The sequence below is a fragment of the Pristis pectinata genome, chromosome 24 (genome assembly GCF_009764475.1).
Source record: "Pristis pectinata isolate sPriPec2 chromosome 24, sPriPec2.1.pri, whole genome shotgun sequence".
NCBI classification, from domain to species: Eukaryota; Metazoa; Chordata; class Chondrichthyes; order Rhinopristiformes; family Pristidae; genus Pristis; species Pristis pectinata.
In genome coordinates, this window is record NC_067428.1 from 14,598,282 (window position 1) to 14,742,460 (window position 144,179).

A 144,179-nucleotide genomic window follows, 5' to 3' on the forward strand; every position below is an offset into this window, starting at 1 on the left:
GTGTCTGACTATCTTTGTTTGGTTTATCCTGCTAGGTTGGGAGTAAGAGAGAAAGCAGAGCCGGAGATGAGAGGCCACACTGATCACGCTTGAAGACTTGGAGACAGAATATCGTGCAGCACCTTCTGTTTCTTCAGTAAGTGGAATAACATAAATGGAGCTGCAGATTATGTTTTAAATTACTCAAATGAGAATTATAGCATCTGGGACCATTCCAGGACAAACTTTTGGTGCAGTGGGTTAACAGACAAGTCCCCTGCTAAAACCTGATGAGATTAGGCAGAGAAGTGCACTCAGCACATTGAGAAGTGCCCAGTTTGACAGGTGGTTAATAGTTAGAAAAATGAGAAGAACAAACATTTCTGGCTGAAGCAGCAGCCCTCATCCTCCTGACTACAGGACTCAGGCCAGAGGTAACACCAAGCCATCAGGTGAGATTCTCAGTTGCAAAACAAACAGAGGGCACATCAACCCAGAAGGTACAATGGTGAAAGGGACAAGCTGCATCTGTCACACGTCTTGCAGCAGGCAGTACATGGTATTAATGTGCTGGAGATTTATGATATATATGCAATTGAAAGCAGCTGTGTGACCTATCAGAGTGCACCACCTCTACTTGGACACTGGTTTCCTTGACCAAAAGCAAGTAATACATTAAAATATCAATAGTAAGTCCAAGCGTTGAATATGTATGCTCACTCTTAAAATCTTATGACCCCCTGGAGTTTATCATTTAATTTCTTTCTTTGGTGCTATACTGACATAGCTACTAACACAGCCCACGTTGTAAAGTAGTTCTTGACATTAATGGCAGGTAGCATTACACCCCATATCCTTAGAGGGGTTAATACTTCCTCTACAATATAGTTGCAGTGATAGCCAGAGTCTCTGCATTTAATTCAAGCACAATTTACATCAGCGGACGAGGGGAAAAAACCTAAATGCCACTCTGGTTGAAAACAGTGGTCACTGCTGTTGAACAGCTCAATGTTAGCCAGATTCAGTACATTTTAGAGAAGCAACACCACCCTCTACTGTTCATTGACAGAATGACAAACAAATTCACACGAAAAAAAACCCAAAAGTAACAAATCCTCAATGGTCCTTCAAAGAAATTAAAATAGAGCTGTTCTGTTATTCCATTGGGAGAGAAAGGCTGATAGAAATCGCAGGACATTTATGATACAAAGGGAGGCCATTGAGTCCTTGCCAGTCAAAAAAAGAACTATTCAACCTAATCTCACCTTCCAACATTTCATCTGCAGGTCACGGTTCTCCAAGTACACATCCAGATACTTATTACACGTGATCAGGATTTCTGCCTCCACCACCCTTTCTGGTGGTAAGTTTCAGAACCTTGCTGCCCTCTGTACTGAAAAGTGTTTTTCTCTAATTCCACATTTCCCTCTAATCCTTCCACCAATTATTTGAAGTCTATGCCCCCTGGTTTATGGCCCTTCCTACTCTTTTGAGGCCCTTCGTAATTTCATATGCCTCGATTAAGACCTCCTAAACCTCCTCTACTCCAAAGAAATAACCCCCAGCCTATCTAAACTTTCCTAAAAACTAAATTTTTCCAGTCCTGGAAACATCATCATACGTCTCCTCTGCACCCTCTCCAGTGTAATCGTTCCTGTAATATGATGACCAGAACTGTACACTTTACTCAAGCTGTGGCCTAACAAGCATAAACTCTAAGCTTTTATTTAGAATCCTGATTACGGATGATTATTCTGTGCCTCAGTTAATAAAGGACAGCATCCCATATACCTTTTTAACCATCTACTTGCCCTACTACCTTTAAGGATATGTGAATGCACATTCCAGCAACCTCTTCCCTCCACACCATGTAATATCCTTCCATGTATCGTGTATTCCCTGCCTTGTTGCTCCTCCTTCCAAATCATTGCCACTGTTCTGCCCAATTGACTGAAGCTATAACCCCCCCTGAAGTCAAATGCTTTCCTCCTCATTCATGTTATTTGGATGAAAGTCTCTATGGAAGGGCTGAACTAGAACAGAGGCAAAAGCTGGCAGGAAGGTGGAAATGAGCAGTTTCCGTGATGGGGAAGATTGGGATTTAAAGTCCATTGCTGATTAATCAGGACGTTAAGAGATCACACAATCTGAATCAAGGGCTGTGGCCAATGGCAATGGAACAATGTATGCAGCAGAAGCCAACAACACTGGCTTCGATCTGTCTGGTGTTCAAGTGAAGGAGTCGTGATCAATTTGTGACTTCAGTGAGTCATGCATTTTGATAGCACGGAGATAATTACATGGTGCAAGAAATAGTGATCAGAGTCATCAGGTGCATAAATAAACATTGAATCCTTCTCACTGAATCCTACATCAGCTCACGCACATAATAATCAAGTTAGTCCTGCTATCCTATTCATTCTCTCATTGCTGCAAGCTTCCTGCTTCAAGAGTTTATTCATTCTCCTCCTGAAGGATACAACAGAATCTGTATCCACCGCCCTCCCAGCTGGTTCTTTACCAATGATTCTAAACGCATATCCTCTGCTAACTGGCCCTGCAGCCACTGCAAACAGTTTCTCTTTATTCATGTCCAAACTCTTAAAGGTTTTGGACATGCTATTATTTATCCTTCTAGCCACCTTTGCTCTTAGCTTCTCCAGTCTACTCACATAACTACAATCCATATTTTTTCTGGACCTTTCTAATAAATCTCTCTGTGCCCTCTCCAAAGCATTCTCATTCTTCCTAAAGTGTGCTACCCAAATTGGACACCATACTCCATCTCAAGGCCCAACTCAAGTTTTTCTCTTTAAATGATTAGCATGTTTTCCCGGTTTTTGTTCTCCTAATTAAAGCCCAGCCCACTTCATTCACTACTTTGTGAACCAGTCTAGCCACATTCAAAGATTTGTGCTCAAGCACAAGCAACCCAGGTCTCTATCCTCCTGCACACAGAGACAGATACAACATGGAAACAGGCCCTTCAGCCTGCCAAGTCTACACCAACCATCAACCACTCATTTACACCAATCCTAGACTAATTCTATTTTTATTCTCCCCACGGTTCTCATCAACTCCTCCCACCCTTCTTAAAATTGTACCATTTAGTATTTATTCTTGGTACCAAAATAGCCACATTTTATGGATAATCTTGCCCAGGAGCAGGTTTGAAAACAGAAAATTAAGGGATCAGGGAATAATCCTTGGGGGAACTCCAAGGAGTATCCACGGCGACATGAAGAAAGGCAATTCCAGGAGATATGCCAGTCGTGTTTGGATATATGAGAAGTGGGCCATACACAAGTAACTGCAGAGAGTTGGAGATAGGGGAGAAGGTGTTTAAGTATATCTGACACTGCTGAGATGCAATGGAGAGCAAGGCAGCAGCACAGTAGGGTATTTGAGGCCAAGAAGTCAGAGTGGGCAGTGGACATCAGCTCCATAGCCCAGAATCCAGTAACAGTGACAAATTTGCTAAAGTTTTGGAGAACTTTTGTACAATTTAAAGGTTGCAGTGAGATAAAGCGTGGTAGAAGTCTAAAAGATTTAACGATCTCAGTTAATGGTACAGCACCAGGTGATCCAAGGACGGTTCTCCTGCACTACAAACAACACTGCAATTTGATAGTGAGGAGGTCATGTTTCACCAGCTAAGACGCGGTCAAAAAGACCTACAGTCAGCAACAATCCGTGAAATGCGGTGAATTTGGAAGGAAAACCGGGTGGAAAACTCTCAAGCAAAAGAAAGCAATGAGTTCAGGAGGGTTGAAAGACAACAGACTTGAATTTAAAAAAGCAAACTTGGACAGACGCATTGGAAGATGGTGGAACAAGAAGCCAAGACAAGGCAAAAGATCTGGGATCCACCCAGGTTGAAACAGAAGAGTTCAACATTGAGCTACCGTCATATAATGACAGCTTCCAAACTGCAATTCATTTAGTAAATGAATGGAGATCCAAACCAAAAGTCATTTTTGGGTAATTTCCCCTTCCCCTTTCAAATAAAAGTCATAAACTAGATAATCTGGGGCTGGGGTTGCCAATTAATCAATATTTGCTCCATTTAGGCCCCATTGTTTACAGCTTTTTTGTCAAGATATTTAGCCAGATTCTGCTCCCTGATTATGTAAATACTGGCTCTTTCAGTGCTTAAACTAAATTTTCCCAGAGTACTATTGATAGCCGGGTAAACTTGCCGTGTTTCCCACACAATGGGAGTCGATTGCAAGGAGTTGGTGTACTCATTCTGAGGGGTGTCAGCAAGGCCAGTCCCACTCCTGCCAACAGTATAACTCAACTTGTATTTCAGGATTTAATACAAAAGGGAATAACTTAGTTTAACCAGCCCACTTTGTTTTCTGTTTTGTTTAAGAAGTTATTTAAGAATAAAATAATTAAAAAACATGAAAATCAATCAATCAGTTAAGAGAGCACAATGTCAGTGATGTATTCCAATCGCTAACTCTCAGAGCAGGGTAAAGAGACTCAGAGAACATTTGCTGCTGAAATGTGCATATTAGGCTTAGTTTGCTGTCTAATACACTGTAAAATGAAATTATTCCAGCATCAAAGTCTACAAAGACTCCCACTTTCGAGAATATTGGAACAGTTAGATCTGTGACATTGTCATTGTGCAGGGCTAAAACTGAACGTGATCCCGACAAGTAACTCCAAAAACTACTGTTGTTTCCTGAGCACACACTCCAGGATTTATTGTTCTCTCCCAACACGCACTCTTTATCCCTCCCCTTTCGCTTCATGCTGCCATAACAGACCCCAATAGCCCACCTGCCATGAATTCCTGCAATCTCTACCTCCCAGTAAGAGCGACCGCCGTTGATTCCCTCAGAGCAGAGTACCTGCCCCCAGCAGTCAAATCTCTTCCGATTGGAGGGATAGGGCTGTCTGCACTGGGATCCAGATGCCACCCGTCTATCATCTGACAGAATGACACTACGATGAGCGGTATCCATATCCAGAGTCGGCGTCTGTCCATCTGCAAACAAAGCAACATCTGAGTAAATTATTAATCTGTGAAAACCATTTCTTATCACACCTACTTGGTTTACTTTTAATGGTACAGTACAGCTGAGCTAAATCTTGGCTTATATAATCTTCAAATCAATGCTGCTGTTTCCTTCAAAGGCAGTGGCATTTAACTATGCTTGAGGATAATTCTGACCTAAAAGTTCTATCACATACCACAATGCTTATGGTGCATCTTCGACGAATGCCATCAAATTGCTTCCAGGTCCTCTGTACCTATGGCATGCTGAGATGCAGAGGTGCTGAACATACCCAAGTTGCATTCAACAAGGGGTGAGTACATTCGGGAGTGAAATGTACTTGCGTATGCATGGCCTTTGTATGATGCGAGCCCTACATATTCCCCCAGCCACAGGGGATAATCTTGACCATGCCTTGTCCACAGTGACCAGACCCTGAGCCCAGCTTCCTTTCATAACCCCTGGAACAGCAAAGCAGAAAGGCCTGAGTGTGCTAAACGTGCAGGGCTTGATCACCTGCACAGAACATCTTAGGCCTCGTGCAATACAATTTTGCAGCAGCAAGTCCTTGCATAAAATATGCACTACTCTACCATGCCTTGCCCATTTATTACAGCTTTCCCAGGGCAGTCCAGTTTAAATAATGGACTGGATGCACTTTTAACTGTGTGATCTTTTTGCTCAGAATTAACTTGGTGGATTGTGTCTAAGTCATAGAGGGATACAGCACGAAAACAGGCTCTTTGGCCCACAGAGTCCGCACTGACCATCAACCACACAGATATATTAACCCTACAAAGAAAACCTATTTTATCCTCCCCAAACTCTCATCAACTCCTCCCAGACTCTGTCACTCACTTACATACTAGGGGCAACTTACAATGGTTAATTAATCTACCAACCCATGCATCTTTGGGATGTGGGAGGAAAGTGGAGCACCGGTGGAAACACATGCAGTCAGAGGAAGGATGTGCAAACTCCACACAGACAGCACCCAAGGTCAGGGTTGAACCCAGGTCTCTAGTGCTGTGAGGCAGCGGCCCTACTAGCTGCACCGCCGCCCTATCCGCCAAGGCAGTTAGCAGAGTCAGGGAGAACAATTCATTTCATCCACCTGTACCACAGCTACATCAGAATATGCCAGCTCTAGGGGGAAAGAACACCAGAACTGTTAGAAGTGGACAGCACTGAAGTGCCACTCATTGAACTCCCATGATTTTTTTTTTGACACAGTAGACTAAAGAAACCGAATGCACCATCTTTCCTGGGGCACAGTTTTAACTGGAGACAGTTTTATTGGAAAACCTTGCAGTTGTAACGTAACACAGAACAGGCAACATTGTACTTACACACAGTTGCCATTACGTCTCGATCCCTCTCAAGCCGGGATACCATTTCATACTGCTTCTGTATCCAGTTTACCTTATCTGCTGTTATTTTACTGACGTCAGGAGGTGGAGGTTGTGGTCCTAGTGGATCAGATGCCTCTTTTATTCTATAAAAATATGCAGAGGATATAGTATAAAATACATCGGGTGTACTGCTGAGGTAAGTAAAGCATATTTATTGGAGAGTAAATAATGAAGATCTCTTCATGAAGATGAACCAAAAAAACCAGTGGATTAGAACTGGGAGTTGTTCTGGGACTGATTTTTTTGGACTGGAGGGAGGTAAATAGTAACATTCTACAGGGATCAGTGTTGGGGCTGTAATGTGAAAGGTCATGGCTGTCATGTGACACCACTGGGTACTGGTCGAAAGTGACACCACTGTCAATCAGGGTCTAGCCCCACCCAGCCATTTAGCAGCACACTCTGACCATTGGTCCCTGTGCACACCTCTCATAACTGGCCACGACCCATCGGACTTCTTGAATTACCTGAGCTAGCTCCACCCAGCTCTCCAGCACAATAAAGGATGTCACATGTGTGGCCCTCTCTCTCTGATTGCTGCTGGGGTTGAAACCATGTTGAGGGACCACTGGTAAGATTGTGTGTGTCCACAGGGGTTTAGGGGTGTTTTTAAGTAGATTCCCAGTAGTGTAGAGCTATTGCTCCTCCTAGAGGCAGGGAGGGGCTCAGGCACTGTATTGTGTTTTTCCCTGACCATATGTAACTAGCTTACTGTGCGTGTGTGTTTGTGTATGTACACCTCACCCCTGTTGCGACTGCCCTCATGTTTCACGATTACCTGAGTACATGCGTGTGAGTGTACATCCGTTCCTGTCATTCTGTTCCCATGTTTGTCTTTGTAAATAAATTATTTTTAATATCCAAAGACTATGTCCTGATACCTCTACTTTTGGTACCTGAAAGAACCTTTTCCCACAGCAGGGGCCATTGCTTTTTTTGATCTACATTAATGACCTGGATTTGGGGGCACCAGCCACAATAAATCCCTCTACCTCTGTGCCCCTTCTCATTTTAAAATACTTGGCAGTATCAAGAACTGTAAAGAGAACAGTGATGGACTGCCATAGGCTGGTGGAAATAGGCAGACACACGACAGATGAAGTTTAATGTGGAGAAATGAGAGGTGATGGATTTTGGTAGGAAGAATGAGGAGAGGCAGTGGAAATGTTACTGTTCCTAAAGGGTGCAGAAGTAGAGGGACTTGGGGGGGGGGGAGGTTGAGGATGTGTGCACAAATCAGTAGCAGGGCAGGATGAAATTATCCACAATTCTGGGCTTAAGCAATAGAGTCGCAGAATATAAAAGCAAGGAAGTTCTGCTAAACCTATATAAAATGCGAATGGCCTCAACTGGAGTACTGTATTCAATTCTGTTACATTATATTAATTCTATTACATTCAATAGGAAGGATGTAAGGCTGAGGGGAGATATGATAGAAATTTCTAAAAAGCTGAGGGGTCTGGACACAGTGAGTAGCGGGAAGCTGTTCCCATGTGTGGAAGAGTCGAGGATTAGAGGTCACAGGCATAAAATAAAGGAAATGAGAATTATCAGCAACATGAGGAAAAACTTTGTTTCCTTGAGCAGCTTGTGCTTGGAATCTGGAATACACCACCTGCAATAAACATAGAAAATGCTACAAGAACACTCAGCAGGTCAGGCAGCATCTGTGGAATGGGAAACAGTTAATGTTTCAGATCCGGGACCTCTGTCAGAACTGAGAAGGAAAACAAGTTTGTTTCAGTAGCAAAGAAGCTACAGGGGAGGGATGGGCAGAAAAAAGGGACTATCTCTAATAAGTCAAGACCAAATGCATTAATGAGGGCAGGTCAAGCAGATTATGCTTTATCTGTGCAATGTGGTGTTAATAGTAAATCTGTAGGACATGCCCAGGAGGCTAGACTATAAGAATAGAATAAAAAAACTGACCCAAATTGAGGACAGGCAGAAATGGCATTCACCCAGTTTCTCATGTTGGGAACCATTTGTACATCAAGTAGCCAATAATCAGGTTTGGATTTATCTCGAACAGAATCAAATTTCTTCCTTATGAATTTCTCTTATGGATCTGTCTACCACATGGCAAACATAATGAACCTTTGAAAATTTTTTCCAAACCTCTGTTACTTATTATTTGAAATCATTCCTTAATCTGATGAAATGGGGGCAAGAGGGTTGAGAGAATATTGGCCAGGATGAGTTAAGAACTCACAGCGCTTTAAATAGTGCCATAGCAAACTGGTAATAGCGGCAAGATTTAACATCTGAAAAGGCAGTTCCTACAACAATCCAGCATCTTCTCAAAACCAACCTAAGCGTCAGCCAAGATTCCTGGAGTGACCTTTCAACCCAAAACTTCCTGATTCAACAATTACATCTTGCATTTATTTAACAAATTCTTCATACAGAAATGTCAGATTCAGAAGAGAGAATATGATTACTTAACTGAGGCAACACTTTATTTCAAAAACTGGTTCATGTGATGTAGCACAAATTGCAGCATATAATGTATAGTAATACCTATAAATAATAGATGGCAAGAGGCTACACTGATGTGTACACAATACCTTTTAGACATCTAATCAATTTAATTGAATGAAGAGTTAATTTCACTTACCTTACTCTCATTGAATTAAAACCCTGAAACAATAAGATAAAATAATTAATTTTAATGTTCATTTACCTTCCTCAAATTGTACATTAGTTATATTATTGAGAATAAACTGGGATTAATTTATGACTGGGGTCTCATCTGGATCTTATCAGCAAATAAGTCACTGAAATCTTTTTATACCCAAGATTGCATTGGTATAGTCACATCTGGAAGTAATAAAGCCCTGTATGATGATTTCAACAGGAGCTGATTTGAGGGTGGAGTCAGCCAGATAGAAATAGACACTCTTATTGGTGATATCAATATGTGGCCAGATGCTTATTTCAGCTCAAATTTATGAATGTTTCAGTTTTAGATGTTTACCAGGGAAGAGAGGAACAAAGCTTGTGAGAGGATCCAAGGACAATGGCTTTGATTTCCCCAGTATGTCATTCCAGAAGATGGTTGTACTAGATAATGGACAAGAACTCTAAGAACTTTACAAGGGTGAAGGGGTTGAGAGAAGCATTGTTGAGTTAGAGATCCATGTCATCTGTGGAACCCATGAGGAATCTGATGTTAATTCTGGGTATTGTTGCAGCGTTAAGGTGAGAACTAAGAGGCACCTGAGTATGGCTCCTTAAGGAACACCTAAGGTGTCACCACAGGAAGAGAATTGACTATCTGGATGTGACTACAAAAATAAGAATGAGTCATAGCTAAATACAACAAACCACATTTTAAAAAGTGCAACAAACCTCTGACCTCTAAAAAGGCAAACACTCTGCCAGCATGACAGTTATGGCTCATAAACTGAGGAGCCATGCTTGAAAATCAAAAACCCATGAGTTCCCCAAGATACAATTCAGTTTAAGAATATAGCAGGCACAGCAGATCATCCAATCCATTGAAATGGCATCACCATTAAATGGTTTATATCATTCATCCAAAATTCCCACCCTCAACACTCATCTCCAAATCAGCATTAAATTCCCTATCAAATATCTCAGTTGATCCAGGTCTGTAATCCCCTGCAGCAGTTCACTGGATTTTTTTTGTAAAACTTTGAAGAATTGTTTCCTGGAATCGAGTTTAATGAACAGTTTGATTTTTGAAATTATACTTGTAAGTGCCTTTGGATTCTCTTTCCACATTCATTACTTTAATACCCTGTCAATTCCTTCCAATTTTAGAAGCGTCTCAATTAAATTATTTCTTCCTTTTCCCATCTGTAACGAATATAGATTCTGAGGCTGTTTCTTTTCAGCTATTCTGTGACTCTTAAACTCACTTAGCAACAAAAAACAAACAAGTAAATGGTAACAGTCAAATAATTTTTACAGATAAAGTTATACCTCCTGTGTTAGCTGAAAAATCTACAAGATTTTAAGTAACATTTCACAAGGCAGTCGTTCTCAGCCTCTGCTGACCAACCTTCATCACATATCAGACTTACAAATTTGAGCAGGATAGATGATAAATAATTTCAGATAGACTGCAAAGCAGCTAATTTAGGCAAATGACCTCCTTTAAAAAAAAATCAAATTTCAAAAACCACTGACAATATCTATACTTGAGTTGAAAGTCAAAACCTCACCAATAAACACCTACCCATGGTCAAACCAAACTACTGTTCTAAAAACTTATGTTAAGCTGGGGTGGGATTGAGAATTCTCTAAGGGAATTCTGATATGCATCTGAGCAGTGAGCAATCTAGTTTCTGTTAACACATAGAGATGGTGGCACATCCAGGAAATCCCTGTACGTGTTGGCAGTACACCATACTCCACATCATCAGTAACTAGAAAATTTAGACTCTGACTTGATTTTAAAATCAATATCTTTTAAATATAAGGCAAAAATGTACTCAAAGCAAGGAAAAACATGGTTTTGGAAAATTTATGGTTTAAACAATTTATTTGCCTTCATTCCTCACTCCTAAAACCGATATCTGATGTCAGATACAATACAGTATATACTTGTGTTATAAATTAATGGAAAGTCACCCTTACAGAATTCACATCACCACAAAAAAACAGATTTGGAATAAAAATTCACTCTTATGGAATTTGTGGGGGAAAAAGTAACTAAATATAAAAATGTGAAAAAAACAAATTTTGTCAATTTTTGTTAGCGGTTTGCATTACAGAAAAGTTGCGATTATGGACAGGTTTGTCAGAACACAACCATTCCTTAATGCTGAGGTGCACTGTACACAATTCCCTGTGTTGGGGGAACCTGTAACCCACTTTACAGAAAGCTTCCCATGCAAAACTAATTGCTCTAATGCCTTGCCTGGTCCCTTGACTCTGGGAGGGAAAAAAAGCTAAGGCATAAAATTGCATTGCTTCTGGTCCACAAAGGAGAATGAAGTATAAATGCCATTACCTGTATGAAAACTAGTTTTTCCATCTTCATTAAAAGATTACTGAAATCAGCCATATTTTTCTCAAAGAGTTCCATTTTGTTTTCCAGTGCCAGAATCTGTGCATCAATTTCTCCTGTCACCTGGTTCTGGACCGTGTCGAGATACTTCAATGCTTCTTTTTCCTCATTCTCAAAATACTTCCGCAGAGCATGACACCTCTCCTGAACTTTGGTTTTGCTTTCTCTGATCAGGCTCTGTTGAGTGGAAATGCTTTTGTTATTACACTGTCCGTCACTTGATCTTAAGCTGTTTTCCCAATAGAATTTGCACCCAAAAAAGCTCTAGATTTGTGCTTTGAATGTTTTCATCTACTCTTGCAATGATGTGTGGGGGAATGGGATTAATGGGGAAGCTCTGAGGTCTGACAAAGACTTGATAGGACAAATGTCATTATGAAAAATGAAACTTGGATCAGACAGGCTACACAAAGAAAAAGGTGGAGACCAAATCTTCCAGCAGGGATGTCTGTTCTTGTTGGACTATAATCCCCATCCTGGCCAAACATTAGCTTTGCCGCCCACCCCGCCCCCAAAGATTTGTAAAACAAAAGGAGAATAAACAAACAAAGCTAATGTAGAAAATGAAAAATCATTCAACTGTCTTTTGACTTTCTCCTGAAGCTTTCATTTACTCTAAAACAGTAAATAAATCTTAACAAACAAGATTGAGAAAAAAATTAGTGTTCTTGTAAAAGTATAATAAGAACAGTACATTCTTAGTTCTTTGAAAATCAAGTATTTTTCATTGGAAATCTGCAGATGTCAATAGCCAGTCTCTGAATGACCTAGACTGCCCCATTAATAGCGCACAAAAAGGATTGCAGCATAGCATGGCAGTGACCACTTCAGTCACAAGTACACTGCTCTGATACTCAGTGTTATGTGAGCCCCAAGGCACAACTGCTTCTGGTTGCCAGTCGACACTTTCCGTTTCAGACCCTAGAATGCATAAAGGTAACTGTCAAGACTAGACCAAGGTTAGATAGAGATGGCTGGGTAGGAAGTGGATGGAGGATGAGAGGGCTCCAAGTTAGGGGTCCATTTGGAGTCACGAGGTCAAGGGGAACTGACCACATACTCAGCAGATAGATAGCAGGAGATTGGAGCCTAGATATTTATTAGTCACATGTACATCGAAACACACAGTGAAATGCATCTTTTTGCGTTAATGAGAATGTGCTGGGGGCAGCCCACAAGTGTCGCCACTCTTCCACTGCCAACATAGCATGCCCACAACTCCTAACCTGTACGTCTTCGGAACGTGGGAGAAAACCGGAGCACCCGGAGGAAACCCACGCAGACACACGGGGTTTCCTCTATTATTGCACACCTTCAAACTATTTAGCCTACTTGTTATATTTCATCCTTTCTGCCCGCATGCATCTGTTCACAGGTTTCTGTATTGCTGACCAATGTGACAAACTATGTCCTCTTGCAGTCTCTTACTATTCTAATCACCATTTAGCTGATCTGCAAGTCTTGAAATTTGACCCAAAAATCCACATCTTTAATACTTACTAAAATAAGACAATGGTCCTAACAATGAGCCCCTCTGTCTCCAATCCTCCAGTCTGGAAAACAACAGCTTATTATGATTCTCCAAATGTTGTCCTTGAGCCAATTCTTTGTCCACATTGCCAATGACTCCTATATTCCAGGAGCTCCAATTTTGCTCACTAGGCCTTTGTCAATGCCTCCTATCTGTTGCATTCCTTTCGTCAACCTTCTCCGTGACCTCAAAAATAACTGGATCAGGTTAAGAAAACACGATTTGTCTGTAACTACTCTACATACTTTAGTAACTCAAGCATTTCCAGATGTATGATGGGAGAGAACTTTAGCCCTTGGACTAGTTTATTTTTTCCAGTGTGGTCTCAGGCAGCCTTTCAAAAATACCCCATAAGACATCGGTAAATAAAAATATTTAAAAAATAAGTGTGGGAACATTTAAAATTCATATTCAATTAAATGCATTTAAACTGAATTAAATCAACAAAAAAGATGCTGCCAGCAGCTATTGCTCTCTGTTGACTTCAATGAAGCTTCTGTACTTGCACCAGGTTCACTCTACAGGCCATTTTCCAGCCTGTGTTTGAAAGTCTGCAGAGGTTCATGCTGCCCCATGAGACATTATCAGGACAGTGGAGAAGCAGGCAGCAGCACAGGTGATGTAACAGAAGATGCCGCTGCAGCTTGTGCAAGTGCCAAGCTTCAGAAGTTCCACAAACGTTTGCAGGTGAGACTGACAAGACGACAGGTGCCTGGGTGAAAAACTTCATCTATTTTTTCCCCCCTATTATTTCATCACCGAGGTTAATCTGACCAGCCTGCTGAGGTGACATTTGGGAGACTTTTTGTAACCACACAAATGGCTTATCAACTGACTGACAAATATCCAAGGATCATTATCAAGTATGTTGTGCTAGTCTGTTTGCATTTTACCATTAACTGAAATTTTCTGTAGGAGTTACATTTTTCAATAATGTGCCTTTCTGTGTTTCCATTTCTTAAATATTCAAGCATTTTGCATTTTCCATGAAAAGATAAATTCAAAATTGTTGACATATTTAATTCTGTTTGCAATCCGCATTCTATTTGATCTCAACCAATGTGATGTCTGATCTAAGAATATCTGATGGGACTTTGCAAAGAAGTTTTACCTTGCTTTTCAATTGTGTAATATTTTACTTTCTTTTGGACTGTGAAATGAGGCAACGTAGAGAAGCTTTACTATGATTTAACCTTTACAAAACCTGACATAAAAGTGCTCGATTTCACACAGGGTCTCATGAAAATCAACAAATTGCAGGTACTGGAAATCTGAAATAAAAACAGAAAATGCTAGAGAGACTCAACAGGTCAGGCTGGAACTGTAGAAAGAAACAGGGAGCAGTTTGGCAAAGGATTTCTGATCTGAAGAGTTAACTCTGTTTCTATTTCTACAGATGCTGCCTGACCTGCTGAGTGTTTCCAGCATTTTCTCTTTTTATTACAGACAAACCTCACCTGATAAGCATCAAAAGACTCCACTAAACAGACCAATTTAAAAGAAACATACTCAATGGTTACAGTGGAAGTCATCAGTTCTTTTACAATGCACACTCACCTGTGCATTATCTTTCTGTGTCTGGAGATGGAGAATGCCAGCTTGGATGGCAGTTGTATTTGTTCTGACCTTTTCTATCTGCTGCTGCAAGTGATCCTTAAAATAAATAAAAATAAATAAAAATCTGGCAACTGAGGCAGAGGCAGAGGTGGAGAAGGAAGGAGTGAGAATCTGAGCAGAAACTAAGGAAATTCAGAGTGGCACACAAAGAAAGCAAGGATAGAGAGATAAATGGTGTAAGAAAGATGAAGTGAGAAAAATGAAGGGAGGCTCGTGGCCCAATATAGCTGTACGTAGGCCATAGGTAGAATATTGAGCGATAGAGAGAATAACACGGAAGGATGATATATTGAAGCAGCAGTAGGTTTAGAATGCTTCCAAGAATTCTCGATCATTAAAATGACAACTATCATAACCAAAATGGCAGCCGTAACTGTGACATTGGTCATATTCATCCTAATCTAAAAATATAACAGTAACCCTTCTACTAGCTCTTGGGAACAACACTATAAGTAACTTATGTTTGACAGGTTCTTTAAATCAACATCCAAGCAATAACTGCTATTGACACATTTAAAAAAGGACCCATTTAAATATCTGGTTAGGATTACCAATACAGCAATGTATGGAAGGAATACTATAGTATGGCAGCGGCTGAATTTTTTGAAGTGTCACGCTAGGACAGAAAGACCATTGTGGCGATCTCCTGAAGGAGGTACTCTTTTAAAAAAAACAGAACTTCTGTTTATGTTTTGCTTTGAATAACAGGAAACTGGAATAAATTTGGTCAAGAAATTTTGGGTTCATAATACTAAAGATTGGACCTGGCCAATGAAAGAAACAATGACAGAAATCAGGCTTAAAACTTACACACAATTAGATTTGATGACCCTTAAGGGAAGTCCACCATTAAAAGGTAACTGAAAACTGGCGAACGGGCAAGAACCTCATTAGCATCTCAAGAGCCCTGCTGGAAAACATGAACCTGCCATGGCAGAACTTCCTGTCACTACGAATACCTGGGAACTAAGGGATTTGAGGCACAAACATAGGTAGGAAAAAGCAGCGTAGTGTGAAATAACAATGGTGAGACCTAATGCGTTACTTGAAGAAATTTATTTACCCAAAGGGCAGTGAATCTTTGTAATTCATTAACCGTGATGGCTGTGGAGGCTCAGTTGCTGAGCATATTCAAGTCAGAGATCAATAGATTTTTGCATGTTAAGGGAATCAAGAGATATGGGTGAGTGAAGGAATGTGACACTGAGGTAAAAGATCACATATGATCTCATTGAAAGGGTCTATTCCTGCTTTTATTTCTTATGCTCTGATGATACCATGGTCTAAATAACAATGCTTTTATATTTGAATTATACATAGGAGACAAGCTGTAGAGGAGTTTTATTCAACACCAGATATTCAGCTCCTTATTTAAATGCAATTTATTTGTAGACTTTGAGATAGCAGTAAATGCTAAACTCTTACACATCAACCAGCTAATCTGTTCTGGGTTACTGGCATTGCCCACCCCGAACACATCTTGAAAGCAGAAGGTATGTCCAGCTCTGTATTGTGCTGGGACATGTCCTGTTTACAGTTACCCCTCCTGAATAAAGTTCTAGGTTTCAGATTCAGTAATGTATTAGGTGAGATTTCATTCATTCGATTCTTCCTTTACCATTACAATGACAGCTCTGCCTTTGGCTGCCAAGATTCCTTCTCTCCTCCCAGAAATCAGAAATGCTACTAATTATTGGTCTTAATTAAGAATTTGACATTTGATGGAAACTGCAAATTCCTGAATGAAATTCCAGATGAATGATTGTTCTGGCGGGGTTGTAAACCTAATCAAAGTAGCTTTTGGCCTAATTTATTACATTTTCGTTAAGTGTCATTTGCATTTCTTTTTGACTGTGGTGCAACCGGTAATCCCGCTGACCCCTCACGAATTCAGTTTGTCCCCTGGCTTTGTGCACACCAGCAAATCGCCGCACAGTCAGCCAGGAGGCCCTCCCGGACAGAACAAAACATACCCGCAACTCCTGCTCTCCTTCACTGATGCTGACACAATTGTGGTTCTTGTGCTTCCCCACCACAGGGCAGAGACAGCAGATGCAAACTTTGTCATCCTTGCAATAGATCTCCAGCAGTTTCTTGTGCTCGATGCACTTCCATGTTGACATGTCTGCAGTGGGGTCTATCAGAGGGTGGTTTTTGAACACAGCATTCTCCCTGTGATGTTTGAGATGCTTGGCACACATCGAGGCTTCACATTTTAGGCACGTTTTGACAGCTGAAAGCTTTTTCTTGGTGCAGTAATTGCAGGGTAGAGCTACTGGAGTTCCGTTCACCGCCTGGTATTTCTGAGCTATGTTTGCCAGCTTGAAATTTCTCTTCAAGGAAGGCCTCTCCCTATAATTCGCCCTGCATTCCGGGCAGGAGTAGACACCGGATTCCGGCTCCTTCCAGGATTCCTCAATACAAGCTTGGCAAAAGCTGTGCTTGCAGTTGAGTATCACCGGGTCGGTGTAAATCTGGAGGCAGATAGGGCAAGTTAACTCTTCTTCTAACCACACTGGCGGTAAAGAATCCGCCATCGCTTAAGCAGGAAGGATAGAAACTGAAAGTGAAACCGTGGCAGTTTTAGCGCGGAGCATAACGGCCAAGGGAGACCATTGCAAGTGCGAGGGGCCGCCCCAGTATGCAAAGCCTCTATTATTGTAATTGCAATCCCATTCAATGTTTCAAACAGCAGCACTCTTTACAGGAATATCTGAATAAAATGGTAGTTTCTTTCTTAAACTCGACGGGTGACCGTCGAAGGCGGCAGGGTTTTGCACCAACATCTTTCTTTGTTCTGCATCCCCTGTGTAAATAGCTCGTCACAAGCACGCTCGGTTCAGCCGGCGCCTGTCAATCTAATGGACCGTCCACACATTCAAAAGTTTGGAGGGGTGTACTCCGGGGTATTTCACTGGTACAATGCTCACAAAGATATAAGCGTGCAATGCAATCACGTTGAGCAACTGACAACTATTACAGAATGTTTGCACCTGTTTAATTTAACACAGACATTTCTAAGTTGGCAGTGATTCCCTGCTGCTTTACAGATTGTTGTCTTGAAGCCTTTTTATTTCAAACAAGTTAGTGAATTGGCAAAAAAAAGTCTTGCTCAGAAACGTTATACTTCGTTAGATGATGTACAAAGTTTTTAAAAAGAGACAGTACTTAAAAATGTTTAACACTTGAATTTTATTTTAAGTGTAATTCAACCGGATTTAAATTTATACATTTTGAACTATTTAAGTAAGGTTTACCTGTATTTATTTCTCAGATCTACTTTCATCGTTTGCATTCCAATCCATGTATTATATTTGGTAAATGTTTGAAAAAGAGGGTAAAATTGTGGGTTTTAGGTCATATTTCTAAATCATACATACAATATCAGCTCGCATTTGGGATTTTACTGCTTATTAACTAAAAATCATCCTCTTTCCTGTTATTTTATAGACAGGAATAGGCGAGAGCCATTTACGGATGTAATTCAGGTTAAAATGGGTGCCTCGTTTTAAAAAAAATCTACAAATATTCACATCTTCGGGCTTGCAAATTAGGCCTTTGGCAGAAAATAATTCCAAGGGGCTGCATAACAAAGGCCAGCAGCTGGTTTAACGAACTGCTCAAAGGCTCAACTGGTTGGAGAGGTCACAGGTCAAACATCCCAGGCATCTTGAACATTCAGGGAACAATGGAAGATTGAACAATCTGTCTAAACGAAAGTTCCATGAAGGGTTTTGAGAAATAGATGATGACTAGATCAGGAACTAACAGAAACATAGCAATCATGAGCAGGAGTAGGCAATTCAGCCCTTTGTGCCTACTCCAGTATTCAACTTGACCATGGCTGATCATCCGCCTCAGTACCCTGTTCCTGTCTTTTCCTTATTTCCATTGATCCTTAGTTCCATTAAGAAATAGATCTATCTCCTTCTTCAATACATTTTATGATAGATCTCCACTACCTTTAGTGGTAGAGAATTCTCAGAGGATATTGAACCCAAGAGAAAGAAATTTCTCCCAATCTGGATTTTAAATGGTGTAACCTGCATACTGAGGCTTTAACCTCTGGCTCTGGCCTCTCCGGCTGTCAGGCACGTTCTCCCTGTAGAGGTTTCTATGAGATTCCTCCCTGTTTCCAGTTTCCATCTGTTCTCTTCCCTTTTCCTTTCTTCCTCGCCTTTTCGACATCATCCACCATCTACCAGCAGCAGCAATTCCTCTGGCTACCTTGACTGCACTTTCCCACAACCCACCTTGCAAGAACTCTCCTCCATCTTTCCATTTTCCTAATAAACTGATCTGATTACATTACCTTCCATAGCAGTGCTTCCTTAACCAAGAATTCCGCTCATTATGGTGAATGGCATCCCAATTATCTACTCTCATCCCTTCCCCATTCTACCCAGTGGTGTTCTCCTTGCTGAATTGCATCTCATTGGAGCACATAGCCAATAGAACATCTTCAGCTCCAAGATGATATCACTGCCAGCTCTTCCACTCCTCTCCCATTCAGCATTCCACGGGGGTTGTTCCCTCCAACATGCCTTGATCTCCTCCTCAAATCTATTCTTGCACCTACCTTAGTACACTCCCTTGCATGTGCAACACACACTGTTTCATCTGGAGCAACTGTTTCATCTTCTCATTTCTAGGTCACTAAGCTTTCCTTCCAGGAAAAAAAGGAACTCTACTTCTTTTAATTCATTATATTTATTGTTCAATAATTTGCACTTCTCTTCAATGGGGAGACCAAATACAGATTAGATAACAGCTTTGTGGATCACCCCTTTCAATCAACATGTAGTCTTGAGCTTTCATTCATTTAAATTTTCTATTCACTTCTCATTCTGACCATTGCCTTTGGGTCTTCAAAACTGTTCTAATGAAATTCAAAGTAAGCTCAAGAAAGAATACATTAACTTTTGATTGGGCACTTCACAATCTTCTTGATTTAACTTTAAATCATAACTGCTTGCACTTGTTTTTGACAACTATTAGTAATGTTTCTGGTAATGTCATTTAGAACTCCCTTAAATGCAGTTTCTCTTTAAAAGTGCCTCTTGGCTTATCCCTTTTCTTATTAAATCTCTTCCACCTTTGAACCGTTCACCCACTTCAATTAGATTGTTTTTCCTTACCAACAGCCACTCCTCCCACTACCCCCTGCTTTTCTACCCTTATGTAGTTTAAAACCCTTACATGTTGAACTTTCTCCAGTTTTAATGAAAGGTCTTTGACCTTAATTGTTAAATTTGTTCCTCTTTACAGATGCTGCCCAACCTCCTCAGTATTTTCCAATGTTTCCTGTATTTCATATTTCCACTATCTACAGTATTTTTAATTTGTGCTTGGGTGCTTTCCTTGTAAGCTGGAAGTGTTGGGAAAAAAAACTTCCTTGTGAAGTTCAGTCCAGAAACCCATTCAGTACATGTCAAAGAAGAGTGTTTGTTTCTTTTGCTGGAAGTCTACTAAGATTGTCTGAGGGGGAAAAAATCCATGCAAATTTAACAGAAATGTTAAAACATGTTTGTCCATCTCTTCTGTTCATTCTTTCCTAATCCATTCAATCATGCGCATCATACAAAATAATTTAATTTCTTAATTGTACTTTGACTGTTTCACTAAAAACATTCATCAGCTCTACCTCTTCAAAGATTGTAATGGTATGTGATGCTTTGCACCACTGTTCATTTTACATAATAGATTTTATAACTACATTCCCAATAACATATCTGGATTTGAGGTGTAAACATGGAGGCCAATAGGGCCATAAAACCAGTCACATATTTCAATAACTCATCAGGTCCAGGACAGAACAAGGGACACTTCTAGACAGCTCCACTATTATCTCTCAAGTGTATTCTACCTTTGCAGGAGCACAAACAAAGACACATCCATTCATAACCAAGTGCCAAGAAAAATATAAATACACAAATCTAGATGTGCACTGGATTACTTAGTTGTCAGTAAGTGCCATTTGGAAAGCTTTCACTGGCCAAACCTTCATTCAAGTATCCAATGCATTAACAATCCTCCATTTCAATAGTACAGTCACCGAATTTACCCTCACCAACTTTGTCTTTGCGTTAACTGGCCCAAAATGGATCATCTTATCTTATATCAATCTACATATTATCTGAGAATGTCTACTGGGTTTGGCAATTTCAGGGTATATTCATATAAAATTCAAATATAACTGTGTATGCTCGGTTATACCCCCGATAATTTAGTGACAAAACTGTCATATGCTTTCTGAACCCCGTTCCCACTGCTGCTTGTTAATGTTCTCCCAGCAAAAAAGTGAAGTTGCTTGCAGATGAGATACCTAGGCCTTTTGAGACTGAGGTGTTCCTTTCATCTTTACACAAGCTAGTTAAGTTCTATAAGGAGGAATGTACGATGAATTCGAAGAAAAAACAACAGACCTGTGACTTGCAAGTAACTACCTTGATACTGCAACATAAATGGACATGTGTCAGGTTGGTTGTAAAAGCTAAGTGCTTTTGTCATTTTTCCAAAATACCCTACAATTCCAGTTAGCCTTACCTTTGCAGACTTTGTCAATGCAAACCTTTTCATCATGTGCTTCAAGCTCATGAGCATGGGGGGGGTTACATTTATCAAGACAACCATATCCCATCATTGAAATTTTTCAGAAAATAGCTTGTGAAGTCAAAGGTAGCAAACAGATTTTGCTGAACATTTTCACATCTGATCCAACCATTCCAAATTTATTAAAATATTATTTTACCTGTATTTCTGGAAGCCTTTGTCATTCTGGCTCTACCCACTTTGATCATTTCATAATTTATTACTGCAGAATTCAGCTCATCCAACTATAGTCCAATTATGGTACTGGTTCTGGCATTTTTCAATCTTATCAATACCTACTATACTAGAACAGCATTTTCTGTTAACAAAATGCATCCTTATTTTGCCAATTGGATAATGTTGGGAAAAAAATCTGTGCTGTGAAATCTAATTTCCAATCAAGGGAAAGTATTCATTAAGAATGAAGGGGTTGGTTATGAAAAGTGAGCTCCGAATTTTTAACAATTTAAATTGGTCTTTGACCAATGGTCTTTACATTTTTGATTATTTTGTTTCCTTTTTGAAAAAATAGTAATTAAGATACTACAAATATAATGAGGGAGAAAAAAAATACTTATAGAATGGCTAGAATGTGAAACTTTCCACAGAAGCCATAGTTGAAGCAGATTCAGTAAATTTATTCAAAAGGAAGTAGGATGAATATTAAAGGATACAGGAGAGTTAGATGAGTCAAATTTACTTGCCAAAGGATAAGAAAAACACAATACATATTTCTGAAAAAGCTGGTGCAAAGTGTAAACCAGAATTTCTTCAATCCACTGCAGCAGAATGGCTGCGTAGTGGGAAAATGGCCGGAGGAAGAAACTGAAAGGATGAACAGGAACTTAAATTAAGCCAATTCAATTCTTATTGAAAACCTTTATAATATCTATACCCTATCATGATTATTACCTCTATCCTTGCTTGAGATAAACCGTTACCCAACCTCTGCTTGAATAAAGAATGGTAAGTTTTATATAGGGAATCACTAATATTTCACTCACTCTGCCATTACATTGCCGAGATTTGGAACAGTGCTTTTACATAAACGCAGCCTTTATTTCATAAGTGCCCTCATTCTTCAATCAATAACACTTTACAGACCATGGGTGAGATAGGTTGTGAATTTGAGAGAACCATTGATGCCATTCACAGTTTGAAAGATATCAGACTACATCAAAAATGTAAAAAATTCTCTCTTTACAAGTTTTGTAAGCTGATTCCATTTTAGATATGTATAAATTTAGCATAAGGTAATTAAAGCTTTTCCCAATGGTAACATATACTCCAGGAACCCTTTGCTAAACCTCACCTTCAGAGAATATGAAGATTGTCAAAATGTTCAAGAGGATTTAATATAAAAGGCCTGAATTCATTATTATTTGTGGATTGTTAGATGGGCACTCTGGGGAATAAAAAGCTGGTCAAGAAAAATAAAGAGCACTATACCCCCACATAACCTATATAACATAAACAAGTGTTTTGTTAAATGTTTAATGTAATCCAGAAATACATTTTGATATAGTAATCTTACACAAACTTTTCAACCACATCAGTAATGATTTCCTCTAGGAGCTAAGGCTTTTTAGCAAAAAGAAACCACTTTCCAGCTCAGTCCTGTTGGGAGGGGTCGGGAGAGGATAGGATGGATTTTATTCCATTCTTGTTTCAGAACTCTCAACTATTCAGTGTAAAGAAAGCTACTATCAGTCCAAAAAGGACAAGTTACAGAGACAGAAAACACAAACTGACCTACACAGATCCAACCCCAAATTATATGGAGCGGTTCTGAAGAAATAAACAAAAAAATAATTTGGAGGTTTTTTGTCTTTTTCTTTTTTGAACAAGGAAACATTACATACTAATCATTTCTGTGCTAAAATTTAACTATTACATTTCCGCTTCCAAGGCTTGCTGCAAAAGCAAGTAGACAGTAAAGGGAAAAGCACACTTTAATTTACAGCTCAGTAACCTCCCAGCATCTCCCTGTTTACCCCCCCAAAATTTACCGAAGTTCTTGGTTACATCAAGAACAAAAATATTACTGTGTACAAAAAAGCCCAAATTGCAGGATTCTGTGAACACACAAGCGTAACTCTTCAAAGAAATAAAAAAAACAGCACAACACAAGTCCCAGTAATAACATTGGAAAAAAAAATGAGAAATCAGGACTCTGCCTAAAGTCCATTGTAAGTCACAGTCTGTTAATATTACTGTTGCTTTGAGATGCAATCCTTGAAAATTCTCCTCTTCTAAGTTGCAAAATCTGACCTCTGTGCACTCATCTGCCAGAACATAAAATGTATATATGGATAGGTGTGTGAAAGAGACAGACACTGATAACAACAACCCATAACTTTGTGCACACTGGCTCTACTGAATAAAGTCCCAATGGAAAAGTGAAGTGCCTTGCTGAGCCATTCAAGAGACAGAGAGCAAGTTTCACTCATCAATATGATGAGCCTCTGCATCCCAAACAGAAAATCAGTTGTTTCTCAGTCTACCATGTGAAAGCCATTAATATGGACAAAACACAAGGATAGGAAGGCACAGGCTGCCAGTGAGATGTGCTGGGCCCAGTCTGGAGTTCATCTTCAACAATGCCTGAAAAAAAAACACTGGTCTGGGGTGTCCACAGAGTTGCCTGCAAGTCCCTGGAGCAGAAACCTTGCAAGCGGAATAGTTCCAATGTCGCTATGTGCTTCCTGTAGTCTGTTTGTCATCTGTGTCACAAGGACCTAAAATCAATAAGGAAACAAGAATCAGTTAATCTGTACTCTGACATTTTTTAATTAGTACTTTCATGTTGCATGATATCAGGTGTGTGCAAAAAAATTCCAAAAAAAACATAACACAGCAAAATAAAACAGGCCCCAGAGTAATATACTTTTCAAGTACATTTCCTCAAATATTTTAAAATTAAACTGATTGTCATAGTTGAAAAATGAAATCAAGTCAGTTTTATCAGGCTGGAATGTAACCATCAATTCATTCTCTAATGTGGCGAGAGAACTAAGGCCATGACTCTTAACAGAGCGTAGAACAGAGATCCATGAATACAATTATGACAAGTGAAAGAAATCTTTGTTCTGACACATTGGACATAATCTTAACAACTTTAGTAGACTGGGAAATGTTTAAGATAATTGTAAGATTTTTTAAACTTCCAGAATATTTATCTACAGTTATTTCAAATAATCAAATGTTAATGAGGAAACAACAATAGAAAATACTTGCAATAATATGACAGCTTTCAAAACTTTTGAAAACCATTGCAATGCAGTAAACAGAGAATGTAATTTGTGCAAAATAAGCTCCATAAACAGCAATGCGATAATGACCATAGTGTGCATATAAGTGATATTGGCTGAGAAATGCACTGAGCTAGAACCATGGTTTTTATGTTACATGATGGGCAAACAAGGCCTTAGCTTATCACTTTAGTTCTTTTCTCTTCAGGAAAAGCAGCTGAGAAGTGATCTAATAGACATCTTTAAAATCATGAATGGTTGTGAAAGAGTAGATACAGACAGAATCTTTCCCTTTGTGAAGAAGAGCATATCTATTAGCTGGTCACCAAGAAATCTGATAGGGAACTCAAAAGAACTTCATTACCCATGAGTGGTGAGAATTTGGAACTTGTATCACAGGGAGTAGCTGAAGTGGATAGAACAGATGCACTTCAGGGAAAGCTGGACACACATATGAGGGAGAAGGGAACAGAGAGCTACACTGGAGACACAAGAGACAGCAAACGCTGGAGTCTGGAGCAACACAAAAAGCACTGGAGGAACTCAGCGGGTCAGGCAGCACCTGTGGAGGGAAATGGACAGTCAACGTTTCAGGTCGAGACCCTTCATCTGGACTGGCAATGGATCTAGATAGGCCATCTAGGCCCAAAACATTGACTGTCCATTTCCCTCCACAGGTGCTGCCTGAGCCGCTCAGTTTCTCCAGTGCTTTTTGAGAGAGCTACACTGATAGATTCAGCTGAAGAGATAGGAGGAGATTTAAATGGAGCTTAAATGCCAGCTTGTGGAGGTTGGACTGAATGGCCTGCTTATGTGCCATTTATTCTATACCAGCTGTTATACCCAGCGTTGCTTGGGTTATTATGCCGGCAATCCTGACGTTTGCATTTATTTTCATGCAATCAAGTTTTATAACACTACTCATAAATGAAATGAAATCTCACTTAAATATATAATTATTGGTGGGTTAAAATTATGTTTAGCTAATGTTACCAGCAAAATATACACACTGAAAATAAATATGTATACAAAAATTATATTTGATATAGTTCTCTTTAAGTATTTATGTACCTATGCACAATGTGTAAATTTACTTGCTTTCAATGTTGAAGCACTCCAGAATATACTATATTTCTTTCTTTTGTACCTGGTGTAAGACTGTAGGGATTATTTTTATCTCCAATTCTGGAGCAACCAACATATAGCTGAGCATGGGAAAAGCACTGAGTTTCAAGATTAAGGAGAATTTTTAGTGATTGTCTTCGTGCCTTGTAAATGCTCATAGCAAAACTAAATTGAATAGGGAACTGAGGTCACTTGAATTGAAAAGATAGATCAGTTAGGATAACTGGTATCCAAGGGATGAAGTCATTTTCCCCACAACATTACCAGTCATTATTGTAGCCTTAATTACATCCAATAAATTTTGAAATGATAATCTTGTCCCATTCCGTTCTATTGGTGGGTCTGAATTCCTGAGTAGCATGATCGGAGCTCCTTCTTTTGGTTCAAGATTATGTGATGGCACACTAGGTGGTGACAGAGAGTTTAAAAATTAAACAGAAAAATGTAGAGTCTCATCAATGTCTGTCACACTGTCAATAGATTTATATTGTACAAATTGTCTGAGAAGCTTTGAAAGAACCTGTACCGCATCACTTTTTGGTGCTAAAATGGCTTTTTCTCACAGCCATTGGTAATGCAGATAGCATTTAGTGACATTTGGGAAAACAGCTTGCATCAGATGATGTAGTGATGTAACAATTTGGCCCAAGTTTTGCAATGAAATCATTCCTGAGACTTCATGCTTAATTTTCCCATTTCCTAATTTGAGTAACTTCAAAGGAAACTCTCTCACAGATGGATCACCTGTCAAATGAGCTTGCATATTGATTCTCATGTGTAATCCATTAATGATTTCCCAAACAGACGATGCTTTAATACAGGCTTTCAATTCATTTGCTTTCGTACCTCGTGAAATAATTGTAGCGTTTGATGAAAATCTTCAGCTGGCACTACAGTAACACCTGCCATTAATTTATTATTGTGTCTAAGATCTTGCCTCATTCAATCTAATGCTTCAATGGCTGCTTTGTGAGCTATTGTACATTCATCCTGGACAATAAGTTTACAATCTTTTATATTTTTTTCCTTTGCAGTTCTTCGACCAATATTGCATGTTGGAATCTTCACATCTGTCAAATTTAAAGGGAGTTTAAAATCCAAATGTGCAGACTTCCCCTATCAAAAGTACTGAAGCAGTGCCTGATAATGCCATGGCCAGGGCAATCACATTTTGTCTTCGAACTTTAGCCAAAAGTAGATTAATAAGGAAAGTTTTTTTCGTTCCACCAGAAACATCCAACAAAAAAATGATTCCATGGTCATTGTAAACAACCCTTAAAATAGTATCCAAGGCATTTATTTGGTATCTCATCAAACTTGGTTCTTTCTCTTAGATGTATTCATCTGTTTTAAATTGTAGCTGGTCTTTCGTAGAAACTCTGTGCACAAATTTTAAGTTCCTCTTTGTGGTTCAGTCTCACCTTAAATGTCTAATATGAGAGCATGCATTTAAGGAGAGAGGGGATAAGTTCAAAGGAGATGTGCAGGACAAGTTTTTTTTTACAGAGAGTGGTGGGTGCCTGGAATGCGCTGCCTGGGGTGGTAGTGGAGGCAAATACGACAGCGGTGTTTAAAGGGCTCTCAAACAGGCACATGAATGGGCAGAGAATTGAGGGATATACACATTGTGTCAGCAGAAGGGATTAGTTTAGTTAGGTGTTTAATAACTAGTTTAATTAGTTCAACATAACATTGTGGGCGAAAGGGCTTGTTCCTGTGCTGTACTGTTCTATGTTCTAGGTAGACCAAAAGTACTTAGGTCAGGTCCACCCAAACATGTAGTACTGCAAAAATAGATCTGAAAACATCAATTTTCAATCAGGAGAATTAAAATTAGGCCCCCTTTGGGCTTTGGAGTGCCTCTTATAGGGGTTTTAGGGAAAAAACAAGCATGTAGTGCACATCCTTGTGGTAAACCTAACTTACATGCAAAATTTCAGATTCCTAGGTTGCTTCATTACTGAGCTATGTACAGAACACATGGACATTCTATTTTATTCATATATCTTTAGATAATCCTATGTTAAAGCTCATCCAATAAAAGGCATCTCCAATAGCAGAGAAACAAAGGACTGCAGATGCTGGAAACTAGATGAAAAACACTGATGCTGGAGGAACTCAGCAGGCCAGGCAGCATCCGTGGAGAAAAGCAGGCAGTCAACGTTTTGGGTCAGGACCCTTCTTCAGGACTGAAGATAGGAAAAGGGGAAGCCCAATATATAGGAGGGAAAAGCAGAACTGTGATAGGTGGACAAAAGAGGGGAGGCGGGTTGGGCACAAGGTGGTAATAGGTAGATGCAGGTAAGAGTTAGTGATAGGCAGGTGCAGGGGAGGAGGGGAGAGGAGATCCACTGGGGGTGGGTCAGAGGTAAAAAGGGGAAAAAAAAGGGGATAGAAAAAAGAGATAGACTAGGAAAGGAAAGAAGAGAAGAAGCATGATGGTGGTGGGGGGGGAAGCAGTTGTGGGTAAGTGAGGTAAGGATTACTTAAAGTGAGAGAATTCAATGTTCATGCTGTTAGGCTGCAAGGTTGCAAGACAGAAACTGAGGTGCTGTTCCTCCAGTTTGCGCTTGTAATTCTCCTGGCAATGGAGGAGGCCGAGGACTGACATGTCAGTGATAGTGTGATAGGGGGAGTTGAAGTGACTGGCAATGGGGAGATGCAGATCGTAGTTACGGACAGAGTGCAGGTGTTCTGCGAAACGATCACCTAGCCTGTGTTTGGTCTCACCAATGTAGAGGAGGACAGTTGGAGAACTAAATGCAGTAGATGATATTAAAGGAGGTGCAGGTGAATCTGTCTCATCTGAAAGGACTGTTTGGGTCCCTGGATGGAAGGGATGGAGGTGGTGTAGGGGCAGGTGTTGCACCTATGGCGGGGGCAGTGGAAAGTTCCCGGGGTGGGAGCAGAAATGGGGGGGGGGGGGGGGGAGAGGAGTGAACTAGGGAGTCACAGAGAGAGCAGTCCCTGCAAAAGGCAGAAAGGGGTGGGGAGGGGAAGACATGCTTGGTGATGGGGTCCCGTTGGAGATGGTGGAAGTGGTGGAGAATGATGTGTTGGATTTGCAGGCTGGTGGGATGAAATGTGAGGACAAGGGGGACCCTATCCCTGTTGAGTCTGGGAGGGATGGGGGTGAGAGTGGAGGTGGCAGAGATAGGGTGCGAGTTCTCTCTACCACAGTCAGTGGGAAACCCCGGTTAAAAAAAAAACTTGGACATCTCGGATGTCCTGGAGTGGAAAGCGTCATCATGGGAGCAGATGCGGCGGAGGTGGAGAAATTGAGAAAAAGGGATAGCATCCTTGCAAGAGATGGTAGGAGCTGTAATCGAGGTAGTTGTGGGTGTCAGTGGGTTTGTAGATGTCGGTGGATAAGGAATCTCCTGAGATGGAGATGGAAAGATCGAGGAAGGAGAGAGGGGTGTCAGAGATAGTCCAAGTGAATTGGAGAGCAGGGTGAAAATTTGTGGTGAAATTTTTGAAACTTGAGTTACGCACAGGTACAAGAGGTGGCATCAATGCAGTCATCAATATAGCGGAGAAAGAGTTGAGGAAGGGGGCCGGAGTAGGCTTGGAACACAGACTGTTCAACGTAGCCAACAAAGAGACAGACATAACTAGGGCCCATGCGAGTGCCCATAGCTACACCCTTGGTCTGTAGAAAGTGAGAGGAATCGAAAGTGAAGTTGCTTAGGGTGAGGACAAGTTCAGCCAGGCGGAGAAGAGTGTTAGTGGAAGGGGACTGGTTCGGTCTCTGGTCAAGAAAGAAACAGAGGGCAGTGAGGCCGTCATGATTGGGAATGGAGGTATATAGGGACTGGACGTCCATGGTGAAGATGAGATTGTAGGTGCCGGAGAACTTAAAGCTGTAGAAGAGTTGGAGAGCATGTGATGTGTCAAGGACATAGGTGGGAAGGGATTGGACCGGGGGGACAGGTACCAGGTACAAGGATATGAGCTCTGTGGGGCAAGAGCATGTGGAGACAATAGGTCTGCCGGTACAGTCCTTCTTGTCGATTTTGGGGAGGAGATAGAAGTGGGCAGTCCTAGGTTGCACGACTATCATGTTGGTAGTTGTGGGGGGGGAGATCTCCCGAGGTGATGAGGTCAGTGATGGTGTGGGAGATAATGTCCTGGCGGGGTCATGGTTCAGGGGTAGGTAGGAGGAAGTGTCCGAGAGTTGGCATCTGGTCTCTACAACGTAGAGGTCCATACGCCAGACTACCACGGCACCACCTTTGTCAGCTGGTTTGATGACAATGTCAGGATTGGTGCGGAGGGAGTGGAGAGCAGAGCGTTCAGAAGGGGTAAGGTTGGAGTAGGTGAGGGGGGGGCAGAAAAGTCAAGATGGCACTGACAGTTGGCTATGAATAGGTCCAGGGAAGGTAACAGGCCCAGTGGGAGAGTCCAGATGGAAGAAGAGGGCTGGAGGCGGGAGAACGGGTCATTAGAAGAGGGAGACAACTCCTTACCGAAGAAGGCGGCACAGAGACGGCGGTAAAAGAGCTCAGCATTGTGTTGGACTCGGAATTCGTTGAGGTGGGGCGTAGAGATATGAAGGTGAGGTCTTTGCTGAGAACAGATTGCTCAGCCTCAGAGGGAGGGAGGTCAGGGGGATGGTAAAGACTTGGCAGGAGTTATTAGGGCTAGAAGAGTAAGGGTGGGAGGAAGGGGGTAGGGGGTCTGGGGTGATGAGAGGACAGGGATGAGAGGGGTTGCGAGTGGTAAAGGGGTACCTCTAACAGTACTTCTTCAGAAGTGTGATTTTGTGCACAACAGCCATGCTTGAAGCCACAAGCTTCAAAATCACAGGCAAGAAAGTCAGCATTGATCCATAGCTGCGATCACGAGAAGTAGATTATCTAAAAGTGGTATAGTACTAATTCCGTCTTTGGTTTAATCAGCAATAAATTCAGTTAGCAGCTATTTTGGATCTAATCTTTAGCAGCAGATCTTGCTTCTGGATCTGGTCTTCTGCACCGGATTTCAGGTGTGCATTTGACACAGGGTCACAGAATGTTTCAACAAAGGAACAGACCATTTGGCCTTTTGGTGTTTACCTTGTACTCCTCCCCACATGTACCTACTTTAATCCCACTCTCCTACTCTTTCTCCTAAGAGTTTAAAAAAAATTTAAAGGTAAAATCCAAATCTATTTCAAATAAATTAAATGGCTTTTAAAGATAGTTTTAAATATAATTAGGGTGCCATAAACCAATTAGTCATAGCTTCATTTGTATTTTTTATGATTATCTTAAGTATGCCTTGCAAATGAACAGACAAAGCTATCATCATTATTAAGCTGTCATAATTTTCAATCCGGGCTACATCAGCACTTAACCTAATGATAAAAGACCATAATTTCTCCATCACTCATCATTCATTTAAAAAGTCATTCATCCCTGCAGCTGTACCACGGGCAGCATCCAAACTTCTTCAGCTATTCAGCAATGACCATTCCTACCACGGGAAGCAGGGATGTTCATCCACATCCAAATTCACTACAAACCCGACAAGAACATAGCAGCCAATTATCATCCCACAACAGAACCTGAAAAACACTCAGTATCAGGCTGAGGCACAGAAGTTAGCAGTTTCATCACATAAGCTGCAAGCAATGACCACTTCCCCATTGTACCCTCACTAACATAAGTTCCTCATTAACCTCTTAGGGGGAGGGAGGGGAATGAGCTTCATCAGTGATGCTCAACTAAACCAACTATATCACAACATGATTACAAAAGAGGGCAGGGGCTGATTACTCAGGATAACGTGCATGTTTTAAATCATGGCTAATGCAGTATGCAGTAGAATGAGTGCCGCAGACAATATTTGATGTCCCAACACCAATGAACTTCAGGCAACTTGTTACAGTGTTCCAATGATTACAGGTAATAACCACCTTCATTACTTGGTAGCTATGATTGGGGCCACGTACAGTACTACAGTGTGCTAACTCATGAAGGTTACCCAGTTAGCAACTCCGCTCCCAACTCCTGGTACCAAGAAGAAAATGAGCAATATTTTAAGAATATAACTTTCACGTTCCTGTTTAAGTTTCACACTACTCTGCCATTCCCTCCTGTAAAGGTGGTGTCCTGGAATTCCATACATAACTGTAATGTGTTAGGCCCAACTCCATTTTTTTGGGGCAACTAGGAATGGACAACAGCTCCAAATTCCAAACACAAACTTTAAAAAGATTGTCGCATATAACCTTTTGCAATGTCATAATCCCATACAAACTTTTGCCTAAAATCTCACAAGACCTTAACAAATAACGATGCACTATTTAGCAAATCTCTTTCGAACAGAGCTTCAGAAGGGATCTGATAGAGCCACTGAAAATCATGAAGGGTCTAGTCACAGAGGAACTCTTCCCACTGGCAGAATGGTCAAGACCCAGAGGACAGAAAGAAGGTGGAAGAACCAAAAGTGACAATAGAAAAACACAGTAAATGCATTAGATAGTGGTGGAGGCAGATTAATTCTGGAGTTCAAAAGGGAGCCAAATAAGCACTTGAAAAAAAAATTTGCAGGGCTTTGGCAAGGCGGCTGGATGGTGGGATCAGCTGAGTTGTTTTTGCATAAAGTCGTTACATGCTCAGTGGGGCTGCTTCTGTGCTGTGACCCTTCTGAAATTATATGAAATGTGGAAATTGAAATCTAACATTGCTTACCATTGTATCTTTAAACACATTCTAAATGGCCACATGAGCCACAACGTTATTAGAATTCAAATACCAAATGGAAGAAATTTTAGAAAATCTAAACAATGGAATAGAGCATAATCTGAATAAAATTCTCAGATATAAACATCTAAACATTTTAGACACCTTCTTGTAAAATGACATACAACCATGTGGTAGATGCTAATGTTTAATTTTTCCTCCAATGATTTGTTTCTTGGCTTTCTCTAATAAAAGTACATATCCTGAATATTTACTCATAGACAAAGAGCTGCTTTTCTATTTTAGAGAGATTTATTTATGTATGAATAGGTGGAATACAAAGGAATTAGCATTCACTTGGAGTCAGTAAAGAAACCACTTAGTTTTTAAGAAATCTGTCTAAAGCACTTACCACACCAGCTCAAGCAGGTCTTACAAAGGTCATCCAAATTTCCAATGGCAAGGTGTATTATTCTCAAACTCCAAATCCAATGGATGTTATTCAACAGCATAACCTCCATTAGATTTTTAATAATGCCACGGATCTGTTACTTATTCTAAAAAGTGCAAGCAGACATATCTGCAAGCTATGCACCAGTAAGTTTTAACAAATGTAATAGTAATCTTGAGATCTAGCAGCCAAATACTTGGAAGATCAATGGTAGTGTGGATTTGGTCATGTTCAAGATCAAGGAATATCATTTACTCTTCTGATTACAAAATTCCAAATTCAACTGTGTGTATTCAATAATTTCAGATAAGTAGCCATTCCAGTCTTTTTGTATTTTTCTTTTTATGATGTACGAGGTCATTCGGCTCATCAAGTCTACACCGGCTCTCAGAACATTCTCATCAGTCCCAATCCCCCAGTAACGTATTCTCTCTCACATAGCCATCAACCTCCCTCTAATTCTTCTGCAAACCACCTACACCAGGAACACAGTCACCAATTAACCTACCTACATGTCTTTGGGATGTGGGAATAAAGTGGAAGAAACCAACAGGGTGAAAGTAAAAACTCCACATCGTCACTATCCGAGGTCAGGACTGAATCTCAGTTGTTGGAGCTACATGACAGCAGCACTACCTACTGTGTTACTCCTCAAATCTCACATTCCAAGCATTCAGTTTCTTTCTCTCTCCTCTTCTATTATTTGCAGATTTCATTCGTCCTCTCTTATGTCCACGCTTGTCTGACCTACCTTTTGTTATTCACTAGTCTTTACCACTATCTTACAGCTGGCATCACCACCACTTCTAACATTTGATCTCTCCCTCTGCACCCTATCACAGGCTTCCTTTTTGTTCTCTTTGCTCCAGCACCCTGCCGCACATGCCGTCTCTCTGCACCTTTAGTTTTATCCCTATCATTTCACAGCTCTGATTGAAGGTCATTAACCTGAAATGTTAACTCCTGCCACATCTGCTGCCTTACTGAGTATTTTCAGCATTTTCTGCTTTGATTCCAATTTCCTACATGTTGCTTTTGGATTTGTGTTTAACCAGTTGCTTTTACACTGAAATCATTAAGGGACAATAAAATAACAATTGATAAACAGTGGAATTTTAAGATAAAAAACCAAGACTTTTCAGTAATTGAATAGAGCACAATAATCGTCAGTATAACTTTACTTTCTATATTATAAACGAGAAAATAAGCCCTGAAGATGCTGAAAATCTGAAATAAAAACAGAAAAAAGTTGTAAAGGTTCAGAGAACGAGCTTCTTTTGTTTGCTTCCACTTTAATTTTAGGAATGCCCCCACCAATCAAAGGACAATTTTCTACCTAACATAAGATTGGGCACTCATGACCTCAAGGTTTCTTCATCAGAAAGAATCAAAATAAAATATTCTTCCAGAATGGATGTTTCCTTTTGGCTTTTAGCCCTTCTTTATGTTTCAGTAAACTGTCAAAGTCAACAAGATTGAACTTGGTCCCTGAGAGGTAACCGCAACATTTTATTTGGTCTCTGTACTTTGTAATCAAAGGGTATAAATGCAGAAAAGCCCATGATGATGTCATATGTACAAGTCCTCTGACCCCTTTTTATCTTGATGACAAAAAAGGATAGCACCCTTAGATCATTGTTTCCTTAGGATGACATGTTAATATTTATATATATCTTAGCGAATTTGGAATACTGGAGTTAAGCATGTGTCACTATTATTTTAAATCCAGAATAGATGGAAGTTACTTTATCAGAGTTGCCTACATTAATTGCTTAGCAGACAGTAATGTGTTCTCCATCAAATTACAGGTTTAAGCAGTTCATTACTTATCTCCCAATACCAAGCTTACCACTTGTTGTTGTAGCAGGAACGATAACTCCATCGTCATCATCACTATCTTCCTCATTTGACTGTGTCACTCCTGACTCTGAAGTTATACAGGGAGGTTCTGGTTCCTGCTCAGAACGACTTCTCAATGCCAAAATACGGTGATGTAGTGCTGCATACAGTTGTCCAGCATCTTTTGAACTGGCCTATAATTTAGTCCAAAAAATTGATACTGTACTTTTCTTGATTTAAACAACAAAATCCATAACACAATTATGACAGTTCCCAAAGAAGACTGTAGTCAAATAATCTGTTTACTTTCATGTGAGTTTAACATGTATATTATCATAATTTCTGATCCATTCTCAAGAATATGCTATGAAATAAAACCGACCATCTCTACTAATGGGAGGAGGAGAAATTTAATCATTAAACCTTCATGTATACTTGCATCTTATGGTGTAATTTTAGTGTTTTTGTGATCAATAAGCTGAGAGATGGAATTGTTTCCAAACAGGAAGACATGAAGCACTCCCAGACCAGGCCAAGTGTTTGCAATAAGTTCTCTCTTTTGTCCTTTTCTTCTGTGTGTTTCTGCCTATTTCTACTCCTACCCACCTCCCCTAGTCCTCTTTTCCTCTATCTCCTATTTTAGTGTGTTTGTCTCTCTGCCCTATTCCCCTTCTGCCTGTGAACCTGAAGCAAGGCAATAATCCTGAAGTTTAAGCTCTTAAAATAAATGAAGCACTACTGAGGCAAACGTACCGAAATTAGAAAGACTTTGACACCTTGGTCCTCAGCATCCATGGCTGTGATCCGAATACTCTTCTCACTGGCTTTATCAATTTGCATTTGAGCCCATAGTTTGGTATTCAGAATCAATCGAAGGCTGCCCTGAGTCCGCATCACTGCAATAAAGCAAGGAGAGCAACGGAAGTATAGTCAATGTTGCATTCATTTTAGTATCTTCAGAATAAGATCTATACCACAATATTTTAAATTGGTATCTGGGTACCCATGGCAAATCTATTTGAAGTTTCCAATCAATAAGTAGTCAGTTGAAATTGGTCTTACATTTTGGTGACTTGGTTCAAAGAATGTCTTTCTTTACCATTACTCATTTTTGTCACGAACAATGCAGGACATATGGTGAGTTACACTTTAGTAGCTAGTGCCAATTCTCTCTTCCAATGGTTTCTCAAAACAAAAAGTTAAACAAAAGTGAACTAGATGGCTTAGAAGACAGGATTTGCCTACAAACTCTGAAAGACCACAAGGACCATTTCTGACTCTTTCCTTCCCGTTGCCTTATTTCTTCATCTCAGGAGATGGACGTGTGTGGCTAGCCTATTACAAGCCCATAGATGGCCATAGCTATCTTTATTATATTCCTCCCACCCTGCCTCCTGCAAGGACTCCATTCCATTCTCCCAGTTCTGCTGTTTCCGCTACATTTGCTTTGATATTGAGATTTTCCATACAGGTGTGTCTGAAATGCCTTCCTGCTATGTAAACCTTGGCTTCCTTCTACCACAGATCACGTACCAGCAAAATCTGGTATGTGCAACTCAGCATTTTTGTATTAGGCCATGTCATTATTAACCATGAATTTTTAATTACTGAAAGAACTTCCACTATAATTTTTAACAAGGTATTTAAAGTTAAGAAAACCAAATTGTCCATTTTTATAGATTATAAACTTTCACTAAGTGCAATAAATTGTGACTGATAGTGTTATCAAACAGTACAGAAAATGAACACATACCTAGCCTTGACTGCAAGGCTCCATCATCACCAGATGCCATGTCATTGAGCCTCAAGAGACCTCTTCCCCTCTCTACCCAGGATTGTGATGTCTTGTCAAACACAAATAGCTTGCATTGTATCTGAAAGTAATCAAAAAGATTCTGAAGCCAATAAATATTAACTTTCCAATCAGCAGGTTAAACATCCAAACCCCACGCAGATTGATATTCAACTATGAAAGAAGAATGAAAGGTGATTATCGTGAAATATGATGGCACGATTTCAAACTGTAAATGCCACTAAAATCTGTTTTTAATATTTTATTCTCATTTGAAAAATTGCCTTAGTTGGTGCATTTTTCTGTTTCCTCTCCTAATAGCTCTATGTAGTGCTTTAACACTGAGGACTCTCTCTTTGGAGCTTAATGTTCCCTTCTTACCCAATATCAGAATCATACCTGAGGACATTCTGAATGGAGACCACTATCTTGCACCAAAAACAATGCCACATTGAATTAGCAAACTACACAGCAAGCTCTTTTTTAAGCTATGCCACTAGACTAAAGTACAGCGGGACCAGGTGCTAGGGGGAAAGAAAAAGAACTAATGCTTATATGCTCTCTCGTTTTTGAATGCAGTTCCATCTTTAACTAGAAATTATCAGGAGGTGTGGGCATAAAATTTCAACATCCCTTTAAGAAGTAGATATTACACAGCATTCAGGTCCATTAGATGACCATTTGAAAGAGATAATAGTAGACAAATGGAATTGACAGTATAGGAAACACACAAGAAAAAAAACTTTAAGAAACAAGTAAGAATCTTTGCATACGGAACTCAAAGCATATTCAAAGAAAGACATACTAAAATGCTGGTAACTTGAACACTACTTTTTACTCTCCTGCTCTCTTACAGCTTATTACAAATTCTTACATGGGCGTCTTGTTTAGTAAATACAATGCATACATCTCCAATATTATAATTAAAACACTGGGAAGGTAGACCTATCACTTGCTGTGACATCAACAAATAATTCTCTCTCAAGACTTCTGATATTTATTTTGATAGCTTACTTGTCATTTAACCACTCAGTATCATAATACTCTGGCACAAAGCTACAGAACCATTTATTGTAAAGCTGTTTATTTTTAATATGTAAAGCTTAATTGCTATGTTCCACATTTAATACTTAACACCACTTTCAAATCCTTGCTGATCCTTGCAACATTTCTGACAAAAGAAAGTTACTGTTGCAGTGAACTCTGGTGTATAACCTATGTTTACTTTTTTTTAAAAGTTATCTTCTGCTCACTACAACAGACTGTAATGGTCCATGAGTGATTTTATTATCCTGCTGGAACCTTTCAAGGGGATGCAATTTGTCAAATTAAAGATATTTTTGAATGCAGGAAAATCCCTCACATAGCTGGGTTTGTTGAAGAACATCAATATCAAACAGCTTCAGCTACACTACTCTTTTCAGCTACAATAAATATTTTTGTACAGGCCAATCAATGCTTCAATTTAATACATCTAATAATATGTTTTACATTTATTCAAAAGATGGAAAAGCATAATAGAACATGCTTTAATTTCCAGCAGCCTTCATTTCAGGAGGATTCTACAGTTTCAAAGTTTACTGGATTCAGCAAAGGTTCATGATTTCTTATAATTTGGTACTGCCAGATATTGAATAATTCAGAAACCTATTCAGTCCAAAAAATTTACGAAATTGAAACCATATTCGTTTTGTGTGTTTAGTTATTGGATTAATAATTTGTTTATACAATTTATTAAGTGCAAAGGGGAGTGAGGCCCCTAAGATAGAAGCCAGTGAAAACCCTTGCACTGACTCACACTTGAGATAAACCCATCGTGAACATTGAGTTACATCTAAATCTTGTGTCCAAAAAATTAAATTTCGAATATTAATTGCCCAATAGTAAAATCTAAAATTAGGCAAAGCCTTACCGCCATCCTTAACATTCTTAACAAGCTATTGAATTTATAGGTGCAACTGCAGAAATGAGCACAAAGCAACATCTAAATGCTACTACACACACCTCAGTAAGTCAGTAACCTTACCTCACGAAGAACCCACTGATTTCTTTGCATTTGCTGTAGAATTTGGCATTCTATGTGACACAGCAATTTTTGATGACTATGCTGACATCAGTACAAAACCCTACTTTGGGTTTCACTATGGTGGGTTAATAGATCTATTTTCCTTGAGCTTATTTGCCAATAAAATCAATTGACAATATTCAAAGTGTGCATATGTACTGTAACAGATGTGGCCGGATCATTGCTCTAAAATAATGTAAACTTTTTAACTCGGCAAGACAAAGCTGTCTATCACTCCTTAGTGATCTACTGAGTACCTAGCACAAAAATTTTGGTGTATTTTAAAATCCTGGTATGATGAATTGTTTCAAAATCATCAAAAATCTTGCACCACACACAATACAGATGGGCAGTGCTCTCATTCATCAGGTGATGTAAAATTAAATCAAAGTCCTGCATTCTAGGAAGAAAGTATAACGTTTAAGGATGATAGTCTGGGAAAAGAAACAATATAACAGAAAACAAGGACTGACAAGAGTCCTTGTTTGACTGACAAGAGGTTTGGTTTTATATTAAGGTGCCTGGATCAATCAATGTCTGTGAGGAAAAATGTTCACCAGAGCAATAATAATCACATATTTCAACCAGGTAGATTAATTCAACAATATAACTACATCTAAAACTCAAAATGTACATCAAAATGTCCAAAACTCAGTGAAAATGTAAAATTCTTTGATAGAATTTTAAAAAATCTTGAGGATGATCATAGGTAATTCTTGATCAAAACATTAAGCAGGAACACCAACAACAAAATAGCAATGGTGGTTGAGAAAAGAATTCAAGTACATTACCAGATGATGACTCGAATCCTTAGATAAGATTAACATTAATTTTAAAACGATTCAAAATCTGAAATGGTCAATGAACCATAAGCTTGGTTTAAGTGTTTAAAGAAGAGCCAAATCCAAGATTTTAAGGGAAATGGAAATGGTGGAGGAAATCGAGATAAGGATATTAAGTGGAGGAAATGGTGGAGGAAATTGAGATAAGGAGGCTGTAATAGCTAAGAAAATAGCAGAGTAGATTCAACAGAGCAGCTCAACTAAACAATAGTTCTTTCTATGAGGGACTGGTTGTCCAGTCTCTACTGGCGGCTTTTACACAGTTCTTAATGGTGGCCTTGAAAGTGAGTTTCTGCCTGGAACTGCTACAAAGGGGAAAATTCTAAAGATTTTAAAATGTACCAATTCAATTTAATGATATGTGTAGTATTTTCCAACTCGTCAACTCAAATGAAAAGAACAGATATTTTTGGAGTTTCAATCACGTACCTGTAAGACATTACTCTCTGCTTCCTCTCCTGTGATAACCTCAACTTTTTTCAACAAACATTTCTTGGCTGTTGCTTTGGTGTAAGCAGCTGCTGACTCCTCCAGTGATTCTGTCACATTGTTTACTGGAAGTTAATTAATACTTACATTAATTTGGTACTTTTAGAGGCCTCAATGAGCATGACATGATTTTTTTCCCCTCAAACACAGGGGATATTCACAATCATTTCACAACAGTAAATCAAAATGACAAATTAATCATTTTATCCCTGCACAGTGTATTTAACATTAACTAAAGAAGGTCTGCTGGACTTAAAATCTTGTCTGTGTAAGGGATTTACAACAATTGAGCGCTGAACTATTGAATCAGGGCCCTGTTATAGCACTTGAACACATTTGATTCTGGCCAAAGCTATTCAATTATCATTTTAAAACTTAATGTCAAGTTGGTACATTTTTCTAAATCTCTGAAAAATAGAATTACTGAAAACTCAAAAATTAGCCAAAGTCAAGAGTTTTCACACCTGAATACTGCTTCTTGCCAGCTTCCTGTGTAAAACCCCAAAGGTAGTAGAAACGTACCACACATGGTTTATATAAGACAGATAAACACAGGCAGTGATTGACAGGAGGCAAAAAAGCATTTGACCAAGATCCCTCATGGTAGGCTGGTCCAAAAGATTACATCACTTGGGATCCACGGTGAGTTGGCAAGTTGGATGCAAAATTTTCTTGGTCATAGAGAACAGGGGACAGTGATGGAGGGGTGCTTTACTGACTGGAGGTATGATTTGGATGAAAATGTTGGTGGTCTGACTAGTAAGTTTCCAGACCTCACGAAAATTGAAGTTGTCGATAGTGAGAAAGCTTGTCAAAGGATACAGCAGGATATAGATCAATTGGAAACTTGGGCAGAGAAATGGCAGATGGAGTTTAATCCGGACAAGTGTGAGGCGATAGATTTTGGGAGGTCAAATGCAAAAGTGCTTGCCTTCATCGGTTGGGACATCAAAAGTTGGTAAGTCATGCTGCAGCTGTATAAAACTTTGGTTAGGCCACGTTTGAAGTATTGTCTGCAGCTCTGATCGCCACACTATAGGAATGAAGTGGAGACTTTGGACAGAATACACAAAGGTTCACCAGGATGTTGACTGACCTGGAGTGTATTAGCTACAAGGAGAGGTTGAACAAACTTGGATTGTTTTTTTTCTGGAGTGTTAGAGGCTGAGGGGCAACCTGTTAGGTATATAAAATTATGAGAGGCATAGATAGGGAAGACAGTCTGAGTCTCTTTCCCAGGGTGGAAATGTCAAATACCAAAGGGCATAGGTATAAGGTGAGATGGGAAAAGTTTAAAGGAAATGTGCAAGGCAAGCTTTTTTTATTACACGAGAGCAGTAGGTGCCTAGAATGTGCTGCCAAGAGAGGTGGTAGAAGCAGATATGATAACAACAGAGGCATTTAGATAGATACGTGAACAGGCAGGGAATATAGAGATATGGACCATGTGTGGGTAAATGGGGTTAGTTAAGATTGGCGTCACTGTCACGGCAGACTTAGTGGGCTGAAGGGCCCATTCCTGTGCTGTAGTGTGCTGTTCTATGACAGAACAACACATTTTCAGTAAAACAATCATTTATAAGTAGAGGCTAAATCTATCACAAATAAGAGACCATAAGCAAAATCAATATGCAGAAAACCAGTTAAATATTTGCAAAACCAGTTATTACCTTTCTCTGGTGTAGTTTCCTGTAATGGTTCAGATGCAGATCCTGATGGAGTAGCTGCATTTTCTCCAAAGAGCTGGTCACTGCTGCTTTCACTGCACACATCACCTGGCCGTGGCAAACTCTGCAAATGTAATTCCCTTGTACTTAGCAATCAATGTACAAGACTAGTCAATTCCCTGTATTCCTACTTCATTTCAAGTTATATTTAAATATAGAAATCCTTACAAATGGTCACCTACCAAAGTAATATCACATCAAGCTAGAAAAAAAAATTCCAAATATTCAACTGCATTATTCAGAATAAATATTTATGTCTCTTAGTACCGCTCTTGCACTTACCAAATGCATAATAATTGCAATCACTGTACAATAAAAGTGAAGGAATATATGTTAGATCTTGAACATAATAATTGATTTTGTACACTTACCAGTACCCTTTCACTCATGTTCTCTCCAAACACAAACTTGGCACTTTTTGCATTACTCTCTGCATTTTCTCCAGAGTCCAGAAGACTATAGTAGGGTGAGAAAAATAAACAAAAAAACACTTATGCTATTAGGCAGAAAAATGGCAATGTAACATAATAGGAAAAGACACAAATATTGCACATTGAAAGAACAGACACATTGAACAAATGGTGATGAATTGTTTATTAAAGAACCTGAAAGTGAATTAAGGGATAAGATATCTTTATTAGTCACACGTTCATCGAAACACATAGTGAAATGCATCTTTTTTGCGTAGAGTGTTCTGGGGGCAACCCAGAAGTGATAGTGGATCCTAGCACTTAACAAGTTCAGCAATCAACAAAGCAAAGAGAAAGCTGAGCTTTAACATCAAGTCAATTCTCAGACTGTAATACATAATGCTCTGCTAAAACCACATCAAGTTCTGGCATGTCATAAAGGACATTTCTCAACGTTATAGAGAAAGGCCCAAGGGGCTGATCCCTGAATAATATGAAGAAAGGTTGCCATACAGAGATTTCTAAAGGAAGGATAAGGTGAATGGCTTTTCTCATCTGTACATATTTTTTGGATGTTTGTGGATTGATTTAATTTACTTTTGCAGAGACCGAATATGAACAATGGATGCATTTAAGTTCTTAACCCATATTAAATGCTGACCCATATTAAATTGACCGGAGGTCAAATGCAAGAAGAAAACAGAGCAAAAGTAATTGTTAGGATGCTGTTTAACATCTGTGATTATTCATTTGTGCACAGTTAACAAGCTTGTTGTTTAACTTATAAATAGGAAAAGAAGTAGATTTAGATGCAAGTTCCTGCACTAGTTCAGCCACAGTTCCTGATGCAGCAGCAGTATTTTCTCTAAAGAGCTGGTCAGTGTTGTTTTCATTGCACACAATACCTGGCCATGGAAATATCTTTAGATGTGGTTTTATCTTTTTATTTTGAGTGTTGTTTAACCCAACAATAAGGCTACAGTTGGCACCTGGATTTAGCTGACAGTAGGTCAGGAGGATAAGATAATTTGGGACAAAAGACAAAACCAATCCCAAAGGAGAGCTTTATCAATGGAGGTAACACAAATTCTATTTAAGGTAGTGAGAACAAGGATATTAATAGATTTAAGAGGATCAAGAGATTAGAAGTGGTAGTGATTGTTAGACTTCAGTGAAACAATGCAGAATCTGCATCTTCGATTTACAAAAAGAAAACAGTTTTCTCTATTCAAAGAAAAGGTAAGGAGATCAAGATGCATTGTTAAAAGAGTGGAAGCATGAACAAAATTGGACTGGGTTTGAGAGCTGCTTATAATTAAAGGTAGATAATGAAATGACACCGAAGTTGCAGTCTACAGCAGGAACACTGCAGAACATGGATGCAGTTACTAGGATGAAATTTCTAAATTTAGAATTTTGAAATTGCACAGTGGTGATGTGGCACGGTCAGACTGTAAAATGTTACTTGCAGCACTGTTATACTGTACAAATGTATTTACTAATCACTGCCAACGTCAGTGACAAGTAAACCATATAAAATATCCTGACAATATCCAATTCACAGCTCTAAACAAGAGTGGCTGTGTTTTAGCAATAATTCCCAACAGCACTTCAGTTAGTCGAAATGTCAAGTACTTTATTCATTCCAACTTCTCTTCAGTATACCTGAAAAATTGTGGGCTACAATGGATTCTGTATACATCCATAAAAAGATCAAGACATAACTTTGTTGCTTTTTTTTGCATTATGCAGCTTCAATCACTATACACAGCCTTTAACAATGTTACAAAAGCCTTTGATTCTTTCAACCAGGCAAATGTGGAGAGACCTTCTCAAGTTTGTACACCTTCAGAAATTTGTTCCCATTCTATGTCTGTTACATGCAATATGTGATTCTGAACAAAAAACAAACTGCTGGAGGAACTCAGTGGGCCAAGCAGCATCTGTGGAAGCAAAGGAATGGTCGACATTTTGGGTCAGGACCCTGCATCAAGACTCAGTATTCTAAACAATAGATTGACAACAGACCTGACCTCAATGCAATCAGGGGTTAAGCATGGCTGTGCCTTTGCTCCAACTCTTTTCTCAAATCTTTCTCACTGCAATGTTTCTTTTCATCTCCAACAAGGTCCCACAGCCGCGATGCTCAATTAGAGGACAAATGGAAACTGCTTAACCTACATTACGACCACTTCAAAACAAAGGACACTCCAATCTCCATCACTGAGATACAGCACATGGGTGATGACGGCACATGCACATGATCAGAAACTAAGCTCCAAGTCATAACCAATTTGTTCACACAAGTACAATAAATATTCACAAAACACAGGACCTCTACCAGCCTGCTCCCATAGCACAACTCCTCCTTATGACAATAAGCTGTGTGGCTAAGCTAACACCATCTATAAATTCACCGATGACATTACTGTTGTTGGTAGAATCTCAGATGGCGACGAGGAGGCATACAGGAGTGAGACAGATCAGCTGGTTGAGTGGTGTCACAACAACAACCTCACACTCAACGTCAGCAAGACCAAGGAACTAATCATAGACTTCAGTCGGGAGAACACACACCAGTCCTCATTGAGGAGTCAGTGGTGGAAAGGGTGAGCAACTTCAAGTCCCTGGGTGTCAACATCTCGGAGGATCTATCTTGAGCTCAACACATTGATGCAATCACAAAGGCAGCACACCAGCAGCTCTACTTCATTAGGAGTTTAAGAAGATTTGATACGTCACCAAAGACTCTTGCAAATTTCTATACATGTGGAGAGCATTCTGACTGGTTGCATCACCGCCTGGTATGGAGGCTCCAATGCACAGGATCGCAAGAGACTGCAGAGGGCTGTAGACCCAGCCAGCACCATCACAGGCACAACTCTCTCCACCATTTCCTCAAGAAGGCAGTATCCATCACTAAGGACCCTCACCATCTGGGACATGGCCTCATCTCGAGGAGGTACAGCAGCCTGAAGACCCACACTGAATGATTTAAGAACAGCTTCTTCCCCTCCACCATCAGATTTCGGAATGATCCATGAACCCATGAACACTACTTCGTTATTCCTTTTTTATTACACTATTTATTTTGTAATTTATAGTAATTTTACATCTTTGCACTGGACTGCTGTCGCAAAACAACAAATATCACGACATACAAGTCCTGATCCTCATTCTAAACAATGAGAACCTGCAAAATGTGGACTTTGCATATCTCAGCAGCTACCTGATATTGATAATGAAAATTCAATACCACCACCAGTATACCAGCATAGCAACTGACTGTCTGAGAAACAGAGTATTCAAAGTTCAAAATCTTAACAAAGGGCGGCACGGTAGTGTAGCGGTTAGCGCAACGCTATTACAGCGCCAGCAATCGGGGTTCGATTCCCGTCACTGTCTGTAAGGAGTTTGTGCGTTCTCCCGTGTCTGCGTGGGTTTCCTCAGAGTGCTCCGGTTTCCCCCCACATTCTAAAGACATACGGGTAGGTTAATTTGGGGGTTTAAAACGGGCGGCACAGACTTGTTGGGCCGGAAGGGCCTGTTACCACGCTGTAAATAAAATTTTTTTAAAAAGCCCAAGGTCCACTGGGCAAGAGAGATTCTCACCTTCCTGTATGCCTCAAGATATTGTGTCCCAACAGCAAGCACCCCAAAGCACTAGAAAAGTACCACCAATGCTTCCCCACAAAATCCTTTAAATTCACCAGCACAGCAAGTGAACCAACATCAGCATCCTCTCCCAGAGCAATACCTCCAGTACTGAGGCTCCAATTATGCTCAGCCAGCTCCAACGGGCAGCCCACATTGTTCACACACCAGGCACCTTATTTCAAGCATTGCCACGACAAGGGATTAGAAGAAAGGAAGAGAAAATGCTTCAATGAAGTCCTTGAGGTGCCTTTGGAAAAGAGTGCAGCATCATTGACTCACCGGAATTCCTGGCCCATGATCATTCAGAATGGAGGAGCAGGTGAGATAGGACTGAGAATCTCGTCTCTTTGTCAGAAGCACAAGGAATTCCAGTGAAAACAGTATGCTCCTTCCACCGTCTCCCACACCATCCATTCACTCACCTTGTCAAATCCTATCTGCCCCTCCTGCAGTAGAATCAACAAATTCACACTGGCCTCATCAAACACCACAGAACTAAAGTGAAAGAATGGATTAAAGCACTTACTTTGTAGTATTTTGCTTTATGTACTGGAGAAAGTAGTTGGTTGCTGGCAATGCTTCTCCATCCATAGAACTTTCCTTCATATCACCTGAAATGTCACTGCCTTCCACAATCTGCAAAAGATCACAAATATAAAAATGCATGCACAAGCTACAGCACAGTACCTCATAGATGTAAGTTTACAATACAATTCCCCAACAATTACATTTACCCAGCCTTTGCTGTGACATATTGTGGATGCAAAATTACAAAAATATATTCTATATGATACTCATTTTCCTTTTTACGATATGGAGTCTTTGGAAGAAGTTGACGGCATAGTGTGCAAAATTTATGGCTATGAATCATTTTTAGCAAGAGCAAATATTTTAGGAGCAGAAAGTCCAAACAAACCCTTCCTTCTTAAATCACCCAACACTTCCCCACATAATTTTCATTACTGCTCTTTTCAATGAAATTGGTATTGGTTTATTATTGTCACTTGTACCGAGGTACAGTGAAAAGCTTGTCTTACAAACCGATCGTACAGGTCAATTCATTACACAGTGCAGTTACACTGAGTCAGTACAGAGTGCATTGAGGTAGTACAGGTAAAAACAACAATAGTACAGAGTAAAGTGTCACAGCTACAGAGAAAGTGCAGTGCAATAAGGTGCGAGGTCACAACAACGTAGATCGTGAAGTCATAGTCCATCTCACTGTATAAGGGAACTCTTCAATAGTCTTATCACAGTGGGTAGAAGCTGTCCTTAAGTCTGGTGGTACGTGCCTTCAGGCTCCTGTATCTTCTACCCAATGGAAGAGGAGAGAAGAGAAAATTTCCCGGGTGGGTGGGGTCTTTGATTATGCTGGCTGCTACACCAAAACAACGAGAGGTAAAGACAGAGTCCAAGGAGGGGAGGCTAGTGTCTGTAATGCACTGGGCTGCGTCCACAACTCTCTGCAGTTTCATGCGGTCCTGGGCAGAGCAGTTGCCGTACCAAGCCGTGATACATCAAGATAGGATACTTTCTATGGTGCATTGGTAAAAGCTGATGAGAGTCAAAGGGGACAAACCAAATTTCTTTAGCCTTCTGAGGAAGTAAAGGCGCTGGTGAGCTTTCTTGGCCGTGGCTTCTACGTGATTTGACCAGGACAGGCTGTTGGTGATGTTCACTCCCAGGAACTTGAAGCTGTCAACCCTCTCGACCTCAGCACCATTGATGTAGACAGGTGCATGTACACTGCCCCCTTTCCTGAAGTCAATGACCAGCTCTTTGGTTTTGTTGACATTGAGGGCAAGGTTGTTGTCATGACACCATTCCACTAAGCTCTCTATCTCCTTCCTGTACTCCGACTCATAGCTGTTTGAAATATGGCCTACAACAGTGGTATCATCTGCAAACTTGTAGATGGAGTTAGAGCAGAATCTGGCCACACAGTCACGAGTGTATAGGGAGTAGAGGGCTGAGGACGCAGCCTTGTGGAGCACCAGTGTTGAGAATAATTGTGCCGGAGGTATTGCTGCCTATCCTCACTGATTGCGTTCTGTTTGGTAGAAAGTCAAGGATCCAGTTACAGAGGGAGGTGTTGAGTCCTAGGTCTCAGGAGTTTGGTGACAAGCTTACTTGGGATTATTGTATTGAAGGCAGAGCTGTAGTCAATAAAGAATAGTCTAATGTAGGTGGCTTTACTGTCCAGATGCTCCAGAGTTGAGTGTAGGGCCAGGGAGATGGCATCCGCTGTAGACCTGTTTCGGTGATAGGCAAATTGTGATGGGTCCAGGTTGTCTGGTAGGCTAGAGTTGATGCGTGCCATGACCAACCTCTCAAAGCACTTCATGGTGGTGGATGTCAGAGCCACTGGTCGGTAGTCATTGAGGCATGTTACCTTGCTTTTCTTCGGTACCAGGATGATGGTGGTCTTCTTAAAACAGGTAGGAACCTGAGCTTGAAGCAGGGAGAGGTTGAATATGTCCGCAAATACTTCTGCCAGCTGATCAGCACAAGATCTGAGCACATGGCAGGGGTACCATCTGGGCCAGGTGCTTCCCTCGTGTTCACTCTCCGGAAGACTGATCTTACGTCCTCCACTGTGATCACAGGTTCAGCTTCATTGGTGGCTGTCAGGGTGGATGGTGACAATCCACTTCCGTTCTGTTCAAAACGCGCATAGAATACGTTAAGTTCATCCGGAAGGGATGTGCTGTTGTTAGCTATGCAGCCCGACTTCGTCTTGTAGCCTGTTATGGCGTGTAAGCCCTGCCATAACTGACAGCTGGTCAGGGATTCTATTTTGAGTCGGTATTGCCTCTTAGCATCCCTGGTACCTTGATTTCTTGTACAGATCAGGTCCACCAGATTTGTGTGCAGCAGTCCTCTCCTTCAGTAGGGAGTGGATCTCTTGGTTCATCCATGGTTTCCTGTTTGGGAACACCCGTATTGTCTTTTCCCTCATAATAAAAAAGATGGATGTGCATGTGGAGTAGAAATATTTATGTAGGCTTGAGGTAAATAGCTGTACGTTTTATGTAATTTTAACACACTTTGAACAAGTAGATATCCCTTCATACCATCTAGTATAAAAATGTCTTATTAGAGTAAACAAATTGTCAGGGACAAGACTGTTAGCCCACCTCACTAAAAAATCTTTAATGAATCATTTCAAAGTTTCTTCAAAGAACATATGAACACATGAATTAGGAACAGCCCCTTGGCCTGATCTGTCATTCAAGAACATATGAACACATGAATTAGGAACAGCCCCTTAGCCTGATCTGTCATTCAATAAGATCCTACCTGATCCAAATGCAGCCTCAATTCCTGTCTAGCCTAGTAACCTTTCCTATCATTACTCATCTATAATCTATTTACCTCTATCATACAAAAAAAAAATCCAAGACTACATTTCCACAGCCCTTTTAGGAAGACTGTTCCAAAGACTCACATCTTTTTGAAATTAAAAAAACCTCATCTGTCTTAAATAGGCAACCCCTAGATTTTCCCACAAGAGGAAACATCCTTTCTGTATCTAGGCTGTCAAGACTTCTCAGAAGTATATCAAGTAAGTTTACAAACAGGAATAAATTCCTACATACTTTATGGTGTTTTGCTTTGTGTACTAGAGAAAATAATTGCTCTCAAGTCATAAGGGGATTTGAGAGTCATTGAAAGATACAGGAAAGATACACAGACAAAAAGTAAAATGTGATAAGTATAAAGAAGAATCGGAAAGTATTTAAACAATCACAGAAATACAAAAGGAGTTATCAGTGCAGTCCTTGATTTCTGATAAAGAGTTAACATATAAAGCATCAGCTTACTTCACAGTGACCTAGAGATACTCATAGACCTTCGGTGCATCCCAAGATGAATAGGGACAGCTTGAATGAACTACATTCATGTTCCTTGTTTTTTTTCATCTTACTGATATTTTTCATACATCATCTGTCACCTCATTACTCACCTTTATATATCAAGAGTCATGATCATTGTTTTTGTTGAAAGCAAGCTTCTTAAATCATCAGGTCAGTGTCATTCCATAAATTAATCATCCATTGCTTTCCTTTTGTCTATACACTGATCAAACAAATCAACTACATTAATCAAGCCCTAAGTCTCTCCAGTCCTTCTCGGAGTTCTTGGTTTGAACACATCATGGATTCCGGAGGCAAATGAAGATTAGATTATTTGATGTAAAACTTCCTTTTAACCCTTTCCTGTTCCTGAATTAGAATATACTTTAAACAGCAAAATCCTGGTCCAATGTTCCCACAATCTCACTTTCACATATACCAAGTAATTTAGAATCCACCTGGAGCAAATTAATTATGTTATTTCAATAAAAGCTATTTGATTCTAATGGCTGTTTTTTGCATAAGAAGCTGATCGTTTTTAGAACTTTTAGTTCCTAAATGCTGGATGAATAAATTTATGAGGCAGGGATACCCTTAGAAATGGTGTTATTTTTGATGCACTTTATTAGTACATAATTTGAAGGTTACTTATTCATAACCATAGCTTGTTTTTAGATGCATTCTATAGGTTCCACTAAGATCTACACCAAAATGACATTCCTGACTAAAGAATCAAATGACGCTACTATCCAATTATTTACTTGACCACGTCCACTAATTCTACCAATGACCATAAGTAATTCAGAAATGAAAAACGTACAATCCTTTTGTTCAATGTCCAAAATCACTTTACAACCTCTGCAATTTCATCCTGTGATATTAATTACAATATTTTAATGCTGAGTCCAAATATCCCACCAGGTCTCTGTTTGGTGGTGCTTGACTAAAGTACTAAACACCATCAACCCTATCTGTATAGAACATTACTCTTCAAACACTGGCTATCACAGATGTATAGAGTCTGTTGTCCAGTGTAATGTAGTTGAGCCATCATTCTGCAAGACAAGACTGAGAAAGGATCTCACCAAGAAGTTTACCATTGCTGCATTCACAGGGAATCACTTGCTGCAAATGTAATGACATGATAGTGGTCAGATGTGTTCTCTGCTGCAGTAAAAATGTCGTCAGCCTAGTGTTATGTAAATAGATAGGAAGTTTGTAGAATCTAATTTAGTTTTACGTAGTAGGTTTCAGTTCTGGCAAGAGTCTGCAAACTAAAGAAAGAATGTTTCAGACTTTTGATTGACTGGTACTCATCACTTCACTTGCTCAGCCAATGATTTTGTGTTTTGATTGATTACAAGACATATTCAACGAGCTCAATCAACTTAACCTTCCTTTGCAAAGGAAGAACTGTATTACCATTGAAAAGAAACAGTACCTGGCTTTATCTAAAAGCTCTCCATTTTGGGTAATTACATTACGCAAGATGCGATAATTATATTCCTGACATGAGTGACAATAATTGACTAATTTAGAATGTCACCCCTGGAAGTTACAGATATAATGAAGGAAATGTCACAACTGCACATGCGATTGGAAGAATACTTTCCTGAAAGACAGATGAATGTGTTTTTCCTAAATTTGAAGTCCATTTTCAGATAACTATTCAGGAAAAGTCAACATTTCAATGAGCTCAACAGAGAATTTGATTGGTATTTCTGATGATGCAGCTTTGTAAGATAATTTTCAAGTTATGTCTCTTAATTAGTTCTGGCTGTCAATTCAAGAGTCCAATTTGCTTCAAGCAGTGACTAAAAAGCTTGTGCTCAATATGTCAATCTTCAGCCAATTTGATTCACTCCATGTGATATCAAGAAACAGATAAGAGCACTGGATACAAGAAAGGCTGTGGGGCTGGACTGGCATCAGCTGTGGGGCCGGATCAGCAGTAGTGAATATTTGCACTCCTGAAGACCTGTACTCTAAAACTATCTGCACCTTTAGACAAACTTCCAATACGATTACAACACTGGCATCTATTCAACTATGTGGAAAATCCTGTTCACAAAACATAGGACAAATTCAATCAGATTAACTTTAGACGAATCAGTCTACTCCCAATCATAAGTAAAACAGAAGGTGTCATCAGTTATCAAGCTGCACTTAATTGGAAATCCGCTCACTGACGTCCAGTTTCGATTTTGTAATAAACATTCAGTTCTGGACCTCATCCAGACCTAGGTCTAAACATGAATGAACAAGCAAAGTTCCAGAGCTGAAATGAGACTGACCGCCCTTGACATCAAAACAACATTTAACCAAGAGTAGCATCAGGAAATACCAGTAAAAGCTGAAGTCAATGGGCATCACGGAGAAAACAATCCAATAGTTGGAGTCATACTTTGTACAATGGAAAATGGTGGTGGCTTTTGGAGGTCAATCACCCTAGTCCCAGGACATCACCCTAAGGAATTCCTCAAGTGGTGTCCCAGGCCCAACCATCTTCAGCTGCTTCATAAGTGATCTTCCTTCCATTAACGTTTGTTGATGATTGCACAATATTAAATTCCATTCGCACTTCCTCTGCAAATGAAACAATCCATGCATGCAGCAAGACCTAGACAACATTCAGGCATGAGCTGATAAGCAGCAAGTAACATACAAATGACAAAATGCCAGGTAATGACCAGGTCCAACAACGGAGAGTCTAGTCACCTACCCTTGACATTCATTGGCATTAATGTTGCTGAGTCCCCCACAGTCGACATCTATGGTGCTCATCAATGACCAGAAACTCAACTGGGTCAGTCATATAAATTCCACAGCTACAACAACAGGTTAGAGCCCGGGTATCCTGTGGCAAATGACTCGATTTCGGATACCCCAAAGCCTTTCCCCAATCTATGCAGCACAAATCAGAGTTTGATAGAGTGCTCTCCATTCACCTGAATGAATGCAGCGGCAACAGCCCTCAAGAAGCTCAGCACCACGCAGGACAAAGATCGCCCATGTGATTGACATTCTATTAACCAATCTTAATGTTCATTCTCTACACCACAGGTAGAGAGTGGCTGAAGTATGCGCCACTATAAGATGCACTGATTATACTTGTCTAGGATACTCCAACAGCGTTCCTCCAAACCTGCAACCTCTACCACTCAGCAGGTCAAGGGCAGCAGGTGCACAGAAACACACTACCAACAGGTTCCCCTTCAAGTCATACATCATCCTGAGTTAGAAATACATTGCTGTATCTTCATCGTTTTTGGGTCCACATCCTGGAACTTCCTACCCAATAGCACTGTGGAAGTGCTTTCTTCAAAAAGATAGAGCAGTTCAAGATTGTAGCATACCACCACGTTCTCAAGGACAATTGAGGATACACAATAAACGTTTGCTTTACCAGTGACTCCCAGCTTGCCACAAAAATGTATACACATAGATTGAAAAGGATAGACTTTTCTTTGCCAAGTTACATGAAGCAGAAATTGCCCAAACATGGAAACAGATCAAAAGGTGAAACAAGCTCAAACTTCTCGCTGAGTAAAAGTTGTTCTATATATTGCGCTTTTCTGTTTTATTTTGTTTTTATTCAGTGTTTATAATTAAAGCAGAGAATAGGGTTAGGACCAAGAAAAGTAAATCTCTTTAAAATAAGAAATGACAACAAAAAAAATAAACCTGTTTTCCAACACCACACAAACTCATTCACTTCCAGTGTTACAGCTAACATATTAATTCTAGAAGAAAGTTCAGAACTCTATTCAATGCAGTAAGAATCTTTCACAAACTCCACTACTGAATCATTTTTCTTTCCTTAACTTATTGTTGTTTATTTCTCAGGTTATCCTGAATTTTCATTTTTTCCCCACATGATTTATGGCTACCATCCATTTTCAAGATTATCTTCACACTGTAAAGTTTTCTCTTGTTATTCACTGTAACCTAATTTCTCTCCATTTCTCCCCCCCATTTAGTTCATTCTTCAGACATAACAGATGCTTTATTTCCATATAGTAAGCTTCCACTAGATTCTCAGTATAGCATTAGATATATACTGTTCATACATACCAACTCTTATATCACTATTTTTCCTCATCTATCAAGCAATAGTAAAGGTTTCAAGCAGATAATGTACTGCTTTAGTTATAATTAACCCAAAGAATAACTGTTCGTGTAAGACCACACTAAAGGTCATTGAACAGCACATGGAGAATTTTCAATATTGTAATAACATGAACCTTCACTCTGTTTCGAAGATTTTCCCCAAATACGAAGTTCGTCTGCTCCTCAAGCTGCTCAGGCTGCTCCTTGCTATCCTCCTCCTCTTTCTTCTCATCTACTTCACAGCTGCTCTTGGTCTCTGATGGGACTGCTAATTTTGTATTCTCCTGGAAATGTGGAGAGATCATTTTTAAGTAAACTCTGTATACCATCTCAACCCAAATATTCAGGCAATAAGGATTTATATACAAAGTAAACTTTTCAAAGAACATTTCAGGGTACCATGCCAAACAGAAAGGATGATCACCTCGAAAGTCTACCATTAGTATGACTGAAAACATTTAATATGCACATAAATAGGAACTTTTACAGACAGAGGAATGTTACAATCTTCCTTATTTGGTCAACCTCAACATACAAACAGTTGCATACCAAAGTTTAAGATATCGCTCCACCGATGGCTCAGTTGGCAAACTAGTGCCCAGTGTGGAACTGAGCCATAAAGCAAAGATGATCCAGGTTCGATCCCTGGTCTATCCTGAGTTAGCTGCATCAGGTTCTCCAATTGGCCTTAGTGCCCCTAGGCTAGGGAGGAGAGAAAAAAATAAATCAGCCACGGTTCCCACTCCTGATCATTATCCAGTGACTTGCTAGAAAGTGCATTTGTGGTCATCGGACAAGGACAGGATTGGCTTGGCTGTGGTTCCTCCCACTATTAATGCTACGATTTCTAGTTATGGATCCTTCTGCTCTATATTCCAGCTCTCAATCGGCTTCTCAGTCACGTTCCAGCTCAAGATAAACCCTGCCCTGATGGTGACCTGTTCAAATATCTGCAACTGGATGACTTACAACTTCTCCAACCAATCCTCAAGCAACGCCGTCAATCTCTCAGTCAGAAAAAAGAAATAAAAGGAAAAGGGTATTGAACAGGGCAAAAAGCTGCAGGGTAAAAGAGTCTGGGAACTAAATGCCTCAACTGTTGTTTTTTGGGGAAATATACAAAATCTTCCAAGCACCATTTGATCAAGATGGAAGACAACTGTAACAAAGAAGCTTGATTGTGCTTGAGCTCCTAATCATATTTTCAATATAACAGTGCCCTGTTTACATGTTTTTGTTCTTCAATTCCCCATCTCTCATTCTTCCTCTTGTTCTCTACTATATTCTAAAATTGCCCTGCAACTTTATTTTTATCTCATTGTCCTTTCTAAATTTATTTCAAAAGATCCATGTATTCTATCTTTAATATCATCCTCATTTGTGACGACAATCATTTTTCTTCAGTGCTTGCTGAACAATGTTATTAATTACTTCTTTTGTTCAGGCACTATACTTGCCCTCTTAAGATTGTTTTCATCAACTGCTGCTCAAAAATCCACTAAGGTGTTCTCTTCAAATTAATTTTTAAATCACCTTTCCTTAGAGTTTCTTAGTCTTTTAAATTGTTATCATTTCCTAGCTCTGATCCATCCTCTTCTAGATACAATTACAATGTTTAAAGCACTGTTGTATGGCACTTTGATACAAAAAGAAGAGGGATATGGGACTAATGCAGGCAAATGGGATTAGCGTAGATAGGCATCAGAGTCGGCATGGGCGAGGTGGATAGAAAGGGCCCATTTCTGTGCCGTACATTTCTATGATAATATTGGATTCTTTCCATTTAGGTTCTACCCTACCCAAATCAGAGACCCTTTTGGTCAAAGACAAATAGTAACCTCTGAAACAGTGACTGCAGGACACCATTCATTTTTATTCTCTTTGACCCGTAAGGCATTCAAAAGGAAATAAAAACAAATCTCACATCTATTTAGGGTCTTTCACATCTTTCATGTGCTAAAGTAACCATCATTGGATCCCTCTTATTCCTCATCAAATGCTGCCAACAATATGTCACCCGTTAACTCTGGATGGTGTCTATATGTATAATGATGAAATATGGTTCCAGTTCATCAGCCTGACTTTCAAAACACCAAAAACCAAAGGTAATGTTTTAGGCTCCCATAAGACTAGAAAGTAACTTTACATTAAAGTGACAGCTTTAGAGCAGAAGAATGTTCCCAAAATGATCCAGATAAAAAAATGAAATAAGACATTCTGAGCCAAATAGATGAATAGAAGTGCCCTAAAACTTTTTTCAAAGGTCTTAAAAAGAGGAAAAAGTATATGAACGATCTAAACCAGAACTGTGAATGGATACTTCTTGGCTGTAAGGTTGGAGATTATTTGATAGAGAGGGATTTAAATTTTGAAAATTTTAAATTTGTTATATTGGGACTGGAAGCCCATGTAAATCACAAAAGGCAGAGGTGACAGGGGTGGGATTTACTGCAGGGGAATTTCTAACAAGAGTGGGGAAGATGGAGTGAGTAGTTGGGCAAGCATCAAAAAATTGAATTTGGAGATGACAGTAATATGAATGTGGGATTGAATCCCTATTAGAGGTAAGAACAGAGTTGGGGGCCATTACTTATTGAGAGAAAATAGGAATTAGAAACTCCCACCGTTAATGTCACCTTTGTGAATACTGTGGTTTTGCCTTAAAGAGTGGATAGAGATAGGAATGGAATTGGTGGTAAGGAAAATGAAGGCCTTCAGATGACCTCTTTGAAGGTCAAGAATATTTCTTTGCCAGTCACTACAGTATAATCCATCCTAACAAACCTTGCTGCTGGGGTTTTGGTTAAGTTCTACTTATTTTAATAACTCCAGACACAGGAGCTTTCAATAGAGCATTTATTCTAACAGAAAGGAACTCACTATATTTACAGATCTTCACACACATTTCTTGTATTATGTATAGACATCAGTCCATTCTCTGAACACATGGATTATTAAATAACTGCATACAAATACAGCAGACTGCTTTCGTCCTTTGAAGAAAATACGTGAAAACACAGCCATCATAGATTCAGTCCACTGATGGACTTCCTTGGTTTGACTCAATTGTGTACTTGCTTCTGGTTTTATACTGAGGAATGTGCATCTGCTTGACTATTCTGAGACCACTGAAAAGTAGTTGACACTGTATCAACATCAGGAATAGATTTACCATCATACTTTATCTCAGTGTCTTCAGGTGTTGTCCTACAGTGAGCATTTGATATACATGGCCATTACATTTGGCATCATGTCGGCAAACTAAATATCATTTCAGATTAGAGATTTAAGACTACTTCACAGATCTCATTAGTAGTCTCACATTTGCCCACTGGGCTGTTGACCAACTCTCCAGTCAGTTGAAACTGCTTTTGTTTCCTTAAAACACTGCCTCCTGCTTCAGTTGCTGCCCCTCCTTCTGCCCTTTAAATCAGGCTGTTCAATTGTGTACAAAGATAACGATGCATTAGCAAGTCTGTCGAAATAAAGTACTGAAGTATGGAATTGTATAGATTTAAGCAAATAGTTTGCCAGTCACAGATTCATCATGAAGCTAGTTCAATTTTAGAATGCTTGCTCATTCAGGGTTTCTTTTAATGTAGGTACAGATCTCTCTGATGCCTCACTGGGTAGCACAGTGGGGCAGCTAGAAGAACTGCTATCTCACAGTTCCAACTACCTGGATCCCATCTTGACCTCTGGTGCCACAAGGGACTGCAGATGCTGGAATCTGGAGCAAAATACAAACTGCTGGAGGAACTCAGCCAGTCAAAGGGATGATCAGTGTTTCAAGTCTGATGCAGGATCTTGATCCAAAACATTGACCATCCCTTTGCCTCCACAGATGCTGCCTGACCTGCTGAGTTCCTCAAGCAGTTGGTTTTTTGACCTCTTTGCATACTTGCACATTCTCCCTATGACCACATGGGTTGCTCTGGTTCCCTCCCATACCCCCAAAGACATCTAGGACGATAGGGTAATTGGCTACTGTAAACTGCCACTAGTTACGCAAGTGAATGCTAGAATCTGGATAGTGTAGGATTAAAGGGTATTTGATGGTCAGCATAAACTTGGTGGGCTGAAGGGCCAGTTTCAACACCATATAACTCTAGGATGAGTTGTGCATAAAACTCATGTAAATGCAAGGTGAATGCAGTCCACCACCACGCACTAATTCATGCCTAGCAAAGATACATCTTAACTCTTCCAAAGGTACATTCTGCTGTTGTATGAGTAACCTCCATGTCGGACGTCAGTTTTGAGTGCATATCAATAAGCACAAGCAAATCATCATTACCTTTTGCCATAAATCAACATGAATTCATTGGAATGGTTGAATTGGTCATTTCCATTGTTGCAATGATGTCTTAGGTAGTATTGCTCTGCGTTATTGGTAAGCTATTCACACAGACACAAATTCCTCCAACTCTTTGATACAAAATCCCTGCATCACTTTTGACCATTCCAGTGTATTTAGCTCGTCTGTAACCCTTTTCCCAAGAACACCTGGAACGATAACTTGATATCCCTCATTTTAAACTGTTTTAGTTGGTTGATAATTAAAACCTGGCTGTAAAGTTTCATTTGAACACCTGTCCAGGCTACTCCACTCTTTCAAAGTAGATTCACAGACTTGCTTTAATACTACAACTTGCCAAGTTGCTCATTCAATCTCATTGGCTCTTAGCAGGAAATCCTCATCCAGAAGTTGCTGTGCAAAAAATCAGAGTTTCATGATCAAGGTCAGATAATTCATGTAGGAATTGATACAGTAACAAATACTTCAGCCATCAATTGTTTACCTTGTTAACTAATGTTTGCCTACTATCTATCGTTCAACACCCAGTGTCATTCACTACAATTATTAATAGCTCAAGATACTGGCCATTGCTCACACTAATATACTGCAACTGTCACAAGATTTCCAAACCTGAACTAAATAAGTAATAAGACTTTGTTCCTCATTAAGGGTAGTTGATTAAACCGCACATCATACGTATTCTTCCCATCATGGAACAGTTTGCAGACCAGGTAATCTGCATCTCTATTAGCTTCCCTTCAATCAGGACTGTGATTCATTTGGTCATGTTGTCTATCACAATGGTTACTTGTGGTAACAAAATGTAAAGTAAATTTTGCGTCACTTCCACTTAGTTGTAATATTATATAGATTCCCTTTTTGAGAGTTAGGAGAGATGTATTCTCTTTGCAATGATATTGCATTGGGGACTACACTCCTGCCTGTTGTCTAAAGTTACATTTTACTTTCTTTTGACATGAGTAGTGTTTGGGCCTTTTATAGCTGTGTGAGGAATGACTGCTAGTACATCCATAAGAATGACTCGTATCATTTATAGTCACATGATGTTGTTAACACTGCTGGACTAAAGCTTTGGGAATTGCCCTTTAACTGTTAGCTACCATTACATCTGTGGCATTCCTAGCTGCCATCTCCATGGAACTTGCAGTTGATAGGTTATGTAGGATTGCAAGGCTTTTTGTGCATTAACAGCTTTGACTAGATTCTTTGTTTCTCAGACCACACATGCACCTGAGTACAATCCAAAGTAGGTTTTTGATTGTTACTGTGTAATCACTCATGATTTCTCCCAGCTTTTCATGCATATGCCAACCTTACAGCATTTTATTACCTCCAGCAGTCGTGTGTTGGTGTTCTTCCAAGCTCTGAAATATCTCTGTAAAAGAGATTTATTTGTCTTTTCTCAAAGCTACTAGGTTAATGAGTGTGTGACACTTCAGACCCAATTTCCGTAAGTAATATTGCCTCCCAACGTATTCAATTGCTGCATATTTTCAGTACTGTCTTCCATTTCAAGATCATCAATCAGAAGAAACGTTTCCATCCTCTCCAGGTAGGATGCGAATGATTCACATGGATCGCTATACAGCCCCATCTGCCTATGAAGCTCGTTTGTGTTTGAGTCACCATTTGTTTTCTATTCCCATTAGAACGAAGCCCTGTTTATACTTTCACTCTCAGTTTGTTCCACTATTTGCAGATTCATCGTCTTCCTTGTTTTACTGTCACTTTAAAATCAGTCAGTACATCCTTATAAACCAGTGCTGTTGACTCGTAAGCAAACACTAATATATGGAATTTGCCTGTCTCACTTTTATTGACTTATGGAAACTAGAGACTTGTATACAAAATTCTCCAGCAGCTTGACAAGGTAGTTTTGAGAAGATGTTCCTTAAGTTAGGGGCATTATTTCTCAAAAAGTTACTCACTGAAGATAGAAATAAGGATGAGTTGCTTTCCTGAGAAGGTCATGTATCTTCCAAATCCTCTGACCCAGAGGGCTTTTGGAGGCTGAATCATAATTGGCAGATTTTTATTCTATAAACAATGTCAAGGGTTATGGAACAGGCAAATGGAGGCAACACTAGATCATATCACCCATGATCGTATTCTATGATGGACTAAGATCATATGGCTTACTCCTGCTCCTACATTTTATCTTCTCATGTACTCAGTCTACAATTGGGCAATTCAACTTTGGGGCCCATAAGCTGCTGCTTGTCCATGAAGCCACAGTGTCCAAAAGGCAAAAATACCAGTCTTAAAGACAACACTCCCCCCCCCCCCCCCCCACCCCCTTAAAATGAACAATTTGGATGAGAATGTAGGTGGCACAATTAGTAAGTTTGTGGATGACACCAACATTGGTGGCGTAGTAGTGCAAAAAGTTGTCTAAGGTTATAATAGGTTCTAGATCAATGAGGAAAGTGGGCAAAGGAATGGCAGATGGAATTTAACTCAGTGATGTAGTCTGGTAAGTTAAACCAGGGCAGGACTTGCACAGTAAATGACTGGGCCCTGGAGAGTGTTGTCAAACAAAGAGACCTAGTATTAAAAGTACATAGTTCCCTGAAAGTGGTAACACAGGTACAAGGTACCAAGAAGACACATGGCGTGCTTGCCTTCATCGATGGGGTACAGAAGTTGGGACAGCATGTTACAGCTGCACCTGCAGTTCTGGTCGCCATACTGTAGGAAGGATGTGATTAAGTTAGAGAGGGTGCAGAAAAGATTCAAAAGGAAATTGCCGGGACTGGAGGGCTTGAGTGATGAGGTGAGACTAGACAGGCTGGGACTGATTTCCCTGGAGTAAAGCAGGCTGAGGGTGACCTTATGGAGGCTTATAAAATTCATGAGGGGCATGGATAAGGTGAAAGGTCACAATATATTTCCCCTGGGTAGGGACATTGGTTTAAAGTGAGGAGGGGAAAGATTTAAAGGGGACCTGAGGATCAGGTTTTTATTCAGAAGGTGGTGGGTACATGCCAGAGGAAGTGGTAGAGGCAGGTACAATTACAGTGTTTAAAAGACATTTGGACAAGTACATGGATAGGAAAGATTTAGAGGGAAATGGTCCAAATGCAAGCTAATGGGACGAGCTCAGGAAGGCACCTTGATGGGCATGGACGAGTTGGGTCACAGGGGCTGTTTCTGTACTGCATAACTCTGACTCTAAAAATCCAATTCTGGTGACTATTGAAATATTTCCTAAAATCGACTTTGGATGCAGCTGGGTTTTGACAAGTTCTACTTATTGTTCTAGTATTTGTCAATTTTAAAGGAGATTACATTCCAGGAAAACATTTTAAGTAAAAATTTGTACTTTGGAAAGGGGGAGGGGGTGTCACATGTAAAATCTCTTGCTGCATTCCACAGCTCAAGAATGTTGATAAAAAAGGTTACAAACACCTAAAAATACATCTATGCAAGTATCTGAGAAAATATTTTTTTTTAAATTTAAGATTTAATTGTTAAAAACATAATGTACCCTTTCAGGGTACTCACCAATTGAAACATACAAGATCCTCATAAGTCTTGACAGGGTGAATGTTTCCTTTTGTGAAAGGACCAAGGGGTCATCCATTTAAGATGACATGAATTTTTTTTCTCTCTAAGATGGTCTCCAGAGCTCTCTTCCTCAAACACTGGTGGAAGCATTATCACCTTTGATACAGACTCTTAATAAGCAAAAGGGTGAAAGGCGATAGCGATCAGGCAGGAAAATGGAGTTAAGATAGTAATCATTTCAGCCATGATCTTATTGACTGTCAGAGCAGACTTGGGTGGCCAAGTAGTCTAATCCTGATCTTATTCCCTGGTGGCTTTACAAGTCGATGTGATGGCAGGGGAAGAGAGAGGCAAGTTAAGGAAGGTGGCAAAGGACATCCTTCAAGCTCCTTACAGAAAAACAATGCATTTGCCAATAGGTGCACACATCTAATAATGCATTCCATGTTGAGAAATCTCCTTTGAAGATCGTATTTCCTTTCTCGGTGTGGGAGAATGCCTTCAAAAGTTTTGGTGGTGGTAATGCTATTTTGGTGGCTTCTTGCTCCTCCTATGACCTGTGTTGTTCAACCTCTAACAAATTCTCATTCATTTCAGTTATGACAAGGGGTTTTCACCCAGAAGCATTAACTCCTGCTTTCATGGCTGCTGCCTGACCTGCTGAGTGTTTCTAGCATTTTCTGTTTTTATTTCAGATTTCCAGCATCTGCCTATTTTTGATTCTCATGTGATTTTCCCAAACTCTACCACATCATTCTGGTCAATTTCATTAAACCCCACTTCATTTGCCAAATTGTCAGTGTCTTCTTGTAGATTTTTCAGGTTGGTAAACCCATGGGAGTCATGCATACATTCTGGCCATAATTTCTTCATGAACCATTTAATGTTACATGGTTTACGTCATCTCAAATGGCACTGATGTATTCTAAAGCTACTTTGATAATGTACCCCTTCCAAATTTCCTGACGGTCAGTTTGTCAATACCGATCACCTCTGAAATAACATGCCTCATTGCATGCTACATGTACTAAGCCTGGAATGTAACCACAGCTTCTGGTCTATGGGTTGTAACTACAAAGTGGTTCCAGGGGGCAAACATGCTGGTTATTATCAGTGGCATCCCTGATGTTTACCAGGTGTTCACGGGCTTGTCGACAATGAGCAAAGCTTTGTTGTCCAGGTAATTCCCTGCACAATGTTGTTTTATATGACATAGTCTTGAAAGAGCAGTGCTGTTGTCTAGGCTTTTTATCAGATCACTATCCACTGGAAAATTGTTCTGTGAATATCCCTTTAGAGCCTGTGAGCCCTCAAGATCTCCTAGTAGTAGATTAAGAGAGGCTTAGGCTTTTAGTCACCCTTGGCATTGCCTCCAAGGAAAAGACTAAGGCGATCTTTAGTTCTTGTGAAGCCTGCATCAGTTTTCTCATCCCTTGAGGGTACCCTCTTCCAAAACAGCTGTCCAAAGCTCATTATATACTCACTTAGTAGAGAAGACACCATCATGATACATTTCAGTTCCTTTGTAAAATTTTCTGCCTAATAGTAGCTCCACATTGCAGTAGCTGCACAAAAATTATGCTGGTTTGCATGGTCCTTGAAATACTCAAAATCAATCACATTGAAATTTCAAGACTTGCCATTACAGTCACATTTTTTCTAGATCATCAAACTCAGTAGTACATGCTGTTGATTCTGACCTATAACACCACAATGCATAACCCTTTTCTATTTTCTCCATTATACCATTACAATGATCCAATTCTAGAGGTAACGCTTTGCTACAACCAAGAGCGGTCTATTTCCATGTTGCCAGTAGTCAATTCTGTCAATAGGTTTCTTTCAATGCGTAAATATGTCAATGGTCTACCTAAACAAGTGTGCTTCAAAGGACCTGTTGATAACAATTTCTGTTGAAGCATCTGTACCACCTGGGATTTCAATTGCCCCCATTGCTAATTTTGATATAATCTCTCCTTCTGCCCCTAAAGTTAAGGATTGTGCTTTTATGGCAAAAACGCTTTATAAATTGAGGATATATACCCAGAAGAGTCAATTATATTACAGCAAAATGATATACATATGTTCATAAATCAAAGGATATCTATAACAATTGCAGAACGCAAGAACCTTGAACAGGGATTTTATTCTAACTCTAACAGCAGAGGACTCACAACACATGGTGCTTACATCATCACTATTTTACATAACAAATTAGAAGTACATCACAATGTATCAGTGGGCTGCAAAAAGAAGTCTTTGCTGGAGATGCTTTGGCTACAACTGAATTAGTGAAAGCAATTGAGAAAAGTCTCAATATGATAGCAGTGACGCCAAAGGGGGAAAACAAAGCTGCAAGACAGATGGGGGACGATTTGACATTACCTTTGAGATTTGGGAGTGAAAACAGGATTGTGAGGGCAGAGTGAGCAATGATAGTGATTTTGAAAGGAAGGAACATGGTAGATGTACGCTAGCTCAAAGCTACATTAGATGGTTAGTAGGTGGGTCTCATTGATGAGTCAAGTCAGCAGAGGGCATTAGGAACAAAAAGGAAAAAAAATTAGACTAGATGCAACAATTTGGACCATATTACTTTGAAAATAATGAACCCTTCAACTAAGTAACAAAAAACAGTACTCTGATCAAAGTAAATGTAACTGTTAATGTCTTAAAAGATTTCTTTAAGCACTTCTCTCTAACCAGTTTATTAAAAGAGTTAGTTGTGCAATTGTGGGAGTAGGGCACTTTACCACATCCACAAACAAGCATGCCTGTTCAGTTTATCAAACAAAAATGAATACAAAGTGTAGGCAGGGTCAAGATTACTATGACTGCAATAAATTATAACTTGTCCGATTACATAGAGAAGTCAGTTGTTGGGACTCTCAATCTTGGTCAATCTCCAGGATACTAAACATCTGGACCACTGACTGAGCAAATTTACAGATTACTCGCATTGATCATCACCAATTTCACATAATTTGTTTAATGCAGCTGTTATGTAGCATGAAGCCGAAAATACTGAACCTATCAAGCATTTCTGCAAATATTCACAGAGCGAGACAGCTCTTCAGCTAACCGCATCTGTGCCAGACATCAACTACCCATTTAAAATAATCCTAATCGCATTTTTTTTAAATTCACCCCATAATCTCAACATCTCCCCCTAGATTCTACCACTTAACTATGGGCAATTTAGAACAGCCAATTACCTACCAACCTACACATCTCTAGGATGTGGGACGAAACTGGAGCACCAGGGGAAGCCGATGCCGGTTGAGGAAAGGGTCCCAACACACACCCATTGTCGTCAGATCAACACATCCAATTGTGTGTTTAATCCCCAATTTATAGTTTCTAAATATTTTTGCACACCCAAAGAGGTGCAAGCGAAACCTTCTGCAGTCATGTGCAATCAGCTGCATTCATATTCAACTAATCCATTCTACACTTTCATAGCCTTTGATTTTTTGATTTAGAGAATAATTTGCAGAACGTTCCTCCTTCTTAGCTGCTAATAGGAGAATAATGGAGATTGCATCATTTCAGTAAGCTTATTGCACTACAGGCAACCCCCCATGTTACTGGGAAGGGGGGGGGGGCGCGGGGGGGGGGGGGGGGGGGGGGTGGGTTGCATTCCTAGAAAACAGGCCGTATCAACAATTTTCCACAAAATGAAGCCACGTCATCTACGCATGTGTCAAGAAACACAAGCTGAAAAAAAATACATTTTGTGGGGCTTATTTATTATTTTATTCCACACAAATTTCGTGAGAGTGCATTTTATTCAGTATCTCAAACTTTTGGGTGACGATTTGTGAATTCTGTAAGGGGAAGTTTCCATAACCTGAATGGCTATAATGCAGGGGTCACCTGTAGTCAGTTTCTGTTCAAGACTACAGATTGCATATAAGATCACAATATGTACACTCTGCAATGGTCTTTTCTGCAAATCACAAGAAAAATGAGGCTGTCAACCACATACTCATATCATTATAAAGGCTAGAATACAGCCTAAAAATGACATGGTAATAGGTCTGAGGTATTGTACTCCAATTTTATAAATAACAAGGAACATTCATCAGACACAAAGATTCTTGCATGGCAAGTACAGACAATTCTATTAGTGAACTACAAATCTACTTATAGCAACAATGTTAATGGATTTCGCCCAGAATCAGCCCTGTGTATGCATTCAGATTAATGATTTTGGCCTTTTTCGATTATACCCAGGGGTTTGCCCACTTAGATGCCTCAAGTTAAAGTACTGAGTCAAATAAACAACTGAGTTGAGGGACACGCATTGCTTCCAAGATGTTTAAGTAATTGCCACCAGAGAGTTATTGTGGGAATTTAAAAAAAAACTGTGGCCTAGTTTTAGCAAAATAATTTTGCACACTTAAACCTACAGAACAAAAAATATGTAACAGAGGGACATTTCAGCTATATTAATGTGCATTTACTATTAGTTAGGAGCAAATGATAAACCCAGCAGCCGATTTTTACTGAAAATTGCATTAAGCGCGCATTAAAATGCTGAATACAGCCATTGTCTCGTCAGGAAAAGAGGTGATGGAGCATTTACAATGTAGGCTGAGATATAGATGATGCACCAACTCATTGGATTTTGTTTTACCAGAACTGCAACCCTACAATCATACATGACACCATCCAGCTATTCCTTAAACTGTCCAGTGTCTGCTCTGCCTGGAAACCCATTTGAGCTCTTGGTCACACTGTACAGCAACATGTTTAGCCTAAATGTATTCTTTGCAATCCTAAACTCATCACCTCTTCTTGCTGTTTTAGCATTAATCAATATATTACAAACAATTACATCGAAAAGGTACTTGTTCTTCTGTTCCTTCTTATGGTGCCTTAGGTCAATGATACATTCATCTGTTTCTGGGGGAAGCCAAGCCTTTTGTTTCATGGTGACCACAAATGTACATGGTATTTCAGGTTTGGCCTGTTCTGGCATATAAAATTCCTTGATTTTGACATCTAATCAGGCATCACATTTATTTAGTTTATGGCTGTCACATGTTGCTTGGACATGTCAGAGGATCAGTGTACACCTATAACTTGCCAAAAATACAGTATGGAAAGTCAAATTCCTACTTGAAGCAGAACTAGCACCGAATTTTCCAAATTTACTTGTAACATGAATGCATTCTATATAATTTCATGTTCTGTCCAATGGTTTTCCCAACATTTTCTCTAAAGCATTTTTTTAGAACTCCATAAAAAAATAAACTGATCTTTGATCCATTTTTGCAAATTATTACCCTGCTTTTATTGCACGTGGTATGTATTTGCTCTACATATTGTGTTTGAGGTTTAAACTTATTCTTGATGTTACTGAACACAGCAAGAGTTATATGCATGCTATGTATGGTTTGTGTTTATCTTTTTGCTGTGTGGCTTGAACCTTAGACTGTTGAGTGGCTGTTCATGAAACAAAAATCACTTTAATTCCACAACAAAACAAATAAGTTTCCGTAACAAGTGTTAACAACAGTGTAAATAACCAACAGCGTAAATAACCAACTTCTATGTCCAAATCAACCAAACAACTTGTCCATTACTTCTTTACAGAAATGAAGATGCACTTAAAATCAAACACACGTGCTAAATTAAGATGGAAATTTGTGTTATTGGAACTGGCTTGTCTCATTCAAGTGTAATATTATTAACCACTGCTGGATATTTTTAGATACAATTTATTGGATTTCATATTCATGCAGAAATTTGATATGTTTTGAATGTGGTAAGAACAGAAAGTTGTTCAGAACCTTACCTCTGAATTCCCATTGTGGGCTAAACAGGGTAGACTTTTGAATGCATGGTTTGACTTGTACAAAACTTTTCAATTCCAATTAACTACAGGCAAACTTGAGAGAAAGGAAAGGGCAATTATTCCTATAGTGCAATATTATAACTGTAGTTATGGTCTACTCTTCCAAAGAGTATTCTTCAGAAGTCACTGAAAAGTATAAATTTATGGTCTGCTCATCAGCTTTCTTTAGTATGACACCTGCAAAACCTACAAAGTTCTGTTAAACGTACTTTTCACTAATTGACTGCATAAACGTATTTTTAGTCCCTTCACCCATTAAAATCTGATCCACGTCGATATTCTACCAATTCTAAGGCATGTTTCATTCCAATTTGGATAACTGTTAAATCAGTGGGAAGACAAGGTGCACCTAAGAAAATTAATAATAACTTTAGTTTTAATCTCTGGTTCTGAATTTGGCAAATTCAGCTAGGAAAATGATGCAGTAGTACATCAGCTTCACATTTTCTGAGTAAATTAGCAAGGATTCCTACTCTAATCAGTATTCACCAATCTTGGCTGGAATGGTGAGGATTTGATTGTTGACCACTACACACATCCAGAAAGCCATATTCTTGGGCATGACAGGTGCTCAGCCATCTCAAAGGGCTAAGCAATTTGCACCACACATCACTGAATATTATGTTAAGAAAATGTTTGCCATAAATGCAATCAACAAACTGATAATACAAAAATGGTTTGCATTGGGACCAACATAACTATTTCAAAACACAATGTCAAGACAGTGTAATTTTGAATAAATACAGCAACAACATGGAGGTTTACCCCTCATCCACTTTCCTACCTCACTGATGTCAAAATGCATTTGAGAATTACAAGAGTGCTTGCAGGGTTATTATTGTACACTCTCGCCATTGAACTGAGTGACACCATACAACTACCTAATCACTTTGTGACAAAATTTGTGACCAGGCAGCTATAAATTTAACTTGTCCAACATGTACCAGCAATAAAATGCACAAAGATCCAAGAGATAACAACATTTGTGTTACCAGGTTTCAACACCTAAGACATAAAAATTATGGTCCTGATGTCATCATGTACCACATACCAATATTGTTGTACTGTTAAGATGATTACTCTTGTTTACAGGTCTCAAAATCAATAAATTCAGCTGCTGACAGCAGTGTTACATACCGTGTGACTAATTGTGGTTGTAGAACTGTTGATAGATGGGGTCTCTTTGTCTGATGTACTATTCAGGTTTATGGAAGAGGCCATGGTACCTTCCTCAGTTGGCTTGCTCACACCATTGGTTCCACTGCTGTTAACTAGAAAAAAAACAGAGCTGCAATTAGATCCAATTGTACAGCCCCATGGAACATCGGCTTTGGATTAATTAATTAAATAAAGATAGTTATCAGGAGTGGATATAGCTGAAAGGCAAGGCCATACAACAATGCAGCATATTTGGGGCTGCATTTACAAGTCCCATCCATTTCAAAATGCAGAATGCTGGCACACACAATGGAATTCATCGAAGTGAATTAGGAAAAAAAACTCTCCAGATGGGATTCATAAGCAAAAATGATCTTCTAACATACAAGAGACTGGATTGTACAGTACACACGTAGCAATGCAAAGTTACAGGAGATAGTTCCTTGCACAGATTCAACTATCATACTTTAACCACTTACAAAAAAAATTATCTGTGTTATAGTAGAAAACTTTCAGTTGGAATTTAGCTTGGCTTCACCATATCCTCCATTTCTTATTTTTCCAACTTCCTCGTTTGTTTTTGCTCTATAAAACAATCATTGACCTAGACTAGCAGACAACATGACAACTGCCATAAACACCAATTGGAGTGGGAGGCCAAAGCGAATTTTGCCTCCTTACCAAAATAAAACACCCACAACCTCCTCCAACATGGTCCACCTCCTCTGCTTATTTAAATTTCCCTGTAGTTTATGAAGTAATTTAACATTAATACTGAGTTTTGCTGAAAACCTGGCATGGACAACTGACAGAAGGAGTCACCATTTCAAAAGGTGATTTTCTGATATTACATGCTCCTATTCCAAGTGTCATGCTAGCAATAACAGCTTTGTTGAATTTACCCAGTATTTCTTCTGTGACTCCCACTTTTGAGAGTGTCCTGGATACTCAGTACCAAGGAAATTTAGTGAGCAATTCGGGAGCGTGCCGTTCTGCAGCTTTTCGTTACTCCCAGCTGCAGGATTATAGTTGGAGAGCGGAACTGTCAAGGAGGAAATACAGGGAAAGTCAAGACATTTACAATTTGGGTAGGTGATATTTCTCATCTATCCAAGCAAGCCAAATTGCAATCCAAGAACTATCCTCCAGGCAAAGTCAACTTCCACCTAGTCGTGTAATGTTTAAATACCAACAGTTCATGGCGTTTAAAAGTGCAAGGGTTTAAAAGATTACATCAACAAAATGAAATTGCATTTTCTCATTTCAGAAGTGTTTCAAATGTTGATGATTGGACAAGATTTAATCCATACTATCACCAGCAAATAGGCCTCGAAAAAATTGAAAGCTATTACTGAGATTACAATATAAAAAGGGATTCATTACTCAGGGAACAGAAGGAAAGAATTCTATACAGGGGGTGATTTTCTGAGGGGTGGTTATGGATGAATAGTCACACTGACTTGATGAAACAGTTCTGACAGAATTAATTGCTTTTTAATAACCTTTTTCAAATTTCTTGGAAAACATGGGGTTTTGTTTTTTTTATAAAATTATTCTTGATTGAGAAAAAGTGTAATATCTTCTCAGAAGGTGTAGTTCAAGCAAAAGTTTGGGAATACTGGATAAACGGCAAGGCAAAGGAAGATCAGGGCAATGGAAATATTTTCAAGATTTTCAACCCAAGGCCCAGCAGAGACAAAGTTCCTGAATGGTGTTCTTCTGTGCTATATTTTGCTACAGTAAGAACAGTGACTTATACTCTGGTGGTAAGGTACTTTGTGACATCCTGAGGTTATGGAAGCCATAATATAGTTGCAAGTCCTTCTTTTATAAACTTCACAACTATCTTTAAAAAAAAAATCACTGTCTGGGATTCTCAACTTAAAAGCATCAAATTCTTTATCCTTTCAAAATAGTAACTTTCCAAACATGTTTGTTTCTATAGGAAAGTTCTGAATCATCCTTTAAGAGCTATCAGCAAAATAATTACGTTGTTATGCCACATTCTTTAACAAATCACTGCTGTAAATCTTTCTGAATAGAGTTCTATACCTCAACTGCTCAGAAACCAATAGCTCAATCATATGGATACAAAGTACAGTTTTATTTATAGCAGTGCATGCTGCAAGTACAGCAATATTTGTATGTAAATATAGACCTGAAACTATAGAAGTTTGAAAGACACCACCAACTGAAAAAATGTTGGAGTAGATAAATTCAGCAAAAAGTATTAGTACTTTTTTGGTTTGATTTAAATCGCTGAGTTTGTCAGAACTTCAAATATGGCAAAATATATTACATGTTCTGTATTTTTCTGAAAGACAATGAGAAATCAACTTTTAAAGCATACTCATCCTCCTTGCATTTCAGATCAGGAAATTTACATATAAATATTTATATAGTCAATACCAAAGAGCTTTTTGAAGTTCCCACTAACATGAGGGATAGGTGCAGAATGGAAATAATAATTAAATTAGCTTTGTAAGGTGTGCACTCTGCTAGAAAGATCCAGAATCCATTCTTGACTGGACCTATAATCACAGAAAATGGGATCACAGACAACTGGTCACATTATTACTCCAATGCACCTGAATGAGGTTTTTTGTCCATCAATGGATAGAACTACAAGAATAAACTTTCTAAGAAGAGCACCTGAAACGTTTGAATGCTTGCAATTAACCAATACTCGAGTCTACATTACCGAAGGAGACAAAAGTCTCCGATTATCATTCACTACTAACTCCCTTCCATAAAGGCAGCTCATTGATCAGTGTTTCTCTTGCACACGAAATAATACTTTTTTTCTTACAGGCAACTCCAGGATTCATGATCTTTATCCAAGGACACCAAATCATTTAGGACACACTTGATATGCAGGATTATACAAATTTCTAAAACAAGTAGCCTGGACATCCAAATCCTCTTCAATGTATTACTATGTGCTCCAATGCCTCATGAAAACAGGTTACTTACACAAGATATGAATTCAATAATGAAACCATGAACAACCACCCAATGGTCCTAATTGAGTATTAGAGAAATGACACTGAAAAATGTCCGTTACCCTTTTTGCCAAAAACTACCCAAAAAATTGCAGTAAACCATAAACTTCGTTTAAACTGATCTATGCAATGAATATCTATCAATCCAAAATAAAAACTGCTTTTATTTTTTTCAAGTAAAATGTTACAGATTTTCATGGTGACGCAACTCACACTGTAACATGCTCAAAATCATTAAACTAGATTCGTATCAACACTTTGCCATCAACATAGAAGATGAGTGATTAAATTGGATGATCCACAGAATTCAGAAGCAAGGTTCCATGGCAAAGTCTTAACTGCCTGCAAGTTTCTTTTCTTCTTTCTAGTTTTTCTCACCTCTTTCTCAATTTCATTACTACTTCTACTAATTTATACTCCTCTATTTTTCTGTTGCTCCATTTCACTATTTACCATAAATTTATTGATTTCTATTTATATGATTTTTTTTAGAAAAAGCACGATCGTCCATTTTTTTCATCTTATATCCGTACTATTGTATTGTTGAATCTTCTCTTATACAATTCCTGCAGGAATATCGAGTCTGTTCCACCAGTTATTGCTGTCAAATCATGAATAATAATTGTCCTTGCACTTGCTACGAACTGAAAATCTCAAGCACAAGGATCATTTGAGATCTGAATGAAGCACGAGCAGCAAAAAGGATGTGCTAGGGAAGAATACAGTAGTGTGTACAAAACAAGCATATCATATGGAACCCATGGATGGTGAAGATGATGAATCACTAGCCCTTGGAAAGGACAATTTCTAGTATCAATAATTCAACTAACCACAGCACATTCCGGACTGCTTTTTGTGCCTGTTACAAAACAATGATTATTCAGAGTCTGAACTTTGTGCTGTTCAAACTTTCTTATGTGCTCAATTATAACTGGCTCACAGGTTAGGCCCTAGATTCCAGACACAACGCCAATGAAATTTCCTTTATGCTGGCTCCCATATTTTCTTCATGCTTTAAGTCTGAATCCTGGTTTTTGTGAAGAGACATGATTTGTCTGGATAATCTTGAAAGTGTGTGAGCAGTCAAGTCAATTAGATGAACTGTCTTTTTGCAGACAAACATTAAAAGGGACATTCCTTTGCTACTTGAACTTTAAACTGAAAAAAATTCAAAAATAATCCTATCCTTTTGCTTTAAAAGATTTACTGGTTCTTACAACAAAAATAGTCATTTTCAGAACAGTGGTTTGGTCATAGGTACTGCAGAGATGGTGTGGGGAAAGGAAAGAAAAAACAAATGTACAAAAATATGGAAAATTTGTGGGAAGGTTCACAGCCAATCACAGCTGCAGCTGGAATGACAGAGATGGCCAATGCCTACAACTGACAGGTCTCAATATAAACACCAATGAAATAACTGTGCATCTTTGAGCAAATATATAGAATTTGAATTCATGCCTCATTTCAAGTGAGGCTGTTTTGAGATTTACTTTTAAATTAGATGAATATTGGAAGGGGAATGCAGCTTTAGTAGCATATGCAGATTGGCAACAAAATTTCTGAGAGGCTAGACAGTACAAAGAGGAATCGCAGTTCCAACCAGTTACCGTTTTGTGCAAAGGACTTCTGCTGTGGTGGCTGCAGGACAGCTGGACGTAGGACGCTCCGCTGCTGCTCCTTGGACTTCTGACTAGGAAGACCTGCAAGACCAAACAACTGATTTACATCACCTCAGCTTTGTTGTCATTCAAGCATACTGCTTTGAATAAAGCTGCAATTCTAGTATAGTACAACACAATGTTGTTGTGTTAAGGAGCACTGTTGGAAGATAGTCATTCCTCCTGTTGAACAGTGTTTAGTGCAGGCCATGGTGCTACAAAGCAAAATGGGGGTATAAACTTGCAGAGTTTAAAAATAAAATTAAACTGATGAATAATGAATTTTACTGGGATTAAAGTATCGCTACCTGGGAACATTTCCACAAGGAAATGGAAGCTCCAAGTAGTGGTATGACTGAAGTATGAAATTAAGCCAATACTGCATTGGTTAGAAAGGATGTTTAAAATGAGCATAGCAGTTTAATGCCAAAAAGATGCCTAACAGAAAGGGGGTGCAATTATTGCTATCGTTCTGGAGTTTAAGACTAAAGTTTTAATCCTTAAATATTTGTAGCATCGAAGCTCCCCCTCAATAGCTAACACAATGCTGCAGTTAAGATACGTGGTATACAATTCACCAGTGTGCAAGAGAAAAAGGTCATTAGACCAAAAGGAAACATAAAATTAGATTGTGCAAATGACCACCAGTCTAAAGACACCTACGATTACAAATACTTGCAAAAACACAAAACACTGGAAGAACTCAACGGGTGAAGTAGCAGCTGTGAAGGCAAAAGTTGCAATTCAATGTTTTGAGACCGAGAGGGAAGAAGAAAGATATAGCAGTACTGCGTGTGTGCGGGAGCGGGGTGGGGAGATAGAGCTGGTGGGCAATGGGTTGAACCAGAAGGAAGGGGATGATGGACAGACAGAACCAGGTAGGGGAGGGGAATGGGAAGGTGAACAACAGGAGAAGAAAATGAGGTGGATAGGTGAGTGTGTGTGGGAGAACACTGGGGTGTGTGGGTTACCTGAAATTGGAAAATTCAGTATTCCTACCATTGGGTTGTAAGCTACCCAAGCAGAATACAAGATATTGTTTTTCCAATTTGCATTTGGCCTCTCCATAGCAATGGAGAAGACAGAGGACAGAAGGTCAGTGCGAGTGTGGGAAGAAGAGTTAAAACGATATGCAATCGATAGCTCCAGAAAGCTGCAGACAGAGTGCAGGTGCTCCACAAAACAATCTACACTTGGTTTTACCAATGTAAAAGGAGGCCACATCATGAGCACTGAGTGCAGTAGACTGGGTTGGAAGAGGTGTAGATGTAACCCCTGCCTCACTTGGAAGGGCTGTTCAAACCCTTGGATGGTGATGAGGGATAGGTGTAACAGCTCCTATTGTTGCAGGGGAAAATGCCAGTGGATGGGGAGGGACGAGTGGACTAGGGAGTCAATCCTGTGGAAAGCAGAAAGGGGAAGGAGGGTGGGAGAGCAAGATGTGACTGGCGGTGAGATCACGGAGGAAACGGCAGAGGATGATGATGTGTTGGATGAAGAGGCCAGTGGGGTGAAAGACAAGGATCAAGGGAACTCTATTGCTGTTCTATCTGGGGACAGGAGCAAGACCAGACCTGTGGGAAATGGAGGAAATGAATGCGAAGTTCTAACACTATGGCAAAAGGAGGAGGAGGACAGTTCAGAAGCCCTAGAATAGGAGGCCTCATCTTGAGAGCAGATGTAGCAGAAACGGAGAAATTTGGAAAAAGGAATGGCATCCTTACAGCAGGAAGGGGGTGTATTTCATTTTGCGAATCAATCAGCTAGATTCCCTTAATATCCAAAAATCTATTTCTTTCTGTCAGTGGCTGAGCTCCCACAAGCCTTTCATGTCAGGAATTCTAAAGATTCACTGCCCTCTGGGTGAAAAAATTTTGTTTTCAACTCAATCATGACATACCACAGCTCATTCTGAGACTGTGATAAAATTATGGATAAAAACAGGAAAGTGCAAAAAGAAACAACATAAATAATGTACAAAATTACATTTGAGACCAATGGGTGGATATGTGGAAAATCTGACTCGAAGGGATGCACTGCTTTTCTCCCTCCACGTGTATGGCACCAAAGAAAATTCATGGAAGACAGCCTCATTGAAATTTTTCTTTCCACAAATTATACTGAAACAGTCAAAACAAATACAGCTTCTGATGCCACCAGTCACAGAAGGTATCCAGGGAATCAAAAGGTAATGTTTACGGGTTACTTCAGTGTGAATCAAAATGCAAAAATCACATTAGATAATCCCAATATTCTGGACTCACGGCTGGCAAATTTCGTTTGCCAAGCCTCTGAGCTTCTATAGCAGGTCAACCAAATTGTTCACCATCTGACCAAAATTTAAGAACAATTTTTCTTGCAAGAAAATCAAGAAGAACTTGATTTTCATGCACTGAAGACAGGTTCTAATATGAAGATGACATCGATAAAGAATGTCAGTCACTAGAAATCAGATCGTTATCTTGGGACAAATTAATGGTGGCAATTTGAGTAAACTCCTTGAATAATTCCCTCAAAGCCAAATAAATGCACAAAGGGTCACATAAAGATCATAAAAGCTCCAAGACTAGGGAGATTACATTACACAGAAAGAATTAAAATAGTAGATATTATTTGCAATTAAAGAAGTCTTAGAATAGACATGACTGGTATTAAAATAAGGCTGTATAGATAATGTTGACATAAGAATCTTCTTAACTCAGCTGAGGAGAACAGAACTAGAGGACACAAGCACAAAATTCAGATGTCCCAGGCAAATTCAAAATTGTTTCAGACAACTTGGAAAAAAAAAACCCAGATCTGGTATTTAGAGTGGGATCAACATCTATAGAGCTTGGATATTAATAACAATGTTTGAATCTTCTCAAAGGAAGGAAGGAAGGAAATACATGCTCTTCTTCAATATGTAATTGAATACTTTGCACAATGGAGTTGCCTTCATCCAAGACAAAACAACCTGATTCACTACTATCCTATCCACCACCTTGAAAATGCACTCTCTCCAAGATTGGCACACCATGCCTACCAAGTGTACCATTTACACTGTTCACTACAGTTACTCACCGAGGCTACCAAAATAGTACCTCACAAACCCAAAACCTCTACTATTGGGAAGATGCAGCACATGGGAACACCACCACAATGCATCCTGACTATTGTCAGATCTAATTCTGGAACTTCTTATCCAGCATCAGTGTGAGAATACAATTGGCAGAAGGACAGAAATAATTCAGTAGGCAACTCACTATAACCTTTTCAAAGGCAAATAAGAATAAGCAAAAAATACTGTCTGTGCCAACAACACACATCCATTAAATAAGTCTTATTTTGGACTCTGGATTTTCCTACATTTGCACAGTATTTTTCAGTGTACCAAATTGCTAAACATCGACCTCACCGTCTAACTAAAAACCATCCATAACAGCATACATTTTTTAAAGAAATTTAAGAACTGAATTTTAGATGAGAATAATGTCAAACCAATGAAAAACTATTCTTGTTATAGTTTGTAGATATTAATAATTAATGGAATGAATTATTAGTATGTTTTTCTTCCTCTTGCAAGCTGGAGAACAGATTGCTATAATATTACTTTCATTTAGCAGTAGACAGGGATTCACAGTAACCACCCCACATCGCAACAAAAGTTTGTAAATTCTATTTTCATTTTGTCTAGTGACGTTTATCTTGCACAGTTCTTCCAACAAGGAATATCCTTTTTCTTGGATTCAGGAGGGATCACCATGTGAACAATGCAGAACAAGTAGTTAGCTTTCCTGGCCCAATTCTTAACCATCAACATCAAGCAGTTTTTTGAATGCTGGGACTTATTTTAGATTTTTCTCACTACTTAGGTTGACTGGAGAGCAATTTCATACATTACATACAAATTTCTAAATTCTGCTACAGTATTCTACAGGAATATGACTTGCTTGAATAATTTGGATAGTGCTGTATAGATCAATAGGTCTACATTTCACCCTCAAACATTAAAAGGTAGTATAATTCTATTCAAAGAAATTGAATCTTATTAAAAGACTAAAATAATTGTATGTTAATACCAAGAAAAGCTTAAATATTCAACAATCCAAAGCATTATTCTTAAAATCCATCAGCAGTGCTGCAGGTAAGTCTGACTTACGCCACCACAAAAATCAAACCAAACTCAATAGGCTTCAATTGAAAAAAAACAGGAGGATGAAAAAAAAGAGGTAAAAATGGCAACAACCTATTCAGCTACTGACAGCAAACACGACAACTAACCAAATCATTTAACAGCAGAACAAATGAAAGTCTTTCTGTACCGTAAACAGAAAATTGATGTTACCAAGATTGATGTTACTACTGATCACTTGTACCAAAAACAAGCCATTTTTAATTTGATGATGACAGTCAGAATTGTTGAAAAAAATCATTTACGGAAAATATGTAGATACCTTCGAGAAGCTTTTCCTGTGGGCTACTCATCTTCCTTGCACTCAATGGAATGCAAAATGTGAACACACACAAGACATGTTCCTACACTCACAAATGGCATGTGAATACAACATTAATATATGCCATTGTATTTTTAATATTTATCCATTTCTCAAGATAACCCCCAAGAAAAATCATCATTGTAGACATTCTATCGACAGACAAATTCAATTTTTGAAAAGTTAAAATATAATGTTGACAACTCTGCTGTAAGATGCAGATATACCAAACAAAGAAGCATCCTTAAAATTGGAACACTACATAACACATCTTGAGCAAACAAATAAGAGGGTAGAACACAGATAACAGGAAAAGTGAGCAGAGAGTTTTGATAATTTCTGCTAGAAAATAAGATATTAATGGATGATATAATAAAGATGTTTAAAATGATGACTCTTTCCAGTTGTTCAAGGCCTTGATCAAGCAACCATTGAATCCTGGGCCAACTTGATCCACTGGTACCATGTACAAACTAACATAGTTCAGACATGCAATTCAGAGAAAAATGGAGAGGAGATGACAATCGTGATTGATAATATGGAATATTATTCCATAGTGGGCAGGCATGGTAGTGTAGCGGTTAGCGTAACGCTATTACAGCACCAGCAACATGAGTTCAATTCCGGCCACTGTCTGTAAGGAGTTTGTACATTCTCCCCATGACTGCATGGGCTTCCTCCAAGTGCTCCAGTTTCCTCCCACATTCCAAAGACATATGGGTTAGGAGGTTGTGAGCAAGCACAATGTTGGCGCCGAAAGCATGGCGATACTTGCGGGCTGCCCCCAGAACATTCTACACAAAGACGTATTTCACTGTGTGTTTCAATGTACATGTGACTAATAAAGATATTTTATAGGTGGATGGATGGATAGAATCTAAGAAGCAACTTAAACGTCTTTATTTCCTGACAAGAATTGGTGATAAGATTGTCTTGAAGACAGCATCTATCACGTCAACAAGAGCCGATGCTGACTCCATAGTAGTTGAATGACTCACTGGAATAAGAGCAGAAATGGCCACTGAAGTAGAAGTGATGACAACATTTAATAGATGGTTGAAGTAAAGGAGAAATATATGATAACAGTGTGAATATATGCAGATAGGATTCATGATCATGTTTGGCCCAAATGGCATGCTTCTTAGCTTTACATTCCATGGAATTCAACATTAACATCCGTCAATGAAGAAAATTGTCTTAATAAAAGGTACAGCACCTTGATGATGGATTTGTAAAGTACTGATACTTTTTAAAAATGTAATTTATCTACCAAAAAAAAACCTGAATCGCCATTTAAGCAGATGCAACTGAACTGGATCACCCATTCAGGAGTCAACAAGCTTCCACGCCTCATAATTCCATTCCCTGGAATGTGGGACAGATCCTTTCCACTGTGGATCCTGAGCTAAACTTGCTATTGAATTCAATGGCGATTCACACATTGCAGAGAACCAAATTACTTACTTCAAGTTCTTCATTACTTAATTCAATTTCTCAACACAGAAGGCTATTAGAATGCATTTCTGTCACAAACCATTGCAAATTTATTTTAAGTCTTTGAAGATTACATGCAGCAAGGTAATTGGAATTAAATTAGTGGCCCAGGACAAGAAAACTAACACAAGTTGATGGGTCAAATATGCAGTAACATTCTTTGATTCTACAATGCTTCACCACAATAAACTCAACATTTGTGCAATAATAACCAGAACATTGTTGTGGATATTTACAAAACCTAATTCACAAGAATTCAAAACACAGAAAATCATTAAACAGCACCAAAAATTCAAAATATCAAGTTTGCCTTGAAATCCTATTACCACCACCTGCCACAGATAATACACCAACTTTTATGCCAACATTTGGAGATCTGCGGCCTGAAAAACACGCCTAGAAGTCAATCAGAAAGGCCTACTCAATATTAACCTATTATTGCAATATATAATACTTGTGCTGGAGTTTCCCTGTTTGACAGTAAGGCTAACTGTGCAGTCCTCAGAGCATGGCATGCTCTGTAGCAAGTCAATTTGTTTCTTGAACAGAAGTATAAAACAACAAGAAAATTAATCATTCTATGATTTGAATATTGCTTTTCTAATTGTTTTCCCATAATGCCTTGATACACACATTAGCGCTGCAAACTCAAGAATACATTATAAATGGAGGATGCTATCCATTATTTATGCTATCAAGTTTCTTGCAGAAACAAAAATTACATAAAACTGCCACAGGCAAGGAAATCTGAAGAATGTAATAGGTTTTGCTTCAAGGAGGAAATGTTTCAGTTAATAATAAATTTAATCACGCTTAAACAATACTAACAACATAAATGATCTAATTTATTTGGCAACAAATATGCCACAAATACAACAACTATATAAAGACATAGCGCAAACACATGTACACTCACACACAGTTTGTTACTACAATCTGGGATACATGCACATAGACACAACTAGTCTCTTGAAACAGGATACTTAGACACACAGCCAAAACTGAAAGTTGGACAGACCTGTGAACACTACTGATGCATACTCTCACATGCACATGAGTCTCTTGCAACAATTAGGCAAACCTGTAAATATTGATACTTGCTGTTTAGTGCAATCATTTGGTTTGTGTAAAATCAGATTGAAAAAAAGAACACAAAATAAATGATTGCTTGCACAGCAATTTGCTTCTTAAAAGATATTTAAAAGATGCATCAGCTCAGTATTGTATTACTGGGTTTTTGCTACAAGTTATAAATTCAACAAGTTTATGCACCATCATAGCAGTTTTTCTGAGTTACTTCCATTCACAGTATTTTTTTACATTGCCCAAAAATGTTATTAAGCAACTTTCTCATCATAAACTACTTCAGAAAAATGTAATATGCCAAACTTCAGTACTCTTTTTCACTAATGTCCTTTGCAAATAGGCGTACGATTTCAAATGTATATCTGCTCCACGAAATATTTTTGGATTTTATAAAATTTGTTTTTCATGTTTACAGAGGCAAAATTACAATTGATATAGGAATTTTTGGATCAGACATTCCAATTTTCTTACACATTTCAAATAGAGATCCCAGTTTAATGTGAAAATGGAAAATACTGAGTAGGTATTATTTTTACCTATTTTAAAATTACATTACAACCTTATTAATATAAAGACTATAAACAGGAAATTAGTTCTTCTTTAGCCACCTGCTCATCAACAAAGTTATACTAAAATGTTTATGCAACTTAAATCAGTAATTTATATTGGACCATGTTTCCGATACAGCAGATACAGAACTTTGCAGTGTTGAACAACAATACGCCCTTGCTGCAAATGTGAACATACAGAACACTGGACAGATTTTGCTCTTTTACCTCACACATGGTTCCTATGGCGGGGGGGGGGGGGGGGGGGAGCATGCAAAAATGAACTTTTAACTCCTTCTTGCCTCAAGTACGACAATACAAGAGAACCTTTGTCCCTTTTGCTACAGGAAATGTTGCAGCACTGAACAGGCAGGCAATTTTCCAGTCTCAGGTCCAAAGGACACGACATTATTCTGAAGAGTCCATCTGCTATTGCTCAAGGTGCAACAACCTAATGATTTGCTCACTCTCAGTAAAATACAGAGTGAGACTGACAATACTATTTTCAGTATAACCCAGCAAACATATTTGTTGCATTGATTCCTCAGGTTAGGGCCTTGCATGTGCAACAATGTCATATTGTGCTCCAGTTATCCACCATTTTAGGCATATAATATGAAGGTCCTAGACTTCTATATATTACTCACCAGCACTGGGAGCTTGGCCATGGATTAAAGTTGGCGGTTTCAGCCGAAAGCCTATGTTCTTTTCATCTAAAGAGAAAGGAAACCAGCGAATAAGTCTGTTGCACTAATGAAGGAAACACCAAAAGTAAATCCAGCAGCACAACTGATTCACTCCTCATATTTTGCAGATTGTTGTTCAAGTCCAAGATGGATATTTAGACTCATGCACACCTACCCAATTCTTTGCAGGATCATTACACTGGGCATCCCACAAAGAGCAGAGCACATACAAAGCTTAATCAAAATCCACAACTGGAGCATCCATCCTTCCAGCTTCTAGATGTTATGTAGAAAGGAACAAATAAAGCACAAAAGAGGACAAAGAAAGGGCAAATACTTCCTGGTGGTGGATTATAGGACTTTACCTGGCTCTGAGTCAGAGTTGCTGGCTGCTGCCTGGCAGAAACTCAATGGCATAAAGACATTATTCTTTGGAACTGCAAGATAAAGACAGCTGCAGTGAGCGTCAACAGATCAAATTAGTTTTAACAAACTCTAGTTCTGCAGGCTGCCCAACAATGTCCCATTCTTTCAGCATATACAGGGACTTTACATATTAAAGAACTACAAACAAAGCCAACAGCATAAACAACAGTCATTGGACAGGACAACATACTGAGCCTACAACACACTGATCTGACGCACCTAGTTATAGAAGACCTAATGAAGTTTGGGGATTAATTTATGTCATCATTTATTTATTCATCACATATTATAATATCACTGTTGAGCCAAAAAAGACAACATAGAATTATACCCAGGAATGGTTACGTATAGAAACTATTGATTTCTCTTATTTCAGCAAGGGTCTGACTGAATTTTGAGGTGGTGGTTTAGAGTCAAACAGCAGGAAGACAGGTCCTTTGGCCCACTGAATACATGCTGACTAACGAACACACATTTACAATAATTCCATTTTATTCCCCCCACATTACTATCAACTTCCAAACTTCCCTTCCCACCAAGCCCCTGGTTCTACTACTCACCGACATACAAGGGATAATTTACAATAGCCAGTAAACCTAGCAACAAGCCTGTCTTTGGAATGTGGGAAGAAATCCATGCAGTCACAAGGAGAACATACAAACGCCACACAGACAGCGGAGGTTAGAATTGAACCTCGGTCACTGGAGCTGCGAAACAGAAGCAACCAACTGTGCCGCTGTTCCACAATTGAAAAAAATTGCGCTTTACTTTGAAAGCACAAGATCAGTTTTCAAGGTGGACATGTTGTTAAAAAAAAGATTTTAAAGTAGTCTGCTTGTCAGAAACTAAATACAAGCAGTCCTCAGGTTAGGACAAGGTTCTGTTCCCGAGAACTGTTCGTAACCCAGAAATTAACAAAAACAGGTGTGTGGGGGAGGATCACAGAAACAGCTGTGACAGGAGAGCGAGCAGGCGCAAGAAGAGTAGCCATCTGCCGGCTTCACTGACTCAGTGAGCAAGCGAGTCTGCTTGGTACCTCCAGCTCTGCCTGGCTCGACTCAGCCCCACCACACCCCCCACCCCCTACCTCACAATTGTTGTGGCTAGGGAAAAGTTCAGGAGATAAAGCATGCAGAAATGCCTCATTCCCACCCAGCATAAGATGCCTGTAGCCCCGCAGCAGCCTGCAAATCCATCCCACCGGGCTCCAAATATATGGGGTTTCCACATTGAGCGTTCATAACCTGGGGAGGACCTGTAAATATTTCCAAGTTTTCATCACCCTCCTACTGCTACAGGATGCAGAAGTGAGGCTCCTGAAACCATAAAATAAAAACAAAAACAAAGAAAACGTTGGAAACACTGAGGAGGTAGGGTAGCATCTAAGGAAAGAGAAATAGAATTAACATTTCAGGTTGGAGACCCTTCATCAAAAGTAGGAAAGAGATTTTTTAAAAATGGCTTTAAGTTGCAGAGAACATGGCAGAAGGGATGGATAATTCAAAGGGAATATGTAAAAGGGCAAAGCCAGATCCAACAGTTAAAGGGCAATTATGCTTCTTTGTTAGGTATTGCTAATAGCAAGGCTGTGCGACATGTACAGCAGGTCAGGCTATACTCATGCCAATATCACAGATGGATGATTTTCAGCAGTATCAGAACTAGCCATTTCTGCTCCATGTCATCCATCTGTTATTTTGGCTCAGTTTATGTCTCTCCATTAATACAGCTTGACCTGCTGGGCACGTCCCACATCCCTGCTGGTAGCAACACAAAACATAAAGAGCAATCACTGTCTAAATGCCTCCATTAATCCATTTGACCTGGCCTTACTCTATCACTGATATTCCATTTGTCCTATCGATCCATTTTCCACTTAAAACTATCTTTTATATCTCTTTCCCAGATCTGACAATGTTAATTCTGTTTCTCTTCATGTAGATGCAGCCTGACCTGCCAAGTATTTTCAAAATTTTGTGTTTTTGTTGCAGATATCTTATTTTATTACATATTGTCTTACTTTATACGTCTTTATTTTATTTTATCTGCCGTTCTTGTGTTTTCATTTCTCAAAATAATGGTAGAATTCAGTGACAAAAATCTGAAAGTGCAAAAAAAAAAGCACAAGTCCTCTACTCAAGAAGAAAAGGAAGGCCCAGATGAGAAAAAGAAATCTTCTTACTTTTGTTACAGGCCTATCCAGCCACTCACACACACACACACACACACACACACACACACACACACACACACGAACTGCTCCATGCCCAAGGACCTCAAAAATTACAAAATGCAGTGGCTATTTGGCTTACTGCAATTGATCCAATGACCTTCAAGTTCTTCAGATGGAAAATTCATTTGGTTCTTCGATGACTCATGAGTTTCTCCCCTCCAGTTCCCTCCATGTATTCACCTCTTACAGTGAAGAACTTTTTGACATCAGTCCTAAATTTCTCTTTCAGTAGTTTGAGCTCCAAGTTGTTCCCTCCCTATTCTCAAATTCTAGTTTTAAATGAAATGCCAATTGTTCAATATACCACTAAGCTCACCTCACAAGATGATGGCTTGAGGTTGAAAAGCCTATTCCTCAAAAATCCAGGCCTGAAACACTATGATTACCCTTGACATTCTTATCTGCACAGCCTATCTATGCATGTTAACTGACATACAGATCCAACAAGTTTTACTCTTCTGAAATGATGCTAATAATGGCTTCTCTCCCCAGATGAAGAATTACAGGTTTTAAGAGATGGAAGTACTAAAAAGTACACATATCCTTAAAGAAATTGCAGATGAAGTTTGGAGGTTATGCATCAAGTGAAGATTCCCCATTCAAAGGTAACAACTTCCAGATCAAAGATCCTCTTCAAGGATTAATCAACCTTTTACAAGGTGCAACTTTCCCACATTTCACAAGCAATGGATAAATGGACATTTGTTCAGCCACAAAGAGACTAGGCTAATGTCCAATAAGCACAATCAAAACACATGTTAAACATTCAGCAAAGAGCAAAATAATTATTTGGTATCTTAGGTTAGGTATTCAGTGTCATCTTAAGTAATTTACATGTGTTCAAATATCAGAGGTGCGAATCACAGGCAAGGTCAGAATTTAACACCAATCCCATAATGCCTTTGAGAAATGAATGGAGAGCCATCATAGTCCTTAAGGTGCTCTTAGAATGCTATTTGAAAGGGAGCTCCAGGATTTTGATCCAGTAAAGAAGGAACTGCAGTATATTTCCAAGTCAAGACGGTGTAAAACTTAGAGAAAAACTTGAAAAAGGACCACACACATCTGCTGTGCTCATCCGCCTGTGCGCCAAGATCCCGTTCCGATGGTCCCTTTAAAATCAAGGGGTTTTGTTACCCTTTAAACTCACTTAGTTTACTGGAAAATTTATTATACTACCTTGGTATATCAAGAAAAAAGGTGAATCAAAATTATGTTGCTGTATTAATATTGCAACAATTCAGAAAATCTGCCAGTGTAGCACGATCAATGTCCCAAAGGTGCAGATATGTAGGGATGCGAATCAAATGGGTTGCTTTATACTGTCAAGTATTACTAGAGCTGTAGTATTATTAAAACTGCACACATCTTGGTAGGCGATGACCCATCCTCTTCAGATGGTGCAAAGTCTTGGGGAAGTCGAGAAGCATGACCATTGGTTATGTGGCTGTTCCATTTATGTTTCCAGTCCATGGCAACATGCAAAGTGTTGATGATAAGGATTCAGTAACTGTATGGCCACTGAATGCTGAAAGGGGTGTTTAGACTCTCTCCTGAACTAGATGTTCATTGCCTAACAACCATATGTCATAAATGTTATCTGCCACTTATCAGCTCACATCTAAAGTTTGTCCAGGTCTTGCTGCAAGGTTCATTGTCTGAGTATTATCCCAATGGAACTGAGCATTATACAGTAATCCTACTTTGACCCCATGATAAAGGGAAAGCAACTGACGATGAAGCAGTTGAAGATGGTTGATTCTAGAACACTGCACTGAGGAACTCCGGCAACGATGTTCTGGGTTGAGACAGCTGGACTCCAACAAACACACCCATCTCCACCAGCAAGAGAAGAGCTTTCCAATTGATTTCAATTCTAATAATTTTTTCTGGATGCAACTATTACTTTAATCTACCTTGATGTCAAGAACAGTCTCACCCCACCTCTGGAATTCAGCTCAATTATAAACTCTTTTATTCTTGATTTGATCAAGACTACCAGGAGGTCTGGAATCATAGGGTTTCTAGTGCAATCAAGCTGAGCTTTGGTGAACAAGTGCCATCTGATAATATAGTAGCTGGCATTTTCCATCATTTGCTGATGATGCAGTAAGTGGGACTCGTTCTGGTTTATGTGCATATTTGTAGTCTGACCTGAATATTTTTTTTAAATTGGTCAATAATGGTTTAAAAACGAACACTGAGAATTGTCGATTGAAAAACCATTGCAGATGAGATACCAATACACTGCTTCTTTATCTTCATGAAATATTTCATTTTAAATTACCAGCAAATACTATGATGAGTATACTAGAAAAGCTCATACTTTAAGTTTTGTAAAAGCATATGGCTGTAAATACATCTTCGTCATTGCTTTTTGCTGATACATCAGCTCAGTACATTCATCAGTATATTCCCACTTATCTTTCACTCTCTCCTAACATAACAAAAAAATGTTTTGTATAACCAGCAAGAGAATCAAATGCATAAACTTCATAACTGAGATAATAACCAGAGCCAAAAAAGATACAATATTTGAACATTTGTCATTCAAGTGAAAAGGACATACCTGGCTGGGAAGGTGGAAACACCTGCGTGAAAGATGATGATCTCTCTCTTTTGACAGGTGGAGGGTAATTACCATCATCTCGGTCAGAATCTGAAGAAATAAATAAAATGCACTGATAAGAATATTGCTAATTTTATTCAGCATCCATTATACATTAAACCAACCTTTTGTAAAAAAAAATAACTGCAGTTATTCTGGTCAATAGGTATTCAGCTGTTTTGCACTGGCAACAGTTTATAACATTCGCAGGAAATGCAATAAAGCATTTATATCTTCTGTTTAAATGCATTCTTAGCGTTCTGCAGTGATATTGCAGTAGTTATGCAAATACGTGTATCATATTAAATGTGCTTTATAGTTTTATAAAAAACAAAGAACATAAGGTAAGATAAGGTATCTTTATTAGTCACATGTACATCGAAACACACAGTGAAATGCATCTTTTGCATAGGGTGTTCTGGGGGCAGCCTGCAACTGTCGCCACACTGCTGGTGCCAACATAGCATGCCCACAACTTCCGAACCCGTATGTCTTTGGAATGTGGGAGGAAACCAGAGCACCCGGAGGAAACCCACGCAGACACGGGAAGAACATACAAGCTCCTTACAGACAGCAACCAGAAATGAACCTGGGTCGCTGGCGCTGTAAAGCGTTACGCTAACCGCTACACTACCGTGCCCTTCAGCCCATGATGCTGTGCCGACCTGTTAACCTACTCTAAGATCAATCTAACCATTCCCTCCCACATACCCCTCCATGTGCCTATCAAAGAGTCTCTGAAATGTCCCTAATGTATCTGCCTCTACCAGCACCCCCGGCAGCGCATTCCACGCACCACCACTCTCTGTGTAAAAGAAAACTTACCTCTGATATCGCCCCTGTACCTGCCTCCAATCACAAAATTATGCCCCCTCATGTTAGCCATTTCCACCCTGGGAAAAAATATCCGGCTGTCCACTCGATCTACGCCTCTTATCATCTTCTACACCTCTATCAGGTCACCTCTCATCCTCCTTTGCTCCAAAGAGAAAAGCCCTAGCTTGCTCAACCTATCCTCACACGCCATACACCTTCTTAATAACCCTATCAACTTGCACTGCAACTTTGAGGGACCTATGGATTTGGACCCCAAGGTCCCTCTGTTCTTCCACACTGCTAAGAATCCTGCCATTAACCCAGTATTCTGCCTTCAAATTCAACCTTCCAAAGTGAATTACTTCACACTTCTCTGGGTTGAACGCCATCTGCCACTTCTCAGCCCAGCTTTGCATCCTACCAATGTCCCATTGTAACCCTCGATAACCTTCTACACTATCCACACCATCCCCAACCTTCGTGTCATCTGCAAACTTACTAACCCACCCTTCGACTTCCTCATCCAAGTCATTTATAAAAATCACAAAGAGCAGGGGTCCCAGAACAGATCCCCGCAGAACACCACTGGTTACTCCTGGCAGAATACGCTCCATCTACAACCTCCTGGCAGAATACACTCCATCTACAACCTCCCTCTGCCTTCTATGGGCAAGCCAATTTCGAATCCACACAGCCAAGTTTCCCTGGATCGCATACCTCCCAACCTTCTGAATGAGCCTACCATGGGGAACTTTATCAAACGCCTTACTAAAGTCCATATACATGACATCCACTGCTCTACCCCCATCAATGTGTTTTGTCACATCCTCAAAGAATTCACTCTGGCTTGTGTTGCATGACCTGCCCCTCACAAAGCCATGCTGACTATGCTTCTCCAAATGCTCATAAATCCTGTCCCTTTTCCAAGAATCTTCTCCAATAATTTGCCCACCGCTGAAGTAAGACTCACTGGTCTATAATTCTCAGGGTTATCCCTACTCCATTTCTTGAACAAAGCAGTAACATTTGTCACCCTCCAATCATCTGGTACTACTCCTGTGGCCAATGAAGATGCAAAGATCATCGCCAAGGGCTCAGAAATCTCTTCCCACTTCCTGTGGTATCCTGGGATATATCCCGTCTGGCCCCGGGGATTTATCTATCCTAATGTTTTCCAAAGTTTCCAGCACATCCTCCTTCTTAACATCGACACGTTCTAGATTATCAGCCTGTTTTATGCTGTCCTCACAAATATCAAGGTCCCTCTCACAGAATGAACACTTTGCTTCAGTATTCACAAGGACTTCCCCTACCTCCTCCAACTCCAGGCACGTTTCCTCCTCTATCCCTAATTGGTCCTACCTTCACTCTAAACATCCTCCTATTCTTCATATACGAGTAGAATGCCTTGGGGTTTTCCTTAATCCTACTCGCCAAGACCTCATGCCCCCTTCTAGCTCTCCTAAGTCCATTCTTAAACTCCTTCCTGGCTACCTTGTAACTCTCTAGAGCCCTGATTGATCCTTGCTTCCCGAACCTTAAGTAAGCTTCTTTCTTCCTCTTGACAAGATATTCCACATCTCTTGTCGACCATAATTCGTCACTCTACCATCCTTTTCCTGCCTCAATGGGACAATCCTATCCAGAACCCCCTGCAAGTGATTGCTAAACAACCTCCACATTTCCATTGTGCATTTCCCCAAGTATACCTGCTCCCAATTTAAACTCCTAAGTTCCTGCCTAATAGCATTATAATTCCCCCTCCCCCAATTAAATACTTTCCTATACCATCTGCTCCGATCCCTCTCCAAGGCAAGGGTAAAGGTCAGGGAGCTGTGGTCACTGTCTCTGAAATGCTCACCGAGAGATCTGACACCTGACCAGGTTCATTGCCTAGTACCAGATCCAGAATGGCCTCTCCTTTAGTCAACCTGTCTACATATTGTGTCAGGAATCCTTCCAGGACACACCTAACAAATTCTGCCCCATCCAAACCTTTTGCACTAAGGAGGGGCCAATCAATATTAGGGAAGTTGAAATCACCCATGACAACAACCCTGTTATTTTTGCACCTTTCCAAAATCTGCCTCCTGATCTGATCCTCAGTGTCTCTGTTGCTATTGGGGGGGGGGGGGGGGGGGGGGTCTATAGAATACTCCCAATAGAGTGATTGATCCTTTCCTGTTTCTGACCTCCACCCACACTGACTCAGTAGACAATTCCTGCAGGACTTCTTCCCTTTCTGCAGCTGTGATCCTATCCCTGATTAGCAATGCCGCTCCCCCACCTCTTTTACGTCCCTCCCTGTCCCTTTTGAAACATCTAAACCCTGGAACATCCAACAACTATACCTGCCCTTTTGACATGCCACAACATCATAGTTCCGTGTATTGAGCCATGCTCTAAGTTCATCATCCTTGTTCCTGATGCTTCTTGCATTAAAATAGACACACTTCAACCCATCCAACTGACTGCAATTTTGCCCTATCAACTGCCTATCCTTCTTCAAATTCTCTCTACGCATTGCATCAACCTGTACACCAACTGCCCCATCCTCTGACCTTTCACTTGGGTTTCCATCCCCCTGCCAAACTAGTTTAAACCCTCCACAAAAGCTCTAGCAAACCTGCCCACAAGAATATTGGTCCCCCTCCAGTTCAGGTGTAACCTGTCCTTTTGTACAGGACACATCTTCCCCAGAAGAGATCCCAATGACCTAAAAATCTGAAACCCTATCCTGTGCACTAATTTCTCAACCACACATTCATCTGCCAAAATCAACCTATTCTTACCCACACTGGCACGTAGCACAGGCAGCAATCCAGAGATTACTACCCTTGAGGGCCTGCTTTTCAGCTTCCTACCTAGTTCCCCATATTCACTTTTCAGGACCTCATCCTTTTTCCTACCTATGTTGATGGTACCAATGTGCACCACGACTTCTGGCTGCTCACCCTCCTTAAAACATAATTTTAAAATGATTTTCCCTTTTAACTATAAGCAGCCATCAAATTACACAAAAGGTAATAGTACAATTTTAATAACCTTAGGAATTTCCAATCAGCTACAACTGCCTAGATTTACGTTTACAGAGAGCATCCCATGGAAAATATTCTAATATTGACTTTGAAAAGACTAGTTTTAACACACAAAACTGAAACCAGAAGAACTGCAGATGGTAGAAATACAAAATAAAACTGAAAACTGTAAATACTCAACAGGTCAGGCGACATCCATGAAAAGAAAAAACAAAATTCAAGTCACAGGTCAATGTTCAAATGAAAAATTGATCTGAATTGTGGACTGCAATCATCACAGACACTGCCTGACAGGGGCCAGTATTTCCAAGTTCAACACAGCTCAGGTTTAGTAACTAAATATACATACACCCGAGCAAAAGGATTTAATGCTTAAAGATGAACTTCACAGAATATTAAAACTGAGCACTTACCTTCTGCATCTTCAGGATTGGAGGCATCCACGGGCCTCTAAAATACATTAAAAATAAATTAATTTCAAATGCTCCTGGCCGTGTACATTTTTTCCTGTTACATGCCAATAAATAAAAAATACAGAACAAAGTAACTGAAAGTAATTTATGTGCCCAATTACTAACTAAACAAAAGATCTAAAGTGCAAAATGAATGATGGTTACTTAAATATATTAAAAGTATTCAATGTCTGGAGGGCTCTCCATTACTCAGAATTTATAGTGAGAAATAACAGAAAGGCCATTAGTACTCACAGCTACTATGAAGGAAATTTTAGAGTAACCTTTGGCGTACAGGTGGCCACCACATTACGGCAATTCAGGTTACAGAAATTAGTCCTTACAGAATTTTTGTCCTCACATCATTCACAAATCACTACCTAAAAATTTTGACACAGAGTAAAATTTGCTCTCATCGAATTTAAGTAAATAAACCAACATAATTTCAACTTTCAACTTGCATTTCTTGACGCTTGCACAAACATCGCAGCTTTGTGTTAAGAAAATTATGAAACAACTGTTTTCTAGGAACACAACCCCCTCATAACACAGGGGTCACCTGTATACAAGTTGCAATTAAACACTGATGGCAACTTGTGGATTTCTCGAATTCTCTATTCCTTCACAGGGTGTTTGCCGAGGTGAAGAGTAAATATACCAGTTATTATTAAAAAATGAGACAAATTCGATTGCTACAGCTGAATGATCAAATCAATCATATCTGACAACATTTTGTGATGGTATAAAAGAATACTGAAGCATCGTAGGAAGTATGATGGCAATGTATCAGAAACGTCACAATGTACTGTGCAAACTTCCTGGAGTTTTTTTTTGTTTGAGATGAACACTGGTGCATTTTAAAGAGGAATTTGACAAAGTGCCTTCTGTGAAACTAGTAAATAAATTGAATATACAAGGAGGAGATGAAATTAGCGTCACTGAGTACTGGCTGAGCCAAGGGACACTGAGCTTGCAATTGAGGCAAAAACTCTGCAATTTGTTGAATGCTGTAATGTGGATGAATGAACTAAATGGGAGAAATGCCTTCTGTTTCCATAATATCTTAAGTAAACAGTGAGTTATAAATGAAACATTTCTGTAAGTTCATAACACTATTTTAATTACATCTCAGCCTGTTTCTTGGAAAATCTCAATCAAGCTTAACTGTAGTCCTATGAGCTGTAGAGAATGCTTCAGTAAGAAACTTCACAAATTGCTATGAATCTTGAGAATGCAACCAAGCTGAAACCAAAATCTGTGTCTGCAACACTTTAGTTACACTGCCCCAAAGCAATAGCTGAAAATGAAATAAAGTTGTTCAATACATATGTGACCTATGCTGTTGTAGCTAGCATTTTGATATGAAACTTAGTCTGTCCCCTGAGTGACTGTTTATTATCAATTGAGTACCAAATCAGTGAAATCAGATTAGGTAAAAGCAGATGTGGCAATGCAAATTAAAGAAATCCTGACAGGAAAAAGCAGCATTTCATGAACAACATCACATTAAAACATGTGAACAGCAACTCAGTGCAAATAGATGAATTAGTGAAATATTCATGATCAACAAAGGGGTGAAAAAATAAAGATAAGATAAAAGATGATTTTAACACGGATAAGTACTGGGATAAAGATGGTTTCATGCAGGAAAAGTCCTAAGAGCACAACACTTTAGTTACACTGCCCCAAAGCAATAGCTGAAAATGAAATAAAGTTGTTCAATACATATGTGACCTATGCTGTTGTAGCTAGCATTTTGATATGAAACTTAGTCTGTCCCCTGAGTGACTGTTTATTATCAATTGAGTACCAAATCAGTGAAATCAGATTAGGTAAAAGCAGATGTGGCAATGCAAATTAAAGAAATCCTGACAGGAAAAAGCAGCATTTCATGAACAACATCACATTAAAACATGTGAACAGCAACTCAGTGCAAATAGATGAATTAGTGAAATATTCATGATCAACAAAGGGGTGAAAAAATAAAGATAAGATAAAAGATGATTTTAACACGGATAAGTACTGGGATAAAGATGGTTTCATGCAGGAAAAGTCCTAAGAGCATTGGAAAGGTAGGTCCATACAGCAACTTCTGGATTTTTCAAAAGCTGAACAACAGATTATAGCCAACCTGCCTCAGGAGGCAGTGTTTGCATTTTAAGTATATTAAAGAAGATAAAATTTGCTGACTGTTTTGCAGGTTTTACCAATATGTCACCAATATTTGTAAAATTCTATTCTACTAGAATGTGTTAATTGGCACTTCCTTAAGTAGTAATCCTCAGCTCTGTATTGCACTACAGTATTTTATGCTGAGTTGTCTCTGGCCTTTGGCTTCAATTTGCTCCAACAACTAATCTTAATGTCTTGCAAAAGTGCATGTAATTTGTTACCTTGTTTGATGGCGGTGTAGGCGAGGTCATTGGTTCAATTTTTTCCTATAAACACAGTTATGATAAATATTTTTTAAAATTCTAAATATAAAATCAGAAATTTTTGCTTTTCATATATAACATGCTATAACAGATGATAATATGAAATTAATGCACAAGCTAACATTTATGATACTAAATAATCCTCAAACTTTATCCAAAATTAATTCCAAGCATGCATGCTTAAGTTGGGCACATTATTTGTCATTTGCAGATCTCAAAAATTACTGCTGGAATACTGCCCAACTGTTGGAAGATGTGATGGGGAATTCAAGGCAGGGTGGAAGCAGGAGGGAGAACAGTACTCCTGAGCTTGATCCAGTCTTCATTTGATATCCACACAGGCAGTATTCCAGGAGGGGCATTGGACAAAATCATGGGCAATTCTCTCTTTAATTCAGTGATGCAAAGATTACTAAATTAGTAAACAGATGAACATGCAGACCTTGTAAAGTAAATCTGATAAACCATCTAGGGGTACACATCAACACTTAAAAATTGACTGGAGGCAAAAAATAAGATATTAGGAACAGAGAAGCCAGGAACAGAGAAACTGGCAAGTTTATTTTCATTGAGCTTGAAGAAGTGTCAAGGCGATGCTGAAAAATACAGTGGCAAGGGAGTGAAATATAACATAAACCAAAAAGAAAGTTGACATTGATTTTTTTGATAGCTGCAAAATTGTGGCAGGGACACAAAATCACTCTTCCTTAACTTCTGCAAAACTTTATTACTTAATCACCATCATGCAGGTAAGAATCAAATCACTATTGTAAAGAATATCATCAATGAAAACATCAGCCATGAATCAGGTCAAAAAAAGATTTCCATTATCCAAAGGCAAGGAAAATATCAAGGGTGTGGGTAAATCTGGCAATAGATCATTAAGCAAGTTATGTAAAACTTGAATCCCAAAGAACTGAGGAGGCAAACACGGGGACTATACCACACAACTTGAGGAGTACACGTGCCATAGTGTACGTACAAATCCTGAAGCTGCTACAACCTGTTTAAAAAACAATATCATCTGAATGATCATTCAGTTGTACCCAACAGTGTGAAGTTACTGTAGTCTCTGAGGTACAGAGTGAACTCACAAGTTAGTGCTTATCCATTCAAAGTGTAAAAACTGTCTACAACCTCTCTGAAAAAAATAATTTTCACAAGAATGGAGCATCATTCCTCTAGCTTTTAATTATTGCTTTTTTTTTAAAATTTATTTTAACCTTTTCCATTTTAAATCTTAGCATATAGCGGTAGTGAAAGTGGTAGAGGTGCATACAATTACAACACTCAGACATGGATAGGAAAGGTTTAGAAAGATATGGGTCAAACGCAGACAAATGGTTCAGGTAGGCAACTTGGTCAACATGGATGAGTTGGGCCAAAGGGCCTATTTCCATGCTGTGTAACTCAGACTCTATATATACCTTACACAATATCTATATTTCTCAGTCTAAGTGTTTTAAGAGATCCATCGCTGTTTGCTGGTTCACAAAGGTCCCAGGTACTTCGTAGAGGGAATTGCACAGTTTGGTTGTTAGCGACGTCCTGTACAAAAATATGCTGAAAATCTATGGGAAACTACAAGGTCAGAAACCATGCATCCTTTTATTCTATTGACAAGTGGTCTTCATAAGCAGATACAGAACAAAATAAATTTTGCTGAAAAGGTTTACCACAATCAAAGTGCATTGTAATGAAGCAATGTTGTGCTAGACCAGTCAAGTTTGGAGAAGGCAATTATTCCTTCAAATCGACCCAAGAAGCTCCTGAAACAAACCGTCTTCTTAGGCAGTCCCTTGGGATTGAGGATGACTTGCTTTCACTCCAGTTTTGAGATAGCTGAGACCAATGTGGGACAGATGATGCAGGAGGCGGTTGGTGGAGCAAGTGGGCCAGACAGTTTGTGGGTGGCGTGCTCCTCCAGCTGCTTAGACAAGATTTGTGTGCTCACAATGCACAAATGCAATGTTCCCAATACCACTTCTTCTCCAATTTTAGCAGTCATGGAACAGAGATTTCCATGTGTCAGTGGGAATGGTGCATTTTTTAAGGCGGCTTTGAGCACATTCTTGAATCTACTGAGCAATACAAGTTGAAAAGGAAATAGAAAACAAACCACTGGCACAAGAAAGTTATCAGATCATCATGACAAGCTTAGAGGAAGTTCCAATTCAAATAGGGTTAAATAAAAGCATGATCAAATGTTTGCCAAAGCAAGATTTTTAATACTGTCCAAATATACTAGATAACAAATACACCTTAACAATTTATCCAACACATCAGCAATTAATGGCCTAGGCTAAAAAAAAAGCAACAGGCTGCACTGAAATCAACATTCAAAGGGATATCCTTTAATGACAAATTCCCAAACTGAAAAAAGATTGCAACTTAAAGACAGATGTTGGATCCTAATTATTAACAGTGGCCTTACTAAAGAATCAGACATTACCCATATAAACAGGTGGAACCCACACAAACTCTTACTTTCAACCACTTTAAAGTAGTTGTCTTTCCTTCTCAACACTTCCACCCCCCTTGATTTTTATTTTAAAAACAAAACTATATATATGTAGAAGCCAAAATTCACAATGATCCAACAGAAGGAAATCCTGAGGAGCAAGCAACAGTGTTAGAAACTGAGCTGTCAATTCAAATGCACAGTGAGCAACACTGCAATTTAGAGACACAAGTTTCAAATAAAAAAGGCCAAAGATCTTGAAACAAAGAATGCCTGTACGGATTAAAGATGGTCCCTATACTGCAAGAGGAACTTGTGGTGCTCAAGTTTTGAAAAATGTTAGAAATAGAGGATAAACAATCTTATAAATGATGGAATGGATGGGGAAACAACCATATTCCTTTATTTAATCATAGGACATCACCGGCAACACCAACATGTACTGTTCATCCCTAGTTGCCCCCTGAATGGAGGACATTTCAATCACAGAGTATGGAGTATCTCGCAAGCCAGACTAGGTAAAAGGTGACAGATTTCCTTCTCTAATATATCTAAACAATATTAAAAATCTTGCTTCAGCATTATTTCATTATGCTTTTATTTGGATTCAGCCGTTTCTGTTCTAATTACTTACACTAGTTTCTTCCAGTTTTGTTTAATTAACTGAATTTAAATTCCTTGTGGAGAAATTCAAACCTTCATCTCTAGATCAACAGCTATAATCCTATTATTATGTTACGGTAACTCTCAAACTAATTGGTTATTTTCCCCAAATAAGAACTCTGCTTCTCAGAGACAGTTGAATAGATTTTAGCTCTCGATTACTTAAATCACCCATGCCCAAAGGCTCGCGGAAGCCAGAGGAGAGATGTCTAGGTGATCTTAGAGGGCGAAGGGAGTTTAGCGACTGACCAGAAGGGTCCTGCTCAGGGTAAAGCAACAAGCCTTGCAACACCAGTTCGACTGCCTGCCAGAGCCACAGTGACTGTCGATTTTTAAATGTTCAGTTATAGAAAACTCTATCACTTTGAGGCGAAGCAATTGTCAAGTAACCAAACGGCCAACTAACCAAATGTGAATGACAGAATTGTGGGAGATTTGGATTTGAGGAGAAATTTGGAGATAACATTTCCAATCATTGGCTGCTCTCAATTTATTATTTGTTTATCCTTCTTAGATTAAACACTTCCTCTTAAATGCATTGATTTTATTCACCCCAACCAACCTTTTAGTAGCAAGTTCCAAATCTTGGGAGAATCTTCTTCACAAAAATTCTCCACTGGATTAGTTATTTCCAACTAATGACTTACTAAAATACTAGTACATTCCTCATTTTTTCCTATTCCCCACTCACGACCTCACAAGAAAACCTTTTCAGTTGTCTTTTGCTGATTGCATTTCATTTGGAGGCACTCAAATAAAATGCAGGAAGATTAAACACCTTTCCTTATCACATTCTGTCATCTGCAGCCCTTTGATGACCCCACCTATCATCACCCAGCCTCTTTCACTATTTCCACTCTTCCTTTCTCCATCCGCCGATCACCCTCCTCACCTGGATCCACATATTGCTTGCCAGCTCTTGCTCCAAACCTTCCCCTCATCTCAACTCCCGTCCCCTCCACATGTAGGGTCTCAACTCGAAACGTTGACTGTTCATTTCCCTCCACAGATGCTGCCTGACCTACTGAGTTCCTCCCACAATTTGTTTTTTGCTCCAATTCCAGCATCTGCAGTCTCTTGTGTCTCCAGGATTAATCAAGTTTATGAGCCCCACTTATGAAAGGCTAAAGAGGTACCAGTTTTAGTCAGTTTCAGCTAATTATTTCTCACATTTTCTTAGGACAATAGCAATTGAGTCTATGCTGGCCTCCAGAACATTTCTATCTGTCCTACTGCCCCACCTATTCCTCTGTAACTTATTCTCTCTCACATGCTCACCAACTCCCCACCACTGCCTCCAGCCATCCTCCTCCTCCCCCCACCCCCCCACCCCAAGAAGACTTTCCTGCCACGCATTACACTAGGGGAAGTTTTACAGTAGCCTACCACCAGGCATGTCTTTGAGATGTCAGAGCACCTGAGGAAACTAAAGCACAGGGAAAATATACAAACTTCAAATAGACAACCAAGTAGCTGGGGCTGCCAGGCAGCACTACTAACTGCTGTACTATTGTGCCTCTCTAACTAATTAAAAGAGTATATAGTCACTAATGGAAAAAACTAAATGCAGTAAATTCAGCATATAATATATCAATAACTACCTTACATTTATTGTACCCAGTGATGAACTTCTTCAAATGAAATGCAGTTTCAAATGTTGTTTTACTTCTTATAAGACAGCAGATGTATTTGATTAGCATCCGAATGAAAAACAAACTAGCATGTAATTAAAAATGAACTATGGACTTTGTTGGGCAGATCTGGAAGAGGTTGGTCACTTGGCTGGGTTCAGAAATTAACAAATAGTTAACCTCTTTATATTTTGAAAACGTTAGCCTTTCTTGTAATATTATTGCTAAGGTAAATTAGTTGTTTATTTAACTTGTCACCAGCTGAAGTAGGTTTAAACAAGTTTGAGAGTCCCACGGGGTTGTGACCAGAGGCACCCAGTCAATTTCAGCTAATTAGCAGCAGTCATTTGTTTAAAATATACTCTGTTGAAATTGTTTTCACATGCTAAAGCTTTAACTTCCTATAACTTGGTTATGGACCCTCCATGAGACAAAAGCACAAGAGGAAATGTACTTTATACTCAAGTTTTAATGTACACAAATAGATTGGTAACCAGTTTTCCACAGTATTGTTACCATATAGCATTGCTGCCATATAGCACTGCTGTTTATAATGGCTAGAAACAAGACATCTATACTTTTTGCAACATAATAAGGCTACAAGATCTATCGCTGTGAATTGAAAACTGGTTATGTAGAGAGATGACCAAAGTCTTCATAATTTAATTTTAAGTGTAATTGCCCTTTGCAACTTACAACTCTTAACAAAAGTAATGAAGACACAAATTGCCAGCTATTCGTACCATTTTCAAAATTAGGGCAGTCAGCCTTCTGTACAACTGGTCACAGTACATCAGAAGACCCTCTCCTTGGTTTTTGTTATTTCTATGACACTGCTTTTTTTCCTCTTTCACTTTGCTCCCTTCCTGTCTTTCTTTCTTATTCTTTCTTCTTTGTGCCCTCTCCAGTTCTACTTTCCACTGTTCATATCGTCATTTCCTATCATTTTATATGAGGAGACGGTACCACAAGCAAGGAAGCACTTTTTTTTAGTAGAGACTACAAAAACATTTGATCCAGCAAGAAGATTTTGGATTGCTATCATGTTTCGCATCAAAGATAAAATAAGGATTCCAGACCACAGGCTGCCCTTTTCACTTAGCAATTAAAAAGTGGCTGTCAGGAAGTAGCAGCACAGAAAGGCAAAATTTAACAGTTGGGAGGAACAGTACATTTAAGGTGGGAGGGAGCAAAGAGAAAAGACGAGAAATGGAAAGCAATTGACGTGGGGACAGGAATTGAACACAGGAGCATTCCATTCTGAACTTTAACAAGACTTGTAATTAAAAAGATTTATATGTATAAAATCCTCCCCAATGTTGAATAAAAAGCTTTGAGATTTCCACCCTACAATTCAAAAGCTTTTTCCTGAGTCTTAAAAAGTCAAGTTTATCTGATGCCCTGGGGAGGGGTGGGGGGGGGGGGGGTGGTGGTGGTGGAGGGGAAGATACAATCCTTTAGTTTAAAAAAAATTCCGAACATCATGCTCAAGTTTGACAGGTGCCACTTTGTAAACATCATAAAAGCTTATGATACTTTTATGAAAACTGTCATAGAACTGCATACAGTTACAGTATTTGGATACCAGGTGATGCTGCAAAACAGCTTTTCAGCACAGCAAACCTCCATTAATCCAATGCATTTGGGACTTTGGAAAATCTGGTAGTCTAGCACCATACTCAACACTCTTTCAATTGATTTTTTTTTAAATGTTACAAATTGGAATAATATATTTTCCAGTGAACACAGCAAGTTTCAAGAAAGCACAGGAAATGGAACCAGGTGAATTGAAAGGCAGCACAGGTTTGTGACCAGAGGCACCCAGTCAATTTCAGCTAAATCAAAGCAACTGAGTCCGCAGCACCTGAAAGATACCTTGGCAACAGGGAACCAGTGATCCAGATGCTGATACTAAACCAGTGCAGTTTCCAAATAGTCAGGCAGCAGGTGATCAGAGTTTTAAAGTATCAGCCAAAATCTGGTGTGCCTCTGTTTTTTCCTTTGCAACGCAGTAGTTTAAATTAGATAGTTCACATCTAGTCACGTTAACACTTCTACAGGGATTGACTCTGCATTTCTGCAATCTAAACATTTCTTTAACGAGAAAGGAAACCCTTTTCCTATTTGCAAATGTAAAACAGGACTGTAGTACAGTTGTTTATCCCCATCTTCTTGCATAACTGTTGTCCATGATATTGGCAATGTGCTAGACTCCTATATCAGGTGCAAACGCCACACCAGCAGGTCCATGTCATGGTGCAAGTGATGAATATCCTATATAGACTCCAAATAATCAGCTCGGGAATGTTTGGCAATATGGTGAGAGTCTTTATCAAAATGACATCCTCTTGAAAGTAAACATTAATTAGTGGCACTAAACATAAACCAATGAAAGTACAGAATTGAGCTGGTCTGAAGCTTTACTACCAAAGTAAAATAAGCTCAATATTAAGAGTTTCATGGCAACATAAAATATTGATCATATAATGCATTTCACGCAAATGAAAGCTGCAATTCCAATGGTGATTTTCCATGCAATGAGTTCACAATTTCTCAGGAGGAAAATAGCTCTAATAATTAGCAACACTTGCCAACACTATAAATGTGCCCTCCGCATACCCTCTGCATTTCAATCTAATATTACACATTTTATCCATCAAAAAGAATTTTTGCTCACCCCATTTTAATTCATGTTCCACTTTTTCTCTGCTGCCACAACACATACCTATCTCCCACTCCCTTTTACGAGCACTCTTTCACCCTCCAATGTTATGAATTTCTTCCCTTCTATATTGATTTGCTCTTGCTCCAGCACAAATACTCTCCCAGCCCTTATGCATTATCCTATATAAAGCACGCTATGTGCACTTTCCGCCCCCTTGTCCACAATTCACCTCTTACACTATCCAGTTCATTCCTAGCCTACACTGTCACCTCCACTCCTGATCACACTTACTTCCTATCACACACCTATTCCTTCTCTCCTTAACATCTTCCATCTTTTTAGTATTTTACTGTGGGGGGAGAAAAAAAAAACTAGCCAAATCTGCTTCAGATAGGTACCAGAAAATTTAACGCCATGCCAGGAAGAGGAAGGTTAAGGGACCTAAACAAAAGCTTAATCAAAAACAGATCTCCAGCATCAGGAGAGAGGTGGATAGCTTTTAGTTGAATTTTCCAAAAAGTAGTGCTCAGCTGGAGGAAACTTCTGCAGTCAGTGGCAGGACAAAGGAGTGAGGGAGAGGAACAGAAAGCCTAGGGGGCAGGAGAAAAAGGTATTGAAAATTAATGAAGATAATCTTACAATGTTATTCAAGTTAAAATCTATTAGAATCTACTGTCCATCACTCACTACAAGAACATCATGTCAATGAGGAAATTGGTTTTATGGACTTTGAAAGGTCAAATTCAAATGTTTCTAGTAAGCCCTCCTGCCATCCAAACTCTTTGATGTATTTCCACCTTGAAATATGTAACCTACATGCAACACTCTCAAATCTTACATCAGTAACATTGATACACTTGGTGACTGCAGTCAGAATAGTATTCACAAAAATCATAAGGCACACTGGAATGAAAGATGTAATTCCCAAGTGCAATCTTCCTCCCATTAATATATAACAGGAAAAACAACCAAAGGTAGATTACTGTTTTACTACTTGTAAACAGAAAATTAGTGAAGATAATCTTACAATGATATTTGAGTTACAAAAACGAAACAGTATTCACTATCATATGTTAAGTGGGTGACTGCACTTTTGTAAAATATAGCTTTAGGTGCAGATTCAATCAAGGAGATAATGGAGGATAAAAATGAAAATTTCTGATGTAAAGCAAGGATTCTAAATAAGGAAATAAAACTTCCCTGCTCCAAACAGTGAATGCCTGAAAAAGATTTCTAGACTAGTAACTTAATTTGGACTCCAGAGATTCCTCAAAAGAGAATCAAATTCCTGTTGAGTAGGGAAAACTTCTAGGCAAGGTGCTTTGCATTTCATATTCATAAAAGATAACTGAATTATAATGTAAACTTTTCTGTTGGCTCACAAAATGAAATAAAGTTAAATCAATGCCAAAGTAGAATGTTTACCTTCTGTCCTTTCTCGTTTTTTTGGAATACAAAAACAGGCGGTGCAATGGCAGGCTTCTCTATGAACAAGGAAAAGACAAGAAATTAGTGTGTACATTCTGAAATGACAACTACCATTCAACTAGATGAAAACTACTGAATAATTCAGTACAATAAAATCATCTGCTCCCAATCTTCTCTTACAGTGATCCATATTCCTTTCTTTTATTCGTTTATAGACTGCCATTCTTCACTTTCTTGCGTATCACCCCATACTCCCTCACATTCAAGTGATGCAATCTCATACCTGCACAATTCCAAACACCATCTCCTTTCTCTCCCACGTTTTGAACCTTCCTTCACATTCCCACTTCCATCTCAACCATACAGCCCTCAAGCATTCTCACGTACATGCTTCCTTAGTTCATGTAGTTTAACTTATCTCATACGTCCCTCTCCATAGATGTTCTTCAGACACCCTCTGCCACACATAACCCACTTGCACATCCTAACTTCATAAGATCCACAGTGCCATCACATACACCATCAAGCACATACATCACACTCAAGTACTCTTGTACTCCTTATACCCTCTTTGACATACATCTTCCTACACATACATAAACATAAAAAAACTTAAGAACTCTCACCCATTTTAACTTAGCATGTGCACGCACACAATCTCTTTTGCATTCTCACCCATACACTGGCCTCATTCTGACCCCCTCACATTCTAATTCTAAGTCAGTAATTCCAGACCTACTGCCACTTAATCGTGCTAAATGCCAGCACATTTGGAACTGCCAGCATTAGTCAGCGAGGTCCAGCTCAATGCTCTCAGTTGCTCTCACACAGACTGGCCTTGTGCATGCAAATACACTTCCTCCTTTGCACATTTTCACTCATATAAGATATTCCTTTCGTGCTCACTCACTTTCCCTTTACACAGATTTCTCCATCACATTCAGCTTCCTTCAGGCACATAACTGCGACATCATACTCAAAATTATCAATCATCTCACATGCTTGCACTCACTCAATTGCCTTACATGCACGTTGCTTGCGTACCGTCGCACAGACAATTCCTTGTGCTCACTCTCTGTATATTTCTCACATAAATGTTTCCAGAGGTTTCTCTTTACACACACTATCTACTACAAAGTCATAAACTTCCCAATTTAAGAAGCACTCTCTCCCCCTCATGCATTAGAGAAGAAAATGGTATGTTACCCTTCGTTACAGGAGGTTAGTAAAAGAGTAACGAAGAATACCAATTCCCTAAATTCCCTATGTTGATTCCTGTGACAACAGCTGCTCCACAGAAAATACTGAGCAGAATGTTCAGACTCATAGGTTTGAGGAATCTGTTGCCTGTAGATACTCAGTGGATGAGTATAACTAAGATCAACAGATTTTGGTGCTAAGAAAACAAAAATCACAAGATATGGATATAAGGAAAAGTTAATGTAAAAGTTTAGCTATAATTTTATTAAATGTGACAGTAAGGTCAATGGCTATGTGTGCTGCTCCTGAACCTCTCTTACCTTTTTGCTCTCGCACTACTTTCCTCACTTTAGATACCCACCATATACATTTCTCTGATTCACATTCCCTTCGTGCAGTCTCTAACATTCCCTCGCATTCAACCATGCTGCCAGACATGCACAAGCCACGTGATTACCTCATGAATGTTCATGCCCATGAATATTCATGCACGACTGTTATGTCTCTCATAACACACGTGCACTATTAAACATGTACCTCTTGCATATCCCTGGACATAAAAACACACTTGCACAACAGTAGTGAAATACATGAGGAAATGATGCATCTGGAGTTTTGCTATCAGCTTTAAACACCTCTGGAAAATGTGCATGAGGCTTGGTAGTGTAATGCAGAGAAACTGCAAAACACTACAGCAGAGGAGTCTGCCATTCAGACAACACGTTTGTCTTGATTTTTTGAAAGAACTATCTAATTCTTGTTTTTTCATCATAGCCCTCCAAATTAATACTCTTCCATTATTTAGTGAATTCCACTTTGATAGTTAGTTTTGAATGTTTCAACCAACCTTCAGCACTGTATTCCATAATTATTCTTTATACGATTCAACAATTTCCTTAACAATCTCTGGTACTTTTGCTACCTTAAATTGCCCAGCAGTTACTTGCTTTTTTGCCACTGGAAACCATTTTCCTCATTTATTTAAGATAGTTATTCTTAAAAAAAACTTTTATCAGCTTATTGTCTCTTCTTAAACTTTGTCCAGTTTCTCTCAGTAAGTCTGTCATTTCACACATCATTCTAGCAAATCTTCTCTACACCCTTTGAAACCTTGACATATAAGTACAGGATACAAAATACTCCAGTTGGGGACCCAGCAATGTTTTATAAAGATTGAGCATAACTTTATTTCTTTTGTATAGTTGATAACTATATTTATGAAGTCAGCTATTTTGCACATCTTTTAAACAGCCTTCTCAACCTTCCTTCTACATTTAAAGCCTTGAGTATTTGTGCCCTGAAGTCTACAGTCCCATAGGTGCTAAATGGCCTAGTTCTAATTATAAAATGTTTCCATGTTATCATCCAAAATACTCCAATCATTATCTTTAACTTCAAAGAACTCAATTAAGTTACGCAAACACAATTTTTCTTTGCTAACTCACATTTTTACAACTGCCAGCTAATTTTAATCACAGATCGGCACGTTTAAAATTTCCAAAATGTAAGACTGATATTTCTTTTTATATTTATTTTTAGGATCTGGGTGAGGCCAGTAAGGTCACCATTTATTGCCCATCCCAAATTGCCCTTGAAAAGTTGGTGGTGGTGAGATACTTCACAGTGCAGTTGGGCAGTGAGTTCTAAAATTTAGATCCAGTGATGATGCAGGACTGACGATATACTTCCAAGTCTGGAAATCATGACTTGGAAATGAACTTACAGTGGCATGCAAAAGTTTGGGCACCCGTGGTCAAAATTTCCATTACTGTGAATAGTTAAGTGAGTAGAAGATGAACTGATCTCCATAAGTCATAAAGATGAAACATTCTTTTCAATATTTTAAGCAAGATTAGTGCATTATTTTTGTTTTGTACAATTTTTAGAGTGAAAAAAAAAGAAAGGAACACCATGCAAAAGTTTGGGCACCCCAAGAGATTTGAGCCCTCAGATAACTTTTACCAAGGTCTCAGACCTTCATTAGCTTGTGAGGGCTATGGCTTGTTCACCTAAGGCCAGGTGATGCAAATTTCAAAGCTTTAGAAATACCGACTCCTCAAACCTTGTCCCAACAATCAGCAGCCATAGGCTCCTCTAAGCAGCCGCCTAGCACTCTGAAAATTAAACTAAATGATGCCCACAAAGCAGGAGAAGGCTATAAAAAGATAAAGCATTTTCAGGTAGCTGTTTCCTCAATTCGTAATGTAATTAAGAAATGGCAGTTAACAGGAATGGTGGAGGTCAAGTTGAGGTCTGAAAAACCAAGAAAACTTTCCGAGAGAACTGCTCATAGGATTTCTAGAAAGGCAAATCAAAACCCCCGTTTGACTGCAAAAGACCTTCAGGAAGATTTAGCAGACTCTGGAGTGGTGGTGCACTGTTCTACTGTGCAGCAACACCTGCACAAATATGACCTTCATGGACAGTATGCGTCCTCACCACAAAATTCAGCATCAGAAGTTTGCAAAGGAACATCTAAACAAGCTTGATGCATTTTGGAAACCAGTCCTGTGGACTGATGAAGTTAAAATAGAACTTTATGGCGGCAATGAGCAAAGGTATGTTTGGAGAAAAAGGGGTGCAGAATTGCACGAAAAGAACACCTCTCCAACTGTTAAGCATAGGGGTGGATTGATCATGCTTTGGGCTTATGTTGCAGCCAGTGGCACAGGGAACATTTCACTGGTAGAGGGAAGAATGAATTCAATTAAATACCAGCAAATTCTGGAAGCAAACATCACACCGTCTGTAAAAAAGCTGAAGATGAAAAGAGGATGGCTTCTACAACAGGATAACGATCCTAAACACACCTCAAAATCCACAATGGACTACCTCAAGAGGCACAAGCTGAAGGTTTTGTCATGGCCCTCACAGTCCCCCAACCTAAACATCATCAAAAATCTGTGGATAGACCTCAGAAGAGCAGTGCATGCAAGACGGCCCAAGAATCTCACAGAACTAGAAAGCTTTTGCAAGGAAGAATGGGCGAAAATCCCCCAAACAAGAATTGAAAAACTCTTAGCTGGCTACAGAAAGCATTTACAAGCTGTGATACTTGCCAAAGGGGGTGTTACTAAGTACTGAACATGCAGGGTGCCCAAACTTTTGCTTCGGGCCCTTTTCTTTTCTGTTATTTTGAAACTGTAAAAGATGGAAATGAAAAAGTAATCTTGCTTAAAATATTAAAGAAATGCATCATCTTTAACTTTATGCCTCTTGGAAATCAGGTCATCTTTTACTCGCTTAGCTATTCACAGTAACAGAAATTTTGAGCAGGAGTGCCCAAACTTTTGCATGCTACTGTATACATGGTGTTCCCATACACCTGCTGCCTCGTCATTCTTGCTGGCAGAGGTCACAGGTTTTGAGCTGCCATCAGAGTAGCCTAGGCAAGTAACTGCAGTGCATTTGTAGATGGTACATACTGCAGTGAATGTGGTGGAGGAAATGAATGTTCATGGTGGTCAATGGGCTGCCCATCACTCAAGCTTTGTCCTGCATGGTGTACAGCTTTGAGTTGTTAGCTTTGCACTCATCCAGGCAAGTGGAGAATACTTTATCTCGCACATGATTTGTACTTTGCAGGTGTGGAAAGGCCTTGGGTGTCAGGAGGCAAGTCACTTGCCGCAGACACCCAGCCTCTGACTTGTGCATATAGCTGCACTATTTCTGCGGCTGGTTCAGTTGAGTCTTTGGTCAATGGTAACCCTCAGGATATTAATTGTGGGCAACTCGACCTTGAATGTCAACAGTACGCAGTTAGATTATCTCTTGCTGGAGATGATTGTTGTCTGGCACTTTTGTGGCATGTTACTTGCCACTTCTGTGGCATGTTACTTGCCACTTCACCCATGCCTGCACATAGGCATGGACTGCTGACAAGGTGCAATGTTCAATTCCAATAGCACCTTCATCAGTGAATGTCCCACTTCTGATCTTATGATGGAAAAAAAGTGATTGATGAACTTGACTGGGCCTAGGACACTGTCCCAAGGAATCTCTGTAATTGTCTTGGGCTGTGAGATTAGCCCCTAATAAATGCAACCATCTTTCTTTGTGCAAACAATGACTAAAGCCATTGAAGTGTTTTCTCTGTGACGCCCATTTACTTGTGTGTTACCAGAGTGTCTTGATGCCACAATCAGTCAGTCAAATGATATCTTATTGTCAAGGGTAGTCATTCTGAAGCACAGTGGATCTGGCAAAACCCAAACTGAGCATCAATGAGTAAGTGCAATTTAATAGCACCGTTGACAGCATTTTCCATTACTTTGCTGATCAACAGTAGCACAAATGGGAGGAATTAGTCAAATTATTTTTGGGTAATTTTTCACATCATCAGTAGATGGCAGTTTTGCAACTGAACTGGAACAGCTTGGCTAGAGACACAGCTAGTTCTGGCTGCACAGGTCTTCAGTATCATAGCCAAGATGTTGCAAGGTCCCGTAGCCTTGGCATATTGTGCTCTCAACCATTTCTTGATGTCACGTAGAGTAAATCAAATTGGCTGGATTCTGACTTCTGTGATGGTAAGGATCTCAGGAAGAAGCTAAGATGGATCACCTATTAAGCATTTTTGTCTAAATATGGTTGCGAATGCTTCAGCCTCCTCTTGAGCACTCACATGCTAGGCCCTGCTATCATTGGGTATGGGGGTGTTCTTGGAGCCTAAACTTCCTGTTAGCTGTTTTTTTTTAAAAAGTATGCCTGGTGCTTCTCCCAGCAAACCCTTCCGCACTCCTCATTGAACCACGGTGATCCCCTGGTTTGATAGTAATGTGGAATATGCCAAGCCACAAGATTACAGATTGTGCTGGCGTACATTTCTGCTGCTGTCCACCACACATCATGCACACTCAGTTTTGAACTGGCAGATCTGTTCTGAGCCTATTCCATTTAACATATGTATAGCACCATTCAACATGATAGAGAACATCTGTGTGAAGATGATAGACTATCTCCACAAAAACTTTGCGGTGGCCATTTGCAACAACACTACCATGGATGCAGATTGGCAAGGACTGTCAAGTATGTTTGTCCCTCAAATTGGAAGTATATTTGTCCCACAAATTGGTTTACTCAGTACCTGATGCAGACCCAATCTTCAGTCATATCCTTCAGGACTTGGTCACTTTGGTCTATGATGGCACTATCAAGCCATTCCTGGCAATGGATATTGAAGTGCCCCGGAGTATATTCTATACCCTTGCTACTTTCAGTGCTCCTTCTAAGTGTTGCTCAACTTGGAGGAGTACTGATTCATCAGCTGAGCGAGGAGGGGGAAGATGCTTCCTTGCCCACGTTTGACCCAATGTCATGAGATTTCATGAGGTCTGGTGCTGATGAGCATTCCAAGGGATACTCCTCCCACCTATATACCATCGTGCTGCCACCTCTGAAAGGCCTAGTCTGCCGATGGGACAAAACGTACTCAGGTGGTTGTACTGTAGGAGTCTAGTTTCTTGTCTGTAAGACACAATTCTGCAAGTATGACTTTATTAGACTGTTACTTGACCAGTCTGTGGGGCAATCTTACAATTATCCTTAGATATGGGTGGAATTACTCTCCCAATTAGACACCAGACACCAAATGTTCACGGGGACTTTGCAAGGTTGACCAGGCCAGCAACAATTTTGCCATGTCCAAGCTCAGGGCCTCAGTCAATGTCAAGTAGTCGACCCAGTTTCATTTATTCTCTGTCTAAATGTGATTGCACTGGTAAAACAGAGTGGCTTGCTCGACCACTTCAGAAGGCATTTATGAGTCAACCAAGTGGGTGGGTCTCAGCTCAGACATAGGCCGGACTGAATAATGATGGCAGATATTCCACCAACACTTACCCCCCCCCCCCCCACCTAATGGAAATGATAAACTAATTGGATTTTTGATGATAAAGTGGTAGTTTTTCATCGTCAACTAAGACCAATTGGCATCTTTATTTCTCAATTATTAACTGAACTTAAGTTCCACAGCAGCTGTGGTGGGAATTGATCAGAGTTCTACCCCTAACTGGGAAGATAAATACTGCAGCTGTCCAGTTATCTGGCACCAGTCCCATATCTCAGGATAATTGGAAGATTGTGCCTCGACAATTTCAAGCCTTTTCTCAAGTTTTCTATATCCTGACACAGAGTCCAAATACCACCAGAATACACCCTCCCTTCTAATTTAGCACGATTGGCAAATATACCTTACACTCTGCCTACTCCTCCATCATTAATACAAGTTGTAAATAATTGAAGGCCAAGAACTGATCCTTGGGGAACTCCACTAGTTACATCCTTCCAGCCTGAAAAACAACCATGTATTATGACTTCCTTCCTTCTATGCAATAACCTATCTTCAATCCATGCTAACACACTTCCTCCAATACCATAAACTCTTATCTTGTGCATCAACCTTTTAAGTGGCACCTTGTAAAATGCTTTCTAGAAATCCAAATAACCCACATTGACAGGTTTTCCTCAAGCTACTTCCAAATATTTAATGTGCCTTTCCTTTGTTTTTGTCCTATCCAATTTCTCTGCTAACTTCCCTTCTTCAATGAAGACAGATGCAAAGTACTTATTTAGTATTTCAGCCACGTCCTTTGCTTCTATAATATGCTTCTTATTATTACCACTGGGGAGGAGGTACAGGAGCCTAAAGACCCACACTCAATGATTTAGGAACTGCTTCTTCCCCTCTGCCATGAGATTTCTGTACTGTCCATGAATCCATGGACACTACCTCGTTATTCCTTTTTTTTGCACTATTTATTTTCTCATTTATAGTAATTTTGTGTATTTGCACATTTAAAACAACAAATTTCACATCATGCAAGTCAGTGATAATAGACCTGATTCAGATGCTTTTAGGTCTTGAATGGGTTCCACCCTTGCTTTGATTACCCTTTTACCGATTAGGGATATGGGAAGAAACCAGAGCATCAGGGAAAGTCTATTTGGCCACAGAAAGAACATGCATACTCACACACAAACAAAACCTGTGGTCAGGATTTGACCTGACTCACCGGAACTGAGGAAGCAGCACTACCTACTGCATCACTGTGTTGCCCAACAGTACATTTAGATTTTCAGAAAGTTTTCAATAAGGTCCCACAAAGGAAGGCGGTCACCAAGGTTAGAAGACATGGAATTGGGGGTAATATACTGGCATAGATTGAAAATTGGTTAATAGACAGAAAAGAAAGCAAGAATAAAAATGTTTTCTCAGGTTGATGTGCTGTACCTACTCAGGTACTGCAAGTATGTGTCGTTGGGTCCTAGATGTGCACAGTTTATTTTGTCAGTCTAACTGAAGAGGCCAAATTTCATAGTTTATTCAAATCCACGATCAATAGATTTCTGTATATTATGGGAATCAAGGGACATGGGGATAGTGCAGAAAAATGAACCAAGACAGAAAATCAGATATGATCTGAATGAATGGTAGAGCTGGGTCAAATGGGTAAGTAAATCAGTTCCTCTTCTAATTATTGACATTCATCTCTTCCCTATACTCCTCCATTCATAATCCTGTCCTTCAACAAGCCCCACCACTTCTCATCATTCTCCCTGATATTACTCCCATACTCCACCTATTCCACCCAGTCAGACCTCTTCCCTTAGCTCACCTCAAATGGCCTCCTCCCGTCACACTGTCTAACCTCACTCTCCCCAGATCCAAGTGACTCCTCTCCCAACCTGATCATGGTCCTAAAAGGAGGAAAACAATGTTTCTTTTCTAACGCTCAGCCACATCACAACCCCTCCATCCATTCTGCTCATTCCCTCTAATCTGATCTATATTACTTTACTTCATACATCTTTAAAAGGTAGATGCTCTTTCCCCTCCTCTCTCCTGATCAGTTTTATTTTTCTCTGTTATCCTTTCCTCCCATTGCTTCCCTCTCCTCTTCCTTCCTAATGCCTGTCAAATGTCCCCTTTTCCCTTTCAGACAAATTAGAAGTCTCTTTCTGTTCCGTACTTTTGTCACCCAGGCTCGTTCTTTCACGTTTTATCCTTCCCTTCTGTAATTTTCCAACCGTTTATCCGTCCCTTCCGACATTATCAAACCAATTATTTGCACTTATTTTTGTTACCAACAGTTTTTGTGTCCGTCCTGTAACTCAACGAGGCCTGGTGAGCCGGTGTTCTGTTGTGGGTGTGTGTGCCCTATTCCTCTGCCCTGATAACCCCATTCATTGGGAAGGGATACTGTAACACTTCTGCCTGGCGCATAAATCGATATTTCCGCCCTACGCACCCTGAATTACAAGGCTGAACTTGCGCCTGGCTTGTTCGGCGTCCCAAAGCACCGTGCCCATTTTCACTTGCTTACCTTCGTTTGCCAGATCCGCCATTTTAGGATTCTCCGCTTCCCCACAATACCTTGAGAGCGGAAGATAATAATGCGCATGCGATTTATTCCAGTCGCGCCAGTTTTGTGCATTGCATTATGCGCCTGCGCGTTTCTTGCGGCGCGCCTGGAGGGGGTTCGGCGGGAGGCTGTGCGAGTCGGCGGACAACCCCTCAGTGCGCATGCGCCGCCAGGTCTGAGGTGACCCCGCTGACTGAATATCTCTGTCGGTTGTCCGGGGCGAAGCAATTGCCTCCAGATTTGCAGTTGGGTCGTTAGGGAACGGCGGCTGTGTGGTTGATGGTAACATAAAAAGTGGTGTGTACAAATGCAACATAACTGTGGAGCTCTGAAATGGGAAATGCTCACCAGATCTCAAGTCGATAACCTCTCTCCAGAAGAGTATTTGAATGATTGGCCTGAAATGTTAACCCTTTCTCCACCGATACTGTTCAGTATATCCAGGTTACTGTAACTACGCGTATGGGACCTTCCATAATGTTGTAGACAAGCACGGAGACTACTGCTTAGTATGTAAATATCAAACAAAAAGCCTGCAGATGCTGGAATTCAGAAACAGAAATACTGCAAAACAATCAGCAGGTCAGGCAGAAGGAGAAACAGTTAACGCTTCAGGTGGTGGACCTTTAATCAGAACTGAGAAAGAGAGGACAGTAATTGCTTTTAGTATCCCAGCCTGCACAAGAGCAGTAGTCCTGAGAATTACCATCATGGGAAGTGCCCAGATGTTGGGTTCGTCCCTGAGAATGGTCACTCGGGTTTAGTGCAGACCTCTGAAATTAAAACAGAAAGTCCTGGAAATATTCAGCAGGTCGGGCAGCATGTCTGGAGGGAGAAACGCAGATAATGTTTCACGTCAATGGCCCTTCATCAGAGGTTTCTGAATGTGATAGGTATTTCCACTTCTACCCCTTTCAAGCATTGAGTTCCACAAGAAAATAGGAGCAGGAATAGCCCACCAGACTCCTCGAGACCACCTCACCACTCGATATAATCATGGCTGATCTATGTTTGTGAGTTCCCCATGACCCTCAATCCCTAAATCTTTCAAATATTTATCTGTCTTCACCTTAAATATATCTAATGATCTGGCCTTCACTGCCCTCAGGGGCAGAGAATTCCAGTAAATAAATTAATACGCACCTCAGTTTTATATGACCTTTATTTTACAGCTATACCCCCTCATTAGTGACTCTCCCATTAGTGAAAACATCTCATCATCTACCTTGTCAAGCCCCCCCTAGAAACTTGAATGTTTGAATAAGGTCACTCCTCATTCTTGTAAACTGAGAAATACAGACCCAACCTCTCTAGATTCTATTGATAGGAAAAACATCTCACCCCAGGAGTTAGCCTGTTGGATCTCCTTTGGACTGCCTCCAACACTACTATATCCTTTTTTATGTAAGAGGACCAAAACTATACACAGTATTCCAGGTGCAGCCTCCAACCCCTTTGCAATAAAGACCAACACACACTTTGCCTTCTCAACTATTCATTGGATCTGCCTGCTAACTTTTCTGTGATTCATGCACAAGATCCCTCTGAATTTCACTCATTTGCAGTCTCTATCCATTTCAATAATAATCCACCATTTGGTTCCTCTTACCGAAGTGCATGACTTCATGCTTGCCCTTCTAGACCCCTACAACCTTCCTGAGAGGAAAAAAACCCTTGCATTCCATCTATTTTTTTCTAGCAATTACTTAAAAGGGTGACCCCTTATTTTTGACCCCTCTGCTAAGGGAAATATACTTTTCCTATTTATTCTGTCATAACCCATTATAATTTTCTACACCTAGTGATGTCTCCCTTCAGCTTCCACTGTTCCAAAGCAAACAATCTAAGCTTATCCAATCTTTTCTCAAAGCTAGAATATTGCAGTCCTGGCAACCTCTTTGTAAATTTCCTCTACACCCTCTCCAGCACAATTGCATCTTTCCTGTAATATGACCACAACTATACACAGAACTCAAGCTTTGGTCTAACAAATGTGTACAGTTACAGTATAGCTTTCCTCCAATTGTATTCTATGCCTCAGCTATTAAGAAGAGCAAAGCATATGCCTTTTTTAACCAGCTTATTTACTTGACCTTTGTTCCTTCACACCACTCAATATCCTTCATTTATTATACATTACCCTGTCTTGTTGCACTGGAATTATTGACAGAGAAAGGCAAAATCTTGGACTTTATCTGGAATATATGTTATAGTTCCAAGATCCACAGAATTATTGAGGATGATTTTTGAACGAGTAAAGAGGCAATGTTATGCACTGCCACACATAGTATTTAATGTCATCACCTTATTAATTTGTTAGGCTATAATGCAGAATATTGTATTTTGGAAAGAATTACAACGTTTTCTCACATTAGAGTACTGTACATCAGATTTGTGCACTTGAAGCACTAGAGGTAAAATGTCAGGTTCTTTTGCTCGTTTTGCCCTTTTAAGGGCAAAGCGTGAAAATTAGAAAATTCTGTGTTTCTGTAAACAAGAAGAGCCCATCCTTTTTCTTGAGTGGTATAAGAGAAGCAATGGTGAATGTAGAATCCACTACCATGAAAAAGATGGTTTCCATACAGCAGTCAGCTGTAAAATGATCATTTACTTTAAGGGAGCAACACAAAAGGCACTGGAGGAATTCAGTGGGTTCCTCCTGTGCCTTTTATGTTGTTCCAGATTTCAGTATCTGCAGTCTCTTTTGTCTCAAATTTGCTGTAAGGAAATGCTTCCCAAATTTCTTTGTTGAGCCCTAATTCAGAGATTTGTATTTTTTGGGTACTTCCATGTCCTTATTCTCCATGATAATTATGATTATTTGTTAATTTTACCTGACACCCCCTTCTAATATCATCACACACCCTTGGGGCTCATAGACCAGTTAGAAAACCACTGCTCAGGAGAAAACAATCATTCTAGAGAGAACCTATTCTTATGAAAGCAAGCCATTCTTCACTTTCTGCTGTCTCTGGTCAAAAGTAGGTGCCCTTCCCTGATGGGTGCTATAGCTGCATTTGTGCATTTTATTTAAATTAACTGACCCAAGGGATCAATTACATTATTTTTAGGATGTGAAGAAGCTGTTCTGTAGAATTGTTCTAGTGAGGAATTTTCAGCCATGACAATTTACAGTAGTCCCCACATCACCCTACATTTGTCCCAGACAACTTAGTACCATAGCATAAGTTTAAGACCACTATAAAACTGTGAAATTGTTAAATTATATCACACAACAACTTATAGAACATAGAACACTGCAGCACAGTACAGGCCCTTCAGCCCACAATGTTGTGCCGACATTTTATCCTGCTCTAAGATCTATCTAACCCTTCCCTCCCACATAGCTCCCCATTTCTCTATCATTCCTGTGTCTATCTAAGAGTCTCTTAAATGTCCCTAATGTAGCTGCCCCCACAACCTCTCCTGGCAGTGCGTTCCACACACCCACCACTGTGTAAAAAACTTACCCTTGACATCCCCCTTATACCTTCCTCCAATCACCTTAAAATTATGTCCCCTCGTGTTAGCCATTGTCACCCTGAGGAAAATGTCTCTGACTGTCTACTCAGTCTATACCTCTTATCATCTTGTACTCCTCTATCAAGTCACCTCTCATCCTCCTCTCCAAAGAGAAAAGCCCTAGCTCACTCAACCTATCCTCATAAGACATGCTCTCCGATCCAGGCAGCATCCTGGTAAACCTCCTCTGCACCGTCTCTAAAGTTTCCACATCCTTCCTATAATGAGGCAACCAGAACTGAACACAATGTATGTGAGTCTTCTAACATATTAGTAAACTAGTAGGTATGAACTAGTGCAACTTAGAGTGCGTTAAGTATTAGCTATTGCTCAGTGGTAACTGCCTGCTCCAAGATTGGTTGTGGGTTTATGAACCACCTTGGAAATGTGAGCACAAATCTTAGTTGATACTCAGTTCTGAAAAACTGCTACATTGTTGGAGTGGCTGTCCTCTGGGTGAGTTGATAAACTATGGTCTGTTTGCCTTATCTCTTAACGTGAATGATGGTATTGCCTTATTTTGAAGGAGAGTTCTTCCCCAGTGTCCTGGGTGATATCCTGGAGGCATCAGCACTAAAAACAGATTATTTAGTCTTCCATATTGCTGCTATTAGGAACTTGCTGCATACAAGTTGGCTGCTACAACAGTGACTATTGTTCAAATATTAATTCATTGACTGTAAAGCATGATGGGAATGTCCTGAGGTTGTAACATTCACTATCTCAATGCAAGGTCTCTTTATTTTGAAGTATTATTTTGATCCCATTTCCCAATCTACCAGAAGGAACAGAGTTGAGTGGTTTCATTCCTCTACCAAAATTGCTGTACTTAATTCTCCCCCCTCACCCCCTCCCCCCACTTCATGTGTGGAAGTTGAGTCAGAATGTAGAAACATGGAGAAATACCCATTTCTGCTGTGTGACAGATCAATGTTCAAAAGACCATCTAGACTTTTATAAATAGGTAATCATTTCAGTGACTATACAGCTTTAATAGCTCTGCACATGGCATAACATCAAACTTGATTCACTCAGTGGGATGTTCTTTCCCTGTGTGATCAGATAGTTGATATTTAAACAGAGTAATATATGACATTTACCACCCTCCTCAAATAACATGAATTAGAATGGTTTCAGATGCTTCCATTGACTCATTTAATAGTAAAAATAATCAGTGTCTGAACTTCGGAAAATATTTATTAAGTGATTATCACTATAAAAACCATCAAGTAATACTTAGCACCTGAAGCAATACACTATATTTTCCAGCAGGGAGTGCTAAAGCATAATGTATCTTCTCCAGTAATCAGAAACAGTAAAACAGAGGATTATTTCAAATAAAATATGATGGTAAACAATAGTAGTTTTGAAGAAAGCTGCAGCAAGCTGTGTTTGCAAGCATTTATACATTATTTACCATCATTTTTGCAGAATTGTAAGGAATGCCCAAAGAGAAATGCTGTATCTGCAAAATGGAAAGAATTTTCATTTATAAAGTCAATTAAGAGCTTTGGAAGTGTAGTTACTGTGAAACATAGGGAAATAGAATTATTTGTTTTTATCTGAGAAACTGTATACAAGTTTAGGCCAACCAAGGAAATCGCTCCAGAGTTTCAACAAAGCATGACTGATGAGGCAGGGCTATGATTTTTGGAGGATATTGCCAAGACCGTCTCTTTTTTCCATTCACAAACAGATCATTTATTATTTGAATACCCCCAACAGGGTCTGCTTCCTTATCCTGAATCCCTGTAGCCGAGCCTAGATTGTTGCTTTGAAGATTTAAGTGCTCAGTGTTTTGAATCTACTTTCTCTGATATTCTGTGGCTGCTTTTTCTCTCTGGAATTAAAACAATTCACAAGGAGACGTTAAGCTGCAGCAGGCGTTTCCCACACTCTTCTCCGATGAATTCACAATCAAAAGCAACAACACTTCCGGGAGTTTGCCTAAAATGTTTAAATGAAACTGACCCTGGAAAATTCATCAGGGTCAGCACCATGTCAATCAGGTAGATGAAGTCTTGCATTGGCATTCTCCCACTGCTTGCCATTTGGGCTGGACAAGTTTAGCATAGTAAATATATCAGAGAGAGAATATGTATGCATGTAGGCAAAGTGTGGGTGTATGCTAGTCTAAGAGAGAAAAGTGACCTCCAGATATTTAATATTTCCACTGCTGTTATGTGCAAACTTCAACAACCTACAATAGTTCCTGAAAATTTTGGTAGTTGCCAAGCATTATTGCAAATAATGGGTCCTCCTGACCCATTCCACACTTAAAGCAGAGTTTTCCGTAAATTCACTTGATACTGGACATTCTGACGTATCCATGCATTTTCTCCTGTTTGATATTGACTCAAGAATTGACTTGGTAAAGGCTTCATTGTTTCTCCTCTTACTAGTTTGCCACAATGTCACAAAGAAGGTAGCAACTCTTCAGCAACTGAAAATCTACATGTAATAGTTGTGCTTGTCACCTTTTCCTTTTGTTCAGTGTTTGTAATTGACATTGACCATTTCAGGGAGATGAGTTCTTCAAACCAGCTAGTTCATCCCCTTTCATGCCTGCAGGGCACTTTCATAAAACAGCAAAGTAACATTATGGCATGTCATTCATCAGCACAGGCATGTAGGCTTGAAAGTGAAAGGAAACCACTTCATTTTGACAGCTGCATTACCTGTAATGCAGTCTCTGCTATCTAATGTAAACAGGGAACAAATTAGTCCTGCATTGAACCTGCTAATATTGCAGGGCTTTTTAAAATACAGGGGCACCCAATACTGCCTGACCTGCTGAGTATTTCCAGTATTTTCTGTTTTTTTTTCCTCTTTAAATAATTTTAGTGATCTTGCCTCCTCACTCTCTGGGGTAGAGAATTCCAGAGATTCACCACCCTCTACAAAAAGAAATTCCTACTCGCTTCTGTTTCAAATGACTGCCTCCTAACTATCTCCCTTCATTTGAGGTTCTCCCACTCGTGGAAACTTCTCAACATCTACCCTGTCATGCCCCCTTGGTATCTTTTATATGTCAATCATTTCTTCTATACTACAAAGAATATGGATCTAAATTTATTAGCTGTTTGTGATAGGACAACCCTCTCATCCCACAAAATAGTCAAATGAATCACTTCTGGAGTGCCTAGCATATCCTTTCTTAAATAAGGTGACCAAAAGTGTACTCCAAATGCAGTCTCACCAATACCCAGTACAATTGTAACAATACTTATCTCATTTAACCTCCAACCCCTTAGCAAAAAAGGCCAATGTGTCACTTGCCTTCTTACCTACTTGCTGCACCTGCATGCTAACTTTTTGTCTTTTAATGCACAAGAACATCCTCTGAACTCATATCATTTGCAGTGTCTCTCCATTTGATAATAGCCTGTCTTTTGATTGTTCCTACTGGTGCATGACCTCACACTTCCCTACATTAAACACCATTTGCCATCTTGCCTACTCACTCAACCCATTCCTATCCTCTTGTAGAGTCCAAATATCCTTAGTGCAGCATGCCATCCCACCTCTGTTTGTGTAATCAGAAAACTTGGATACTTTACACTCTGACCCCTCCTTCAAGATATTAATCCAGATTGTAAATTGTTAAGGTCCAAGAACTAATCCTTGGGGCACTCCATTAGTTACACCTTTCCAGACTGACTCCTTCTCTTTGATGTGATGCAGTGACACCAGTCAAAATTATAAGCAGTTTTAACCCTTTAAAAGCTCAGTATGTATGCGTGCACACAGTAAAAGGTTGTTTCTCTGTGAATTACCTGTGTTGTCTCCCAATCAGGCATATGTGATGCTATTTCATCAGAAGCACAGAATTCCGAGATGTAATTTAGCATGCTTTGCAAAGAGTGAAATTTTACTGCATTAACATGATCTAAACATTAAAAAATGGATAAATTCAATTGTATAGTGCACAATTTTTTTAAAGTATGCTGCAACCATGAGAAGCACATACTTGGTTTTTGGTTTGCTGTTGTAATATTACCCCAATAAAGTTGTTTCTCATGTCTTTGAAATGATTCCATGTTTATTTTCATTCTGAGACTTGTATTTGTCTCAGAAGCTTGAGGCAACACTACCATAATGTTTCCAGATCTCTTGTGTAAAGAAAATAAATTAAGAAGAAGATTCCCAGAACTAACCAGCTCTACTGTGTGAATCACTGTGATGGAAGAAGAATTGGATTGAACTTCAGATTGGAGATATTGCAGGAAGTGCAATTGAGCTGCAGTCCAATCAGCCTAATCCTATTGTACCTTGCATGAACTTTCCTTGGTTAACTTTTTATTAACATTTTATATAGGCTTTTTGTGGCTGTGATTGTTGGTGCAGGAAGGTGGGGAGGAGGAAATCCGGCAGAGCTGAAGCACTTAAGTAGCTACGTTTTTAAAATATCCAGGCAACCAGCTTTTTTAGTGAAGAATAAATGAGATTTTTACAATATAGCAGACTTCTCTTTACCACCTCACTCAGTGTATCTCACCACTCGTGAGAGTTTAGTTAGTCAACTTGAGAAAAGCTAACGTGATTGCACAAAGCATAAATATTTAAAATTATATTGAGGTAGGAAATGACAAGGAGCTTATTACATTTCTAATTTATCTCCCACCCATGCCACCTGTGTTCTCTAACTTTCCTCTGCTCACTATTCCCACCCTTGAACATACTTTGTTCCAAATCTCACCATTCAATCTCCAGCACTCCTCATTCATCCACGCTCAATTCTAAATCATTCCAGCATGCTTTGCTTCATGACTCTCCTGTCTTCTTTGCTCCTTTCCTGGTCTGCCTCTGCCCCTACTACCTACACCTGATTTATACCCACTACCCCATATTATGTTCACTGGCTATCATCAACTCGCCATGATGTAGCAATCACTTTGCTTTATGACCTCAACCCCATGCTTTCCACCCACCCCCAGCACTGCACCACCATTCTTCTTCTCTCAATGCTCTGCTCTCCAACTCTTAGCTCCACCCACACCATTCCCTTTGCCATCTATATTACTTGGCTCTCATCTTCTCCCAATTAATGTGTTGTCCCCTGCTGAATGTCCTGTTCCCTGGCCAACATCTCCTCCACTCATTGCATACTCTGCCCTTTGGCTCTTTCCTCACTTTCCCAGATCTCCACCCCCACCAAAACCATATTCTGCTTCTTAACCCCCTGCTGTGCTTCATTTCCAACCACCCACCACTTCACAGTACTAGAGAATGTGAAAGACTTAGTGTTAAACTGGGAAGTTAATTAGACCTCATTGTTCCTTTCCCTGAAGCAGTTTTGCATCCTAACCAACCTTGAAATCCCAATTATAATCCTTTTTTTGCAGATCAGTTTTTAATGCACCTCCACATGATCAGGTGGATTTAAAGCAATTTGTGTGATTAAATTACAATTCATGTTTCAAACTGCTTCAAGTTGGTAACTCACTTTTATAGCTGCTTAAATAGCAGGCACTATGTTTCTGAAAATCACACATACGCTCATCCTGATCATAGCTCCAGCACTTCCACTTAACACCTTTGCCAACATGCAGATTCTTTAATTGGTGTTGACACACAATTATTTAAAACTAAAGTCTTCATTGGGAATTGGCATGTTTGAAGGATACATTTTTCATCGCATGACCAAATCAAAGGCAAGTAACCAAACTGTGCAGGGAAAGCTCTGAATAGAAAACAATGAGGCCATTTCCACTCAGAATCTGTGTTTGGAATGATTGACTGCACATTTAGATTATGTAACCCTCTATGAATGGGGGGAATTGAGAGTGAATTCAAATTAAAACCACATGATCTTTCTGCTGGATTCAATTCAATTTCAGCCTGGAATAAATTAACATTAAGTTTCTGATTTTCTTTCTCCTTTTATATTTTTATCATGTGCTCTGAAAAATTTCTGGACTATGATAAGACAAGACACACTTTAGTCAGATAGCATTCTCAAAATCTGGATCTTTCCTGTGCAAATGAGTGATGATACATTTTGTGTTAGTATTAGCAAAAGTCTAATAATGGATAATTAGGCATTTATGCACAATTGAGTAGCACAGCACATAAGGGGGATTTTCTTGATTGGTGGCTGTGTCCCAAATGGAGAGCCAGGATCAGGGCAACTTGGCCACTTAAGCATTGATGCCATAGAGATGGTTTGTGTTGCTTCGTTATTTGTATGGATAGTGGAGGAATAATTGTTGTTTTTCTCACACTTTTTCATTGCCAGGCAGAAACTGTATGCAGCTTTTTTAGGCTGGCATACATCCTGCAGATATTTTAGATGCAGAATTATGCAACACATCAGGTTGTGATACATTTGAAATATGTACCCTGTTGTGATTGGATGTAATGCACATATTCTACTCATCAGGCAACCGGATAAATGTGTATCTTGGAGTTAATGAGACCAATGTTTTGAAATAAGATCTGAGCTTCTTTGATGATAGGCATGTCCATCCATCCCCTGCAGTAGAGATAATTAAGTTCAGGGTTACACGTAAGGTACATGGTACAATATATATTACGTCATGATCGTGCCTCCAGTATCAAGACATAGGCCCTTGAGAGCACAATGAACATGGCTTCTAACAATGCTTGGCCCAGATTTTAAAAAAAACATTTTTTTGGAACAAAAGAGGTTAAATGATTTCTTTATCCCTTATCCCTTGATTCTGTTAATAACCAGAAATCTATTGAACTCTGTTTTGAATGAACTCAATAACTGAGCATCCATGGCCCTCTGCAGAAGAAAGTTCTAAAGAGCCACCACCCTCTGCATGAAGAAATTTTCCCTCAGCTCAGTCTTAAATAGCATCCTCTTTACTCTGAGACTTTGACTCTTGGTTCCCTTGTGTAAAACTATGTTCTCAACTCTCGTACGTTCTTTTACATTTCACACAAACTTCCAGGCAGGTCGATCAGTACTCCAACCATTGCCCTACTGTCTGCCTCATCAAAACTCTCATCAAAGTGCTCTAGAATGAAACTTGTATAATCTCACCATCCGGCAAGCTTGTAGCTGAACACCAATTAACCTGCCTTCTCCAGTCCTAGATGGAAGCCAAGTAGCTGTTGACTCATTGCATGAAGGTTCTGCCTCTAAACTTTCCCTATAGTGTTAGCATCTGAGCTGATGACACTGAGTATCAGATTAAGTTGTGGAATATCTTCTTCTTGACTCTAATATGACTCAATAGGTGAGATCTGGGCAGGTAGTATTTCCTGGCCCTCTGGAAGTAGAAAAGCACAGGGTGAGATGATGGCAAGGGGAGGTGGAAAGTAAGAGGTGAGTAAGAAGAGACCATAGGATGAGGGAAACTGGATTATGAATTGGTCAATTAGTTATGCATTATCATCAGTAATTTCCACAATGTTGCTAGCCACAGACACAGTAATGGTATCTTCAATAACTACCATTACTTCTCTGGGCTGCCAAACTGATGGACACAAGTTTGTCCCCTTCCAACCTGTTGTTCTAGAAAGAATCTATGTGTCACATTGCCCCACAAGAGAGAGGGAAGTATCAGTAACAGTGTTACAATTTGTTTGAGTGTTGTGTCAGCCATGATTGAATAGCTAGGAAAGTATGTAAACTGTCAGTTCTTGATGAGAACGTTGTAAAAATTGAGTGTGTGGAGATGGGGTATATAGATGCTAATTGGGTTTCATGACTGATAGACTCCCATTCTTGGTGAATGGCAAGGTTGTATGGAATGGAGCAGTGTGGGGGACTAAAGGTACACTTGGGAATGGTCACTGATCTTGATCAGATGGGTGAGATCATTCTGGTTTTGCAGCCCTGAATCTAGCTCCTGGTTACTTCATGCTTTGGTACTTCATTGTGGAATGGTTTTATGAGCCCATCTCTCCCATCTTCTTCACTGTGTTGACCAATGTATCCAGAACTGTGTCAGGAAATCAGGGTACCCACTCTGTATCCTACTCTGACTTAAATGTAGGAATTTCCCACAGTTTAAGAAAGGCTTTCAACCATGAGCTACACCCCTTTAATAGGGCAGTAATGGTTTCACTCAATCTCCAGTTAGCCCTAGCTAGTTCTACTGACTGCCTAAATTGCATCCCCAAAGAAATGCTCTTGGAGTAGAGAACTTGGTTGGGACTAGTTAGATATTCCATCATGATAATAAGGTAGGAGCATGAACTTTGGGCACAATCTGCACTGAGTCAAGCTGTTGCAGATTACTCAAGTATCGCGATTCTAGTGTAAGATTTCCACTGTGTGATCCAACTTCTCAACCCTTATCTTTCCTGGAGAAACTCCAATCAACCACTAAAAGAACTTATGTTTAAAGAATCCACAGAAAAGCCCAGGCTGATTGATTTGTCGGTAGTGCAAGAGAAGTGTCTTTTCCTTGGGTGTTAACAATGGAGTAGAGAAGCAGATTCATAACAATGGAACTCCATCTACTTAATACTACTGGGGATTTATACACTTTCTGAAAGGGAGTAGACACAGCCTCATAAGAAGCCAACTCTTGCATGTATGTAACACCTTTCACATCCCTTTCAGAATGTTCCAAAGCTCTTTACAGCTATGAAAATACTTTTGAAGTATAGTCACCATTGCAATGTAAGAAATGCAACAGCCATTTTAAGCACATGGAGATATGTGATAAAGACCAGCTAATTATCTACTTTAGTTGTTTTGGTAGAGAGATAATGTTGGCCTGGGCAACTTCCTTCATCTTCAAAATAGTACCATTTAGGCAGGGAATCCATTTAGCAATTCATCCAAAAAAACAGCACCTCTAGCAATCCACCATTCCCACAGTACTGCACTAGTGTATGAACCGAGACATTTGTGCTTGTGTCTCTGGAGGGGACCTGAACCTGTTACCTTCTGTAATTTGTTATGACTAACAAGAGCAAATAAGACATCTCTACCTGAATTTCAGGTAAACCTGTAGAGGCAATCATTGCATTTGCAGTTCCCTCAAGTTGGAAGGTTTACAGGAATAAGTGCTGCATTTCTCTTATAGGCTATCAAAATGTCAGATGATTTTGGGTTAGTTCTGTAGTCATACGTTTCATAGGTCAGCAATTGCTCTTCCATTTCTGGTACTGTATCCCAGGGAAACAAGGCAGAGATGTGACTATATGAAATGCAAATACTATATGAACTGCAAATAATCTGGTGCCAAACGTATTCAACAAATATATTGAGGTCCCCTGAATTTAAGTCATGGAAAAGTGGATGCGATGTAAGTGATTATCAGTAAGTGTGGAATGTTGATATCATCAAGCAACTGAAGTATTTCAATAGTCCATAGCATCACTCCTTCATAGCATTGTTAAGATGACCTCATATAATTGTTTTCTAGTGGAGAAATGTATGTAGTTGGTACTAGGAACACCACTTTTCTTAAAAGTGTACATATTAATGACCTGGACATGGCTGCAAGGAGCTTCATTTTAAAATTTGCAGATGGCACACAACTTCAATAGCCAAGGTAGTGGAACGGTAGATGAAATTTAACATAAGGAAGGGTGATTTGATACATTTTGGTATGAAGAGAGAACAACACCAATATAGTAAATGCTTAGTTATCTAACACTTCACTAACTCCAGTAAGCAGCACTTCAGAGGGACTGGCCAGGCTGCCATCGGGCTATTGCTGAGCCCAGGCCAACATCAGGGCATTGCTGAGGGAGTGTTGTTGGCCAATATCAGATTAACTGGCACCTTTCATCACCTGGCACCTATCAAGTCAGACACATGCTGCATGCCAGAATTTTTACTTTATAATATAAATAATGGGCCTATTCTAAAGGGAGTGCAGGTATCTGAATGTAAGATTTGGTTGAAGTGGCCCCTAAGATGAGGGAGTTCAGTTACGTGAATAGAACGAGGAGACTGGGGTTGTTTTCCTTAATGGCAGAGGAAATTGAAAGATAGTTTTACAGAGGTGTTCAAAATCAAGGGTTGATTAAAAGTGAATAATGATAAATTGTTTCCATTGATGGAGGGATCAAAAAGAAGAGGACGCAAACTGGCTGAAGATCCTGGTGTGATATAAAAATCTTTTTTCAAGCAGCAAGTAACCATGTCCTGGATTTCACTGTCTGAAAGGACGGTGAAAACCATTTTAATCGTGGCTTTCAAAAGGGAATTGGATCAATATTTGAAGAAAATAAATGCATGGAAAAAGTTAGGAAATTGGACAGACTGGATTGTTCCTGCAGAGAATTCTTGCAGGTCTGTTGGGCAAAATGGCATTCTGCCATGCTATAACAATTCTATATTTAATGTTTTAATGGAGAGTACAATTCGTATCAATGTCCAAAGGAATTGAAATTGCTTTCTCTGGCTTTGTCACCACAATATGCCTGATGTTCTATTAACTTGGATGTCCTGAAGTTTTCAATGCCACATCTCCTAAATTTATAGTAATCATAAATTTATAGCACAGTGCAGCTCTGAGGAGGCAATTTTGCTCATCAAATAGCAAGGGTTCTCTGAAAGAATAATTCATTTAATTTCCCTGTTTCCCCCTCTACCGTAAACCTGAATTTCTTTTCTCCTTCTGGTATTTGTATGATTCTCTTTTGAAGGATTATATTGTACCTCTATTTACTAACATATCAAACAGTGGATTCTAAATTTGAACACTTGTGACTATAAAACAAAAATTCTGGTGTTGTCTCTTTTCCTTTAGTCAATTGCTTTAAATATCTGGCCTTATTAGTTGACCCTTAAGCCATTGGAAACACTTTGGCTACAAGAAAGTGGCCTGAAGACCGTCTGACCAAGACAGTGTTTAGGAAGCAGTGGTATGCACAGTTTGACTATTTGACTAAGGAGCAATGTCTGTGGGGAACATGCTTCTCCAAGAATGAGATTTGCCAGATGGAGTAGATGCAAATGCATCCACAGAACAATGTGTAGACCACCCTTTTAGGCTGGTGCTCATGACATCGGCCACCTGTGCCACTATGCTGTCCACCACTGTATTGGGAGGAGACTCAAAGTGAGATGAATTCTTCTGTTTCCCTGTTATAATTTAGGCAAAGGGAACGCAAATTGGCATAGGAGAATTCCCCAACATTGTAGGCTTTCCACTGCTTTTGTCAAGGATGATTGACTGGACCTATATTGTTTTGGAGTGTTCCTCCTGGGAACTTCATTGGAACAATCACCTGTTTTCTACATACAAAGGCTACACTTCAGTTGACCTCGCAGAAGATATCAATGCCAACCAGGGATAAGAAAGAAGCCAGAAATTTGAAAGGCAAAGTTGCCCTAATAGACATTGGCAGACACACATCTCCAATTGCTCTGTGTTCCTCCCAAACAAACATGAATCCTGGCGCTTATCTGAGCTTGGCTATGATTTATCAAATGACTAAAAGTTTTGGATTTCAGAAACTCCTGCTGAACTTGTTAAAGGTGCTCATTTTTTTTCTAGATTTTCCTCCTTTACAGATGTTGGGATTCTCACTGCACATCACACCTGTCATACTTCATTGCACATCCAGAAGGAGTCTGTATTTTTATTTGCTGCTGTCTCTGAGGAAAGTTCACAAGTTTCTATTAATGGAAGATTGAATTTAATATCTGCGATATGACCAATCCTCTAAAATGTAGCAGTTGCAGAAGTGTTGATGGAAGATGCTACGTAAGATGATAGTTTCTGCTTCAGATTAAAAAAAACACAATATGTGTATTCTGTTATGTTAATTTTAATAACTCCTGACAAAACGAATATCTACAATTATCCTCTCTAGGTTACCACCACATCTCTGTCATGTATTTCTTCATCTTTTCATCCATCTTGTTTTCCAATTAGTCCTCTGCTTTCCATAAAACCGTGAACATGAACAGTCCAGACATACAAATGAGTGAGTCTTGAGTTTAATTTGCTGTGGCTCAGGTGAGTGTCTTCACCATGCCCCTATCATTCCCCATCCAAGAACATTGAAATTAATAGTAAAAATTCTCAAAATATGCTGATGACTATATCTCACTAATAACCTGCAATTTTGGTTCAGACACAGTTTAGTATTCAATGTGAGTGTGGTCCCAAGGGGTAAACATGACAAAAAGTGAAGTCCATGATTTGTGAACATCTGCCAAGAGGAGACACAGGGAAATGATGCATGACATATAGTACTTTGTATGTTGGTGCAATTGTTGTTCAGTTTCCCCATGACCCCTGAAGGCCTTCATGTTGTGAGGAATGGTATGTCTGAAACTTAAACTATATTCTTCTGCTTTATATCTAAAGAATAAGACATAGAAAATTCAGCTTTAGCCAGATTCTGTGATGCTTCAGCACTGGTTCGGATGCATGATATTCATGACAGTTTTTAAATTCAGCCATTCCCAACAGAGGAATGCCATGCAGAGTTTCTTCAATGGAGTCAAAAATTCAGCATTGAGTACCACAGAATAGAATGCTTGGATAAGGAAAAATATGTGAGACTTCAAACAAAAAACTTCAAAGATAAGGTAGTGAAAAGTATGCTACACCAAGTAGCCAATCTGAGTACATATGCTCATAAATATTTCCTTTCTTACTCTTGCATCCTTATTTTTGCTTCTTCTTCAGCGCTGGACAACCTAACATCTCTCTCAATTTTTTCCCCCATGCAAATAACATAGGGGCATCCTTCAGTGTTGTCTTACTGGCTTTTAGAAAGATTTTCATTGAATCCTTGCATGGCCCCTAGCCAAGTGCTGTACTTCCATACGGCTGAATGACACGGGATATCAAGAAATGGTTGAGACCACTGGATAGAGGAAAGGCTGTGGGACCAGACAACATCACAGCCCCAGTACTGAGGATATATACCTGAGAACTAGTTAAACTTCTAGCCATGTTGTTCCCATATAGTTACATCACCTGACAGTGTGTAAAATTGCCCAGGTCTGTTCTGTTCACAGAAAACAGGACAAATCCAACATGGAAAATCATCAATCATTCTATCCTCAATCATCAGTAAATTGATGGAAAGTGTCATCAACAGTGACATTTACTCACCGATAACCTGATTACCAATGCTCATTTTTGACATCTGCTCTGGAACTGGTAAGGAAATGAATATGGTTTACTGAGATAGGAGAGCAGTGAATTCTGAGTTGGAGACTACAAATGGAACAATGAGCGGTTACTTGCAGCAGTCTGAAAGATTACAGGGTACAGTAAAACTTTGATAAATTGACACTCTTGGGAATTTGTTAGTGCCTGACTAGCAGATTTTCCAGACTATTAGATGTTACTCCTATTACTGTCCAGACACTTTTATTTCACTTATTTTAACATATTACACAATAGTATAATAAATTTTCCAGTGAAATCAGTCAGTGTGAAGGGAATGGGAAATATACAGTACAAGCACTCCAGACTCCGACTCCAGCTGCAAACCTACCTACATTCTGACCCTTGGTTCTCTGGACCCCAGCTTCAGCCTCACACCCAGCCCACAGTCTGGACCCCAGCCCCGGCCACAATCCAGACACTTCGCCTATCTTTTGGAAAACTGGGTGCCAAATTGGTTCCCGCACACTTGAGATGCAAGCCACACCAAAAATGGTTTATAAAACAGGGAGTTGGGATAAACAAGTCGTGTTGGGGTGCTTCAGGGACCTGTGTTGGGGTTTTGGCCTTTCAAAATCTGTTTAAGTGACTTAGATGAAAGAACAAAGTGGAATGTATCCTCATTTTCTACAAAGATAGGTGGGAATATAAGCTTGAAGGGAGGATACAAAGAGTCTGCAAATTGCAAAGACAGGTTAAGTGAGCAGGCAAAAAGATAATGAATGGGGAACTGTTACCTATTTTTGGCAGGAAGAATAAAAAAAAGTAGTATATTACTTAAACAATGTGAGACTATTATAAGACTTCAAGGACACTTGGGTGTCCTCATAAGAATCACAAAGTTAGAAGTATAGGACAGCAAACAATTAGAAGTCTAAATGAAATGTTGGCCTTTGGTGCAAAGTGACTGAATACAAAAATAAGGAAGTCTTACTATAACTGTACAGTGTGCTGGTGAGACCACACCTGCAGTGCTGTGTACAGATTTGGATCCCTCATTTAAGGAACTGGAGGCATTGTCACAAAGGTTCACTCGTTTGATTCCTGAGATGAAGGGGTTTCCCTATGAGGACCGAATGAGCATATGGAGTTTAGAAGAATTAGAAATAAAATAATCTCATTGAAATATTGGATTCTGAAGGGGATTGACAGGGTGAATGCCGTGAGGATGTTTCCCCAAGATGGCAATTGTAGAACAAGGGGGCATCATTTCACAATAACAGTTTAACTATTTGAGACTGATATGAGGAGAATTATTTTTCCCTCACGGTGCAGTTAACCTCCTAGAGTCACTGTTTCAAAGTTAAAATAGATAAATATTTAGAATATAGATGAATGCACAGTGATGGGAATTGGACAGAAAAGTGGAGTTGAGGGCAAGGATCAGATTAGTCATGATTTTATTGAATGGCAGAGCATACCTGATCAGCTATATGACCTGCTTGTAACTCTTGCATTCTTATGTGGAGCTAGTATCTGCCAGAAATATGCAAAATGGGCCAATCATGATGTTAGTCAATGTGACACTGATTTGATGCATAAATGCCACTGTTTTTTCCCTCCTGGCATCCTCAAGCAAATAGCATGCAAAGATCTTTCTTGTAACACTCTTTCATGCTAAAGTACAGCATACAAATATATTATATTAAGCAGTTCACTTGCAAAGTGTAACACTCACCTAATCAATCTGCAAAATCCTAGTTTTGGAAGGAAGGTATCTGGGGCACATGGAGGTTATTTGGGATATTGAGACATCTGTTAATTTTTTTTTAATGTGTTGTGTTTGTAGGTGAGAACTAGTGTACAGCTACAGAGAGAGAAACAGGACAATCTGTGGTCAACCCATGCTTAAGCACCTCAAGCAATATGAGTCCGCAACGCCGCCCCCGTACAACTAAGAATCTGTCAAAGAAATTGGTGAAGGGAAATTTGGAAGCATGGCACCACCATCCAGTGAGTATCCTCCATTTGTTATTATCTTCCCACATGCTCTTTCTTGTTCTTGCTCTTTCTTGTTCTTGCTGCTATGTCACTCAGAGTAACTGCATAAAGAACAGGTGCTAAAATTCCATATGATGGATCCCAATTTGCCTCTCTAATTATGACCGGAAACCATTGGAAACCCTAGTGAAACAATATAAACTACTGTTTTCACATACTCCTATAATTTTTCTGGTGTCTTGAAAACTAAGGAAGTCAGGGAATGAGGCTTATGAGACACTGTCATGAATTGGAGAATTGATTATGCTTGGTACATATCAGTAGGTTGGAAACACACTAGTGTAAAAAAAAGGAAAAACTCTTGCTTTAGCTTTGTTGGGGTTCTTTTAATTTCTAATTATAAGCTGTTTTGAAAATAAAACTGGGTAAAGTGCGAATCTTATCCCCAGCTTAATTCAATGCAAATTATGCAAGTTTCACAAACTCACAAATTAATTAACAATGAGGAAAACCATTCAAGCAAATTTTGTTCATCCATTCATAATCACCCTACAGATTTCCTTTGTAGCACCCAATTATTTCTTAAATACATCCAGTTTGTTGCCTTTACCACATCTGTTCCATGTGTTGATTACTCTCCACATTTCTGACTTTCAGAAATGTGGTGAGTAAAACTACCTTGTACTTGTTTGAACCAACATCAACTTGTCTAATTTCACAATGTAATTTGAAGTAGTTTTCTGGTTCTATTTTATTCTTTCAATTATGAGGTCATAGTACCATTGTAAGATAATCTTTCCAGTTAGAAATATGGTCCTAGGGCAAATGGGGTTAGTGTAGATGGGCAGAAAGGTTGGCATGGACATGGTGGGCTGAAGGGCCTATTTCTGTGCTGTACATCTCTATGACTCAATCTGGAAAAACAAATCTCACCACTTTTTCTTCATAACTCAGACCCTACTGGCTCTTCTTTGGTTCGAGTGATTAAAAGTTTTCCTGGTGGCTTGGTGTCAATGACAAAACGGTCAATTTAACCATGAATCACATATTTACTCTGTTAGTTTGTTTTATTGATGAGATTTGGGCTTTGTAGGCTGGGCCAACATTTATTGTCCTTGAAATGAGTGGCTTGCTTGGCCATTTCAGAGGTCCATTATGATTCAACTACATTTCTGTAGATCTGGAGTTACATATTGGGTAAGATCAGCAGATTTCTTTCCTAGATCATCCCAGATGTTCCATGGTCATCTTGATTGACTTTAGTATTTTTATCTTTACCTTAATAACTTTCTATTTTGTTAATTGTTGCTTTGCATTGGTGTTACGGACTCAGTGAATGTCCCTTTAAGATAGAGTGTGTGTGTGTGTGTGTGTGAGTGTGTGGCGTGCTTACGTCAATAGAAGATAAAGGACGTAAAGACGTTGTTGAAGAAGTCAGTCGAAGGAAGACAGAGAGGAAAGGGAGAGAGACACCAGCCTGCTAGTTTTCTCTATTGATGGATGAGAAACAATAACTGTGTCTGCCACTGAAATCCATGTATGGAAATTGGAAGTAATCCAGTGGAGTTCACTTTGTTGCTGACCTGTAGAAGGAAACGGGTATTTGTGTGGACAACCACGATTCAGATGCTTTTCGGGGTGAGGAAGTCATTTGGGTTCCATCGTGGAACATTTGGATTTCGTAATTACTCTCCCTATGTTCTCTACATCTACGTTTTATCTTCAGACAACGGTGGTTGTTGAAGAAGCCTTTGCTCATGTTTCACCTTATGGCTTGCTGAACTGAACTTTAAGAACCATTCGTTGGATTTGGAGTTTGGGACTTTGCCACACACACACGAAGAGTTTAGTTTTTGGGGTTAATGTTCAAGGTTTAACATTTTTGAATTCTAACATACTAACATTTTTACTTTTATTTTTTGAATTATCCTAAGTAGTGATTAATAAAATAGTTCTTAACACTGAATCATGACTCAGTGTGTTTCGTTTGTTGCTGGTTCGTAACAATTGGTTAGACATGTTTAGGTATGATGATTAATATTCCTAGATCTCTTCTCAACCTTTAGCTATTTCTACATTTATGAAATATGTATTTTCTTATTTTTCCATCCCTTCTACATTACCTCTTCAGCCATTTGTTTTGATGTAATTTCTTGGTCCTAATCATTGTGTAAATAAGAGACAGCAGCAATATCTATAGTGAACCATATGCACTCTATGCAGTGCTTTCCAACAAGATTTTTTACCAAACACTTGTTCCTTTCTGTTCTTTGCCCAATGTCTTATCTATTCTATGGGTTCACCCTTAATTCCTACAACTATGAATAATAGCCTCTCATGATGATGGAAGTCCAAGTGTACCAAAGTATAAGTTCACCTTGTACAGTAGTGCAACATAGGCATTGACAAATTTGCAGCCAGTTTTGCTTTCCTTAAAACTTTTTCCTCAATGAAATCTATGAAGAAATAAATAGGGCAGAGTGCCAATTCTTCCTCATTAATTTTATACTGCTGCTCATGACAAATAAACTTCGCAGAATCTGTAGAATTTTCCATAGTGCACCAGGCTTTATCTAAATACATTAGCAGGCTATTCAGGCATACTCATTCCTTTCCGAATACCTTAGTTATTTGCTTCTAATCCTGACATTTACGCCATTTTACCAGAATAAAGATGAATTGGTAGGGAATTGTCTGCATATCTTTAAAATCCTGTTTGAGTCTGGGCTGCATATTGGCCTGTTTCCAGTTGACCAATATACCATAATGTCCACTGAATGTCATATTCATTGTCAAAGCCTCATAACTTTCCTCCCTGATCTCTTTTAGCACTCGGCTAAGCATATATTTTGTAAGTAGCTGAAGAAAAATATCTCTGAATTATTGAAGAAATTGGATGGAGTTATGACTCATTTTATATTTGAAAAAATGGATACAATGAAGAAAAGTTTTCCCAGTTCTTCTGCTGAAAAAGTATTTCACCCAGATTTATTTTATAACTAATTATTAGGGACTGATCTGACTACACCACAATTAAAATTACATCTAGAATCTGCCTATATGTTGGTTCCAATATTCCTCAGTCAGTACTATGTGTCATTTGGAGTAGCTTTTTTCAATAAAAAATCTGGTGCTGCAGCTTCCCAAACAGGAGTTTAGGTATTATCATATGGAACAGGCAGCTATTGTTAAGAAAGATAATTATTTTGTCTTCTTGAATAAAAAATGGCTTACTAATTAGTAGTCAATATAGAACTATAATCATATTCTCTACAGTGATGAAAGCAGTGATTGGTGTGGTACCACATCTGCTTTTGTTCTGCTGCTCTTTTTTGAAGTCATTCTCCAGAATCAGTAACAATTGTTCATTGAAACAGTGTAAAAATTCCCATCTCCCTAAGGCTGTACAGCAGTGGCATAACTTCAAATAAAAAGAGATGAACTGGAGCCAGACAACACTTGCCTATTTCCCCCCACATGCACAGATGTACATTCTCCATTTCCCCCACCTGTTGTTTGGTGCAATGTTGCTTCTTTGCTAACTTCCACTGTACTCCTCCTTGGAATACTTGTAACCATGACACAACAGTCCAAACTCATTCAAAGGGTATGACACTTTCATAGAAAACTGAACCTCATTAAAAAAAATAGAAGGATCCATCAGGTATACATTAAATTAAAATCAGCATTGCTTATCAGGAGCCATCCAAGATTTTAAAAAATCACCTCAATAAATTTCTCTGAGCTTTCCAATGAGGCAACAGACTGCTTTATGGTCAATGCTGATTTTAAAGCACTGATTTTCTCCCTTCATCCTCCAATATTGCCTTGTGTACCAACCACTCCACTGTAGTATCTCTTGCAGAAATTTAGTCATTGAAGACATTAATTTGGTGGAGCAAACTTTCAGTGTAGTCTGCATAATTGCACTCAAGTGTACTGGGAGAGGAATATTGAACCTTTTGTATTAAAAGATATCATTTAACAAGCATGCATTCCAAGGTTTCAATTTAAAAGAAGCCCACTTGAGTACCTGATTGACATACTGTTATCCTAATTCTTTTTCAAAAAAGGTGTTATCCCTGACGTTAAACAGGAGGTGACATACACACGACACTGCAAATTTCTCACTGAGATATAAACAATAATTTAATTGGAAAATATGTTGCTGAAAAGAATAAAAGGCAGAGTTAGTGAACTTGCAGAAGGTGTGATATTTTTTCTCTTTTTCATACAACAGAAGGTAATTTAACAAATGAGTCAAGATAACTTTAAATAACAAGTTAAACATTCCAGTAATCACTTGAATTCCACTTCTGAATTAACTTTACAGTGAAACTTGCCCTAAGGCTGAATTTTTCTGCCGCTAGAAATCGTATGGAATCTAATTTGGTAAGTATTTCCTGGGTTCCAGTATAATTCCTACCTTGCGAGTCTATTATGCTTGGGAGTATCAAAAGGAGAACTACCAGCCCTACAGCAGAGTTCAGAGCCCCATTGCATTTGTGTAATGTTCTGGTAAACATGCAAATCTCCACATGCACACGAGCCAAACTTTGCCAGTCACCATCACTTTGTGGAAAATGTTCTCATAACTGAATAATCACCCACACTTTTTCAAATATTTGTGTTTTCCTTATTGCTTAAATCATTACTAAAACAGATTAAATTAAGAGTTTTGTTACAGACTGAATCTTCTGTGAGCTTTGGCATTTGGATGAGTGTTAATCTCCATGATTTTCTTCTCTGCTTAGAAGTCTGTCAGGTTATTGTTGGCACAGCTCTGCACCTTTCAGAACTCTGCATGAGACGTGGCAGCAGTGTGTAAAAACACATGGGCCATTTTTTTCACTGCTTTCGGCTTCCTGCCAAGCAGCTGACCTTGCGCTATCTGATCAAACCTGATGCTTACCTTATGGTATTGCTTTGAAGAGCCTGGCAAAAAGAGAATGCAAAAGAACTTAAGTTCCACCAGTTCTTCATTTAACTGATCTATTGGTTGATGTTCTGTGTTGCATAATGAAAGCCTGTGTTGCCCGGCATGGTATCATATTTCTGAGGAGTTCGAAAAGCATGACCAAGGGCAGAATCCAGTTCCGTAAGTATAACTTTATGAACTCTGTGCATTTGCTGTGAGTGAATAGCTGAAGAAATGAATCATTTGTATTTCTATGTAATATGATTTTGCTGCCATTCGCCCAACTTAGAGCATCTGGGAACTTCGGGAGCTTAAATCTGTCAACGTGTTTAACAAGCAAATTAGTTACATTAAAAACAAATAGTAAAAATGACCAATTTTTGCTGATACTTAACTCTTTTTTATCAATGCAAACCAAAATAAGTCTGCAGTGAATAATTTAGAACTTATTTCTGATAAGCCTTTGGAGATTAATAACTCCATGCATTTCCAAAGAGCAGAAAATACTGCTGGTGCTCCACTTATTAGAAAAAACCTTCCTTGAAAAATATTTAAGTATTTACTTAAATTGTGTCAGTGCAGGTCCAAAAGTGGTTGAGCAACTTCTCCCTAATCCTCATGGACATGCTGGTCATTGGTGTAGTAAGCAGTGAGGCTGTGGGGTATAATTACTGAGTATTTGAAAACTTACCTGAGATTCAACCCACATTGAACAACAAACTTTACCCTGAGGTTTTTCTCAGGACTGGAGAGTGACAGTGAGAAAGACTTGTTGTGGATGGAGGAAGAGGGGGAGTAGCCAAGATTGGAGGGGAGGTTACATAGCGAAGGTGCTGATGGTGAAGACCAAATGATTAGAGGAAGCAGGGGATAGAGCTGTTTGAAGCAAGGAAGGAAAGAGGGATTGTGGTGCAAGAGAGAGGACAGGAGAGTAAGGGTTGGAGAGAGGGGGCTGAGGGAGGATAGGCGGGGGGACACAGAAGGAGATGGAGATTCAAGAATGTAGAGGATCAAGGGTGAAAGGAAGTCAAAGGCCATGTGGATGATGGAAGGGTTTGAGGAGGAGACAACGGTATCCGTGCCTAAGCCTACCTGTGTGTACATGTGATGGGTGCATTGTGACAAGCACCAATGCTTGTGTCTACTTATGCGTGAGTGTTAACGTCTATGAATTAGAGCCTGGTCCACCAGTATCTTGGACCTCCTTTCCCAGGATCCAAACCTCAATCTGTCATGCATGTGCTAGGTGGTGTGCAATGGTCACCCAATGTTATAATTAGTCACGCATGGGTCATTTCCACTCCTCAATATGAAGTTTGAGACCGGAATGTCAGTCCCAGCAGTGGCTGAACTGAAAGTTATTCCACTACACTAGCCTAGATGCTCTGGATTTGATGTGGCCATTGACATTTCCACCCTGAGTGCTGGCAGGAGATTGCTTGCTCAAAGAATAAGGAAGTGGGTACACTTTCTTCAGGAAGGGCAAACTAGAAGTGGAACACTGTTCTTTTAGTTGGCTATCTCCTATGTGTCATGTATTACTCAAGGTGGCAATGTCGGTGTCAAAGTATCTGGTTTCCTGGCTGTAATGCTGAAGTGATGTTTAAGTCTGTCACTGTTGGGGCTGTCCATGAAGGTCCTGATGTTCCAGATTCCAAACTACATACTGAAGAGTGCAAGTTGTCTATGTATGACTTCTTTTACCATGGGATGGCCATTGTACACCAGCTGCCACATGAACTTGACAGGACGAGCTCTTAGTCCAGTGGCAAGGATGTCCATGATGACTGAAGGTCAAACGCTGCTCCATAGACATTAACACATACATTTACATGGACATGGACATAGGCAACTGTCATCACATATACATTCACACATACACACATAGGTGGATTCAGGCACACTTTGCTCAGTGCTGCTTCCACAAACCACCTCCTCCACTGACCCTTCCCTTGACCCTTCTCACCCTCAATCCTCCATCTTCTTGAATTTCCTTTCCTCCAAAGTCTCCTCCATCTCCTGTTGACTTTTGGGAGGATATAGCATAACCCCAGCTAAGTGATTGCTCCCTTTTTGTTCCTAAGCCCTACCCTTAAGACCTAATTTTAAGACCCTTCTAGGATATCCTCTAGAGTAATGGTTATGTAGCATCCAAGGCCAGTGTGGTAGGAAATCATTAGATTCAGACAACAATAGCATAGAGCCAGAAATGTTATTCTTCCTGAGTGATCCTTGTATCAAATACAAACTGATCTGAATGTATTGGATGTGCATTTTGGATGCAGAAACAATAATTTTCAAAGATTTAGTCAAAAAGAGCTTGAATTTGGTCAGAAGACATCAACGAATGTGGAACAAACATAACAAGAAAGAAATTGGAATGCTTAACATCAATTCCTTTGGTGTCCATGCAACTACATCTTTTCAAGTTGCATTGCAGTTTTAGCAAAACCTGCAATGACCAACAATTGCACAACACAAGTATATTGAAGGTCTGGAGATATGGGAAGATGGTGATGTCAATCCTGATGCCAATCTCAAGGCAGCCTTGCCCATTGAACTCAAAGTCTGAGTGGCCCTGATTTTCTTTGCCATAGTCTCTTTCCAAACTGTTGATGTGCACAACATTTCACAATTTTCTCTGCAGCACTGCATCAAGGTGGCTTCTAAGTCTGTAAACTGCAGGAAAAGAAGGTCAGGCCTTTGTCAGGTTTGCAGGCTTCCCTATCATCCAGAGAACAATCAAACCATATCATCATTGGTTTGCCACATCCAGACCCAGATATCTAAATCAAAAATTTGTAGATAGCCCAGGAAAATGATGTCAGTTAATTTGAAGGACCTATGGAGCAAACACTTTTATCCTGAAGCAATTCACTCTAGCCACCACTGTTGTCACACCATTGACATAACAGCGGATGGCTGCTTGGAAGTAAGAACTGCCCTCTAATGATCAGGCTAATGACGTCACTGTGTCAACATCGCACCATCGTTGATCATGAGAGACATGCAGTAACATGTAACAACAATGACCATAAAATAATTATCATCAGGCAATGTTTCTGATGCCTGGACCAATATGTAGGATTCACATCAGATAATCGAGGGAATATGTTTAGATTTGCAAAGGTTTGCTGCATCCTGCATAGCATAGCACAAATGTGAGTTCACCATTGTCAGCAGCTCGGCACCGAAAGGAGAAGGCAGGGGAAGAGGAGAGTGAATTAGGTGGTCAGAGATTGGTTAGCTCAGCTTTGCTTCCAATAATTGTTCCCTGAAATCAGAGCGACTGCAGGTCCTATTCACTCTTCCACTGCAACTCTTCATCTCCTTTTCCTTTTGACCAACAACACAGAAAATCACAACACATCATTTACTTTCCACAAATTTTTAAATGCTCTCCACCAAAAAGAACCTGTGAACTGTAGCAACAATAGCTAATGGCCTTTACTCTTTCCCACTGTGTCAGTGTTCTGTGCGCCTTTGCACATCCTAGAGCTTCAACACAGGATTCCACCACCAGTGCAATGATAGCAGTGTGTGCAACGTGGCTATTTTTGTTGGCACTCTAGATTACTTGTTTGACCAGCTGCCTTGGGCATTGATAGATTTTCTGTGATGGAAGAATATTGCCATCCTGAAAGAGGGCAAAGCATCCTGGAGCCATTATCAAACCCCCAGGACTGCCCTTTAACATGTCCAGTGAGTTGCTGGAGGACAGAGTGCTGGACTAAAGTGACATAGCTGCTCCACAGCCATGACAGCAGCAGCCTGTCAGCTCACAGCCACCTAACACTTGCAGCACAAACGTTAGGTGGCCTCTGCCTCTGCTGCAATGGAAGTTGAATCTATTGCCATCAGATGCCACTCAATTAATGAGCCAGTAAGCATTGAAATAGAATTGGCCACGTATCCACGCAAGAAAGGGTGAACTCCAAGCACTATACAAAGCATATGGCAGGATAGGGAAGGACTCCCCCATTCTCCTTCAGCACTCCAGGCACTCAGGATTTCTGGAAGCCTAAGCATCAAACCTTTTATTGTGTGTGTCCCTTACCCAGTAGGCTGTCTTCATCTGTGTCCTGTAAAGAGACCTCATCATATGAGGAGCTAACACCTCTATCTTTTCCTCTTCTTCTTGTTGCAGACAGCTTATCCCCAGACATTTACTATGTATAGGTCCCATATCTAAGCTATCCTTTACAGTACACAAAGTATCAGTGTTTGGGCTAGTGCCCACAAGTGTCTGATCGAGAGAAGGGGCACCTTCATTTGCTGCTCATGCAATGTCTGCCAGGTGAGGGTTCCTGGCAGTTTGATAATAGAGAGGCACAAGAGTAGAGTTGGGGTGATGGGAGGATGCCAAGTTAGAGGAACAACCTTAAGTCGCCTGCTGACTGTAAATTAGAAGAGGATGTGTGACGAGATGGAATTGAGACAGCAGGAGGATTAGGTATTACCGTATCTTTCTCTTCAATAGAATCTTCACACTGCTTGACAGCGCTCCCTCCTTCACCAAGGCTTTCTGCTCTAGAAAGTCCTGCAGCCCACTCTCTCCTATATTATGCCCTGTCTGAATGTTCCAGATTAACTGCCAGCCTCTGCTGCAGCCATAGTATACCTCCCAGTTACAACATACACTCTAAATTGAACTGGTGCTGGCCATTCTCAAAATTGGGTGTGCTGCTGAGACAAAGGCCAATGTATGGCACAGTTTGTGCTGGCTGCATGCAGCAATCACATAAATGTGCAGACAGCCTAGAGTGGGAATGCCGTCTGCATTGGAAGCCTAGTGGCTGACAAATTAGTCGGGTGAAGATGAAGTGGCATATCACAATCCCTTTTCTTGTTTTCAGGTGTTATCCAAATTCACTTCCAATGTGTAGTTGTATTGTTGGAGTTGATAAATCCAATGCGTCAAAGTATGCCAATAACCAGCACACTGGTGCACTTTACAGAAGCCATCACATCGTAGGTTCTTGGAAGCTTCACTTCCAAAATTTATCATGGCAAGCTTTGATACTGGACAGCAATTGTAAGATTTAATTATGCACCATTAGATTTGACAATTACTGTTAAAATGTAACCACAACAAAATCACTCAATGATTATAGCAAGGAAGAGACGGCCATTGAGCCTGTCATATCCACAATGTTCCATGTAAGAATAGTCCAGCCATTTCTACTCCCCTGCCCCCTCTCCACATTCCTGAAAATTGTTTCCTTTCTGATACTGACTACAACTGAATCTGCCTCCACTACAATCCCTGATAGTTCCAGGCCTAGCCACTTGCTGTGTTAAAATATTCCTCCTCATGGTTCTGTATGCAATCCACCTGCACAAATACGTAACTAAGAATAGAATCATGATATGTCAATATAACATACTACTATATTTGATCATAGGCTTACCTGTACACATTAACTTCTACTATTCATGAAGAAATAGAGTGGAATTACAATTATTGATTTTACATAAGATCTTTAAAATTAAAGCTTATGTTTTTGATGAGATTGGCATTTTTTTGAACACTTCATTTACATTGCTCCCTGTTTGAATGAAAGGGTTTGCAGCACCTCAGGCCTCCAATGTCTAATTGTTAATAGTCCTCCAAGCCACCAGGGGATTATCTTGTGTTACTGCCTGATCCTTGGCAGATGCCATTCTTTCTTTCGGGCTTGTCATTGGCAGACACTGGCTGGCTCAGTCAACTTGTAAGCAATAAATAAAGCTGTGAAAGGATAAAACCTCCTCCTTCGTGTGTTAAAATACAACATAATAACTAATTAATTAATGGAGTTGTCTGTCACTCCTGCAGTATTTTATAGATGATGCTCAGATTTTGAAACCTCCCGTCACTGAGTTCAATGTTAATTATCAGAGTGAGCAGGCACCTTCATGATTCCCACTCATTATCCAGACATGCAACCAGGCTGCTAATGGGATTGTTTCTTCCTTCATGTTAACAGAATGCGATGAGGCTCGTAATGGCTTTGTTGCTTTCTTCATGGCAACACAATGCAGTATTATATCTTCATCAGTTACAAAGACTCGGAAATATCAAACTATGCTGCTTCAATGAAGATCAATTTCAATTGATTCCCTTTGGTCTCATTTAATTGCAGAGGTGACCATCTCTCAACAAATGAGAAGTTGAATCTGTACAGCATTACAAAGGGCTGAAATATGATTCTCTGTGTGTCTGAGTTAATCCATTCTTTAAACACATTGATGAAGTTCTCACCAATTATTCGCTTTCTAGATTTTGACATGTTCACAGGCTTCTCTCTGCTCTCACCTCCAAAATTTAAACAGTAACAATACAGGTGAAAATACCATTACAAATCCAGAAAACAAAACAGTTAACAAATAGAAAATTGCAATCAAGTTACTGGAATGTTGGCATTAATCATCAATGATGCCTCAATCTGGACCTCCCTGAGGGAGTACAGATTACTGCAAAGCATAGCAAATATAAAGATGGTTATGGGAGACTAAGTTCAGAACCTAAAAGAGAATCAACAGTGAAGAAAAGAAAAACAGAGATCCATTGCTGCAAATTAGGAAACTCAGCCAAAAGATTTATTCTTGCTGAAGGAGAGGCAGGGCCGTTTGAAGAGGGAGCAAAGAGGCAAAGAACAAAAAAGCATGCAAGAGAAAGTACAATAATAGTTAAATAACACTTAAAATGAGACAAACTAAGGAATATCAAAACCAAATAATTATACCTCCCCACTGGGAAGAGAAAGGGCTCTCGTCTGATATTTTTGCATGTTCAATATAAAGGCAGCCTTTACAGATAAGTCTGCAGATGCAAGGAACAAGACTTATTGTGAAATGTGGTAAGATGAACATGCAATCATTCTACCACTGGCCTACTGTAAATAGTATTTTCCTGATTTATGCAAGTTCACAGATAATATTATACTGGTGAATCATTTGGTCAACTGAAATTCAATTCAAGTTTCCCAGGAAGTGAAATTATGGAGAAGCAACAAGTCAACAGATCAGTGGATTACAGCAAAAGTTTTGAAACTTTTTTTTCTGTGCTCTACTTCAAAGAGAATCGATCCCTGCCCCCATTACCCATCCTCCCATCTTCCCAATCCTCCACTATTGATCCTCTTCTTAGGCAGTCTCTCAGGATTGAAGATAGCTTGATTCCACTCCAGTTTTATGCATTCTAAGGTACCTAATGAGGCCAATGAGGGATTTGTTTTTTCTGGCCTATCACCCATCCTCCCAGTTCTCCACTCGAATAATAAACAAAGAATAAAAACAATTTGCTTTTCTAACTGCACTCCTATGTTTTTGACAACCCTTAAGGAGGGTTGTCACCTTAAGGCAGGTGAAATGCTAAGCCTTAATGCTCTAAGACCAGGACTATCTATAGGAAAAGATCTCTAGGCACTGGAAAGCTATTGCCAAACCTGTTCTGCAAAATCCTCCAAATTCACTGGAAAGATAAGCCAACTAAAGTCAGTGTCCTCTCCCAGGCCAACATCTCCAGCAGCAAGGCCCTGAGTACACCCAGTTGTTCCATTGGACAGGCCATTTCATTCGCAAGCCCGATGCAAAACTTTAAAAACCCTATTCTCAGATATGTCACAGGAAGAAATTTCTTGACAAAGTAAAAGATTCAAGGATATACTCAAAGCATCCATGAAAATATGCAACATCCCCACTGACTGGTCCATGACTGTTCAAAGTGGAGAAGTAACATTCGGATGGTCTTGAGAACCTCAAGTCCATCCTCAGGAGCACACAAGGAATGCACCACCTCACAAACTATCCACCTGCCCAATCGATCCTGCCCCATCTGTATTAAGTTTCCACATTAGCCTTGTTAGTACAAAAGCCACAAAAATGGAGTGGAAGCAAACTTCCTCGATTCTAAGGGAGTGCCTAAGAAGAAGCTGCTCAGAGAATTGAGATGTTTTACGATGGAATGCATAGGGAATCTCAACATTTTACAGTGGAATGCTCAGAGAATGCAGGGCATTTACACAGGAATACATGACAAATTTAGGTACATTACACTGGAATTATAATCTGGCATAACATCTGGACCATAGATTTCACTATTCTGTTTTTCTATTATTCCATACCAATATTCCCTATGCTTCAAACAACATGTTATCATTATTTCCATTGTAAAATGTATAATCCTAAATCACACCTGCAAGGTGAAAGTTATTAATGAGATATTTACCTGGGGTTGTGTGAGCAGTCCTTCCTACAGTAAATACAAGGTATGACTTTGGCCTTAAGGCATTCCAAAAGAATGAGTGATGCCCATCCTGGCATAAAATTAACTGCATACCAGAAATAATCACAATTGACTCACACCCGCTAAAGGCTACATGTATGGTCATCTTCATTTATAAGCCAATTCAGGGAATGATAAGTGTTTTTTTTCTAATAATACCAATATTTGCTGTATAAAAAAGAATGTTGCCACTGCAGAAATAAATCACTAGACCACACAACCTTTCCAGGGAATACAAGTGACAGTGGTAACTTTACCACCAAAGGTAGAATAAGGAAAGCCAGGTGTCAGGGGTCATCTTAATTTTAATTCCACCTGAAAATATTTTAACTAAAAACTGCACATGTGAGATAAAAGCTATGCATAACATTCTACAGCAATAATATTTAATATTGATACTAATGAAATAACTGAGCTGTGGAGATTTCCTTTTTATGCATTCAAGAGATGTGGGCTCTGCAGGCTGAGCCAGCATTTAATTGCTTATTCCTAGTTGCTTTTGAGAAGGTGGTGGTGAGCTGCTTGAACCGCTGCAGTCCTTAAGGTGTGAGTATGTCCACAATGCTGTTAGGGAGGGAGTTCCAGGATTCGAGCCAGCGATGGTGAAGGAACAGCAATATATTTCTAGGTCACCATTTCTAGTTGTGGCTTGGAGAGCAACTTCCAGGTGGTGGTGTCCCCATATTTTTGGTGTCCATATCCTTCTAACTGGTAGAGGTCTTGGGTTTGGAAGGTGCTGTCTAGGGAGTCTTGGTGAGTTGCTGCAGTGCATCCTGTAGATG

At 39.5% G+C, this 144,179-nt stretch overlaps 2 protein-coding genes across 9 annotated transcripts in view; both read right to left on the reverse strand.

Annotated features, from left to right (window-relative positions):
* The window catches only part of LOC127582604 (E3 ubiquitin-protein ligase TRIM11-like), a 19,927-nt gene extending 2,758 nt beyond the window's left edge, over positions 1–17,169 (reverse strand). Inside the window, exons 1-6 of the mRNA XM_052038040.1 lie at positions 16,560–17,169; positions 14,527–14,622; positions 11,382–11,615; positions 9,018–9,040; positions 6,338–6,483; positions 1–4,978 (exon numbers count right to left, since the gene is read on the reverse strand). The exon at positions 1–4,978 is cut by the window's left edge and continues 2,758 nt beyond it. Of these exons, the coding sequence (XP_051894000.1) occupies positions 4,401–4,978; positions 6,338–6,483; positions 9,018–9,040; positions 11,382–11,615; positions 14,527–14,622; positions 16,560–17,123 (1,641 nt within the window). The 5' untranslated portion in view covers positions 17,124–17,169 and the 3' untranslated portion in view covers positions 1–4,400. The remainder of the gene's footprint in view (positions 4,979–6,337; positions 6,484–9,017; positions 9,041–11,381; positions 11,616–14,526; positions 14,623–16,559) is intronic.
* Positions 17,170–21,897: 4,728 nt separating this feature from the next.
* On the reverse strand, positions 21,898–111,710 carry ranbp3b (RAN binding protein 3b). 8 transcript variants are annotated; one of them, XM_052038177.1, is made up of 18 exons: positions 111,639–111,692; positions 102,112–102,170; positions 93,225–93,269; positions 90,793–90,829; positions 86,487–86,576; positions 81,624–81,695; positions 81,220–81,285; positions 72,919–73,011; positions 68,289–68,422; positions 53,595–53,744; positions 46,020–46,129; positions 41,798–41,882; positions 41,370–41,490; positions 39,640–39,764; positions 36,265–36,385; positions 35,265–35,407; positions 34,522–34,705; positions 21,898–23,915 (listed from the first exon to the last, which is right to left on the reverse strand). In XM_052038177.1, exons 1-18 carry the CDS (start codon positions 111,658–111,660, stop codon positions 23,872–23,874), a joined length of 1,701 nt encoding a protein of 566 aa, XP_051894137.1. In that variant the 5' UTR covers positions 111,661–111,692; the 3' UTR covers positions 21,898–23,871. The 8 variants fall into 8 exon arrangements, with proteins under 8 accessions (XP_051894137.1, XP_051894138.1, XP_051894139.1 ...); XM_052038178.1 differs by lacking the exon at positions 81,624–81,695 and having other exon boundaries at positions 111,639–111,710; XM_052038179.1 differs by lacking the exon at positions 72,919–73,011.
* Between the last annotated feature and the right edge of the window lie 32,469 nt (positions 111,711–144,179).

What these genes read in the sequence shown, in the direction of transcription:
- ranbp3b (XM_052038177.1), bottom strand. Translation starts at nt 111,660, where the DNA reads ATGGCGGATCTGGCAAACGAAG. An exon ending in ATAAAGCAAAATACTACAAA is followed by an intron (nt 41,883 to 46,019) that starts GTAAGTGCTTTA and finishes ACCCTACTATAG; the next exon opens with TCTTCTGGACTCTGGAGAAA. An exon ending in ACATGAGTGAAAGGGTACTG is followed by an intron (nt 41,491 to 41,797) that starts GTAAGTGTACAA and finishes TTACATTTGCAG; the next exon opens with AGTTTGCCACGGCCAGGTGA.